At 46.0% G+C, this 144,179-nt stretch overlaps 5 protein-coding genes across 6 annotated transcripts; 4 read left to right on the top strand and 1 right to left on the bottom strand.

Annotated features, from left to right (window-relative positions):
* Positions 1–9,967: 9,967 nt before the first annotated feature.
* LOC146189664 (ornithine decarboxylase-like) lies at positions 9,968–43,151 on the top strand. Its single transcript, XM_084604432.1, has 10 exons — positions 9,968–10,351; positions 29,122–29,498; positions 32,079–32,178; positions 32,965–33,188; positions 34,296–34,456; positions 35,624–35,789; positions 36,083–36,233; positions 38,157–38,260; positions 39,799–40,007; positions 42,266–43,151. Exons 2-10 carry the CDS (start codon positions 29,262–29,264, stop codon positions 42,315–42,317), a joined length of 1,404 nt encoding a protein of 467 aa, XP_084460558.1. The 5' UTR covers positions 9,968–10,351; positions 29,122–29,261; the 3' UTR covers positions 42,318–43,151.
* Positions 43,152–64,010: 20,859 nt separating this feature from the next.
* On the bottom strand, positions 64,011–65,656 carry LOC146189663 (uncharacterized). The gene has a single exon (XM_084604431.1). It carries the CDS (start codon positions 65,597–65,599, stop codon positions 64,217–64,219), a length of 1,383 nt encoding a protein of 460 aa, XP_084460557.1. The 5' UTR covers positions 65,600–65,656; the 3' UTR covers positions 64,011–64,216.
* A 10,202-nt stretch (positions 65,657–75,858) lies between these two features.
* Positions 75,859–83,188, top strand: LOC146189662 (uncharacterized). 2 transcript variants are annotated; one of them, XM_084604428.1, is made up of 3 exons: positions 75,859–76,084; positions 80,780–80,836; positions 81,412–83,188. In XM_084604428.1, exons 2-3 carry the CDS (start codon positions 80,794–80,796, stop codon positions 83,160–83,162), a joined length of 1,794 nt encoding a protein of 597 aa, XP_084460554.1. In that variant the 5' UTR covers positions 75,859–76,084; positions 80,780–80,793; the 3' UTR covers positions 83,163–83,188. The 2 variants fall into 2 exon arrangements, with proteins under 2 accessions (XP_084460554.1, XP_084460555.1); XM_084604429.1 differs by having other exon boundaries at positions 80,744–80,836.
* A 17,929-nt stretch (positions 83,189–101,117) lies between these two features.
* On the top strand, positions 101,118–113,044 carry LOC146189661 (lysosomal alpha-mannosidase-like). The gene is made up of 9 exons (XM_084605317.1): positions 101,118–101,285; positions 101,818–101,917; positions 101,986–102,135; positions 105,384–105,577; positions 109,231–109,336; positions 110,421–110,500; positions 111,095–111,145; positions 111,730–111,783; positions 112,862–113,044. The coding sequence occupies exons 1-9, from the start codon at positions 101,118–101,120 to the stop codon at positions 113,042–113,044; spliced, it is 1,086 nt and encodes a 361-aa protein (XP_084461443.1).
* A 701-nt stretch (positions 113,045–113,745) lies between these two features.
* Positions 113,746–143,795, top strand: LOC146189660 (lysosomal alpha-mannosidase-like). The gene is made up of 16 exons (XM_084603311.1): positions 113,746–113,865; positions 117,330–117,554; positions 119,939–119,999; positions 120,548–120,587; positions 121,477–121,546; positions 126,724–126,843; positions 129,453–129,569; positions 129,927–130,053; positions 131,047–131,126; positions 131,923–132,111; positions 132,636–132,754; positions 134,123–134,230; positions 135,486–135,675; positions 136,397–136,624; positions 137,680–137,832; positions 143,451–143,795. Exons 1-16 carry the CDS (start codon positions 113,782–113,784, stop codon positions 143,700–143,702), a joined length of 2,163 nt encoding a protein of 720 aa, XP_084459437.1. The 5' UTR covers positions 113,746–113,781; the 3' UTR covers positions 143,703–143,795.
* Positions 143,796–144,179: the final 384 nt, after the last annotated feature.

Here is a 144,179-nt window from a genome sequence, read left to right as displayed (position 1 = left end):
GTGTAATCTATTTTTTGTTGCCAAGGTGTGGTACGTCATGCAAGCACTTCATTGTTCTAGGTTGAGTGTTCGAAAGCTACACCGAATCTTTGCTGTGTTTGTATGGGCATCAAGCTGGGAAAGATGTAGTCGGGATAACCTGTTCCGGCCAATTAAAGACGGAGGTCTCGGGCTTGCTCACTTATTTGTGCGCCAGCTTGTAAACAGATTTATTTTCTTTCGTGACGTCACCGACCCCTTTTCGCGCACTGTGTGCCAAGTGAGGCTCGCGCGGGCGTTGCCCAATTTCGTTGTTGCTACGAAAAGCATGCCAGGGCGTCTTTCTAGTTTTTTCAAAGAGGTCGTCAGCTGTGTTCGAATTCTGTCAGCTCGCTTCTCGACAGAATACTTAAGTTCAGTGAAAAATAAGAACCTGTATAAAGCTGTTTGTGACGACTTCGCATTTTAGGAAACGTAGCGCAAAGAAGACAAGGACAAAAAAGAAGGAAACACACACGAGCGCTAACTCACAACTGATTTTTTATTAGAAAAGCTAACAGAATATATAGGGCACAAAAAAATTATCAAATACATGTAATAAAGTGGTGAAATTGACAAAAATTGACAAAAATGTGGAGAAAGGCAAGTCTGCAAGGATACACACGTGAAAAAACTACTTGACCACTGATTCTAGGTATGTAATCTCTACTTTTGTTAAGTTAATAGAAGCTTCGCTGACACACTTATCCCCTCCTTTCATGATATGATATGCCTCTATAATTTCTCGTGTACGTTGATTGCGCGATGTGCCGAGAACGATAGTTTTATCGAAAATGGGGCGGCATTTACACTTCGTGCAATGTTTAGGCAAATTATCTTGTGATGTAGAGGTTAAAGAATTTCTATGTTCGAAGAGCCGGATATTCAAACAACGGCCAGTCTGCCCTATGTAGTATTTTTTACAAGAAAGAGGAATTTTGTAGATTACCTGCGTTCTGCACTGTACAAACCTAGATTTACATGGAGCATCGCTGCTATGTCAACCATAAATCTAGGTTTGTACAGTGCAGAACGCAGGTAATCTACAAAATTCCTCTTTCTTGTAAAAAATACTACATAGGGCAGACTGGCCGTTGTTTGAATATCCGGCTCTTCGAACATAGAAATTCTTTAACCTCTACATCACAAGATAATTTGCCTAAACATTGCACGAAGTGTAAATGCCGCCCCATTTTCGATAAAACTATCGTTCTCGGCACATCGCGCAATCAACGTACACGAGAAATTATAGAGGCACATCATATCATGAAAGGAGGGGATAAGTGTGTCAGCGAAGCTTCTATTAACTTAACAAAAGTAGAGATTACATACCTAGAATCAGTGGTCAAGTAGTTTTTTCACGTGTATATCCTTGCAGACTTGCCTTTCTCCACATTTTTGTCAATTTTTGTCAATTTCACCACTTTATTACATGTATTTGATAATTTTTTTGTATCCTATATATTCTGTTAGCTTTTCTAATAAAAAAATCAGTTGTGAGTAAGCGCTCGTGTGTGTTTCGTTCTTTTTTGTCATTGTCTTCTTTGCGCTACGTTTCCTAAAATGCGAATGCACCAACTCGCCCAATTTAGCATTCTTGTGAAGACTTCTTCTCTGTTCCTGTGTACAGAGCCTTGTATAGCGGCCGTCTAGGTCAAGACGTACTGAAGCGTGTCAAAAGAATGCAAGTTTCTCCTGGGGTAAAGACGTTTTTCTTTAAGTTACATACAGGAACATGATCGGTACAAACGTTTTTTGAAAGCAAGGACTTTTATCTGCCATGGGGTTCACTTTGCTTAATATGCAAACAGCCAGATACAATAGACCATAGTATTTCTGCACTGTTGGGAGGGCGTCTATTTTTGGGATGTGCTGCAACGAACTGTTAAAAAATAATTACCATTAGACTCATACGGGATTAGATTCCTGCCAACTGAAAATAATGATGGGATTCCACTTGATACGGTTATGCTAATAGGCCTGCACAGTCTATGGCGGTCCAGAATGGCGGGTTTTCACTGTGACCCTGACGCCCGCCCTGCAAGGCTCTACTTTCGCGAGAGTATACACGCATTGGTTGAAATGCACAAATTGAAGACCACTGTGCCAGACTGGATTTCAAGAGTCGAACCACTATGCGAGCTGAAGGAATTTTAACTTGACAAAGGCAACTCGTATGAGCCTGCCGGCTTCTGTATTAACCGTGTCATGCTTGTGGTAACCGCTCTGCTGTGAGCATTCTGTTTGTAGCGCGTTTTTGTTGGTTTTGTTTTGTGCTGGTGATGACCGGCAATAAAGAAAAAAAAAAAGGCAGTGGGACGACGGCGTCCACAACAGATACTTTTGTGGCAGGTCCCTCTGCCCTAACTACTTGTTGCGCGCCATTGCTCATAGATCGATAACGGACGTTCATATGGCGCCGGGTTTCCCCTCTTTCGTATCAGAATTCTGACGCAACGACAAAACATGTACATACATCCAATTGCATGACATTAAATAATGGCGTCTGGAAAAATCTGTGCCAATTTCTCAGCGGTGAACCACCTAGAAAAAGAAGTCAAGCGGAATCTGTGGATCTTGAAGACTGACCAAGCGATAAGAAGCACTAAAAAGAAAACATGAGAGCTAGATGAGGGTACGAGCTGCTACAACAACAGAAGAACGGGCTGCGAGGCTGGAGGCGGACCCTAATCAAAGATGTGTTAAACGCTCTGTTCAACCGGAACGTCATGCGCTTTCGCACGACCGTGGGTTTAACCATGTTTAAACCTGCCCGATTTTTTTTCGTTTCAAATATCTTCTACATACAGGTAAGACGGACTACGCGGCGACAAGTGCTGTTTATCTGTAGCACTGATGCAACTCTATTAACTTAACAAGAGTAGCAGTGGTCAAGTAGTTTTTTCACGTGTGTATCCTTGCAGACTTGCCTTTCTCCACATTTTTGTCAATTGTTGTCAATTTCACCACTTTATTACATGTATTTGATAATTTTTTGTATCCTATATATTCTGTTAGCTTTTCTAATAAAAAATCAGTTGTGAGTAAGCGCTCGTGTGTGTTTCGTTCTTTTTTGTCCTTGTCTTCTTTGCGCTACGTTTCCTAAAATGCGAATGCACCAACTCGCCCAATTTAGCATTCTTGTGAAGACTTCTTCTCTGTTCCTGTGTACAGAGCCTTGTATAGCGGCCGTCTAGGTCAAGACGTACTGAAGCGTGTCAAAAGAATGCAAGTTTCTCCTGGGGTAAAGACGTTTTTCTTTAAGTTACATACAGGAACATGATCGGTACAAACGTTTTTTGAAAGCAAGGACTTTTATCTGCCATGGGGTTCACTTTGCTTAATATGCAAACAGCCAGATACAATAGACCATAGTATTTCTGCACTGTTGGGAGGGCGTCTATTTTTGGGATGTGCTGCAACGAACTGTTAAAAAATAATTACCATTAGACTCATACGGGATTAGATTCCTGCCAACTGAAAATAATGATGGGATTCCACTTGATACGGTTATGCTAATAGGCCTGCACAGTCTATGGCGGTCCAGAATGGCGGGTTTTCACTGTGACCCTGACGCCCGCCCTGCAAGGCTCTACTTTCGCGAGAGTATACACGCATTGGTTGAAATGCACAAATTGAAGACCACTGTGCCAGACTGGATTTCAAGAGTCGAACCACTATGCGAGCTGAAGGAATTTTAACTTGACAAAGGCAACTCGTATGAGCCTGCCGGCTTCTGTATTAACCGTGTCATGCTTGTGGTAACCGCTCTGCTGTGAGCATTCTGTTTGTAGCGCGTTTTTGTTGGTTTTGTTTTGTGCTGGTGATGACCGGCAATAAAGAAAAAAAAAAGGCAGTGGGACGACGGCGTCCACAACAGATACTTTTGTGGCAGGTCCCTCTGCCCTAACTACTTGTTGCGCGCCATTGCTCATAGATCGATAACGGACGTTCATATGGCGCCGGGTTTCCCCTCTTTCGTATCAGAATTCTGACGCAACGACAAAACATGTACATACATCCAATTGCATGACATTAAATAATGGCGTCTGGAAAAATCTGTGCCAATTTCTCAGCGGTGAACCACCTAGAAAAAGAAGTCAAGCGGAATCTGTGGATCTTGAAGACTGACCAAGCGATAAGAAGCACTAAAAAGAAAACATGAGAGCTAGATGAGGGTACGAGCTGCTACAACAACAGAAGAACGGGCTGCGAGGCTGGAGGCGGACCCTAATCAAAGATGTGTTAAACGCTCTGTTCAACCGGAACGTCATGCGCTTTCGCACGACCGTGGGTTTAACCATGTTTAAACCTGCCCGATTTTTTTTCGTTTCAAATATCTTCTACATACAGGTAAGACGGACTACGCGGCGACAAGTGCTGTTTATCTGTAGCACTGATGCAACTCTATTAACTTAACAAGAGTAGCAGTGGTCAAGTAGTTTTTTCACGTGTGTATCCTTGCAGACTTGCCTTTCTCCACATTTTTGTCAATTGTTGTCAATTTCACCACTTTATTACATGTATTTGATAATTTTTTGTATCCTATATATTCTGTTAGCTTTTCTAATAAAAAATCAGTTGTGAGTAAGCGCTCGTGTGTGTTTCGTTCTTTTTTGTCCTTGTCTTCTTTGCGCTACGTTTCCTAAAATGCGAATGCACCAACTCGCCCAATTTAGCATTCTTGTGAAGACTTCTTCTCTGTTCCTGTGTACAGAGCCTTGTATAGCGGCCGTCTAGGTCAAGACGTACTGAAGCGTGTCAAAAGAATGCAAGTTTCTCCTGGGGTAAAGACGTTTTTCTTTAAGTTACATACAGGAACATGATCGGTACAAACGTTTTTTGAAAGCAAGGACTTTTATCTGCCATGGGGTTCACTTTGCTTAATATGCAAACAGCCAGATACAATAGACCATAGTATTTCTGCACTGTTGGGAGGGCGTCTATTTTTGGGATGTGCTGCAACGAACTGTTAAAAAATAATTACCATTAGACTCATACGGGATTAGATTCCTGCCAACTGAAAATAATGATGGGATTCCACTTGATACGGTTATGCTAATAGGCCTGCACAGTCTATGGCGGTCCAGAATGGCGGGTTTTCACTGTGACCCTGACGCCCGCCCTGCAAGGCTCTACTTTCGCGAGAGTATACACGCATTGGTTGAAATGCACAAATTGAAGACCACTGTGCCAGACTGGATTTCAAGAGTCGAACCACTATGCGAGCTGAAGGAATTTTAACTTGACAAAGGCAACTCGTATGAGCCTGCCGGCTTCTGTATTAACCGTGTCATGCTTGTGGTAACCGCTCTGCTGTGAGCATTCTGTTTGTAGCGCGTTTTTGTTGGTTTTGTTTTGTGCTGGTGATGACCGGCAATAAAGAAAAAAAAAAGGCAGTGGGACGACGGCGTCCACAACAGATACTTTTGTGGCAGGTCCCTCTGCCCTAACTACTTGTTGCGCGCCATTGCTCATAGATCGATAACGGACGTTCATATGGCGCCGGGTTTCCCCTCTTTCGTATCAGAATTCTGACGCAACGACAAAACATGTACATACATCCAATTGCATGACATTAAATAATGGCGTCTGGAAAAATCTGTGCCAATTTCTCAGCGGTGAACCACCTAGAAAAAGAAGTCAAGCGGAATCTGTGGATCTTGAAGACTGACCAAGCGATAAGAAGCACTAAAAAGAAAACATGAGAGCTAGATGAGGGTACGAGCTGCTACAACAACAGAAGAACGGGCTGCGAGGCTGGAGGCGGACCCTAATCAAAGATGTGTTAAACGCTCTGTTCAACCGGAACGTCATGCGCTTTCGCACGACCGTGGGTTTAACCATGTTTAAACCTGCCCGATTTTTTTCGTTTCAAATATCTTCTACATACAGGTAAGACGGACTACGCGGCGACAAGTGCTGTTTATCTGTAGCACTGATGCAACTCTTCTGTTCATGCTATCAGCTTTGTCTGGCCATACTACAGGATGTTACTATCATCATCATCATCATCATAATCATCATCATCATCAGCAGCAGCAGCAGCAGCAGCAGAAGAAGCATCAGCATCATTATCATAATCATCATCATCATAATCAGCAGCAGCGGCAGCCGGACTATAGCCACTGCAAGGCGAAGGCTTCTCCCATACGCCTCCGATCAACCCGGTCTTGTGCTACTGTATGCACTTGATTCCTGCAAACTCCTTAACCTCCACCACCCACCTTTCTGCCATCCTCTGCTATGCTTTTTTCCCCTTGGAGGTGACCATCGATTGTCCTCTCTTCGCACTACATGTTCTGCCCATGCGCATTTCTTCTTGATGTCCTTTTCTCTGGCCAACAACGCACGCTTCCTATCTCTGAACGTTACACCGACCATTTTCCGTTCCGTAGCTCGCTGCGCTCTCCTCAGCATAAGGAGAACCATATTCATTAGCCTCCACGTGTCAGCTCCTTAGGTGAGCCACATGATAGTTGATACGATGCCCGAAGCGGGGAAAGTTTCTGCAAACCCTTGCATCACAGTGATTTCATCTCGCATAGCCGGGTGAAATCACGAAGCAGGGATGAAAAATTGAATTTTCCAGTCCCTTCGCATCCTCTTCGTTTTCAATAAATCATGAAAAGAGGACAGCCATTCCTGTTCGTCACTGGGACATCTTGTGTAACCAGTTATTGCGCAACCATTGCGTCCCTTAACAGAGGCCGGTCGAAGAATATTGTGACTATGTAGTCTGAAACCAACCCAAAGAAGTCATTGCGTAATAGCTTTAGTGATAAGCACGGTGGATTTTAGTATTGTCTTTCACTTTCGTACATGTTTTGCCGGTAGTCAGTGTCACCAAAGGAATGATTTATCGTCGATAGACTCGTTACCTGTAATGCGTGCAAGCAGAGGGTGACGTTCGGGGGGCACGCTGACGCATGCGTCCAGATGTATCTCCGACCCCTTGCTTTGTGTTTTCTTCTCGGCGGCTCCGCCTATTCTCTATCACACTTCGCGCCGCGTGGGCAAGCACTTTCGCGTTCATTCGCACCCAGGCAAAGATAAGTGTCCCGTACCTTTTTAACTATGCAGAGAGTGCTGAGTTTGGGCTTTCAGAAGATAGCACTCGCTATTCAGATCGAGTACCGAGTAACGTGCGACAGGTTAAAGATCAATCGCCACTTAAGTCAATATTAGTGTATGGTTGGGCCGCTTGGTTTGTGACCCTTAGGTTAAGCTTCGAAAAACCTGCGATTAATGTGACTGAAGCCCCCAAAAATGTGAGACCAAAGACCATTGCAAGTATTCCGACAGAACAAGCCAAGCGAAAAGCTTGCAAGACAATCTTTATCGATGACCAAAGCGCATGTACCGCTCCTTGAGGAAATCAACAAGCTTCTCTGGCACTCTGGACCTGCTTGGTCTGCAGTAGTGTATAGGACGTTAACTCTTTTAGTGATGCACTGTTCGATTTCTTTTGCGGGCTCTATATACAGTCGTGACCAGTCGTGACAGACTACGTTGTAGGGTGAGCAGCTGCAGAGACATCTTTTGTACCATTGAGAGTTTGGCACAAGGAGACAGAACTTTAAATGCAAGAATGTAAGGGATGACTTCCCCAACGTCGTTAGATACAGTCTTTGAATGGTGGATGGTAATCTTCAGCTTTGTATTCTTTCTCTTCGAAGCGCTCTTTAGCTTCAGAAAATGTCTCTGTCAGATGCAAGCGTTGGTCTGGTCTTCTATACGTACAATGACTTGCAGTGGATTGTCAGCTTTTTATGGTTCTGTAGAGCGCAGGACACTTGCGAAGCAATGCCTGTAACTTACGAGGTATGCTTGCCTTTTCAGTTCTTTAGGCTGATGCTTAATGAATGAAGTCATTGATTGCCTTTGGGGTAAAACTCAAGCTGATGTGAATAATGGAGAGCTAGGCGAGTTGGCCCAAGTTTTCCCTCCCGCAGAGCAGCAGATGTGGGCACAAGTGAAAGGAAATTCATTGGATTTGTGCTGACGTCCTGCACATTTTGATGTTTTGTCAAATAGTGTATAAATGCTGAGTGGAGACATCAATACAAAGTGAATAAAAATTGAAGTTTGTATCGATCAGCTACCATATTGCTATCACAAACGTTAGAAAAGGCAAAGAAGGGGATCCCATTCATTTCAAAACGGTGATAAGGAAGTCATTATTAGCGGTGTAGACGTCACTAGTTTTGAATGACGGCGAGAGTTTCAAGTGTCGTTTTCTAGGCTATAGATGCGTCTTTGTTGCCGTGCAAGCATTAGTGCGGCCGGAGAAATTCACAGCACCAGTTTTATTGCGGAAGCGTCAGGAGGGCAATGAAGGCGGAAAGAGTTACCTGCCACGGTTGACAGGTGGTAAAATGAAGGGAGGAAAAATCCCCTATTTTGTTTTGTGGGTGAGAGGTTGGAGACAAGAAATACAAAAACACGGATATAACGAAATACTTTGATACAAAGAAAGACTCAGAAATAACGAAAGGCTCGGATGTACAAAATGACTTGGAGATAACAAAAGCCTCCAATTAAAGAAAGGCTGAGACATAACGGAATTTTTATGCTCATTACCCTACAAGCGGAGCCAAAAAGGCATTCGCTTTCGCGTTTCCTCCTCAACGAGAATGCTGGCACTAATTTGTTTTCCTAAGAATACAAGTAGGGTGGAACCATCGTCAGTGTCCATTTAATCTCATGTGGGAAAGCCTCCAAAATGTCCAGAAGGCAAGAGTTTGGGCTCTAAACATAACTGTGACAGTAAAGCGTACAGTCAAATGGGTTTGGTCTAATTTATGGAGTGTTACGTTCCAAAGTGACTCGGCCTAGGGAGACGCAGTAGAGGAGGGCTCCAGAAATTCGACCACCTGGGGTTCTTTAAAGTGCACTGACATCACACAGCAGACGGGCGCCTTGCGTTTCGCCTCCATAGGAAAGCGGCCGCCGCTGCCAGAATTCGATCCCGCGACCCTGGGTACAGCAATTGAGCGAATATCACAACAGAGCTTTAAGAATCAAATAGGAGTCTAGAGAACGACATTCAAGAGAGACTGCGCACGGCTCAATAAATTCATCTACAGCGAAAAACTTATTGCAACGCAGTGTGCGAAAAGATAATATGATAGAGGCACCAGTGACGCGATGATAACGGAATGGCCGCAGTGATACGCTATAATTATCTGCGAAAAATGCCCTATTTCCGGAAGATCTCGAGCATCGTCAAAATTTGAAGACCATCTAGACAGCACACGTGGTAAACGTACAGAGGAAAGCTGTATACGTTCTACTGGGGTGATACTGTACACGCTCTGCAAGCATGGTTGCAGTGTAGGTTGTTAGTGTCGACGGGTTTCTTCGGGCTGAATTCAGGTTTCTTTTACAAAACGATAGCGGTATTCCCCAAGTTCATCGATCTGCGGCATGCGTGTCAGCCATGGAACATTGTACGAGGGTAGGAGGCGTTACGTCATTAAGGTGCGAAACCCAGCAACTTTCGCAAAACTCGTAATCGCAACACGTCGAAGAGGTCCGAATGACGTCATCTACGCAAGTGCATCGAAGAATGGCAAACTTGCCCTTGCCAATCCCAATTGTTGCAACACTAAGAGAGTGACGATGATCGTCTCGTTGAAAGCCGATCGGTATCGCAAGCAGGCTCTGAAACCAGCGCGAGTGTAGAAAGAAACCGATAAGTCTTATCAGCGGCAGAGCCTCTCGCCGTCGTAGTAGGGCAACAGCCGATGTCCATCGGAAGGACCTCGATCCTGGAGCCTCTCACCGCTCTCTCTCGGAACGACACCGGCTCACACCGGTCTGACAGCGATAGTAAACGAGGCACGGGAAAGAACTAGGCACGCGCTTTTTTCTGCTGCCCTCATCCACAGCTGTGACTCAGCTGAAAAGAGGGGAGAAGGAGACCGCAATAAAAGGCGCGATACTTGACGGAACCAGGACAGTTCCACGCGCACACCGCCGCATCGGTCTGTTAACCAGACCACGAGCGAGATTCGTAGACAGGAGTGAATTCCTGGCTGCCAGCGCCTTCGCGAAGGCGATCCTTCGGTCCGTTTCCTGGCCCGCACGTGAATGATCCATACGGTCCCCAAGCGACAGTGGGAAGCCTCCGGTCAAAGCTGGGCCCCCGGCGTTGCCTGCGCATTGCTGCCAAGGCGCTGACACTGAACCGGGGCTGCTAGCCTGCTGCCCGCACGGCGTTCAGGTCAACGGCTCTGGTTCACTGGAAAGTACATCTGACTCCGCAAGGAGAGTCAAGCGTCTCTCAGACGACGTTGCCTCGAGGCAGGGCCCTTGGGGACAACAACCGGTGAGTGTATAAGACGCGTGGCTGCTCTCCAAGCATGTCTGCCTCAGACGGTTTTCCTCCTCGTTCATGAAGCGCTGTTTTATGTGATGCAATGTGCTGGGCCTCCGCGCCTCGCTGAAAAATCAAACTACAAAATGTCGTTAGATGATGTGTATCTGCTTCTCTTGCTCTTTTGGAGTAACCTATGGGACACGGTGCGTAGTTCGGTAAGCTTTACCAGTATCAATCCTGGCAAGTTTTTATCCACTGCTGATGCTAAGAGCGCACGTGAGAAGAAGTAATATGAGTGGCTGAATCGTTTCATTATCCCACCTCATGCTTTGAAGGTTATGTGGCATATCTTAGAATGTCAGATTGCTTCTTAAAGGGATTCTACGAGTTCATGCTTTGTGTTGATTGTTTCATTGCCACAACTAACGCTTTGAAGGTTGTATGGCACATCTTGGAATGCTGGATTGCTTCTTAAAATGACTCTGCAATGACGACGGCGAGTCAAGCCACGAGCAACTTATAGTTAGATTAATTGGTGGACGTACCCTTTATGCATTTCCCTCTGAGCACTAATGATCAACTAAGACAATATCCAATGTATTCGACTGTGTTGCAGGTCTGTGTGGCGCGACTGTCGTATGATTGCTCATAGTAGAGTCAAACTTAGCAAAAACCGAGGCAAGCGTAGCAGGAGCGATAGAAAGGTTAGCGGACGAGATAAAGATTGGGTGGGTCAAGTGGATGCAGCAGGCGCTGTTAAGACCGGTTTAATTGGAAGAATTTTGAAGGGGCCTTTGCTCTGCCATAGGTATCGTCGGGCTGATGATGAAAGCGGAGTGATAACATAGCGTAATCGGCTACCGTGACTCATACGTGTGGGATGCCACTGTTGATGCGCAGGGGCAAGATGCCGACTGCAAATTGCGCGCGCGCCTGCCACGATACGATAGCGAATTATGATAGTGGGTCGCGCTATGGTATATTGTTGATTGAAGTAGTGGTGGTGGTCGTCTAATGATTGCAACCTTCGGTACCGTCCAGAGCACTCGGGGAGAGCAAGACAGATAGCAGTCCATGTCGCAATACAGAATGGACGTCATGTAGGGCAGTGAAAGATGAGCGATGTTCATTGCATTCTGACTGGAACAGAGACGTGTCTTTGATGACGCTACCGCTGGTCAACCGAAGATGGCTGACTTGGCTAAGGAAAGGTTCAAGCCTTTTACTTCCTGAGGTGTCTGGAGAGGGGGGGGGGGGGGGGGGGTGCTTATACCGCCGCAGATCATCCGAATAAGCCTGTTAAAAGAGCGAGACTCCCTGAACCACTCCAGTGGCGTTCCCAGTTGAGCAACAGTGTTAGCGCGAATTTCAAACCAAGGCACTCGTGTGAATTGCAGTGTCGTATTAGCGATCGGGGGCAACTTGATCGCATGGATCCTTCCAGCCGTGGCATGTTTGTCTCGTCTAATTATATTCTTTGTATTAGCTTACTTTACCAATATCACTGCACGTCAACAAAGAGGCAGGTGAATAGAGTGCAGTAGAAATAAATAACGGGAGGTCATACGATGTTCAAAGAAAACCTGGGTTAACAATTTTAGTTTCACATTTCGCTTTTGCAACCGTCTCGCCTTCCTATGCGTCTTTAGCATCCTTGATTTTTATTTCGGTGACAGCTTCTCGTTCCGCTGCCGTGTGGGTTTCTTCAGGGGGAGTTGAGTGCAACGGGCACATGGTTGTGTGTCGGGCGATGGGCTTCAGGAGGGTGATTGTTTGGTTTGCAGTGTTTCACTCCGTCACTTTCTATCACATATTACGCCTTGTCTAATCGTAACGTTATGGTACAGCCTGTGCATGTTGTTATAGTGATCTGAAGCCTGGTCGTTATGGGAAATGTTTTTTCATAGCTGCTAGGCAAGGGTTTAAAGCAATTAGAACAAAATAATACTCTCAGTCTGAATCTTCGCAGATATGATTAAGGAATATTGATCTTCGTTATTTGATTGAGGCAACGAGGATGAAGTAGAACAAGGGTAGACGGAGGTGACGATGAAGCGGTATGTGCGGTTACAAAATAAGGCCCCTTCATTTAACCCCCACTCCTATGGAAACACACGTCAGATCGTACTGAGCTTATGCAACCGCTATCAGAAACGAGCATCTGTGTTTTCAAAGCGACAGCTGTGTATGTGGAGTTGAAGACTTGATGTGTGCTGTCGTCATCGTCGGTCGCCTAAATTTGCGTGACGTCACGGTCACGTGAACACCTTCTGGTAACTGGCCAAGTGACTAACCATTGCAATGGGGGCGAGGACGTTGTGCGTGAATCTCAATCCAGTGATTGGCGTATCTGGAGGGCGTACACACATTGTATTGAATTCGTGGCTTCTTTTCTCCCGTACGAAATGGAATTATTTATTATAGTCTATCCATCACGTCAAGACCAAGATAGGAATGGTATGAAAATAAATTTAAACGTATCAAAACGTCGGTGCAATAAATCAAAATACAAGCCAGTCATACGCAGATGTCTATGAATACTCTTCTTTTTTTTGTATTGGCTTCTAGCCGGACAAATGCACAGCTTGAGTATAATCCAGAACAGGACGAGAACCTTTGCCCGTCCTTTTGGGTCTGGTTGCTGTCCTCACAGTATCTGTCCAGTCCGAGTGCGTATCGAGCGCACTCCAGCCTGGTGCGTTCCCGAAACCTACGTACTCCTGGCTGTTACTCGGCGCTGATTGACAGACAAAGTGTCGAGTGGCCGAGGTCCGCCAACCGGGTGACAAAAGCCGTAACTTGGTCGAGCGAGAGGAGAGGAGGGGGCGATAGGGGGCAAGTGTCTGAGAACTCTGTTAGAAACAGCTGATCCTCCTTGAAATGCAGACGCCCGTGAATATTTGACATTGCCGTGGTATCCGCGGGGGAGCAATGACACTGGCACAAGTATACAAAGCGTTTGCGTTTTTGCCTTCAAGTGCATGCGCGTATGCTTTTGAACTGGACTGAGCAAATAAACTCGTGGAGTGATCGTTCGATCGATTTATTGTCGATTGTTCAAAAAGGAAAAAAAAAATGCATCAAATGACTCTCAGCCTGGCTGCAATGTCTGTAATGGTTGCAAACACAAGTACTGTAATGCAGCGTTTTTTGTATGTTGAGGAAGGAAGGGGGGGGGGAGGGGGGGTGAGCACAGGCAAAGCGACGAAAGAAAAAGAACAGCTATGAATCTACTTTGCAAGGTTCGCTTACAATTTCAACCGCGATATATTCGCAAAATATGCTTGTGAAATTAAGCAGGAAGAAATGGAGATAACACTCCAATTTTCATAAGGTACGCTTCGAAAGCGTCAGCTGCAGCGTGCTGAAGCGTCACATCCCGTCAATAAATGTATAAAGCATCCGCAAACGCATGTTTCCTAAGCGGGCACTTTTCTTTCTTATTGTGCAGATCTGTTTTAGTCATTCAGTAGGCCTGTCGCATAAACAGGTATCCATTATTCCTTAGGTATACGCCGATTGGCAGATCTATGCAGATGAATCCGTTTTAATGCGATGACAGCAGTAAGTGAAGGCGCAAACTTCCCGGCATCAACGTCGTCTGTGCGGTAATGACATGGTGGGTGTAATAAAATATCAGTTATATTGAAAAGCTGGCTGTTAGATCAACGGCTATAACGAAACATCAGATAAAGCAATGCAATACAATAATGGCCAACGGGCGACGTATTTATATGCATAAATGCAATATCTACATAAATGCAAATAGTTAAAGACAGTGACATGTGATTATGATCTGGCATCGGTGACGATAGAGGCATAGTAATAATAAATATAGCTGTAGGAGTCATGGAGTGACACAGTACGTGGTCTGGGGTTCATAATAATAGAAAAAAAATTCCGAGAGCACTGTGGAATCTACACTGCAGAAATGCGAAAGCCTAAGCGTTGCTGGTGCACACAGCACATCACGTTCGCTCTCATTATCGTTATCAACTGATTGCACAGTCATTATCATTGCTAATGTCATCATAGTCATTATCTCTAATTACAGCGTCCTTGTCATCGCTACTATCCTCCTCACGGTAGTCAAGGAGAATTGTTTTGCGTTTCACGATCCCGGGCGTGGCATCGTTGGTTAAAGCACTCGGCGGGGGTTACAAAGGATCGTGGTTCTATTTCCGGTGGAGACTGGATTTATTTATTTTTAACTACCTTCCTCACGGTAAGCAAGGAGAATTGTGATGTGCGTTTCACGACCCCGGGTGTGGCCTGGTTAAATCGGGTTTGAAATACTTCCATGCAATAGAGAGAGAGAAAAAAAAAAAAACCTGGGCGTGATGTACTTGGTTAAAGCGCTCGGTTGCAGGGATATATTTATTTTAACTATGTTCTTCATGGTAGACTGACCAATGACGTCATCAGGTTACGACGTCAAAATCTCGCAGAATCTCGCTAAGAAGTGTGACACATCTCGTGGCCGAACAGAGAGGGCCATGGACGTGGAGAGGCCTAGGGGGCTGATATCATATTAACAGGTCACGCATGAATAACCGCGACTCAGTAAGATTGACTCGAAACGCACGTTACCGTTGGCACTACGAGTGGTTCAAAGCCATGCGACCACCATGCCACTACATGGTTTAGCGGGTTCGGGTAACCTGGCTGAAACTGTGGTTACCGCAGCCTGCGACAAGTTTGCAATGTGGATTCATCGTACCGACGTTGGTTTTGACAAATGTCAAGCCTCTCGGGCTTATTTATTTCTTTGTTTACTTAATTATTTGTTTATTTAGACATATGCAGCCCCTATTAGGACTATTGCAGTGGGGATAATTTTAGTAAATGCTGAAGCGGCAGGGTACAGCACGAGAAGGTAAATATAGCGCGATTACATATGAAACCCACGGAATATAACGCCACAGCGTCATAATCTTGACTTTTAATCCAAGGGTGCTAAATGATTAGCTAATCAACGAGTGCTCTGGGGAGATGAGCTCCTCGCCTTAGTACCGGGTGGCCGGGTTTAACATAGGAAGTATTCAACAGGGTACTCGAGAATACAGCCAGTCAGCAAAGTTCACCCGACAGGCTAATATACTTCAGTGATATGTCTCAGTTAAAAAAAAAAAAAAAAAAGTAAAGATACTTGAATACTTGCATCTTAAAAGAGATAGCTTCGAAGATACGCAAAAGAAAAATCGGGATTTTGGTTGTATTATAACAGCACCTAAGCGTTCTGTAATTTATACGCATCATTTGGGCGTTATGACATACACGAATATTTATCAATATTGCACGTATTAGCTTATTGTCAGCTAAATCTGAACTTGTAAGCGGCGGATTGGACTGACAGCACTACGAGAGGGTAAACGAAGCAGGAAATTTCCAATGCTCAGCTGAAAGCCAGATAACGCACTCAGTGCACTTGGCACCGGTAAGGTGAGTGAACACGTCCGCGCTGGTAATCTTTTTTGTTTCGCTATTTAGGCTTCGACCAGCGCGATGAGTTGTTTAATACGAGCAAATTGAGCTGAATTTTATGCCCGATATTCTCCGTTCTATACCGACGGCTGGCTTCCGTCGGGTGCAGATTTCAGACAGAACTAAATGTTACGGAAGTCAACGCCAAATGAACTAGCACCCGCCAGTCTCCGTGATTGCGGTGGGCACAGATATCTTCGGGGCGTTTAATAAAATATGTGGTTCAAATCAATCCAAATTTCAAGATGTCCATGTGGTGCGCGCGATTCCAGTGCACACAATGTAACTTGAGTTGACCGATGCAAATCCGTAATCATCCATCGCGAAGCATGTAACAGTTGGACTGGGGAGTATATCATTCAGCTTCAAGGAGATGATGACAGGAAGAAAAACACACTCCTCCGCAGCGCCCCTCATAGCCGTGTACCGTAAAATCTGAACATAAAATTTTATTTATTGTTGCTAAGCCTCGCAGCCGCCACTACAAAGTGAAGTGAAAACTGTCCAATGATGTAGCTAGCCCAACGACGAGGAGATCGGTTGTCACCATGCATTCTTGCTGTTGGTCATTGCATGTTGTAATAGGCTTACCTAATTTGCTCTCCACGCGTAGGATGCTTGCATTCCCAGCAGTGCACGTCACTGAATCGTTTACAAGGCCTGGACCGCTCACCTTTCAGGCTCCGGGTGGTTAAAAATGCAGATGGGAGGCATCAAATAAATTGGCGCGAAGGATCGGTTCTGCTTCGTTTTGAAACGAGCGCTCTTAATCGTTGGTTAGCGGCCTTATTTGCTTGCTTCGCACAGCGAAGCTGCTTAATTTCTATAGAGCGCCTTTGCTCGCGGCGACTGTTCTTTTTTTTTTTTTTTTTTTTTTTCGTGGAAGATCATGGTCAGGCAGATACTGTACGACACGCGGCGTCAGCTTCCATGCATGCAGGCTCTGTATAGTTTATTCGCGATTATAGACAATTATAGATAGAACGAAAAGAAGAGTCATATGACACATCCATTAATGATAACGACTATGCCGATTTGCGATATTTGCCTCTGATGGAAGTACTCATGTGTGCTTCCTTGGCTGTTGTAAAGGCCCGAGTCTACTATATCAGGATCCTATACATTGGCCAAATAAGATAGATTTTGGCTAAATTGCACCCTTTATGCTTCACCTTTTACGCCATACATTTTGTTCTCGAGCCTGTACAGCCACTGGTATAAGTAGATGCTGACTATGCCTCTGTGTACAATTTCTACTAGAAGTGTTCGGGTGCTTTGGGCTTGTTTTGCCCCTCTGGTGCTAAAGCAAGAAGCGTCTGTCCTCCTGTTAGAAAGTTTTTAAGTAGCGTATGAGTAGAGAGGGAAGGCTCATTCACACTTGCTATGTCAATATGGTTAGGCGACCAGAGAGCCGCCCAGCTCGACCGGTGTTCACACTTGCAAGGGCGGAGTCTCTTCCCTAATCGATCTCGTTCAGTTCAGTTGGGCCGCTGAATTGCTAGTAGTTGGCGAACCACAATCTCAAAGCTAGAAAATCGAGCGGCGTGCGAGTGGTCTACGGCAGTCTCAAAACGAAATGTAATGAGCAACTACACGCTGGCTGCACCACTCCCCTTCTCTTGAGTTGGGACAGCCGTCAACATTTCAAGCCTTTTTTCTCCCTTTAGCAGACTCCCCCTTACGGCCACGCGCATGTCCACGCATCACTAGCGTTGCTCGGCTGCGCAGTTTGCGCTTTGCATGTTGACGCAGGGCCGACGAACGTAATTGCCCTCCACTATCAGCCACTGCTCGTCGTACGTATCACACGAGCGTAGCCGGCGCGCCGTCATAACAATACAGAGACGTGCAACTCTTTACATAAACCGCACTCGCACGCTGTGTTCGCGGCCTTTGACCAAAATGAGCTTGCGCTCTTTTCGACCCCCTAACATAAGGAGACTAATGGAATACATAAATACTTTACGTATGTCCCAAATACGTCCCACACGTTTTGAGCTAAGAGTGCCTAATGGGGCGTTGCAAGGCAAAACGAGGAATAATGTGGAAAACAGTACGCATTTGTGTGCGATACTCTGGATGTAGCTGGCAAAGAACTGTCTTCGCACAGATTGCCCGTATAAGCAAACGGGTTTGGTTGAGTGTACCTTCCCTGTACTACAAAAATTTGCAAATTCACTCGGATAATAAAATAACTTATGCTCCCATATATACAGGGCCATGTGCGTAGCGTAAGCTTGTACAGACATGAAAAATATTTGTTACACAGATGGACTTGGGCCTGGGTCCCTCTTGCCTGTAGGCAAGCTGTTGAATGCGGACCCAAATTGGTATAGGCGAAAAGCTGGTATCTGAGCCCCGGAGGGCATCATTTAATTACATGAACCACGAAGACGCTGAGCCATAATATGTCTATATTTTACAACACACAATTGACCACGGGATGGAGAGGGGGACATGCAGACCGTTTCGGTAAGGACTTTTCTTCATTGGCTACAACATCAGGCCTTCCTCTTATCCCCCCCCCCCCCCCTTTTTTTTTTGTGCACTGTATCTGACCGCTGTCTATACTGCGCGCACGTTATTGTTTCGAAGCTAAAATTTTATAGAAGGAGCATATAGTAAAAAAAAAAAAAAAAAAAAGCTGCTTCATCGCTGACTCGCGCCGTGGAATGTTTTTGGTTTGGTTTGTGGGGGTTTAACGTCCCAAAGCGACTCAGGCTATGGGAGACGCCGTAGTGGAGGGTTCTGAAAATTTGGACCACCTGGGGTTCTTTAACGTGCATTGACATCGCGCAGCACACGGGCGCCTAGCTTTTCGCCTCCCCCGGAAAGCGGCCGCCCCGAGGCCGGGATTCAATTCCGCATCTCTTGAGCACAGTAATAGAGCTCCCTAATCCCTGCAACCCCCCCCCCCCCCCCCCCCCCCCCCCTTTTTGTTTCCTGGGCTGGGTGAAAAGCTTTTAGTTTTTACTGTGACAACCTTCTGTGCTGCCAAAATATATTAACCTACAATTGATTTGTGTGTTTGTCCGCCTTGGCATAGCAACGCGCGTTTAGGGCGCGCTTTAACAGAATAAAGCTGCGCTCTGGTTCACTACCACCCACTCTCACTGCAGCTTGTGCAAACGGTACATCTACTCAGGGAACACACGTTGTCGTCATTGTCGTCCCCAGCTGGATATATTTGGTTGTTTTACTGCGCGCTAGAATTTGCGTTAATCACATTCCTTGAGCTGAGAACCGTGGGACTTAGAGTATGTCGCAATGTGTTGGTTGACTCCGACGTCCCACCTGCACACGTTGGCTCCCAGCAGGCGCCTGTTCACTGAAGATGTCCCACAAGTTACCTGTACATCGAGTATACATGTACATCGGTATCGACGTTCCGAACTGCGCAGATGCGTTTCTGGCATCCGGCATATAGGCCGATTCTTGCGTATGACAAGACACAGTCGTAATTACAGTTAACTAGAATACTATTCTGGTTCACTATATCACCAAACGTCAGCTCCTAGCATACTATAGTCGTACCCTGTAGTATAGGTAGCGCGTCTGGCTAAAAACCTCAGGGTCTTGGGTTCGAATCTCACCGAAAACCAAGAACTCCCGAAAATTGTTTTTCAGTAAAGTTAGTCATTTCATAAAGTTAAATAATTTGAAACTTGCGGCGACCTGTATCCGCATTACATGTAACGATTTACTCGCGTAAATTTCACGCGTGACATTACCTCATGCTAAAACAGACGCTTGGGGGAGTTGGTAATTCATTGAGGGTAAACAGCTCAAAATAGACGAGGACATAGCGCTTGTTTTCGTCTATATTGCGCTGTTTACCCTCAGTGGGTTACCTCATGACACTGTCGACCAATCAGAATTTTTTGCGATCATGCGTAATGTTGCCGGCGGGGACGAACAGAACTTAAAACGGAAAACAGAAAACTCAACTTGCACTGTTTTGTGCAAATATTACCTTTCATTGCTGCCGCTGCATTGTGGCCGCAGTTCTTCGAATTCAAACTGTGACCCCCCCCCCCCCCCCCAACATGGAATATATAATATATAATATAATAATATATATGATAACAGTGCTGCCCGCACGTGTCTGGATTACACGAGCGATATAGGTTGAAGAATGAACGCCTTCTAGAATATAGCGTCTGCGACAATCTGGCGTGGGTCGGACTAAGGATAACAGCTATAATCAGAAGATTAATGCTGCTGTCACTGTCGCTTTCTTATCCGGAAATAAAGCGATAAAGCTTTCATTTTTCTGCGTGATTTCGCTAATCTTTAAAGGCAGTAGATGATAAGCCAACGAAGGGTTGCGTAAAACGGGTTGTAATCTATATAATGTTGAAATGGCATTCTTTATCGGCATTGATATGAACATCATTACAATCTCCTTTAAATTCGTGCTCCGTTAATGCGACTTTCATTATTACGGATGACATGGATTACTGATAATTCTTTTTTGGGTAGTGGACTTTTTCATTGCATGAACGACTGGTTAGTGTGAAGAGTAGCTGGCTGGGCAAAGAGATCACGTGAAGATGGCCATACACTATTTCGTAGTGCATAAGTTCTTGTCGCGTTATTATGGGCAACGATGAGAACAAGCCTTGACCGCCCCAAGGAGATATTTCTTTTGAGTGCAGGGTGCCAGCGAAAGAAAATGTAAAACCGCAAATGTCTGAGCGACAGCCTCTGACCAGTTCGTCATATAGTGCAAGAAGGTATATATGTGGAGAAAACGCCCCCTGAACCTCGTGCTGTGCTGAAAGCGGACAGAGTGCAGATGCTGTAATACTATCAAGTAATACTATTTGCGGCTTGTAGAAAATTGTAGGAAATGCATCCTCAATGTTCAGGAGACGTCCGCCACGGCCTTCGTGCACCCATAGGTGCTCTGAATCGCGTCGCAATATTTTAAAAATAATATAACGCTTAAACTAATATAACGCTTTTGGAACTCTCAATATAGCCTGATTTCCACTTCACTGGTATCACCTATGTTATCTTTTTCTTCACGATTTGTGGGTGACTGGCTTTATAAACTGCGTGCTTAGTAATTGAAGTGGTTGTATTAACGCGGAACAACTATATTACCACGACCGCAGTCACAACCGTTGTCATAGTCACCATCGAATAACTTTATCTAACTGCTGGATGAAGGTCTTTGACGGTCCTTTTCAATCCTGTACGTGTCATTTACCAGACGCGGCATTTTTTTAAGCATCTTTGTAACGGGGAGTGCAGTTAATGGCTGCCCACCTAACGTCACCGCGCTACTGAAATCCGCTGTAAATGCAGTTGTTCTAAATCGTAAGAATTGGAAAGTGATGCTAAGCAAAGAGAGAGAAGACGAAGAGAGAAATAAATAAGAAGGCGAAATTGAGGGTCATGATGACTACCGCCTAAATGTTCAACTATGTTACAGCCCAATCTACTCGGTAACTTTAACTTGTGAGCTTCTTTCCATTTGTCCTTTTTTAAACACCAGCACTTCATCCCCGTGCTATAAAAAGACAGGATTCAAAACGAATAGCATTACCCAGGGAGAAACGTGGTGGCCCTACATTAGATGGCGGAGAAGTGAGAGCCCAAGGCGTTTTTGTTGTTGTTGTTGTTGTTGTTGTTGTTGTTGTTGTTGTTGTTGTAGTGTTCACGCTGAGTATGCGGCAAAGCGTTTAATGCTCAAGCCAATCAACCTATAAATATTATTTTCATCACGTGTTGCAACTAGGCTGCACCCCAATAACTGCTGATTGTTTATCTTTATTAAACTTTGTGTGTAAGCGAAAGCTTTATTTATAATGGTTACACTTTGTAAAGGTCTTTATTTACGGAAGTAGAAACTAATGAAATGGAGCAAGAAGATTCGAAAAATGCCAGGAAGAAGATGACGGAAAGAAGATTCGGAAGGCAACAGGAAGACAGAAGGGAAGAAGACGGGAAGCAAGAAGATTCAGAAGGTGTCAAGAAGAACACAGAAGGGAACAAGGAGACGGGGCGCATGTACAGTTGTGGCCTGCGCCCGGCTCTGTAACCTTGGCTTTACAAGGCGTAGTGAAGCTTTCGGTTCAAAATGAGGGAAGAATTGTCGCGGCCCTGAACGTGGCTGAGCGCGCGCGCATGGCTCGACGCCGCCGCCGTAGTCGTAACGGCTGTCCAACAACGCGTCGTAAAGCAAGATTTCACGTCCATACGAGGTCGTCCTCTTTGGCGCACGCGCGGAGCACATGGCTCCTGCATGCCCATTGCGGATCTTTTTCAAATGATGTGTCCCCGCGCTGGCTTCGTTCGAGGGAGCCTTAACATCCAACTTCTCATTTAAGAGGTTATGTTACGCTTATGTGCTAGCAATGCACATGACAAACCGCTACAGGAGCGGCGATATATGACGTTTACAAGACTTTTTTTGTGTGTGTGTTTGCCTTGACTGAGCATGCAACCTCATGATGTTGCCCTTTTCACACTTGTTTGAATTGTCTAAAATGGGTTCTTCTCGCGTTTTAAAATCGTGCCATCGACGCTAATGCCGAGGACGACGACGATGATAATGATGATAATAATCATGATGATGATGTGGTTAAATCTTTTATAGCATTCGGAAACGAGTACCTCCGGGAAAAATAGGCAACTCAACCTCACTTATAGTTTAGCGGGCGCGCTCGGTACAGCTCCCATTTGAGCATATGCGGCCTGATTATGCAGGTGCTCTACGCGGCTTCACCTTCGTCATGCGATAGCGCATGAGTGATTGGTTAGGGTGAAGGCGTTCCGGAATCAAGGCACTACTACGATGGCATGGCTTGAGCTTTGTTGACGGCGCTTTCAAGTGTTATACCTCTTTCTAAAAAACGGCCGGCTGGCGCTCGATTTGAACAACACACCTAGAACGTCACACTGCGGTTGCGGTGACATCAAGATACATGGAGCGCAAACCCTCTACATGTGCAAGTACAGAGCACCAGAACAAACAGCTGTGCCTTTTTTTTTTTTTTTTTGAGTGAGGAAGCTGCGTTGTGGTATAAAAAAACAACGTTCTTATTTTTTTTTTGTCCCTCCATCCTTTTTATTTTTGCGGTTTGAGTTGGAATAACGTGTCCGAATATCGACAGTCCTACTACCCTTTCCCTCTCACCCACCCGCACGACGTTGAATAAATGGGCCTGCAGCACACCAGGCTGCGCGTGGCCTGCAGCTTGTCTGCGAGTGGGTCGTGTAGCACCCCTTTTCATCACGCTTGTGGCTACGAACTGTGCTAAATTTACAAAGGCCAGCTGCTACGTGACTTCTGATCTGGGAAGCGCGAATACCTGCGCAAAGTGGAATCTATACCGGCAACGTTCAGTAAGTATACGCATACAACGAAATGATCTCGAATAGAAAGCTAAAACCGACCGAAATTTTTTTTACAGCTCGGTATTTCCTACGATGAAGGCGTGGTTCTGGACTGCAGTCATTCACAAAGGAGCAGGCAATTGGTGTTGTATTTCCTTTACTGTGATGGCATTCGAAAGAAACGTAACGTATCTATAAAAAGCTAATCAGAGGTGATCGACGGAGTATTAGAAAGGTGATTCACAACCATGAGTCCAAACTGGTTAATGGAGGTACCTGTCCGTAACTTGCTAAATTCGTTTGACTGAAATGCAGTGCTAAAAAAAAAAAGAGTGCGATTTAGCGTAGTTAGGTGAAATTATAATTAGGTGCGCTAAAACTGCGAGTTCCACTGCAGTTTAGGTTCGAGGTTCGTTTTGAGGTCAAGCAGTCCTTAGACGAAGACCCGCGAAGTAAGTGGTCGTGGACCTTAGTCGTTAGTGTAGTGCACTATAAAACTTTTAGACCATATCATGCGCCTTAAGAAGGCAATGAGGTAGCCATGTAGTGTGAATTCATTGCGTGCAGACGGGAATTTATGCAGACGATCAGATGCAAATGGGGGAGGTAGAGTTACGTCGATGACGTAGTGGTAAAATACCAGCGACGCTCTATGTGACCGCGCCGCGGCGGAATCGAAAGCCACTCCTGACCAAAAGCTGTTTCATTGCATTTTCTTTCCAAAAAAGGAGGGCCAGACAGAGAAGCAAACATATGAATGAAATGCAGAGGCCAGAGTCTTAGTGCTATAGCTCATTAAAAAGAACGCAGCTTCATTGCTTTAATATTAATAACATGGCTTAACATCAAACGGGATGTATTCAACGGTTTAGGAAAGCCAACTATATATGCAGTCTTCTTTATTATTATTTTTTTTGCGCAGGTTTTTTTTAGCTTCTCCGTGACTGATCCCCCTCATTAAAACTGAAATTGGGTGCTGGAGTCCACACTAAATTCGCGTAAAAACAGACTTCTTGCGTGGCCTTGCTACGCTGGCCGCTCGTAGTTCGCCTCGTCCGGTAACGGCGTAAAGGCCCTCTAGGTCTATAGGAAGGTGATGTACCAAGCGCCAGCGTGAGACCGAAGAAATTTCCACAGGATGCGAGCCCGAAGCGCAGTAGATATCGTCCAATCACGAGAAGGCGTGCAAACGACCATAACCTTGAGGCGCAACATCTCGGCACGCTAGTCATTCTACGCATTCTATCCCAAGAGAGCGCGCAGTACGTTTTACGGCTATCCAAAGTTCGGCTTGTTTCCGCCGTCGCGTTAAATATTTTTAGCGGCCGAAGAATGCGGTGACGCAGAGCGAACCCACTCTGCGGCAAATGTGTTGCGCATATGTGCGAAATGCCATCAAGTTCTGTAAAACCCTGCAAATGCCCCGTGCACCATGAAAGCACTCTTTGGTAAAAGAGGCGAGCCTTTCTGTTAAAAACAAACTATCTATGTAATTACGGTTATCGAGAGAACCCAACTGTCAACGTCGGCAAACGCTCTTCAAGGATGTATTTGTTTTATTTGTTCGAAGTATGAAGCCTATATAAAGTCTGTAGACCATAAATTTCGCTTTTTTTTTTTCCTACATCGGCGATTTTTCTGATCGCCCTCGGGAAGCCGTGTCCACTATCGCATCATTGCACTGCAAAAAAGAAGAAAAAAAAAAAGCACTCGAATGTCTATGGTAATAAAAAAAAAAGCGTAGACAGGGTGATAAGGTTCTCAGAGTGACACTTGAGATAAATTCAAGATGAATTCATCTTCGATCAAACCATGTTTACGTGACTGAATTTTGTCCGGTCAGGTTTTGCTAAATCCTCCACATGTGCGTAATATCACTCTGTACGATGAAACAATACGCTATCACAAACACGAACAAACTGTGCCAGAAAGAGCGTCATAAGCGCTGGCCCTCAGTGGAAAATGTTACAATAAGCAGTGCCCAAGCAAGTGCAAACATAATTCTGAAAGAAAAATGTTAACGCCTTTCATCGTAGCTTTCTGTCAGGGTTCCTCGGTCGTCTAAAATTAGCGCATAGTCTGACAAAATGTCTCGTAATAAATATTTTAGATACGTATACATATATACGGGTTCTTTTTCGATGCGCATCTTAGTAAAATTCCTTTGGTGGACAATATCTTGTTTTTCAGAAAGAAATGTATTTATTGCTCATGTCCCCACTTACCAAATGCCGTGCACGTCATAGCTTTCGTACCGAAATAAACTTAGCTGAAAACTCCTTCTGGGTCAGACCAATGTTCTGTTCTTCAAGGTCATTTCCTCATAAATATAGAGTATAGCAAATTTTAAATAATAAGCATGCAGGGTCTTCTATATCAATCTGCAAAATGGCATGCACTGTCGGCATGGTGTACGACGATATTGTCATATAGGCAGCCGATTAATTTTAAATTTCAACGCTATACATCATAAGTTAAGTTAAATTGGTTCACAGGAAGGGAAAGGCGCAGTAACTGTCACACTTGCTCTGTGGACACCCGAACCGCACCGTAAGGGAAGGGAGGAAGGTGGGAATGAAAGTGGAAAGAGAGGAAGAAGAGCCGTAGTGGAGGGCTACGGAGTAATTTCGACCACCTGGGGATCTTTAACGTGCGCTGACATCGCACAGCACACGGACGCCACTTCGTTTCGTCTCCATCGAAACGCAGCCGCCGCGGTCGGGTTTGAACCCGGGTACTCCGGCACAGTAGTCGGGCGTCTTACCACTGCACCACCCCGGCGGGGCCTATACATCATGGGACTTTACATATTTAACAGCAGAGACGCTCGGATAGAAAACTTGGTTCGTAGTCGCATAATTTCTTTAAATTAGCCTTTTTCTACAACTAATGATACGTAAGCCTCTAGAATGTTTGTTGACTTACATTGTTCTTAATGGCAGCATGGAAATTGATACCAGCAAGTAGTAATTAAAGTCAGACGTAAGCAGAACCAGAAAAAACATTTAATAAACGATTAAAAGAATACAGATTTCACAATCAAAATTGTAGGTACCCCCCTTTTTTTTTTTCGCAAGTAATCCGCGAATTAAGCAGTGTTGCTGTTAACTGCTTATCACCGAAGTCATCGCGACAAGCTTATCAAGCAACCTTTATCAGCTGTTACGAGGACGAAAGTGATCTGCGTTCTTGTTTTCCTTCCTTTTCATTGATAGCATCTTTGCTTGCTTATCTTACTCTTGTTAATTATCCTTATTCCTTATTTGCATACGTCCGTTTCCAGTATTTCATGTGTTTCATTTCTTGTCCTCTGGATACCAAACGTGTCTGGATTATCGTCCGTTCTTATCTATCAGTTGCATGCGTAATCTTCTAACATGCAACTTAACAATGATTGCTGTTTTTTAGCGTTTGCATAATGAAATTTTCGTGCTGATGTACTGCCTTGATTTACTGCGATTGGCATAAATGTCCGTGCCGACATGAACCTTGTTTCTTTAATGTACAGAGTGTCCTTTTCCAGCAAGCAGTGTTCTAGAATGTGCTGCTAGCATTGCGTTGTATAAGTTAAAAAAAAAAGGGGGGGGGGGGAGCTTGTTTGGTGAGCCCCCTTTCCGATACACTTCGCAATAATAATTATTAATAATTGGTTCACATGAAGGGAAAGGCGCAGTATCTGTCACACTTGCTCTGTGGACACCTGAACCGCGCCGTAAGGGAAGGGAGGAAGGTGGGAGAAAGGGGATTACTCTGTAGCCCTCCACTACGTAGTAATGTCCACTACTCCGTAGCCCTACACTACTCTGTAGTGGAGGGCTACGGAGTAATTTCGACCACCTGGGGATCTTTAACGTGCGCTGACATCGCACAGCACACGGACGCCACTTCGTTTCGCCTCCATCGAAACGCAGCCGCCGCAACATTTTCTATTCTGGGAATACTCGTGTATACGTACGTTTCTGAATCATTGCCCTGCAATTGGTGTAGATATCGAACACCCCGCTACTCGCTCCTGTCTTGCATCATTAATTGGGAAATTGCCGTACCTCCTCAATCAGCTCACGCCGTCTTTTCCGCCTGCAAGGACAAGGTAGACAGTCACGGACGGAGGTAGGGGAGAAGGGGGGGGGGGGGGGGGGGGGGGGGGCAAAAAGCGAAAGCGCAGTGACGTTTACGACGTTACGCAATTGCCAGTGTAAGAAGGCACCGTCGTCGTCCCGGCGCGCCGGTTATTGGTATACAGAAGCGAGAAACGGCCGGCCGGGCCAGCGGGGCTCTCTGATAGACCCGCACTACAGCCCGTGACGAGCGCGTGGAGTGGCTTACAACTCCTTTACGATGATCCAAGGTTCGCGAGGTGACAAGGCGTAGTGCTGCTGTAGTACGGAGTAAGAACGAGATGTCAAAGAAACACGTATATAGAAAACAAAAACTGTAAGCGAAAGACGAGCTGAAACTTGTGAGTCCAGTGAAGCCATAAAAAGTTGAGCGCGTTAGGAAACGTGCGATAAACGAAAGAAAAACGACGTGAATGGGCTCCGGACGTCCTGATGTTGTTGCCTTGAAGTGCGCTCGCGGTCTACGGTGTCTGAGGAGCCATCCGTTTGTGAAGGAGATAAGGGGAAGGTGGCGAGCGAATGTATAACGCAGCACGTGAGGAGTTTTTCTCACGCTCTCCCCTTTTTGTTTTTTTGCATCCGCGTCTGTCAGTAAGAGCATTGTTGCGGTTACTGGAGGCTTGTGTGTCAAGAGGAGGGGGGGAGGGGTCTTGGAAATGCATTGCCCATACATGCTGCGTCACACTCACCTACAGCGAACAAACAGCACTTGTTTTGTTTTGTGGGGTTTAATGTCCCAAAGCGACTCAGGCTATCAGAGACACCGTAGTGGAGGACGCCGGAAATTTCGACCACCTGGGGTTCTTTAATGTGCACTGGCCTTGCTTTTCGCGTCCATCGAAAAGCGGCCGCCGAGGCCGGGATTCGATCCCGCATCCTCGGGAACTGTAGTCGGGCGCAGTTACCACTGCGCCAGCCCGGCGGGGCCGAACATCACTTCCGCGTAATACAAACACGATAGGTGCTTCATAAAGACATCATATACGAAGCGCCATCTGCGAGTCCTGGTATTAAATCGCAACATATAGCATTTTAGTTTGATGGAGGTGAGATGTTTTCAACTCTGGAACTTCATGTTAGACATGTTAGACATGTTAGAAACAAGATTACATTGATTCTCAAAGGACTATTCTAATAAGCGAATCTAAAGTCGCGAAGAAAAAAAAAAAACAACTTTTCAATGAGCACACCTTTTCTTCTCTTGGGATCCAAAAATGGCAGAGACGTCGATATGACAATCCATAGACAAATTCTTACTTACTCTCTAATTGTCTTAGCATGAAATCAATTTGCACCATCTCTGCTAAAATCTGAGGACACAGCTTGAGAGCCTTCTCTTGTCACACCAATATAATTTTAAGCTATATCATTGAGCGTGATACTCGAAAGAAATAACGCTGATTATAAATTGTAGGTAGTTGGTAGCTGTCCCTGACTTTGCCAAGGTACGGTTTCACCAAACTCGGGTATCGAATCAATGTGGCTGACTGCTGCCTGGCTGACTTAGTTTTGGGAGAATTGTTTTCTACTGCCACTGAACTAAAGAAACTGTTTGCTACAGCATGCAATGATCTTTATGCAAGTCTAGCCCTGCAAACGCCTTTGTGTTCTGTCCAGGACCGTTCTATCACCTCCTTTTGACTCCTTACATTTTCCATCGCCAACTCGTCTCAACCGCTTCGCATTTACGAGTAAAGCGGACGGATGATGACTGGAGAAAAAAAAAACTTAACGGTTGCAGGTAACGCGGATCAGACCAAGAATACGACCGTCTCCGTATCTCAATGTTGTAGTCCTAACTGCTCCTTTGGTGGCCGTTCTGTCTTGCAGATAACGCCCTCTCCCATCGCACTCGCTGCCTGGCTGCTGGCGTACCGCCTCCACCGCTGCGTCCGGGTGCCATCGAGGTTTTAGAGCCGCCACGTCTTCCGACCCTCCGGTATAAATCCCCAGCCTCCGCCGCCACCACCATGGGCAAGGAGGTCGTGTTCGAGACACCAGGAGCTGCCTACCACCACACCGCCAACGGTTTCCACCGGCGCAGCCACTCGTCCGCCAACAAGAAGCACTGCCCACCGAGGGTCAAGCAGCCTTCTCGCAACGTTTGCAACGGCGCATCCCAAACGACCATGAGGCACGACGCCATCCTCTTCAGCAACCTGAAGCCCAAGGAGTTCGCCCAGGAAGTCGTCGGCAAGACTAACCAGGTTAGTCTATGTTCTTGGATAGAGGCTGTGAACTTAGGCGGGGCAGTGGGCGCGGTGCATTGGCAAATGTCATTTTGGTGTTTATTATTAGTATTATTTGCTAATTGTACCGACTTATTTTGTCTTACTTCGGTATTTATTTAATCTTGTCAAGTAGAACAGCCACGCCGGCCCTATGTGTACCAGCGTGGTATTCGGAACTGAACCACCATGGTATCTTGCTGTTACATTCTTTGTTCATGAATCAAGCACTTAGCCTATGTCTAGTGAGGTAAAGGAAATAAAAAACGCTGTTGAAATATCTTGGTTGCGTTTCAAATGCCTTGGGTATGTGCTGGAAATGTTTTAATAGAAAAAAATACTGACATAGTTTGATGAGTGGGAAGCCGAGACTCTTCTTCGTTCCATATAGTGTATGTGTGGGGTTAACTTTCGCGAGAATTATTAGCGTTTAAACGGGCTTTGACGTTTTCTTGAATGCATGAGAATCTGAATTATTTTCTTTCTTTCTTTCTTTTTTTTTTTTTTTTTTGGGGGGGGGGGGGGTGGGGGACAGTCGATGCCGCTTTGACCACGCTCAACAGACAGGAGCATGCGTCGTAAAATAAGCAGAGAATAGGTTTCTTCTTTCAACGGCTACCACAGCTGTCCGTCCGTAGTCTGATATATCGTATACAATCATTTTCCATACCCAATTCTAAAGACGATATGTCACGATATCTGAGTTTTGGCAATGGTTCCGAGTGACGCTAATGCACAGCAGTTTGGTCAAAAATGAACTTGCGGAATAATGACCTATCTATCCTCGGGTGCACAATTTGCACAATTGATCACCTTTACCTGTTGTAGAGGTCGGTCGGCAGCAAGGCAATTTTAGTCAATTTATATATTTTGAATTTCAACTCCTGAAGAAGACTGACGTCACTTTCACTATAGTCTCTGCAGCGCTGGTCCTTAACGTAGCAGAGAAGTGTTTTTTTTTTCGGTCCTACATCTCATTTCATGTCTGGGACGCGCGGAGTCCTCTTGTAAAACATAATGAATCGCAGAAAGTTATATCTACAAAATTACATCTCTTACTAGATTACTGAACCCTCGCTGAACACGGAAAGCAACTGAAAAGAGAGAGAAGAATGAAAACAGATAACGATCATTATGGCAGCCCCGAATGAATAACTCTAAATGGCCCACTCATGTTTAATTTTACAGTTGTTCTCACCGCGGCTCTTCGCGCCTACATTGCGAATCTGTGCCTACATTGCGCCTACATCGCGCCTACACCTGAGCGAGTCCGCCGAAGGGAAACAGTGCAACGGCTGAGCAACGCGAAGACGTGTTTTTCCCATCAGAGTCAATGACCGTGACTATAAGGTCGCGACCTGTTTCTCCAAAGCTGAGCCATGCGTTTTTCTCTCTTCTTTTCTGCCTCGTATGGCCCTCGAGTTGAAGTTTGTAAGATATCATGCTTGCGATAAGCTAGATCCTGAGCTTTCCTCTTTATGGAGCAATATAGTGATCGCGCCCCGCTAATCCCTTAATGCGAGCTTAGAGACGAGGACACATTTCCCTCCACCTGTCTTTTGTCTTGCTTTCGTGAAACGACCTATAATTGCACTTATCAGCAGCACTTGCACTCTTCGTTAACAGTTCAGCTTATCCGGAAAGTCAGGCAGTTGCTTGGGCAGTTTGCAACGCCGCTTCCTCCGGCCTCCATTCAGTTTTGGGGGCCAGTGCCTTTTATTACAGTGCAAACATCATTGCTGGTGTTCTGATTTACGTGGTAAAAGAGAGCATGAGGGAAAGGGAGAGCATGAGGGTAAGAGGAATTTCGGGAAGAAAAGGTCGGATATGAAAATTGTTGAGCAAAATGTCGCATTCTGTTGTTGGCCACGCTGTATTTCTCCTTCAGAAAGGTTGTCTGCTTGCGCGTAGCATCAAGCGATATGTCCCTTATATAACCGGTTTGTTGCTCAGCTCAGTTTATTTAGTTTGTTTGTTTCCGAGTAATTTCAACCTAAACTGAACCGGTGAAAATCAACAAAAGCAAAAAATAAACCCGCCGGAACAAAGTCGAATTCTGGTAAAACGCGACATCCAACAAGTTTTTGCAGTGGTGGCAACTAAGTATATATATATATTACACTATGTATCCACTGGTATTTGTCTTCTTGCTTTCTGTTAACATGCGCGTGACGTCACTTTGATGTCGCTTGTAACATCAGTGCATTAACATTGCGCAGAGCAGCACGTTGCAATGATGCCACTTCTCATGCTTAGCTCGTCGTTATTACGCCTGCAACACTTACGTCTGAGTCGGGAAATGCGCCTTTTACAGCACTTCGTGAAGTGCTTCGAGCTAGCCCTTAGAAGCATTTGCGGGTTACCAAAACTGCCGCCATGGATTCTTTGCCTCGCAAGTTTCACTAAATAAGCCTACTAATTAAACTGCAAAAAAAAAAGAACTTTTTCTGGGTGTGTGCCGCTTTCAACACGGGAATGGCGCGGGAGTTGCAAAGCGGAAGTCTCGATAGTACCCGAGATTTCACACTGTCTTTTTTTTTTTTTTTAATTCGAATTCAGGACGACTTGGACAACCCATTCTACATCCTGGACATTGATGACCTGCTGTACAAGGTCGACCTCTGGCGAAAGTCCGTTCCGCGAGTGAAACCCTTCTACGGTGAGTTCCTTTCTCCGCAGTCTTCTACACATCTACACAGTCAGATTTATAAGAATTTATAGGGGGGGGGGGGTGATAAAACTCTTCCTCCCTAATCGCAGCTCCGCGGCTGTACAGAGAATACCTGGCTACAATCAAAGTCATACAACAGTGTCGAAGTGATATGAAAATGTTGTAGGTCTTAACGCGGTTCCTGACGATATGCTTGTTTGGCCTTCTTGGTAGACTCATATCTAATGGACAATCACTGTTCTTATTTACAAGATCTTGAGTTTAGCTCCTTGCTTTAAAAAATGCCATTGTTGAGGCGCGTTAACGCTTTTCAGTTCTATCATCCTTGTACGAACAAGCCATACAACGTATAAAATGGCTATTATGCCACTATTAATGCGGAAGGTCATCGCTAACCGGCATGATATACGCACAAAAATGCAGCCCGTCCGTGTCAGCAGGGCTGCACGGACGCGAAATTATTGCAAATATAAACATAGTTGGTGGGGGCCATCGCTCTGCATTGGCAAGCATCCATTGGGCGTGTGGCAAGGGCTATGCACGATGTGGTCACGTGGTCATGTGGCACCCTGTCCGGGGTGCCCTCTTGTCGCCACCTGTCCCATTCCTGTAGGTCACGCTAGGCGCCAGAATGGATGCTTTCTGAACTTACCACATAAGACTACACGCCTTGTACTTGCATCTTCACAGTAACGGTTAGCGTCATATAATAGACAACTGCACATTGCGTTTTTTAATCTCTTGTACTCCTTTTCTCCTTCCCTCCATGTGCAGCGGTAAAGTGCAACGACAACCCGATAGTGCTGGAGGTGCTCGCTGGTTTGGGCCTGGGCTTCGACTGCGCCAGCTTGGCGGAGATCGAAGCGATGGTCTCTCTGGGAGTGGACCCGTCCAGGATAATCTACGCTCATCCGCAGAAGCACATCAGCTACCTGCACCGCGCCCAGGAGCTGGGCGTCGACCTCATGACCTTCGACTGCGAAGAGGAGCTTTACAAGGTAACGTAGCCACAAAATACGCTGCTCTATCCTTCTATTGGTTTGCCAGATCAGCTGATCTGCTTTGTGCGGGCTGGATAGACGTTGTTTCGGAGAAATTAGCTTTCCACCCCGCATTCAGTATTCAGTAAGGCGCGATGCAATTTCACCTGGTAAAGGCATTGCAGCAGAAGCGAAGAATTACATCTATCGGCCTAGTTAAAAAAAAATACAGAAACGCAGGCTGCATACTGGTTAGTTGGCTACGGTGGGACGGTACCACTGTCGTTGCTGAAGACAGAAATAAGAAAATGCCCGCCGCGGCATTTCTTCGTTGCCCGCCGCGGTGACTCAGTGGTTAAGACGCTCTGCGCTCATGAGTCCGTGGCCACTTTATGGGGCTCTAACATCGACACCTAAGAATCGATATTTTCACGGGCCTATGTGTCGGTGTCGAAGATGAGCAATGCTGCCTACCACTGGTCTGGATTCGAGAACTCCAAGCCTGGAGGAGGGGGGCTCCGAAGACTAAAACAGTATGTATGATAGAGTGGCGTGTTGGCCACATAGTTTACAGGAAGGGGAGCAGACCCCTGGGTTGGGGAAGGTGTTCGTTTGGAGTTGCCTCGACACAACCTCTTGGGGCTGGATGAAGGAAATAGGTTGGTTGGTTGGTTGGTTTGTGGGGTTTAACGTCCCAAAGCGACTCAGGCTATGAGAGACGCCGTAGTGGAGGCCTCCGGAAATTTTGACCACCTGAGGTTCTTTAACGTGCACTGACATCGCACAGCACACGGGCACCTTGCTTTTCGCCTCCATCGAAAAGCTGCCGCCGAGGCCGGGATTCGATCCCGCGTCCTTGGGAACAGTAGTCGAGCGCCGTAACCACTGCGCTACCCCGGCGGGGTGGATGAAGGGAATAGAGCAACGCATGTGGAGATACTATACTTCCGGGCCTAGGAATTGAACCTTCCATTCTGATTTCCGTACATTCAAATACCTTACAGGATTCTATCGTCCTGATTTCCCTTACTTCACCCAATCTGCCCTAATCTTGTTCTCCTCTCCCAATCTTTGGAACTCGGGTATTGGACTGGAGGTTCACTTATTCCTAATTTGCCTGCACAGATCAAGGAGCACCACCCATACGCGCGACTGGTTCTGCGTCTAAAAATCGACAACAAGAAGGCCTGGTTCGGTATGGGTGACAAGTTCGGCTGCTCCGAGGACGAGGCGCTACACCTGCTTCACCTGGCCAAGGATCTCGACCTGGCCATCGTCGGCATCTGGTAAGAGATCCAGCTTTCCCCTGGTACGAGCCTTAAACACGAAATGATTTCAGCGCCCATGGTAGCCTTTGGCACTTGAACACTTGAGAGACTTGAACACTTGAGAGACTTGAACACTTGAGAGACTTGAACACTTGAGAGACTTGAACACTTGAGAGACTTGAACACTTGAGAGACTTGAACACTTGAGAGACTTGAACACTTGAGAGACTTGAACACTTGAGAGACTTGAACACTTGAGAGACTTGAACACTTGAGAGACTTGAACACTTGAGAGACTTGAACACTTGAGAGACTTGAACACTTGAGAGACTTGAACACTTGAGAGACTTGAACACTTGAGAGACTTGAACACTTGAGAGACTTGAACACTGAGTGTGCTCTCTCTGCAACACTCACCGTTCAACACTGCGCGCCCATGGCTTTATCCGGTGCCACCGTTGGCACGCCTAAGTCCAGCAGAGCTGTGTGCATGAAACCCGTGTCTCCAACGGTGTCCTTGGTTTTAAATCTAACGCGGTGCATGGGCAAAAGGTGCGCGCATTCAACGTCGTTCATCTCGCCTATACCGTCGAGCGTAACAAATGACGTCACAGTCAGGACTATCTAAGTTGAGCAATGCAGCCAGGCAACAGGAAAGCACCGGTAATAAGCCAAGTACTTAAGTCTATGTTGTCCACGTCATGCTTAAATATACTTTCGATTGCGGAACAGGCAGTGATTTTTTTATATGTAAGGCGCCTTTCGTAAATCTTTGAGAAACCGAACGGACCTGTATAGGATCTGAGGCGTCACTGCTGGGTCAAGACAACTTGTTGAAAGTATTTACATGTTCATTCCTCCAAGAAAGAAAAAAAAGGGCGGCAAGAGGGGCTGTCAGGTACTAAGAAATCATCTACGAAGGTACAGTACTTGGCCGACGCCATTTGCTGGAGGGCCTTCTTTGAGGGAGAACTTGTAACTCACGACTTGAGGATTTCGCGGTCCGGCATTACATAAACAAAACAAACTGGCGGGGTTCTCACCAGCTTATCTGAACTTAGTGAACCAACCCGGCTGAACCTAGCCTCGTGCCGGGCTACATCAGCTGGTTGTCCAGTTCAGCCTGGCGCTTCACGACCGAGCAAGTGTGGATACTGTTGTAAGACGCGGCTTCTGTAATTACAGCTTTCACGTTGGAAGCAGCAACCAGGACCCCGGCGCGTTCACCGGCGCTATAGCGGCAGCAAGGCGAACGTTCGACGCTGGCCGGGACATGGGCTTCGACCTCAGGCTTCTGGATATCGGCGGTGGATACCCGGGGGAAAAGGGACTCGAGGGCGTCTTCCTCAAGGTGAGGAAGACGCGCTTTATCTTATATACCACAGAGAACGGTGTTTCTTTTAGAAAATTATGTAACTATGTTTTCGAATTGGTATCTTTAAAGTATGATTCGGACCTTCTGATGTAATCCAGAACGTTCAAGAAAGATTAAATTCCAAATTTGACTGGTTCACTGAGGTGCCACTTAGCTTTCTTCGTATGAGCTGAGTAGAAACTAGAAAGTGAATTTCTGTAGCCGTCGAAGCGAGCTATATTGGTTTCATCGCATTCATCTCCTTTGTCCCTTTCCGTGCTGCCTTGTAGACGGCGGACATCATCAATGCCGGCCTGGACAAGCACTTCCCGGAGAGCTACGGCGTGAACATCATCAGCGAGCCGGGAACCTTCTTCGTGGCGTCCGCATTCACCATCTACACGAAGATCATCGGCAAGCGCATGAACGAGGGCTACGACGGTGAGCATGCACACGGAAGCCCATACAGCGCTCATTGATTATCGCATATTTATATCGGTGTACAGTGTGTTCGTATTCAAGCGCTCACTTCTGCTCTGATTAGAGTTTTTAAAGGGACGTCGAGGACAACGTTACGCAACCAATGACTTTAGTAATAACTTTTCTGCTCCTCTTATCAGACTCGTGACGTGTACACCGATATGGACTCCGTGATCACCGTTTTAAAGTGAATGACAATGCATCTTAGTCTTTGACGTTGCCTACGCGCGTATTTTACTTGCGAGGTCGGTAGGTGATCACGGTGCCTGTATTTATTTGGTTCGCGTTGACTTTCTTTAAAGGTTTCTTAGAATGTAAGTGGTCTGCTTGGCCTGGAGTGCGAAAAATCGGATCGCAGTTTTTTCGCGGATCCGTCACGTCACGTGACCCAGAGCGATCATTTCTCTGCCTGCGCAAACTTGCAGTGGCGAACTGCGGGGCAAACTGCGAAAAAAAAGAAAAGAAAAGAAAACGCAATAAGGGTCACAACGTAGAGTGCGCATTTTATCTTACTTTTTTTTTTAAGAGCGCTTCGTCCACTAAGGAGAAGCTAGTAAGCATGAACTTCATGCAAACCTTCGATAATTTAGGTGCAAGCTGAAAATAATAAAGTACATTCGAGAAGATTATACAGAGAAAGGCACCAAAAGTAACAATTTCAGTGGGACCTTTTCAGATTAGTACAATTAGAAATTTTGACATAGTTAAGGAAGTAAATTAACTACGTAACCTACAAGGAAATGGTAGAAGCACCAAGTCACCATAACGAAGTGAATTCAGCACTTTGAACAAGAAATGCATGGTGAATTAGACATGCATATACATCAGCGGGAACAGTTTCCAGATCATGATCCCAAGAGAATGAAATGCAGAATAACTGTTCCGAGCAATTTAGGAGACACATGCTTGAAGCGACGTCATGAACGATGGTAAAGATTATGCGGTTTTAACTGCAGCAGGCAATGGGTCGCATAAGTATAGCAGCGAATCTAATTGTTAGTTTTCCGTAATCAGTACAAACTTTAAGGTTCGGGAAGTTATTGCACATTTGCAAAATGCACATTTGGCCTTCGAAGCGCAGTTGCACGTAGGGTATATGTGGTTGCAATAAATTTATTGTAGACAAATGTTTGATATATCAGGTGCGTACGCATCGAAAGCTTATTAAGAGGCTTCATTACCTCGAAAACGTTGGTCTTACAGCTGTTTACGCTTACGGCTAGTTACTAGCCAAGCGATAAAAGAAGTTCTCAGAAATCATAGATGCATGATCGCAGTGCCTCTTTTGCCTTCAGTTAAATTAAAAAGAAAAAGACCTCCGCTAAACAGGGCAACAACACATCACGTGACACTGGGTGCGAAAGCAATAACAGTGATTAGCTGGGTTGCGTATAGTACTAAGCGATATGCTTTTCTCACCTATTAGGCTTTGTTGCTTAACATCTTCGTGCTGACTTTGCTGGTTATTTAGCTCACTTTCGTGAATAATGTAGAACGGCATACGCACATTTAAAGACATATTGGGAGTTAACTCCCCTGATGGGGCTGGGTCAGGTAGGTCACCGCCGCTTGCGGCGGGGGCTAGCCTGCCACAGAATTTTTATCTGTTGTAGGCCGTCCTTGCACCCACCACCGCTTCGGTGGTGGACGACGGCTGTTGTTGCGGTGCGCGTCTTTCTCTCCCTCTTCCTTTTCTTTCTTCTCTATTTTCTCTTCTGTCTGCACGAGGCAGCGGATGTGGCTCAGCTACACAGCCAGTAGCAGGCCCGTGCATTTCCTTTTCCTTCTTCCTACAGCCACAACAACAACAACATCATATTGGGAGCATTTGTGTCGGGTGCTCTGGATGCAAGGAATAAACGATGAATTGTTCTGCCTTTGCAGATACCAAGCCCAAAGAGCACATGTACTACGTCAACGAATCCGTATACAAGTCATTCGTCGTGTCCCTGTTCAACGACGATCCTGTAGAGCCCGAGCCACTGCAGGTGAGGACCAGTTCAAATAAGACAAAAATGAAGTCAGTTTTATTATCCATAATACAAAAGGGGCACTAAGGTAAAAAAATAGAACTTTAGCGAGCATACCGAGTTTCTGGATTGTAAAAAATTTTGCTATATCAATGCGCACGTTGATTCCCTGAGTGGAAATTTATCCTATATTCTACCTTAGGTCTTGACGTCCCTTCACAACTGAAAATTTTACCGATTTACTGTTCTACCTTATCGTAAACCTCAGAAGTAGATCACGTAATCCTTGTTGGGCTATTTATTATAATAGACACCATATAAACCTAGCAATGCTGGTTTCTCATTTGACAAAAGGTTTGTTTAGTTTTATTTGGTTTATGAGGTGTAACACCCCGCAGCGACTTAGGCTATGACCGATGTCGTAGTGGAGGGACCAGGAAATTTCGATCATCTGACTGACATCGCACACCACGCGGGTGCCTTTCATTTCGCCGCCAAGGAAAAAAAAATGCCACCTCGGCCCAGATTCGATCTCACGTCCTTGGGTTCAGAAATCGGGCGCCGTAACCATTAAACCACCGCGGCGGGGCTCATTGGACAGAAAGGTTGAAACGTATTGCTCCAGATGATGTCAGAAAATTTTCTGGTACGCTCACAACCAACTACGTAGCTCTCGTATATTGCAGTGAAAACGAAATTAAGAAAGGGCAATGAGAATATAACCAGCAGGTACAGTGTGTTCCTTTTCGTTAAAAAATCCAGACAGAGAGACATTGCGATTACAAACAAGAAACCTTGAATGACTGTTACCACCGCGGCAACAACAGATTTGGCGACAGCTGATGGGGAATGTAAAGTTTGTTCGTTAATGTTCGTAAATACATAGTCTTCATTTGTACAGTGCGCGTTACATCACGCTGCTGTCTATCGTGACACTACTACTAGACCAGTTAGCGTTGGGGTGTTGCTGTAACGTCATTCGTGACGTCTGTGGATGCTGACCAATCAGCATGGCACACTGCGGTGACGCTATGCAGGTTGACACTCATACTCGTCAAGCAATTTGGTGTTATGTGACGCTGAACAGAACGTCTAAGAACCGGAAAATGTGCTATTAACGAATACTGCTGTGAGATAAAGAGGTCCGGGGCTGTAAGCCGTTTATAAATTATTGCTTAACTTGTAGAAAAATTACATTTAGAGGTGAAAGATGCAGGCACCTGATGTCGTTACTAGTGTAAAATATTGTGGGTGATTTATGACCTTATGTGCTTGGAATATGAATTACTAACGCTCTCATTCTGGTTAACATCCCTGCCTTCCCTCCTCCTCGCTATCTAACTAACGCTCCCTTCGAAGGCACTCGTTGGCTATCAGTCGTCATCATCATCATCATCATTATCACCATCATCAGCCGGACTATACCCACTACAGGGGGGAAGGCCTCTCTCGTATTTCTTTAATTAAGCCTGTCCAGTGCTAGGTAAATCCGCACGACCCCTGCGAACTACATGCATGTCGGCTATATGTAACAGGTAAGGTATGTCCGCTTGCAGGACTTGGATGGTCCCCTGCACCCGAGCATCGTATGGGGCATCACGTGCGACGGCGTGGACAAGATCAAGGGCACCTGTAAGCTACCAGACATGGCCGTAAGCGACTGGATTTACTTCGAGAACATGGGCGCCTACACCATCACCATCAACTCGCCCTTCAACGGCTTTCCCAGCGCGGACATCCACTACCGTGCCAGCAAAATCGTCGAGTGAGTCTCAACTGGGTCACCATTCATTGGTTTCTAGGGTCTGCAGTAAAAGGTGGTGTAGTGTGAACTTTAGCGGAGTAAAGTCATTCGGTTAGAAAGTGCAGTGCGCGCTTCTCGGATGGCGACGCCAAGGATAGCCTCTTTAATACGCCATTTAAGGCGATAGCTTGACGGCTTTCGTTTAGCGGAAAGCCAGGTGCTGTCCTGTTGGCAACCGGCGTCTTCGCTAGAAACTGCTTATTAGTTGGCAGGTTCATGACGTCATAGTACATGACTTCGCGTGCATTTCGAACGATCTATAATGATCATGTGAAACATAGCATCACTCGTGGAACGAAATTAAGCGATCAAAGCATCGCATGCAATGCAAAATAAAACTCGCCACATGTGCCAAATGATGTTGTTAATTAACAAGAAATTTTATTTAAACTAAAATGTAAAGAATTTCGGGTTTCAGGAGGGAATCCAGACCACGACCTGACCTCTTTGTTTGTGAGTTAGAGACAAGGCATGATTTACTGCTTGTGAGCAAGCTAGGGACTTCCATGTATGGCGTGCGGTTTTTTACGAAATGGGCTCCCTTACAATATTATGTTAATAAGTATATGCTTATCTGGAGAAGACCGCAAGTCGCTGTCGCGTCACACACGCAAGGTGGACTTTAAGTGTCCCCTAAGTTTTTCTTGGGGCACCTGCCGCGGTGGCCACAAATAGATGGAGGTGGAACTCAAGGCATCCGTGTCACGTGTGATGTCAGTGCAGGTTAATGAACCTCACGTGGTCAAATTTGTCGGCAGCCGTCCACTGCGGCTGCCCTAGTAGCCTGAGTCGTTTTGGGCAGTTAAACCCCATGAAACCAAACAATCAAGATGTGGCTCTCCTTACGGAGTGGTGGAATAAGTTTGTCTGTTACTGGTTATAAACAAATGCGATTGAAGGCGCAGTCACGATGCGGACCGCTGCCGCCATCTATTGGAGTACGCCTGTCACTAACTGTTAATCAACTATGCATGAGTAGTCGAGGCTGGTAGCTCGTTTTCAAATAGTGGGGCTAGCGGAGGTGTGGCTCGCAAGCGTATGGACCGGCTGCGTGATAACTACATTTTATTTTTATTTTTTTGCAAGAATAGTTTCCGTGCCTTATTCTGGCTATGCAGTTATTTCGCATTTCAGCAAAGGATCATTTATGTTTGTCGACATTGCATTTGAAATTTAATGTTTTCCTGCCACTCAATTCCAATTTGTGACGGCTTGAACCGAAAAGGATTTCGTGATTACAGTTTTGAAGTGGGGGTGGTGTTGTATCCTAGCCCGTTGGATCCGCGTACATTATTCGCAGAATCGCACATGGTGTGGACATCTTTAATTTATTTTAGTTTCTTAACCTGCAAAAGCACCATTTCTGTTGAAAGCTAACGCGACTGTCATTAGAAAAGAGCTCATAATCCGCATAGCATGATCCGCGATCTGCTACAGTGCGTGAGGGTACGTACACGCTGATTTGCCCCGATGCGGCAGGCCGCCTGCCAGCATGTGGCTCCATCTAGCGCACTTATAGCAATCTGCTCATGCGCAGTGAAGCCGACGGAAGCAGCTAACAGATGCGTATCACGGATCACTCTATGCTATAACTTCTACGTGCCAATCAAGCGGTACAGCCCAACTTCAGCTTGTACTTAATGTTATATGTAAACACAATGCGGTTATTTACATGAGCGAAAATTATCAGTCAATTTTCTTGATAAGTGCGTCTTCTGCTATCGAAAAAGTATCAACATGCGAGTGGAGGATGAAGGTATGCCAGACTATCCTTACAATTAATTGCATTTCCTTTTTTTTTTGTGATTCGTTGAAAATACTTTTGGCGGCTATTATGTTTGTGTTGGCGCGTAAATGCTATTGTAAGCTTATTGAGGGTTTGTTTAGCCGTGTGGAAAAGTGGCGTTCCGTTGTTTATATAGACAGCCTAGTGATTCGTTGCATTCCTGCTCCTATATGTTGAAACTGATAGAGAAGCAATATATTCATATGCACTATCGTGTTGTTGCTCAATACGATTTTAAAAACAAGCGCATGCAAATTCGACGTTGTAAGATGTATATAAGTTATGCAAATTTCTATTGAAATGTCCATCATGTTATTGAGCATGACCGCAGTTCTAAGGATGTTTAACATCTCCGAGAAATCAGTGACGTATGCCCAATAAGTGACACTTAATAGACAGCGCTTCATTTATTTATCTCGATTTGTCTTTCCAGAGACCACCTGCGACGAAAGAAGCTGATCCTTTCCATCCTGGACAGCGCTTGACAGGACCCGCACCTTTCTAGCTACATATGAGTTGTTTTGTCCTCTGCCAGTACGGTCGAGAGCTCTCAGCGATGACCGGAACAGCCGGAAGTACCACCATGCCAGAACCCGCCTTCAGATGAAGACGTCGTTCGGAGAAGGACCGACACAAGAATGGTCCCAGGATTTTTGTACCTGAACCCGAATGATGTGCTGAGGGGCAGTTTGATCAGCTTCTCAGTTGTACAGCATTATGGCTGGCCGTTCTGTGAATGTACACCAAATATTTAGACTGTTCGCGAGGTAGTGATTGCGCGACGTCGCCGCGTAGCAAGATGGTGGAGGCTTACAATGAGCTTCGCAAGGCGTCACCTGTGATTTTATTTTACTTCTCTCATGTCATGTTTTATCCACTGTATACAAAATATTAGGTACTATTACAATTCATGCTCTCTTTGAACTACATTGATGGAATTTTCATGCGGCATCATAATCATTCAGTACAAATGGGAAGTATAACATGGACACAGCCTTCATCGGCAATTGAATTTGAATTATTTTAGTTCCTTAGCATAAGAGGACTATTTAATGCCAATCCAGTTTTCAAAGTTTAAAGGGACTGTGTGCAGTCTTAAGCTGCTACTGCGTTAACGCAACGCATCTTCTAGACATAAACCTCGATGCAGTTGTTGCGAACTTACGATCACCTAAATGTTAATAACGGTGCATACTCGGGAAGCTTGTGCTAACCCTGCCGACACAGATTTAAGAAATGTCCCAGTGTTTTTTATTAAGTTTTTATAATTATTTTGTGACTCACATGCTCAATCGTACAATAAAGCGCCTTCCTACGTACACCAACTCTGTTCTCTTCTTCAAGGCAAAAACTTCGCAGAGACGCACGACGGCAGTAGGGGATAGCGAGTCATGTAGCGAGTTCACGGGGCCAGTTTTACTATCATGAAATGCCCTTGCGCAATTTGCAGCGGATGCCTGAGAGTGCGACGAAAGCGTACTGTGGCAGCAGGACACACTTGATAACACAGTTGATAGTCTGTATCGTCGTGCCGCCGTTCCTTGCCGCGCTCTCTATGGATGCACCAACGCCACGTTGTGGCTCCTGCTCAAAGGTAATGTTCTCGGCGAGATCAATTAAGGGGGTACAGAGAGGTCGGAAATAAACATTGTGGTGAAATTTTCAGCTCCGTCTTAAAAGGAATGGTGGGACAGCTCTGTAATGGCTCTTGTTTGCATCTCCTCTTGGGGATTCTCTTGGGTGCCCATGCAGTTTGCGACTTAATTAATCTCTAACCCCTTGCCCCGCCGGGGTGGGGCAGTGGTTACGGCGCTCGACTACTGTGCCCAAGGAAGCGGGATCGAATCCCGACCTCGGCGGCTGCTTTGGCGTCCGTGCAGTGGTGTCAGTGTGCTGTGCGATGTCAGTGTACGTTAAAGAACCACAGGTAGTCGAAATTTCCGGAGTCCTCCACTACGGCGTCTCTCATAGCCTGAGTCTCTTTGGGACGTTAAACCCCACAAACCAACCTCTAACCCTTTTGTCCGTATTATCCGCTCATACTTATCTGCGCACAGTTCTAAGCCGCCGTATTATGTGCAAGCGCCCCCAATATATGGCCCTGATTTAGCCAATGTGCTTGCGTGGCCTAAGGGTAGCGTGTCGGACTCACGGAGCAAGGGTCTTGGTGGGCTCGAGTCCCATATATCACCTTTCCGATCCCCCTTCCGCTAGCTGTAGCACCTTCGGTGCAAAAGTGGAATAAATGTGTTTTCAATCAATCAATCAATCAATCAATCCCTTTCCATCCAGAAGAAGCTACCAGAGTTGGTAGTTCCTGTTAACTCCATGTCATGCGGTCTCGTGGCACCGCACAACCCTCTGGTAATCAGTTCCCGGCCAGGCCATCTGGCGACTACCACCACACCAACTACTACTACTACTACTACTACCACTACCACGATCGCCACAAGCGTGATCGTGATTTCTTTGTCGAAACGCCAACGACACCGGGTTTTCTGAGGAGACTAGCGTTATTGCGTTGAACTAAGTCGTTGAAATTCAAACTTTTAATGTCGAATTGTCAGAAACGGTAGAGAGTAAGAGACCATATGAAATGGGGTTCTGAAGAACAAAAAGTTTGGACGCTTCTAATTAAAAAAAAAAGGGGGGGGGGGGGGAACCTTCGCGCGTCATCCGAAGTGCAGGAAAGACAGCAACGCGAAGGAAATGTTCTAGGAGCCGTTGCAAATGTGGTGCAATGTAGAATAGTCCTTCATAGTCAGCTTCCTGGACTCCACGCCTCGGCGTTACCAAGCTCTTATCGACGGAAAAGGTTTGTATTCGAAGAACTGGTGACGTTACGCAATTTCGGAAAGTTATTTTTGCAATAACTTGTAACAAAAACGCATGTTATCGCCAGTATACTATACGCGCTGCTCAGAATAAAGTAGTTCTGGAATAACTTTGCTTTGGCAACAAATGGCGACCCATTATGATATCCTTTTGTGCACACACTGAAATCCTGTTTTCCCACCAAGGTGTGGTGCGTAAGATTTAGAGCATTAAAAGAGAAAGTGAAAGTCTGAAAACTGAAATATTACATCCTTCTGTTTAGTATACTGCATCAGCGCCGCAATAGTTTTCCTCGCTCTCTGTGGATCTATACGAATCGTAAGGAGCGATCATAATCTTGCACAGTGAAATTTGAAGAGTACGAACCTTCATAAGGGTCAAGCAGGGTGGCGCAATCTGGCTGCTATTATCAATCACGTGCACATAAGAGTTACAACTTTTTAGGCGGGAGAACTTCTGGATGCTTGTAAAAGGAACCAGGGTATATTAAATTTATATAGGATTGTCGATGGTTAGGCTAATCATAGATGAAAATGGCAGTACACATGGACTTATCTGTAATGTAAAAGCCTGAATACATCCCACTCATACACGTTATGTGATGCATCAGTTGAGGCGGCCTTCAGCCTTCCGACTTGCTTGCAGATAACTTTTCCCTGGGCATTGCTAGGCCGACCTTACTTTAGATCGAAGCAGCAGTAGGCTCCTTAGAACTAGTCACTGCCTATTATAAGAAGCCTAGTCAATCCTGCTACTTAATCGCTCAATATTATTAGATACAGTTGGCTTCAGCAACGCCTTCGGCAGCGATCGAATTCTTCAGCTTTTGGGTTGCTTAACCGCAATACAGCCATGCAGCTTGTAAAGACAGTGCAAAGAGACCAGAGGCCACTCTCAAGTCCATCCCACGTTCATCTTGTTCGCCCGCACTCCCTTAACGTCAGCGCTGGAAAAGATGACGTCATAGCTATAAGGAGAACAAAGAGCAGCGGCTCAATTTGAGCAAAACGCTTTTGGAAGACGTCGCTGTAGGCACTCTGCTTTAGCAGGTCTTTTCACTAAAGTGACATTTGGTTACGTCTTCCATGTTGGTGCCAGATATCCTTCAAGCCGCGACTTCAGCCCAGGACGAACCTCCAGTGTAGACTCTGGTTCACGAAGGCAGTCGGTGACTGCGAGGCCTAGCTGTCTCCAGAATGTGTGCCCCTTTGCGGATCTCAGGTCCACAAGAAGGCCACGCACTGTCGCAGTAAACCTACCAGCGGTATAACTGCATCAGTCCTGTTTCACCGGTGGGTCCCACCAAGTTTCCATGGCTTTGCCCATGAAGACGCCGAAAACTGGCTGAACCAGTTTGACTGGGTGGTGACCTTCAATGCATGGGACGCTAACTCAAAGATGCGCCACGTCTAGTTTGCTCTGGAAGATTCTGCGAGGACCTGGTATGTGAACAGTTAATCTGGCCTGCGAATATGGGATACCTTCAAGACCGAATTTCTGCAGGAATTCTACAGCACGTTCCGCAAGAAAGAAAAAAAAGCTGACCTCTTTTTGCAGAATAGTAATAGCATACAAACGAGACATTGATGATGTGCGGTTTCTTAAGAACGTTGTAAATGAGCAGCTTTTCGCCGGCTTGGTTTGAAGTTCACGAGCGACTGCGGATGTCTTTGTAAATTAGGTGACTTCTGTTGAGAAATCACTTGACACACCTCATAAAGATGAGCAGTGTTTACAGCTGATTGAGCTTTGTCACGCCTACGTACGTCATTAAAAAAATCTTAACTGAATGTCCTAAGATTCAGCGCGAGGGCGTTGTTGCGTCGCAACAGAACGCAAGTGTAACGCATGTAAGCAAACGTAAATCATTTTTCCCACACCTTCAGCGTTAATCGCTGGTCTGTTCTGGGTTTCAAATGATTTACTAAAGCTATGCAAACTAATACTTTTGAAAGAAACACGGTCGTAACGCACCTAATTGTTCGGTAGTGATTATTTGGTAACATCACAGACATTGGAAATTGAAATGATGAAGTAGAGACCAGAAACGACCTGTGGCTTTATAAAGTTCTAAAATATAACTTATTGATATTTGCAGAATGATTAGCTGCATTGTTGCAGCTTGAGAGCAACCCTGCATCCTCTGCAGGGGTGTGTAGCTCACCACCTAATCACAACAGCAGTGGAAGAGCGCACTCACAGGCACAAAATAAACACAGCCACAAAGTATCTATATCTGCCATTTGCAGGAAGTTACGCCTGTACTATCACGGAACATTACTTGACAAAAAAACTACTCCACATTTTTATGTGCAGAAATCTCTATTACAATCAGCAAAATACAATGCAAGTAAAGTGAAGGTACAGAAAGCTACATATATATTTTTAAATCACAATGTCAATTATATGCAGATTCAAACATGAGAATAAGTGTAAATAATTTTTTGCCTAACGTCTCTTCAAGTATGGTGTTCTTATGCAGAATATTGAGGTAATGTGGTGAACTATATATCAGTGACTGCTTACCGTATGTAGTGCGAGGCAAAAGGTACGCATGACCGGATTTTGTTCCGTGTATCGTAGATTGGAATCGAACGAGTCAGGTTGAGACTTTGTAAAATGAACTAATTCTTAGCGTAAACAGCTTTTTTGTACATGGAGATTAACATGAATGGAAATAACTCTGAGATTTTCATGATTTTGAACTTTGCAAAGTAGGGACGTGTATGAGTAATCCACGGTACATTTACTATTAATCTAACTGATGGTTTTTGAGCCATTAGAATTTTTTTTTCTTGGTTGTTGTCCCCACAGCATAAGAGAATAAGCTATATGAGGCAGCATAAATGCATTGTAAATTATTATTTTCCCTCTAGGCGGTAGTGTATAGTAACGGTTTTAATGCTTCGCTTAAGCATTGCTTACATTTAACCTAAATATAATGTGCAATCTAACTACGTCTATCTTTAGTTAACTTGACTCGATATCAATGCATTCCTTCACAGCACACACAGCAATTTTTACAGCGATAATTATTAGTAACGCGTTGGGTGGAAATTAGAGAGATTTAGCTTACCGTGATCCACGATCCGCCCCCATGACCCTCTACCGCGCGTGGGCGGCGCACAAGCTGATTGGTAGCGACGCGGCAGGTCTATGTGCCGACATCAAGTATGTAGCGCCATCTATCGGCGTCAAGGGGATATGGGCATGCGCAGTGGAAAGCACGGTGGCGGATCACGGTAAGCTAAATCTCTCTATTATCGTCATGCGGATCTTCTCTTCGCGGAGCTTGTTGCTCACCACGGCTTTGAAGCTTTGAGCCTGTGCAATTACCGTAACACCTGCATCCCAGGTGGTGGTGTGGAAACATTTATTAGGCTATACAAAGCACAGCACGGAGAAGTCATCATTTTTATCATGGCGGCCGACACTGAGGCCTCGGGAACACTAACTTAAGGCCTGCTGCTCCTCATCGAGGTCTCGATGAAAAGAACAGCAACTTAATAGAGGCTATGCTCGTGACCGCTTTAAGAGCATTTATATTTCTGTATCTTCAAATCTGTTATTGTCACTTTTTTTTACAAGTTCCTTTCGCATTTCGCGCTTCGCGAAATGCGATGCATGCGATGCGATGCGAGTGGTGCATTTCGGGTAAACGTCGCTAGTGCCTTCTGCGCATGCGCCGTAACCATGGCAACTAGTTTCTCTATCTCCAAGCCAAAGAATAAGAAAAAAGAAGAAACCGGTCAAATGGAGCAAGAACTGCCCTTAAACAGCTTAAGACCGTTCGACGCACATTCCAAATAACAGAGTTCATTCATTTGCTCTGTTCAAAGTACCAATGTCCAGTGCGCATACACTGGACTCGCTGCCATGCTCGCGATCCACATAATATTCAAGCGGATGCTATGACGCACATAAACATATCAGCCGATCCACCACCTTCCCCTCTTCCCCCAGATCCGTTCCTGTCCCACGTTTCTGATTCTCAAGTTCTGCGCCAGCGAACACGCGCTCTCATTCCTCCGTGTTCACACCCTCTCCCCCGTAATCTTACTCGGCAGGAGGAGATATCAGTGCGCCGGATTCGGGCAGGGGTGACTCTGACCCCATATGTACGTCATCGTCGGAGTGATAAAGATCTACCAGTGACTGACAGGTGCTCTCACTGTGACACTTCACCTGAGATCTGTGATGTGCGTCACTTGTTGTGAACGTGTTCAGCAACGGCTCCAGTTAGGCAACGGCTACTCATGAAGGTGGGCCTGCGGTGGAACTGCGATTGTGATTACTAGAAGTGGGCAATGGACAACCACTACACGCCAACCTCTGCGAATACCTAAGTGCAACTGGACTTCACTTCTTTTAACTTTCTATCTCCTGCATCCCATTCCTCCATTTCTCAACTTATTCCTCGTGGGAAACGTACTTTTCCATAAAAAAAAAATAAGCCAACAAAACAAACAAGAAGACGGGAAGAGAGAGGAGAAGGAGGAGAAAAAAAAGCCAGTCAGGAACAAAAAGGTGCGGAGGCGTGACTATAGTTGCCGATCACACAATACGGTTTGCACGCCAGTGCGTCGGCTACGTTTGGTAGCTTGCGCTACGCATATCCTTGTTTTAATTTCATATCATTTTAAAAGATTGTGGATCCAACGTATACACCTTCCCCTCTTGGCACCTACAAACTTGGCCACGCCATGTGATCGTATGACGTCACAGACTGATCGCCCATGGCATTTGAAAACTACCAGAATTCCAGCCAACTAGGTCGTGTAACATGGTTTCGTGACGCGTACAACTCATCCACCAGGTATTGATTCGTAGGACTTCCTGTGGGCCTGTGGCGTCACGCACCTCGCCCACCAATAAGTACTCAACGATGAAGTCACGTGAGTTGAAAGCTGATGCGTTGAGAAGTTGATGACGTAGCAATGTTACTTGACCTTTCTCGACAAATCACGTTACGGAAACTTCGCTACGTACAGCAAACGCGAGGCTTCTGGTGTGCTAATTGAATTCATGCTTTTGCATTAAAATTACTCAGCGTAGTCAAATATTTTATTGTTGCTCAAACAAAATTTAACTATTAACGACGTTACAGTTAAGTAATTTTGATGTCTATAGCTGCATATATGATAGACATCTAAAAGTCTATTTCATTTACTGCTGTTCCTGGCCAGAACATATAGTACAGCACGTCGCCGGCGGTTACCCATTGCTCCCAATTGCTGTTTCAACTTGTCGCAAGGTACAAATATATTATCTTCAGCATTACATTAACTCTTGCAATAGTCATGTACTGTGCTGCAAATATTCACAAAAGCTATGTAAAAAACAAGTTCAAAGCTGGCAGGCGAACGAAACGACATGAGCAATGGTCCCGGCAAGAGGACCAAGAATTGATCGTTTGGCCTTTGTGGGCCCCATTTTATTTTCATGCTCTTTAACACCAATTAACTAAAATTCCTAACTTGACCTAACAGGCGCTTTGAAAAGGTGACCTACGTAATAGCGTCAATTCGCGCACACATTTCAAAATGCCGTCCGAATGAAAATAACTTCGGAACTTCGGGTGGGTGGAGAGAAGAGCGTGCTCGCTACCGAAGACAAGTTCAGGGGGTTACAAATTCGAGTCGCAGGCAGAGTTTGTTTTCTGCGATCAAACCATTTTGCTGCAATTTCCGAATGGATATCCCCTTCAAGAAGCCAGCGCACACGACTTCCTTAGCAACGCCGAAAGGCTGTTGTCCTTCTCTTATCATTTTCACCGGACCACTTAAAATAGCGCTTCGTTTGCGGTCAGTAGGATGGACGAAGAGGAGCCTCATTACTTTTTGCATAGGCCACTGCAGGAACTTGTCAAAGAGGCCTTTGATGACATATACACGAATCCAAACAACATTCGCCTGCGGAGAACAGCACAAGCGAGGAATTATCAGGTACCCGTAGTAATATCGAGCGCGGCCGTCGTTTCCTGTGAAGTACTCCATTGACTGATCTGATTTCAAACAGAATCCATCCCAGTCGTCGATGGTCCATTCGTAAGGCGCCGACACGTTGAGCACGTCGCTAAGGATGCCCAGGGACACATCAGCAAGCAGTTGCAGTGCCTCTGCCTCGTCCAGTAATGGGGCTGTCGATTGGGTCGGCGCAGGCTCAGGAGTGACAGGAATAAGCCCGCACACTTCGTTCAAGGATTCAACAGTCTTGCCGTTGGAGGCTTCTGTGTTTTGGCTCCACTCATGCGAGATGACCTGCTTTGAAGGAGCCTGGCTTTCGTCCATGACATCCCCACTTTGAGATGAACAATGGCTCAGCTTCTCAGCTATTGAGGACTCGATGTGGTCCCGCAACTCCGAATTCGTCTTTAGCGCTGCCGCCTTCACCACATCGGTGACAGTCGAAGACAGCGCCGCCACCACGCTGCTTATATTGAGGCTGTCCTTGAATGTATCCATCTTCGCATGCAAGGAGGCATTCTCGAGCGAGATTTTCTGCAGCGCTTCCTTAACTTCCAGGAAGGCGTTGGCAAAGTTTTCTCCGAGAGGTTGCTCACGCCTGCAGGTCAGTACGCACGTGGACTTTAAATGATGCGCGATGTCCCTGTGGGGTACCTTCTCACTACATCTGGGACAGCTTACGGCGTGGAACTGGCAGGCGTTGGCGAAATGCTCCAACATGGCGGAGGCGTCGTCCTCGGCTTCGCAGCCGTTCTCGGCGTTCCAGCAGCGTACCTTGCGGCCGAGAACGCTGTCCTTGTCGAAGGTTGACCACAGCACGTCTTCCGCTCGGAACGGCTCCTCGTCCAGAGGGCAATGGTCGCGTTCGGCTCCGCTGCGATCGTAGCACGGCTGGCAGAGAAGGTGGCGGCAGGGCAACATGGCCGCTGAAGGAGGCACCAAACCGCAAACACTGCACACCCTATTCGACGGAAACGGGTTCACGAAGCAAGTCGGCCTCCAGTCAAGGCCACTGCCGAAGCCGAACACTGTCTGGATACTTCTACCAGAAATAGGGGACGGCATGTTTGCAGAGATCGTTGTTGTTGTTGTATCCTCCGATCGTAAGTGAAGATGCCTCGCGTTTTTTTTCTTCTTCTTTCCTGATTGGACATGACACATAGCCACAGTGGGGCATTGGCAAGGGGTTAGCACAGACACAAGACATGAATAATTATGTTTGACTGTATAAATAATTTACTTACCTTACTACTTGCTCAAACACGAAGAGTTTGTACCGCAGCCGCACATGGATGTTAAAAAGCTTGGGGAGCACTTATAAGCATCGGCCTAAAGAGTACGACGCGACATATTAAATGGCTCCAGTCTGTGGTTCTCCTTGCAGTTTCTCGTTCGTGTACAAGTAGTTTCTTTACCACAGCAAGCTCATTTGGCGCCTCCCCCGCTATACGTATCTCCCCTCGCATAATTACCGATTTACTACTTTGTGCATATAATATTGCTACGAAGATGACGAAGCGGGCAGGGGCGCGGGGCGGAGTGCTCGCGCTAGGCCCGCTGGTCATTAAAGCATATTTCATCGTCATGTCATCACGTCGTTCTGTTTTTGTTGTGTCGCCGTGTTCCATCGCTTGTCATGCCACCACGTAACATTTGGTTGGAGGTGCGGTTCATTCCTATCCTCGCCTTGCACCGTCGAAGCCAACCGTACGCCGGGTCCATCGGCCGAGAGCCCGTGGAGATCGCCGCCCAGCTTTGCCTCAGCCCTTTGTGTTCAAACCCGACCAGCCGCTCTCCCCAGCCCCTTCCCCAGCCCTGGCCACAGCACACGACGACCAGGAAGAGCCCAAAGCCGACCCGACCGACCCCACGACGAAGCGACCTCACGATCACTAGAGCGAAGACAGCACCCCCGCCCAAGCCGTTCGGCGTGTCCATGAGCCTTGGCCTTCGGCAAACGGTGACGATTGGACCTGACGCTCCGGGGCAAGCATTCATCCCATCTTCGCATTCATTGTGATGTCCAGCGTTTCATGTCCTAATCCTGTGTCTGTGTTCATCGTAACTTAGTGCAATGGATTTCTAGCAATCGATCGGGACGATCGCTCGGTGGCCCGGGGTAGTGCTACGAAGATGACGAAGCGGGCAGTGGCGCGGGGCGGAGTGCTCACGCCAGGCCCGCTGGCCATTAAAGCATATTTCATCGTCATGTCATCACGTCGTTCTGTTTTTGTTGTGTCGCCGTGTTCCATCGCTTGTCATATGCTACCACGTAACAATATTTCACACTATCCTATTAGCATGCAGTCCTAGCTATGCTACCGGTCGCAAATAACCACTCGACATAGCTAAGCCTCGCTTCAACCAAACCGTACGAGCGCGCCTGAGGGATCAAGCGGGCAAGCCCAAATTGGGCTTTCCCCTGCTTTTTCCATTTGGGCATTATATAGGCGTGGAAAGGGCTAACTGAGTACACATTCCCGCATCTGGCCCTCAAGGGTCCCGCTTGGGAAATTTTAGGGCCGATGCAAATGAAACTTGGGCTTTGTGTAGGAAACACCTGGGCTGATCTAATTGGGGCTACCCACTCAAAAGCCCAATAGGTCCCGCATGGGCCGCGGCGGGGCTGAATACGGGTATGCCCGCACATTGCCTACATGGGACCCTTGAGGGGTACTTGAGGGAAGGTCAGACGAAAATCTAGAATTCATGCAGAAAATTCCTGGGCTGCCCCAAATAGGGTTGCCCACCAAAAACCTAGATAATTTCCGCGTGGGCGGTAGCGGGTGCAGGCAATTGCTCCTTCCCACTTCTGCCCGCATCGGTCTCTTACGGGGCAATTTAGGGCAGATGCGATGCAAATGTGGGCATAGAGCAAATAGAAGACAGGCTAGTCCGATTGGGGCTGCCCACGCAAAAATCGAATAGGTCCCGCATAGTTTGCGGCCGGGCTGAAAAGCGACCACACCGCCACGCTGCCCACACAGGTATTTCTTGGGGTACTTGCGGGAAAATGCAACAAATGTTCGTAGTCCATGCGGTAAAATCAAGATCAGCCCAATAGGGGCGGCCCTTGAAATGCCGCACTGGGCCACAAATTGATCGTAGGCGTGCTTACCGCTCTGAAACGTCTCCACCCTATCTTTAAGGCACCATTTTATTTATGTAAATCATGTTATACCGGCTACTAATTGCCTCTTCTGGAGGTTTCGCATAACTGTCCTAAGCATATCTATGCTATGAATAAAGACTATTTATTTTTACTCTAACAACTACGTTAATTATTCAGTGTCGACAGAAAATATGCAACAGTAACTGTTCCGCTTTACGAGTATGTACTGCACGACCTCCAAATGTTTCCTGCGGCATTACTATTCTACACGCACCACCGAAATAAATATTCAGACCAACATGTTGGGGTGGATGTGGGCCAGCCCATATTATTGTAGTGTTGGGAATAAATTTCTCTCATGTTACTGAGTGTCGCATACAAGCAAAAATAGCGCTTAATGTTTCGCAATTGATGACTATTGGAATTTGGGCAGCCCCGAAAATGCCAGACTCAACCCATCAGGGCAGCACGTGGGTCAGCCCGAAACGGACTGGCTTTCGCAAATCCCGCGCCTATATAATTCAGGTATTGGAGGGATTAGTCGACTTAAAAATTAAAACCTTGATCAATGGGATGGCATTGCCTGCACAAATGTGGGGCCCATTAATGATTCTGGTGTGCTGCCCACATTCGTCTGCCTGGGCTGAATGCGGGCAGCCCATTTGGGCTGCCCACACGGATACAGATTGGGACCGATAGCAGCAGAATTGGGCAGCCCACGCGGGGCCCCTCTGGGTACGTGTTGCAAATCCCGCATGGGGCCCGTATGGGCTGCCCTCACGGGCCCAACGCGGGCCCCCACGTCATAGCCCAATTTGTGCTACTTGGGCACGTCACGAAGCACGACGAAGCAACGCACAAACGAGAAGCAAAACTATGCTCTGTACCCATCCAGCTCAGCCGTCTTTTTATTTTTTTACGCCTGCGGCGGAATAGAATGCACAGCAACCCTTTTACCGTAACCGCTTACCGCTACTGTTACCGCGTGATCGTCAGTACGCATGCGCAGATCCCCTCGATGGCGACAGATGGCGCCACGTTCCTGTCAAATTCTGGCGACTCCGCAAGTAGGGCCCAATCAGAGCGTGCTGAGCTGAAGGCGCGCGGTAGCGGTCTTAGCTGTAGAAGGCCGCGGTAAGCGGGGGATCGTGAGAGAGGGGGGTGATCTCAGAGGCCATGGTCTCTAGCACGGCCGGTCTCGAGTAAGAGTGCGCGCTCACCCTCGAGACCGGCCGTGTCTCTGGTAAGAAAGTGGTGCGACGGCCACTGGCGGCGCTAGTAATACGCGGAAAACTCCAGCGCATGTTTCCGATAGATCCTTGCACTGAAGGCTCCCTGGACGCTGCCTTTTTGTGCACTGGGCTGTCGTGTGCACCCTGCGCCAGTACTATGGAAGCTGCAGCGAAATACGTTTCTGACGGTCCAGAGAGGAGGAATTTCGACAACTCCTTCTCCCAATGCAAAGGTTCATATACGCAAAAAACTGGCGCTTTCTTGGGCTGATCACGCGCGTTTCCGCCATGTTGGGGGATTCTGGAGAGCACCACAGTATTGGCAGTGCCAGATTAACGACGCGCAAGTTGACATTCATCGTCATCTGAGGTACCCAAATATGGCTGTGTGCCTAAATGTACACGGAAAACAACTAAAAATAAACGGGGAAACAAAGTGAGGGCGCCAGCTTCGTATTTTTTTTATTAATGCGCACCATCACTTGGTTCATGTGCGCCATGTATGGAATGTGTGTAGAGAATGTGTCTGCAGTAGCTGTGTAGCTTATGTTTGGTATAATAGCCACAGTGCTATATATTTGGCTACCTTATGTCGAGTACTCGACGTTTGATTGCACATTTAAGCCTCAATTAACTGCCGTTTGTTAGTTACTTGAAAGAGAGTTGAGATTTACGCCACATCACTGAGTCATATATCGTTGGATTGCTTATGCGATCGAGTACAATTGCACTGAACTGAATGTATATCTTAATTAATTACTTTTTAGGTAACTATAACTAAATTGAGCTTCACGTTACCACACCAAGCCATATATCGCTGGATAGCTTATATCGGTACGACTGCATTATACTAATTGTAGTTCTTCGTTCATAACCGTTAATTAGTTAAATATGGTAACCTTAGGCTATAAGGTAGAGCGCTATGTCGTTGAAAAGGCTTCGACGAGTGGAATCCAAAATCGAACGCTAAACCACACAAAACAGATTTAAAACTGCTAAAACCGCAGGTTAACAAAACTAATGTTTATCTAACTCGGTTAAAAAAAGCACACAACGGAAGCGAAACAGTAGAACTCAATGGTACGCATTAGCAGCGCTTAAGGCGACTTTAGTGCCCCGGCAGTTTTTTTCCCCGCTCGGATCACGATACGAGATCAGCGGGAAGCCGCTACCAGATGTTGGGTTCTTTTCGAGAGTAATAATTGAATCTCAAAATCTATAGATCGCATAAAAAGGTCAAAGGTGAGCTGTTCGCTGATCTTATAATTTGCCAAGGACCACTCTGCGGCGCATTGCCACAGAAAACTAGTAGTGTCACACGGGGTACTAGTTTTGCTCCCGGCGCTTCGGCTTCATGTGCCGGCTTTTTATCCTTAACGCTCAGTTTGCCTTTTATGCAAGTCTTGCACATTCTTCTGTTTGCGAAGTATCGCAGGCGAACATTTCCGGAGCAAACCTTCAGCTAGCACACAGCCGACTGCGACCTGGAAAGACGGAAGTTAGCACGGCGCCCGTGCTAGCTTCCGTCTTCCCTGGTCCGTGCTAGCTTCCGTCTTCCTAGGTCGCAGTCGGCTGTTCGGTCTTCCCGCGTATTTTGCGAAGATCGAAGCTTTTAAGCGGAATTCGCTAAGCTACGGTGTGCAACCGCAGTGCAGCATATATAGGTAGTACGTTATGCCGTCACCCTGCCGATCACCTCTACTGTGGTACTGAAATGGTCTCAGCAATGCAAATTCTCAGGCCATTCTTTTTTTCGCGCGTCCAAACTACACCTGTGAAGCACGCAGTAGTAGAGGGTTGTGGAATAATTTTGAGCACCTGGGGATCTTTAACGTGCACCAAAGTCTCGACACACGGGCGTTTAAGTTTTTCCCTTTCGTAAAAAAATGCCGCTGCGGCCGGGATCGAGCCTCAACAGCACAATGTCTTTGGTCAGCCTAAATACACAGCAATCAACAAGTTTCAACAAGGTGTACTCATAATCGAGTGTGTGATCGTGGTATTTTTTTCCAATATGATGGTTTAGCTCACTTAGTTCCTAAACTGTAATTCATCTACCTTACGATATGTTAGGCCGAATTTCACATGTGCTGAAGTCTGCAACAAACCATGGTCAATTCCACACAGCGTGTATATGTGCCGACGTGTGTCGACACAACAACAGGGCCCGTATTCCGAGTTTGCGTCGTTATTGAAAATGTCGCTATCTCTCCGACTTCGAATCATCTGATTGGTGGAAGCGCCGAAACCGGAAGTGGTAATAGCGTCCGGTTCTAGTATGTCCATTAATCAGATGACTCGAGGTAGGGGAGATAGCGACACTTTCGATAACGACGCAAACTCGTAATACGGGAATACGAAAAGAGACAAATAAGTGTCGCAAGAAGCTATGAAGAAAAGAACACCGCGGGGACAGCAGCTCTGGATTGACAAGTGGAGTTATATATTTGAGCTCTTCTCAACGTAAAAGATGCACCGGAACCGAAAGCCAGCCGCTCGAGTATGCCCCTTGGAAAGAAATAGCTGGAAGAAATGAATGGATTGAGTGCAACAAAAAGCGTGAAGAGGGAAGGAGAAATAAGTGCAAGGACCGACAGCAAAGAAAACAACAACAGTTCATTGTTTCGATGCTACGTCTGAAAAATAATAGGCAAACATAAGCAGGATGCATCGAGCGCCACGGGATCAAATTTTTTCATAGTTATGCGTTATGCATAACTATGTAAGGGACCAGGCGAAATGCCCCAACTGACAAATTCGCACAGGAGACAAGGATAAGCGAAAGATGTCAAACTAAACTTTCTTACACCTATATTGTGTACGAGGGGTAGAAGAAACATGGGTTAGCTCTCCTTTCACGCCGGAAACAGGATAGCTATGGTACAAAGCTTAGACATATGCAGTTTGTTGTTTTTAATTAAGCCACGCTCTTGCAATTCTTTATTCGTTAGCGAGTTTGAGATCCCAACACACACAAATTCGTCGACACTAGAAAGGGGATGTTTCTTTGTCGGCATAAATTTCCTGCTTAACGTTAGCTGTCTTTTGTGGTCGCTATGACGCTCTAAGCTCAGCCTCATCGTTTTCTCCGGCGGCCACTTCAGAAGCACATCAAACAGTCCTTTGATTACATATGCACGAAGCCAAATATGGCATTTATCAAAGCATAGTCGCGGAATTATGAGGTAGCCATAGTGGTAGCTAGGAATTGGCCATCGTTGCCTGAAAAGTACTCGCAAGAGGAAGGGGATTTGAAGCAAATTTCATCCCAGTCATCAATTGTCCATTCGTATGGCACGGACTTGTTGAGAAAGTCATTAGTGATTCGGACACAAGGAACAGCCTGTTCGAGAGCATTCACCGGGTCTTCTGGCGCCGTCAGTCCTTTAGCTGTCGTCTTGGAAAATGAAGACTCGGCCCCTGTCGTCGTATACGCTCTTCAAGCAAGGCTCCTCCGAACCCGCCAATCGTTCGCAGCCCATTCCGCTGATGCATCTGGCTGATTATGTCTCTTATGATCCGCTCGTTTCCAGCCAGTGCATCCTTGATCTGGGAAGTGACCTCGAATCGATGTTTAGCTAGCGCCACCTTGGTTTGCTTGGAGATCGCAGAGCTAGCTTTTTCCACAGCGGCACTCACATCGTGGACACCGCGTTCTTTTCTTCGTCCCGGTCAAAGCGCTTTTCGAAAGAATCTAGCTTCCTTTGAAAGGAAGCATTCTGTTCTGAGAGTTTCGTCAACACTTCTTTCACTCCTCTATATTCAGTTGAAGCGACCTCGAAGTGAGTACCAAGGACCGATATCCTGTCTTCCAAGGCGGCTGTCACTGCTTCGGCTATACTGGTGGACTGGGCCACCACGGTGCGGTTGGTCCCAGATGCTCCTCGAATGAATCCAACTTCGCTTGCGGAGAGACGCTCACTTGTGAGATTTTCCCCAAGGCTTCTTTGACTTCCATGAAGGCGTTAACGAAGTAGTCATCACGCGGTTGCTCGCGAGCGATGCACGGTACGCAATCATACTCCACATGCTTGGCAAAACTCCGGTGTGGCACCTTATTCCTGCACCTGGAGCACACGAGGGCATGGAACTGGCAGGCGTTGGCGAAGTGCTCAAGCATTGAGGAGGCGGCGCCGACGAAGTCGCAACCGTTGTCCGCGTTCCAGCAGCGTACCTTGCGGCTTAGAAGGCTCTCCCTGCTTAGCGTTGACCACGCCACGTCTTCTTCTCGGAAAGGCTCTTTGTCTATGGGGCAGTGGTTGCAACGAGCGCCATCTTCGCCGTCATAACAGGGTGACAGAGGGTGTGGCGGCAAGGTAACATCGCCGCCGTAGGTGGCACGAGGTTACAAACACTGCATACTTTGGTCACTGGAAACGGGGTCACAAAGCAAGTCTGTCGCCAATCTATGCCGCTGCCGAAGCCGAACGCTGTCTGGGCGTTTGAGGTGCCCATGGCTTAAGCAGCTTTCTCGCCTCCTGCGCACTGCAGAAAAGTGTCGCTTTCTCGAGAGTGTGGCGGAAATGGGCTTTGTCTGCTACCAGCCGCCAGGCGACTATCGCGATCTGTCGCCAAATGCACGAACGAGAAGGTGCCGTGAGGGTATGAGTGTAGTATGAGTAAGACAGACTCAAAGCGGAAGCGCGGCAGGAAAGGAACGAATAGCTGTGCGCTGCAAGGCCTATTATCTAGTTGCCACGCGGACTGCTCTGTGTGTTTTAAGGTTGGAGTAGCAGTCAGTTATCGCCAGCCCGTTGTTATTCCGGCGCGACCCTGAGCGGCTGGCAGACCGTTATCAAATTTTCCGTCGTGTTCATGCCGACAATCATCTCGCTGCATGCTTGGGGTGATGAGCTGACTGGGCAGCAATCGTGGCTTGCAAATGGTACTGCAAAACGGAAATATAATTTGATGGAGCTAAATTATATTCTGGTCTTGCTAATAATCAGAGAAACGGGGGTCGGAGGGGGGGGGGGGGGTCGTAAGAACTGTCTGGGGATCGATTTGTACTAGGGACAGGATATTTGATAGCGCCTCGTTAGAACAATCGAATTCTGTTTAAACCAATCGACGATCAAAACACCCCTAAATAGCAAGGGGTGGCAGAAAATTAGGTGGGTGGATGAGGTTAAGAAATTGGCAGGGGTCAAGTGGATGCAGCTAGCACAGGACCGGGTTAATTGAAGGAAAATGGGAGAGGCCTCCGCCGTGCAGTGGTTATAGTCCGGCTGATGATAATGATGATAATGTTCTTCGCCATGGTCAGAATTTTTCAACGAGCCTTTAATTAGCGTAAGTACGGAGTAAAATTGAGTAAGAACTGCGGCATGGTAGCATGACGCTGAATTTGGCCTTGGGGGGCAGAATTTCAGTGATTGGAATAATTCGTTAATGAAGTTACAAGAATTTTAGGTCGTTTTCGGAACAGCTGGCGGACATGTTCCCACCGTGGTACTGCCTATGTAAAACATGTGTTTTGACCGGACCTAAATGATAACTCGCGCAAGAAAAGAAGGTCCCGTGTAAAAAAAGTGTCACGTCAGTGTCCCAATATAGGCATCTCGGAGAACAAAATCCGCTTTCTTCAGCAGCGCTTTCACTGATGAAACTGAGGGAAGCTTTGGGTAAAAGATGTGAGGCAGCAGCCCATACAAGTCACGCATGAACTTCATTCGGTGCCACATTGTTCCTGTGATTGGTCTTCAAAATAGTCACATGTTTCAATGATTGTGCCGCGAAATTATGATCCCCTGTAATGCATTTCTGCGGTGACGTAGAAATGATATGACCTTGAAAACAGATCTTTTAGCAGAGCTATTCATGATGCCTGGATGGAAAATGTAATTGTGGAAGTAAAAATAAGGCATATAGTAGAAAGGAAAACATTTGCGTTTGTATTACGAACGGGGTGAAATGAACTGCTAACTGTCAATGGGCGCTTTCTGAAATGTGATTGGCAGACGTTGTGTAATGGGAAACACGTCATACATAAAACATAAACAACATACGGTGATGTCAAAATGAAAGTTCATGATGTAAAGGATATATGTCATTGCCGTAATTATAAAGATTTCGGCGCCACGTTCGGAACCATATATCGTGGCGACCGCGTAAATAACATGGGCAATTTGACGTGGAGTATAGGCGGCTGTTAGCTCACCGCTGTGTTGTAGACACGCCCTCTGGGTGGTGAGCTGAGACATGTTGTTGCAATCCCAGAAGGCACTGAAACGACGGCATAAGGCTACTTCCCAGATGCGCTGCCCTTCAGAAAATCAGTGACGAAGATGCAAATTTACAGCCGCAGCGCTAGCTGTACTCCCAATGCAAACGCTTTGTTCTCATAGAGAAATCATCGATTCGCGTGGTTGTTGCCAAGTGCATCAATGGCGGTCTGCCAGCTTCGCCAAAGCTAGCTCAAACGGTTGGACTGCTCGAGACGGGGGAATTTCAAAGAGCACCGCTTCACAGCTTGATCACAGCTGCGTTAAAGGTACGGCTGCCATTTAAACGCTAGCCTCTTAGCACACGCTGTCTCTGAACAGATCGTCAATTGCTTGAGTAACGAGAGTGTAGAACTATAGATGCCTGCCAAGGCTTCTGTCGGAGGAGGTTACTACTGCTTTCTTCATTCCTGCCTCCCTAATATTATATGGGTCACATCAGTCTTGCATATCTTGCATTGTTTTCTTTATTATATCATTGTGCATTTCCAATCATGTTCCTGCTTCCATCACTGTGGTCCGCCTGTACTGAATTCAACGAAACGGGTGCAGGTTTTGTCTGTTCCACCATTTCCCGTTGTAAAAAAAAAATTGTTCTAGGCCTTGAAAGAATTGAAGTAAATAAAATAACCTTATTATTTGTAGTGCCCATAGGTTAAGCCGTTTTGTTCTCTTTGAGCTCATTATCGGTGCCACTTAGTTGCATCTGAAACCACTATGCACATGATCATCTGAGATGCTTGGCTTCAAGACACATGTGCTGGTTGACGAGTACTTGTGCATTAAAGAAAGTAATTACTAGTGTTATGCAAATCAAATAGAGCAAGTGTCTTGTCTTACAGCTATTGTCTTACTGCAGTATGGCATCACTAGCTATCAGTCATTTTACCTTCACGTTTCTTCCTTTCCTTAGTGCGGAACAGGAGGCGAGTGCATTTTTCTGTTGCCGACGTCACCTTTCCTGACATTCTGGACAATAAACCTTGCTTTTTACGATTAACCATGTTGTACTGCACTTGACCCCGCATTCAAAGGAGCTGCCTGGTTGTGTGGTAGGTGAGCAGATGTTTTCATATAGCAATTGCAGGGCTCTGCGTTACTCACCATGTTTATGTAGAAGCAGGGCAGGCAGGCCGTCTCTGAGTGGACTAAACGAAGTTTCGTTGCATCCCACTTTAGTCTGCGTTTATGTCAAACAGGGCTAATTGGAGAAATATGGAAGAGGCCTTCGCCCTGCAGTGGGCATAGTCAGGCTGATGATGATGATGATGATGATGATGTCAAACGTGAAGGGTAGCTGCCTGGTTCTGGCTAGCTCTATGCATTCACTTCAATGTGCGCGATATTTAGGGCCATGCCAGGATGGAAAAAGCAAGCAAACTTATCGACAACCTCTTGCATGCTATTAAATTAATATATGAGTCATGTAATACATGGCACATGTTTCATACAAATATTTGCTCAGGTATGCATGCAGGCTCACGTACATCTGCTTATTTTTCACAATAAGCACTCCACAGCATGTTTTGCGGATACGCTCCAAACACATTACCTTGTTATTGAATATTTTGTTTTGCTTGCTTTTTTAGTACAGCCCGGAAGAAAGCTCCATTTATTGCTTTGCGTTTAATCATTTCGACGATAAGGAATAACCGGTATAGTGCCTGCTTTCCAATGTCGCTGATAATTGAATGCGAGCTGACATCGGCGCTGATAAGGACCAATTCCACTTTCCGGCCCCATTCTGCACCAAGCCGCTGCGAATATCCCGGTGCCAGTCTTGCTCTTCAGCTGTGACGAGCGCTGCTCGTGTCGCGTCAGCTCGAGCAGTCTCTCCGTCCGTAGCTACTGCATTAGAGAGATTTAGCTTACCGTAATCCGCGTTCCGCCACCGTGACTTTCTACCGCGCGTGGGCGGGGCGCTCAAGCTGATTGGTCCCGATGCGGCAGGCCTGTGTGCCGACATCCAGTATGTGGCGCCATCTATCGGCGTCAAGGGGGGTCTGGGCACGCGCAGTGGAACGCGTGGTGCGGATCACGGTAGCGGATCTCGGATCACGGTAAGCTAAAACTCTCTAGTATGTCCTACCGCATGTGGCATTGATACACTCAGAGCGCAACGACGCAACAAAGTTCACTCGTTCTCGGTGTAGCTGGAGGCGTCCGCATCATGCACCGCGGCGGCTCGGTTCCTGGAGCATCGTCGTTTTTCATACTTGTCACCAACATATTGTAGCAGATTGCTTTTTCTATCTTTTTCTTTTTTGTCAGAATCCGCAACCAGACTGTAACTACAAAACTTGACACCAACCTGCTGCACACGTCACGGGCACGTCACAAGTCGAGAATAACTGGCCAAGTGAAAGATTTAAAGGCCAGTAAATAAACCTACGTAAAAGGGGCCTTTATTGAAGCGTCTTAAGAAGCTGTTTTTCGAGATGCTTACCATAAAGAAAGTATGTTTCTCTATGTGCTTACAACCTGTTGACACTTTGTTCCTCAAGACCAAGTTAAAAAGGTTAGCGCAACACACAAAGCAGATGATTCTCTTGCAGAACTTGCGCATGTGTAAATCATGATCTACAGGCAATCGTGACCTAACGAAGATGCCGCCCAGAAATAAGTCCAAAACATAACGAGCACGATAAAAAATCAGTAAAACAATATTTTTAAGGGAGATTCCCATCAAGCAGTATTGCAAGTCTTGGGCCAGGAAGAAACTATAAATATTCTAGAAAATTTTACACGCAGAAGTCCTTTGGAGTCGTGTACAATTCTCGAAGGAATGCTAATGGGAGATGACAAAGAACGAAGCTGGTCAGGTTTTCTGAAGAAATTTATTGCAGTACAGGTGGAACTACAAACAGGTAGCTTAGAAGGTGAAAGGAAATTTTGTTACTTGCATTTCTTGTGCCGAAAGAAATTTGCTAGAATCCACTATGACACTGCATACGCGATTCATTCGCGCACACAAAAAATAGGCAGCACGATGTATTCCAAATGCACCGGCCCCAGTTATATCTTTAATTGCAGGTCCATACCGAGACGTCTACAGGGCAAAACAAGTTTTTCATGCAGTATAGATACGCTCAATGCCTCTGAGTAGCCTGTACACACCACTTGCTTTGTGACACCGGGGAGGGTGGCTGGTGGCGATATCCAATTCAGGCCACTTTCGTAATTATAGCAATAATTGGGGCGGGATATGTCAAGGAAGCACACCTGCAACTTTTTATCCATTGGCCACTTCAGGAACTTATCGAACAAGCCTTTGACCACGTGTACACGAAACCAAATGTGGCTACCGGGTTTTGAATAGCACAGCTCGGGTATTACTAGGTATCCCAAGTGATGGCGTGCTTCGCCCTGGATGGAGATGATATATTCACGAGATGCATCTTTTTTCTTACAGAACCCTTCCCAGTCATCTATTATCCAGCGGTACGGTAGGGAGAGGGTGAGGACGTCGCTATGAATGCAGAGTGAAACAGCTGCTAGCACTTCCATTGGCCTCGTTTCGTCTTTCCCTTTCAAACTCTTTTCCTTAGCTTCTTTCTCCAAAAACGCGAATGCTGCTTCAACCGCCTTGCTCCCTTTGGTTAGTTCTTCAGCGACCTTATTCTTAAACGCCTGTATTTGCCGATCACATTCCTCACTGATAGCCTTCTTTATAGCTTGCTCGTTTCCATAGAGAGCTGCTTTCACCTGCGAAATTTCTCCGAAGTGTTCAGCAAACGCGGCCTCGGTCTCTGTGCGGCACGCCGAACTTGTCTTTTCCACTATGGCTGTCACTGCATCAGCGACAGTAGTAGGCAGTGTAGCCAGCGAACTGCCCTCATCGAGGCGCTCTCCGAATGAATCCAGTTTCAAGGATATTTTTCCGATCTCTTCCTTGACTTCTAGAACGACGTTGACAAGGTTATCGCCAAACGGTTGCTCACGTCTGCAAGGTGGTTCGCAGGTGGACTCCAGGTGATTCGGGACGTCCCGGTGTGGCATCTTTTCGCCGCACCTCGGGCATGCCGCGGTGTGGAACTCGCAGCCGCTGTTGAAGTGGTCCATCACGGCGGACGCGGTGTCTTCGACGTCGCAGCCGTTCTCAGCGTTCCAGCAGCGTACCTTGCGGCCGAGGATGCTGTCTTTGGTAATAGTTGACCACACCACGTTTTTGTCCTCGACTGACTCCGCATCCAGAGGGCAGTGGCCATGTTTTCCCGCACTGCGGTCGTAGCACAGCTGGCAGAGAAAGTGGCGGCAGGGCAGTGTGGCAATTGTAGAAGGCACGAAACCGCAGGCGCTGCACACGCTGGTCGATGGGAATGAGTTTGAAAAGAAGGTCGGACGCCAGTCGAGGCCGGCGCCGAAGCCGAACACTGTCTGTGTGCCGGATAACGCCATGACGGTGGGCCCGTCTGCGCGAGGGGCCGTTATCTGCCCGGGACATGCAAGACGGGTCTTATCTCATACACGGCCGGTCTCGAGGGAGAGCGCGTTTCTCTCTTCTCTTACGGCCTTTCCAATGGGGTCTGTTTCCACCGCCCGCCGCTCCTCGGTGGGGTCGCCACCGCCCCACTGCTGCTCCTCCGCTACAGCCGTTCACGCACAAGGGAAACGCGCGCTCGCTCTTCGCTCCGCCCGCATCGGTTGCAACCGGCAAGTCCTGGCATTTCGCCCCTTATGGCTTATAGGAAGAAGCCGTAATCAGCGTCTGATTTATCGTGTATGAGCAATAAAATAGTCAACAATGTGCGCGAGAGCGCGCGCGCCTTCGTCAGTGCTGTCGCGCACGGTCGAATGAAGTTTCGGGTGCACTTGCATCATCACTTTTTGCCCCTAAATTTTTCACAAAACTATATGCACTATTTTATGCAGTATGCCTTTGAAAGCTGTAAGCAGGTACAGCGCGACCTGACGCTAGTGCATGACAAACTGTTCGGTGGATATTCTGTCAACCGCTGCCGTTTTCGTTTAGAGCAAAAGAGGCACTGACGAAAATTCATAGCACGTCTCAGATTCAGAGTATAGGAACAAAAATTTACGCATACAGTTAAAATTTCAGTTGTCTAGTGATGTGGGCTGTTCTAGCTTCGTTTAAAACAAATCAGTAGGTTGAAAGACAGCAGATGTATACGTAGTCGCGACTGACGCACACGTAGACAGTCGTAGTAAGTTTAATACAGTGATTACAAAAACAACATTTAATCAAGGAAATGGGCATAAACAGATATGCATAATTGAAAAGAGCAACAAGCAATAAAAAAAAATGTCCTCCAAAGTTTACACATTGCACTCATTCATCAAAACGGTACATGCGGCTAGAACATTAATGTCTCAAAATCTTTCTGTGCGGTTTGTGCACATAAGGAGCTGGCCTTTCGTTCCTGTCTGTCACTTTCTTAGCATAATTGACAAGAAGGATTCTGAGAAATTTCTCACATATTAAAGAAGCGGACCTTATAGCATGGCTATTGTCAATGCCTTCCGGGCAACTCAGAAAAGGTGAGTTCTCAAGTGCTGGCTGGATTAAGATTTGAAGGACTTCAAGGACATTTGTGTGCGGTAGGTGCACGACAGCTTTTTCAAAAAAAAAAAAAAAAAAAAAAAAAAAGACACAACCTTGTCCAAGAGGGCTACAAACTGGTTTTGGATAATGCAGTCCGCTAGAACCTTCTCCTCGCAGAATAGTGTACATGGGGTTGCTTCTTTCGTTGGTTTCAAGAAGGATAGCACAAGCGTCACACCCGAAGTCACTGATTAGCTTCACAATGTATCCAGCGACGTAAGCTAAACCAGAATACGTGACAGGGGTAATGGGATGACAGGAGATACCATCACTTCTTTCAGTTCCTCGGTTACTGATTGCGGCAGAGCTGAAATGATTTCGTCGGTGTCGACACTAGGTGCCTAGGCGCGCAATACTGCGCGACATACAACTCATATAGTCACCTCTGAATAAATAGTACAAAGAAGAGCTTTTATATCCATTATTGAGGAGTATCCCTTGAGTAACAGTGGCGAATGTGTAATAAGCAAAGCATTTTACCAAATTAATGGGGCAGCGATTGCTCTCTAAGGCAGGCAATACTGCACAGATAGTTGGAACTATTAGTTCTAAAACATACTAGAAAGGAAAGAAAATATTGCTAGGAATTAGTGCTTGAAACATATTTCCTGTTTTTTCATAAAATAATCATGATATCATGTAAACATTTCATTAAACCAACGTTTATTTGCAAAATTAAAATAATGTTTATAATACAACATAAAACATTTGCTGGTCTATAATTTATAGCAAAATTGATAACAAAACTTAAAAGCGTTTACTCTGACGTTATACTAATACTTTGTCATGTAAGCATTGTGGAACTTACATTACATTTTTATAAAATTATTTTCATCTTCGGTGTTACCTCGATGGTTTCTCATCTAGCGCTGAAAGATGTTTTTGCCATTGTTGCTGTTATGTTTGCCTTGAAGAAGCTTTGATGTGATCATGCTCATTCATTTTTTTTTATTCATCTTCTTGTACATGCTTGGGAAAAAATTCAGATTAAAATGAACAAAAGTAGATACCATGCCGCAATGCGTGTCATATGCTTGTCGAACGTTTGCTGAGCGACAGTGTTTTTTTTTTAATATAAAGACTCCATTCACGTGTGTAGCACGTCGACAGGATGCCGCTGCAGCATCTACCTTCTGTAATCTTTCATTTAGGGGCTGCGCTCACCACGAAACCCGCGGGCGACAGCGCGAAACCAGGCAAAAGCCACTCGCCGCCACTGAAGCAGATGCGGAGCGAACAGTGAGCAGGTCGCGTCCCTTGCAGCGGCGGAGAGCGTGACTCAAGGAGAAAAATTCCCATTGTTCACGCGGCGATTGAGAAGGCCGTAAGAAAGAGCGCGCGCTCTCTCCCTCGAGACCGGCCGTGTCTCATGTAGCGGGAAGTAAAAGAAGGGCAGGGAGCGCTCGACAGCAAAGCTCTAGCGAGCTGATAACTCGGCGCATGAAACGAGAGTGCGCTGCATGGGAAATGAAGCAACAAATGTTTGCTTTTGCCGTTTTACTGCGGTGATAACTCAAGAGGCAGTGCCCTACTTTTTGAAGCTAGATCAGGGTGCCTTAGAACACGCAGCTACAAAAAGAAATTTAACAATGGAGATGACGCATGTGCTGTATGTGGAAACTGCAGTGAAACAATTGACCATATTATACTCGAATGCAATGGTATCCATCCGGAAGTTGATGCAGGCGCAATCACTGTTCCTGAAGCTCTTGGCTTTAGAGATAACAGTGGCCGGGTGAATAAACTGGCGGTGGAAACTAGCAAAAAACGGCTGGAAGATTGGTGGCTTAAAAGCAGAGAAGTGACATAATGTTAGTAATGTAGGAGCAAAATTTAATAAATAGAATGGTGGTTTAGTTAACCATTCTAAATCAATAATTAAGATATAGGGAGAAAAATGAGCATGATAGCTACTGCTACCACCCCGATTCAAAGGGGACGCTCCTATATTCCATCCATCCATCCAGGTGGCATTTTGATCCGAACCACTCTAGGGCACATACATTTGGAAAGGCTGATTAATATTTGAGCAATCCTCTCTTGAAAACGGATAGGCATTTATTGATATAATTTTTGTGTCAGGGTAGTGATGAACGTCAACTTGTCCAGTAAATTAAACGATGTTTATTGTTTATGTTCGTAGATTTTGCGTTTCCCTCTAACTCGATGTTATTCTGTTATTTTTCATTCAGGGTTGTTTTTTACGTTTTATGGCATTTCGTGTAATTTTTAAATTTTGCTTTTATGATGACAGATGCCTAGTCTTCTAGCTCGTCTATACAGCTGGGGACCTATTTTCGACACACATGGCCGCCGTTCGGCGCCATGTTGTTTCTCTGATTGATTGTCAAAAAAGTCACGGCGACTGGCGCCTAATTTTTGTGGGACTCGTGCACCTTGCAGGCATACGCGTACCCACCGGTAGCTGTTCTTTAATGTAAATGAAGTTAGCGCAAAACCTTTGACTAATCCAAGAACAAACACAGTGAAAGACAGGCGCTGCTACCAAATGTTTATTGGATTGTAACAGGGAAATATAAAGACAACTATTACCGTGAGCCAAGATGCTGGGCACAGCAAGAAACACATATCATGCATCCGCTATGCAGTTACGATAAAAACGAACTAAGGAGTACCCATTTAGCGTCATATATCTGCAAAGATGCGCGTCACTCGCACAGCGATCCGATAGCTTTTGAAGCGAAAGCTTCAATACGCCATGTTGTTCGAGCCATCGGGTATACACGCTTTTCACCATCCAATGACCTTGACAGATACTGAACAAGGGTAGAGAGGGGGAAGCCTCAGTTCGCAGGTCGAGCCAACATTTCGACAAGTGGGCTTGTCTTCGTCTGGGCAGGGGTTTAAATTGGCCTTCCTGGTATGTCTGTGTTAAACAATGTTACCGCATTGTTTACAACAGACATACTAGGAAGGCCAATTGTTTCTAATAATAATACGCCCCCAGAAAACCTCTCAATATTCCTAAATCACCACCTAGCAGACCTCCCGACTCAGCTTCCTTCGTTTGTGCAAGACACACCTCACTTTCTCCGAATGACTGAGCGTATAGTAAAAACTACCACTCTTGCAAATGACTATACTTGTCACACTTGACGTCACGGCATTCTACACTAATATTCTTATCGGTGAAGGTATCGACGCCCTCTTTCAAGTGCTAATCAACAACCCCCACCCGCATACTTCTGAAGTTTATCTATCGCTACTTAATCTAGTCCTAACGTTAAATTATTTCGAGTTCGATTCATCTTATTATTTGCAGATATTTGGAACCAGTACTGGTACTCCATTCGCGCCAACTTACGCGAATATATTCATGGGAGTCCTAGAATCCAATATACTAAATTCATTTCCGGGGAAACCACTTATATACCTTCGCTATATCGACGACATTTTCATGATATAGCAGCATGGATCAGAATCACTCCAATCGTTCGTCTCGCATCTAATAATCATCACAGTAGCATTATAAATTCACTTGTCAGTCGTTGCAATTCAAAGTCGACTTTCTCGATACTACGGTGTCAGTTGAAAAAGGAAAAATTAAAACTTCTTTGTATAGACAGCCAACGAATAAGCAACAATATCTAGATTTTACCGGCCATCATCCGAGATATTGTAAGCAAAAAATATTTGTTGAACATGCGACAAGGCTTAGAAGAATATATAGCGATGATAATGACTACCTAAACAAACCACATTTATTGAAAGCAACACTATTTCAGAAGAACTATATATCCCAGTAACTCCCTGAATATGGCCCTCGAAAAAGGAAGCACTTTAAACCGCAACAATGTGCTCACGAAACGACCAAAGCCCAACACTGAACGCCAACCTTCTTTTGTAACTAAATATTTCACTGCCCTTTGAAAAATTAACAATATTATGCGGAAATACCACTCCATGCTAACAAGTAATGAACGCAATATACCCGGAGGCACCAAAGGTAATATACAAACGTAATACAAACCTTATAAATAATTTATTCCCTTCTAAACTCGACAACAAGCATCCAACGCAGCCACATCCTTGCTCTCGAGCCATGATGTAAGACGTGCAGTCATTTACAAAAAGACACCATGCACGGTTAAAAGTACTGCAAGCGATTTCTCTTTTCACATATAATCAGGCTGTGATTGCGCATACTCAAACGCTGTCTACCTTCTAATGCTCCTTCTGTCATAAACAGTACATCGGAGAGACAGGGCAACCAATGAACATAAGGTTTATTGGCCATCGGGCAGGCACAGGCAAAAACCTCCCGAAAGCAGTTTATCAGTATTTGAAGAAATTAAATTATAAATTCTCCACTCCGGCTTTAAATCTCAAAGGGACAGAAAATATAGAGAGGCACATCTAATCCATAAACGTAAAACGTTGGAACCAGCAGGAACAAATATCTCTAGTAGTAGTAGTAGAAGCCGGGTGACTCAGTGGTTAGGGCGCTCGACTACTGTGCCCAAAGACGCGGGATTGAATCCCAGCCTCGGCGACCGCTTTTCGATGGATGCGAAAAGCTAGGCGCCCGTGTACTGTGCGATGTCAGTGCACGTTAAAGACCCCAGGTGGTCGAAATTTCCGGAATCCTCCACTACGGCGTCTCTCATAGCCTGAGTCGCTTTGGGACGTTAAACCCCAAAACCAAACCAGAAGATTTTACTGAAGCGCAACACTTAGGAGCCTAGTACATCGATGGCCTGCTGGACGAGCAGGCGCTGTTCTTCCTCATCTTCAGCACCCGTCCACCCAGGTCCAGATAGTATGAGAGGGGGCGGGAAAGAAACCCGATTGTAGTACAAACGGGCATGAAAATAGACAGTGGAAAAGGTTGGCATAAGGGGAAGGGCAGTTGGGATATGATGGGTCACGACGGAATTTGTACAGATATAGCCGTGCAGGGGTTATGAGCGTACTCGGTAGTATCTGCCGAAGGACATGAGCCTCCCGAACGGAGAGATTATGATGAGGTTCGGGGTAGAGCTTGCGGTCTAAGCGAGTAGCATTGTAATATTCGCTGATGGTGGCGCGAATAGACAGTCTCGGCCCGCCCTCGAAGGACCCTGGCCAGGGGATGAACGGTGCCCGGTTACGAGTTTCACGGGCGAGCTAGTTCGCCAGCTCATTGCCGTAAATCCCCAAGTGTCCAAGGATCCATCAGAGGAAGATGGGGCAAGGCTGCAGCGCAACAAGTGCGGCCTCGAGCTCCGTGGACAGATGCGGTGTGAGAGTTTTAGATTGAATGGCACGGATAGCCGCCTGGGGGTCAGTATATATAACATATATATACTGAGGCACAGGTGGGAGGGAATGGAAACTGAATCGCATGAATGATGGAGAGGACCTCAAGCGAGATAATATCCGGAGGGTGGAGAAAGGGGCCGCTAGTGTGTGTGACAGGGGTAGATAGACAAGGATGAAAGAGGACCTGGCTTCCGGACCCGCGAGGAGCCACATAAGAGGCATCTGTGTAAGCAACTCCATGGGTATTGAAGGAGAGGACTATGATGAGAGGCAGCAGCATGCCGGCGGCCAGCATGCAGGACCGGCGACATATTGGCTGGAAGAAGAAGTATATGGAGGCTAGTAGCCTCCGGCGGGGAAGGAGTTGGCAGAGGTACTGACTGAATGTGGGAAATATTAGCCTGGATGACAAGCCAGCGTCCAACTGTACCGGAGAGGCGATCTACCTGTCGGTCGCGGTGAAGGAAAGGAGACTGCGAAGAAGATGAAAGAGCCCGGTGACATAGAGCTGATCAGTGGAAGTGGTTATGGGAAGACGAACATAAGCTTTATAAAGGCCATGAAAAGCTGTTGCAAGTGTGTCTAGTTGGCTCTGGGTGAATGAAACATGTGGTATGAAGTAAATGAATTTGTTATGAGCCAGCGTGTGATCCAGTCGACAGGTGTGAGCTTCCCTCAGGCCAGAGGACCATCTCACAACTCAGCGAAGTAAATGGGTGACAGACTGACAGGTAGAAACAGCCGCATGGATAGCCCGGATATTTTTGGCGGCATGCAGAGGCATGCCAAGAACGTGAGATTGAGAAACTTTGGGGATTGGGGAGTCGCCCAAGGTAAGGAAGATCAGCGAGTTGTGAGCTCGTTGATAGGCAGGGTGAGCCAATAGTAGGAGTTCTGACTTCTCGGGCGCGGGAGACAGGCCTGCATAGTCAGGAAAGGAAGAAATGATATCCAATCCCTGCTGAATGGTGTCTTGAACGTGACTACGAGATCCGCAAAAGCACCAAAGTGTGATGTCGTTGGCGTAAAAAAAGTGCTGAAGATCGGGAATAGATAACTGAATCGCGAGAGGAGCCATGGCGGTATTAAAAAGGGTGGGTGAAAGAACGGCACCCCGCGGGGTACCACGGATGAGACGTTGGGATGTAGGAGTGAAGTTCAATGATCAGAAACGGGCCTCGCGGTTAGAAAGAAACGCTCTAATGTAGTTATACATGCGGGAGCCGCAGTGGGTGGAGGAAAGGCAGGTAAGAATATGTTAATGGGAAACGAAATCGAATGCCTTGCGGACATTGACTGTGACCAGGGCGTGAAGCTGGGAGCTACCACAGGTGAAGAAAGCATGCTGAAGTATGAGTAAAAGGTCCTGTACAGATACGCGGGTACGAAAACCAATGAGGGTATGAGGGAGCGAGTTTGAAGCCTCCAAATGCCAACTAAGCCTAATGAGCGCAAGAAGGACAACAGTGCCAGGCTGAGGTGAGCCTGAGGAAGATAGTAGAGGGTGCCCACCAGGTAGGATTGGAGCGATGAGGGAATGTCAAGGGCTGCTACCGAAAGGTAACGGCGAGCGTAGATAGAAGATAGGGGGTTAGTAGCTCTAGAGTGAAATGCCCTGTAGCGAGGAACGTTAGCGGAGCAGCGAGTTTCCTGGAGGAGAAGAAAGTGGGGCAGAGAGGAGAAAGTAAGAAGATATTGAGGTAATGGAGTGCGGTTAGTATTAAGATTGCGACAGTTCCACTGTGTTATATTGAGGTCCTCCGTGTTGACATCTAATTTGATTGCGCTGTGATAAGCCATGGCGTTTCCTTGAGGGAGGGGGGGGGGGGCAAGAAAATCCGTGATGGTTTGCAGGTGTGTCTGAAAGGTGGAGACCAAATTAAGGATGCGTTCGAACTGAACATTGACGTGAGTATCCAGGTGATTGATTTTGGCATCAATTTGGGTGATAACCTACTTATGCTGTTGGAGGCGGCAGTCAAGGTCAGACTGGTGCTTGAGACAGTCTGTGGCGACATTCTCTATGTTTGAGAATTTGGAATTGAGAAGCTGTTCCTGCCCCGCCGGAGTGGTGCAGTGGTTACGGCGATCGACTACTGTGCCCAAGGACGCGGGATCGAACTCCGGCCTCGGCGGCCGCTTTTCGATGGAGGCGAAAAGCAAGGGGCTCGTGTGCTGTGCAATGTCAGTGCACGTTAAAGAACCCCAGGTGGTCGAAGTTTCCGGACTCCTCCACTGGCATCTTTCATAGCCTGAGTCGCTTTGGGACGTTAAACCCCCCCAAACCAAACCAAACCAAGCTGTTCCATGCGAGCCTCAAGAGCATCCAGGAGGCGATCGATACTGTTGAGATCTTGTCTGAGGGGGCGAATGGCCACTTCCAAACTAGCCACACGGAGCTCGAGGGTATAAAAGTGTTCTAAAATAAAGGACGGAGGAGGGGACGCGTGGGAAACGAGTGACTGTGGAGATGATTGGAGGAGAGAGTAACGAGGCTTGGGAATCGGACGCGTCGGAGATTGACGAGATGGAGAGCACACGACTCTGTTCTGAAGCTGGGAAGGTGCCTGTGCTGCTACTGCTCTAAAGGAACGTTAGAATCCCTTAAATATATTCCCTATGCGCGATATTTCGGAAAACAATCCCATATAGCCTTAATTGTACCGTTTATTCACAGCAGGTGTACACTCTATCCCCCTACGCAATAGTTGCACGTGCTAATTGGTTCACAGGAAGGGAAAGATGCAGTATTTGCCACACTTGTTTCTGTGGACACCTGAACCACGTCGTAAGGGAAGGGAGGAGGATGGGAGTGAAGGAAAGAGAAGTCTTAGTGGAGGGCTACGGAGCAATTTTGACCACCTAGGGATCTTTAACGTGGGGTATAGGGGTGGGGAAGCGTGGCATGCTCCTGGCCCTACGGGGCTGGAAGTGGTAGGTCAATGCCGCTTACAGCGGGGGCTAACCGGCCACCGAATGTTTATCTGTTGTAGGCCGTCATTGCACAGTGGTGCAGCCATACTGGGTTGGGGGTAATTTCCGGCCTGTAATCTGCGAAGACTTTTGGCCTCTCCGTTGTTTAGCTCTTTATGCGTAGTGGAGAATGTTTTTCTGTTGAGTTTGTAATATTCCCAGATCTCGTGGTAGGCGTTTAACCTCTCCTCAGGTTCTGGGTTGTCGACCTGCTTGACGTTCGACCGGAAGAGCTATGGAGCTAGAAGCAGACGACACTGACAAGTGCTCACGGTGAAAGTCAGGCGGGAAGCGGTGTAGTAAGACACCGACGATTGAGTCCACGCTGCCGCAATATGCCCCAGAGCCTCACTTTCTTACTTAGCGCGAGCTCATCTTGCGATAAAGCGCTAAGCGCTTCAAACGAAGACCGAGAAGCGCAATACAATGCTGCAAAAAGACTTCGCACTGTCCGCGCGCCGAAGGAGACAAACTAAGCTGCAGGGGGATATTAATTTTACCAAACGGCGACAGTGCAGCTATAGTGCAGCTACCAGCAAGGACGTCGAAATCTTCGCAAAAGGGACATTTTCATACTTGCGAGCTAAAATTATACATTTTGCGCACCACACAGCAGACAGCGATAAACAAGAAACCGCCTCGCGGATTCGTTAGCTTCGTCTTCGTGCTTCGTTGCCTTGGTTACCGCGAAAAAAAAAATTAAGAATGTTTTAATAAAATACCGTGCCTCATTCACAAGCCAAGTTATCAAAATATCTATTTTTCCTATGTTGATTTATACTTTTTAATTTATAGTAACATAATTTCTTAATTTCAGTGTTTGGTCCCACGACCTGTGGCTATGCTGCAGTGCCGCTAAACCATGGCGCCAGACAGCCGCCGCCACTCTAGGCGCTCCATGGGCGATCTAGCCCTCCAGTGCTCAGCGCTCAGCATGGCGCTCAGTTGGTCGTCGTAGATTTTAATAGGAATGATATCTGCAGATGTACACTTGCTAGTGAGCCGTGTTGTTTACAGTTCCCTTCTTTATGACTTGTAATGCAAGCGACGGTTATCTCGGGAAAGAAACTGCGAGCTCTATGCAGGTAAGTGCGCGCCGATGCTTGTTCATGCTACGAGATGTCAAGTATCGAAATAGTGCCGAATGCAGTTGCATACGTCTCGTATGATCTTTGTACCACGATAGCTGCGTGGGAGGCTTTCTAAGGGCGAACTGGTGCCAGCATCGCAGTATGTTGTATTGGAAAAAATGCCGCGATACTGCGAGGTAGGCCGGAGCTCGTAGGCCGGGGCTCCGGCGCCTGTGTGGGCACAAGCTAGAGAAAGTTTGGGAACATTTTTACAGGCTCGTTGGTGCATTACTGAAATTGGTTTGCAGCGCAGACAGACAAACACAGGAAAGAACGAAGTGAGAGAACAGCTAGGACATCTTCCTTCTGAAAATAAGAGCTCCATTTTTCATATGACCGCGTCAGTTATTAAATGAAAAAAAAAAAAAGAGACGTAGACCTTTACCGTTGCTTGTAAAGTGCAATCGCAATCGCCTTACCAAACTGTCATCAGCAAATGCTAACATTGTTTGCACATTGTAAGGTTACGAGAAGGCAACCTTACAATATCTTACAACCTCACAATATATCTGCCCAATAATCCGTGAGGGGTATAAATAAAAAAAATAAGGTGGAAAGACTTGTTTGAAAGTTTCATAACATCATGTTTCACGTGTGTGCTTGCACCCTAGTTATTTACGTGAGCATGTAGTGTGAACTGTTTTGTCACGCCACTGATAGTAAGTTGTTCATCTGTAAAACCAATATTCATTCAAAACTGAAGTCCAAGCATGATGCGAGAACCAAAATAAAACGGGCCATAAGCCTAGATTCTCAGAACTTGCAGTTCTACTGCCTCACAGCCAATTAGCGGTTGATGCTTCAGTTGATGGAGAATGCATGTCTTGTACCTTCCAGGACTTTTCCACGGATGGTGTAACATTGCCATAAAAAATAGAGAGCAGAACTTTTTATTTAAACCAGCGGTTGAAGGAGCTCCGACCCTCCGTTGCTTGAGACGGATGGTGCCCCGCCTCAGACACAGGCCAGCAGACGTTGGCTGGCGGCGTCTCTGGCGAGCTGGATGATAGCTAGCTGAAGCCCCGAGTTCGAGCAGCGCGGCATGTCTCAGAATTGTGGCATCAGATTTGAAAAGATGATGTGCTTGATGTGTTGATGGGATATCTTAGATGATGTGCTTGAGGGTCCCTCTCGAGTTTAAGTTTATACATGATTCTGATCTTCCTGCTGGGAGCATATAGCTCACCAGGAGCGGATGTGAGACTGTCCCAGTCTGAAGGTGGCGCCAGGTGACGGCCTGCCTGCAATTTAGGGCAGGGGTTGGCGCAACAGCCACCTAGTTGACAGTGCTCTAGAAGATTCGCCACACTCCACGCTCCCTGCTCCAAACAGCCATATCTGCCGCCAGCTTGGTGGTAGAGCCCCTTAAGCCAGAGCTTGGGCAGGTTCGTTGCCGGGAGCGCCAATGTGCGCCGAAGTCGAAATCAGTTGTACTGTTGGTGAGGTTGGAAATCGGTGTAATATCAGTTACTCTTCCACACCCTGTAAACTGTCATCCACCAAAAGGAGGCGATTTCTTCTACAAAGATACCATAGCAAAACAAATAAAGCACATACGCTGCATATTTGACAGCAAACAACATCGACTAAGTGCACCACAGTGTGCTTCGCTTACCGGTGCTTCTAGAGCTTATAATAAAATTACTATTATGAAGCACACAGCGTATGTGATGTGATCGCTAGCTGCCAAAATGCATTTCCTGTCCAGTCATGCTTCGTAGTTGTTGACCATCTGGTTAAGGGAGCACACGTTATCAACAAGCTTTTCAACCTTGTTCAAGTTCGCTTCCTGGAGCAAAACAGTCAAGCAGGCAGGTCTTTTTGCTGCAGCATGAGTGCTGTGTATGCAGCAGTGCAAGGAGAACGAGTGCTCCACTATTTCCAGTTTGTTTCTCTGCCGTAGATGACACTCACCGTTACCTCGCCAAGGTGGCACAGTGGTTACGGCGCTCGACTACTGTTCCCAAGGGAGTGGGATCGAAACCAGGCCTAGGCTGCCGCTTTTCGATGGAGGCGAAAAGCAAGGCGTCCGTGTGCTGTGCGATGTCAGTGCATGTTAAAGAACCCCAGGTGGTCGAAATTTCCGGAGTCTTCCACTAGCGTCTCTCGTAGCTTGAGCCACTTTGGAACGTTAAACCCCATAAACCAAACCATCACACTTACCGTCGGCAGCAGTACCGTGAAATACCTGCCTAATCACCCCCTCTCATGTGAGCGCCCCTCCCCTTCTTTTTTTTTTTGAATCTCGTGTTTTCATGCACTACCAAGTAATAAGCAACCCTCCTTTTTCTTATTTTTTTGCTGCAGGTGATGAAACAAGTCTTTTTTAAATTTTTCTTTTTTATTGTATGCGCATATCCAAGCGAGGATTGGTGTGTTCTTGTTCACTCCACCCTTCTGTCATTTCCTGGCCGATCAGTTGCGGTTTTGCAAGCTGTTGTGATCGTTATTTGTTTCTGCCAACAACTGCTTGCATGCAGCTCATCGTTTTCATTTAAAGCTAGTATACAGTAAATTGAGAAGTAAATGACAAGCTACATGGAATGAACAAGTAAACAACAACTTATACTCTGTAAAGCATTTTTTATCTGAATGGAAATCCTTTCGACATCAGGAACATTTTAAAGAAGTAATTTTATGTCGCCTACACGTCGAACACACCCACCTCACGCACAATTTCTTACTGACAAAACAAGGCGAACCGCTCTGTGAAAGGTGCAGTGATGAAGTAACCGTAAGCCACTATTTAATTTCATGTACACAACTTGAACTGAGAAAAAAATATTTTAAAGTATTTTACAAAGAATGCATCCCATTACACCCCATACTGCTTTTAGATGAACAAGCCCTTCTTAATCCTTCACAAAACTTTAGGCTTCTCAAAGATATTAGCATTTTACACAAACTATAAGTATCAAACCATTTTACCCATAGCAGCATTTTTAACCTTGTTTGGCACATCATAGCCTTAATTGCTTTTGCGCCACAAAACTCAACATAACTGTCATCGTTTTGTTTGTAAAGCTCGGAAGGATTTTGTGTTCTTTGTTCACGATCACTGTCATGGATACATCACTTTATCACTTTCTTTGTAGTGGAAAATTCGTCGAGATTTTTCTGGAATGATTGCAACCAAGTGGGGCTTCTTCCACATTACTCCAGACTGTTGTGGTTAGCGTTGGCCCATTCATCTAAATGTTTCTGGGTTGACTTTAAATTGGGCACTGCTGAAGCAGGCATTCATAGTTGAACAAGTAGTAAGCGCTTCTGCTGCTATTATCGCTTCCAAACTACTAGCCCAATAAAGAGGTTATTTCAATGGTATGCCAGTCTGTTCACTTGGCATTCTCACCACCATTTGACATTATTCTAAAGAAGGGAACTTGATAAGTCTGGTGTTATGATCTGAGAGGTATGCTTCACCACTCTAGAAAATTTATTACAAGAATATGGCTGTAACTGTGAAAAAAAAAAAAGCAATGCAAGGCAGACATGTGCAGTATCAGAACTCCTGCAGCACTGTAGTCTGACCCCGGCACATGTTTTGCTTCCATGCCCATTAAGTTTTGTTTCAAGCTGACACAGGTTACGCAGTTTGCAGCTGTATGCTAACGAATATGTGTGAGGTAATGGAGGCAGCAATTAAAGGATTAGTGACTGTGCGAGTATAAAAGGGAAGTATGTAAACGTGGATTGACAAGGAGAGTTGCAGAGTGGAGCCATTAACACTGTTTTATGCCCCTATCGCATGGGCACTTGTAAGGCCTTGGGAATTAAGGTTCTTTGCTCCAAAGGTGGTTGACACTCGGCTCCTCGGGACCTTTGCAAAAAAGGTCTGGGGTGGAAAAGGTCGTCGTCAGTGGCCTGAACAGCCCAGACATGAGCGCCAGTGAGCAAGCACGAAAAACAAATGCTGACGCTAATATAATTTTGAATATTATATTTAAGTCTACTTCTAAGGACAGGATTAATAGGAGGAATATGGAAGAGGCCTTCGACATGCAGTGATTATATTCAGGCTGATGATGATAATGATGATATTGAGAGGTTAATTTTACATTATAATGAACTTTAAAAATTTGGACTGTTGAGAGTAGACTTCGAATGTTTTCAGCAGCTGCATCGACATATGCATGCTTTGCTTTGCTCCTTGTGCAGTGTTCTTTGTTGCATTTTGTTGTCCGCACATTTTTCATCTGGCAGGGTTTGCTTGCTAATGTACTCTTTATTTTGTATTGCCAGTTGCTGTTTTATATATTTAACATGACTTTGCTGGTCGACAGAAGGCACTCAAAAAGGTCATCTGAATCATCATTGTTATCTATCCTCTTTGCACTTGTCATGCAGCTACGTTGCTGCTGTCTTTTGGTTTTGCTCCTTTAGAGCAATAAACCTCCTTTGAAGTAAAGACCTTGGAGAAGCGCCGTGTGACCAGGGTATATTTTTTTAAAGAAACTACTTAAAATAAAGTTCTCTTGTTCCATTTGTTTTCATTATACATATTTTAATTGTCACCATTTCTTAGAAGCAGGCTTAACTTTCTCCAAATGCTGCATATGTTTATTGTGTAAGATCACTTACTTTTGTACTGTGTGAAATGTGCTGCACTTGAAGGTTAAGCTGAAGGACCACCTGCTTGCTGAATTGCAGGTTTTGCTAACAGAATGGCTGAAGACCCCTTTCTTACCTCTCATGGCGTTAGCTCCGGTACGTAGCATGGCTTTTGTTCCTTTATGTTTATGTGTTGTGTTGTTTCTGTAATTCTCTTGAAACATATATGTAATGGCAGTACTGCTATAAAAAAAATATGCTTTTGTTTTTTGTTTGTATACATCTCATGATACAGCTCTTCACGGAGAAAATAATGTGAATGTTGAGTGTTTAATAAAACACTGATGGTATGACAGAAAATTGATTTGCTGTTTACCTGGCGCAGTGTGATGGTAAAAAATGAAAGCAGGTATCTGGTAAAAGGGTTTGTGTCTCATGAATGATGCATTGTCACTTTTTGTTTAAGATAGTTTGTGTAAAACTGACTATATAGTGTAAGTATCATAGTAGAAGCATTGCTGTCTATGACTATGATCTCCCTATTCAGCTTATGTAAATCCTTTAAACCTTCATGTAGTTCTCGATCAAGGTGTGCTGTTTGTGCATTAACAACTCCCATTAAGCTTGCAGTGTGTAAAGGTAGTGAGATTTGCCTTTTGATGTAGTGCTTAATTAAGGGTTTTGTATGTGGAAGCTTGAATTATGTATTTCTTTATTTTCCTTTTCTTCAGGGCATCACTTGGAGTACACCAGCAGCTGTAGAGTCATTGAAAGTGCAGACCATAGCATGGAACTGGTCGAAGCTTGTCCAAAAGTCAACCTGACCTGCCTATTCCAGTGTGCTTACCAAGTGCTGAAAGCCAACAGTCCTGCAAGTGACCTTCCTATGGTTGTGGGTCTCAACAAGCAAGATGAGAATATTGTCGCTTTTTGTCAGGAAAATGCGTACAATATTGTGTCTGAAATCGGAGCAGCCATTGACAAATGCTTATTACAGGCACTAGGAAAAGACATCAATGCAGCTGGATTATATGGCTTGGCTTTTGTTCGTTGTGGGGAGCTTGAAGATGCAGCATTTATAACATTTGTCAAGAGTAACCAGTTGGTTATCAGGTACCTTGTGTCTTTCAAACAGGGTATGGCATCTAGCTTTGCTGATGTGCTAAATGCCAAGTTGCAGAAGGTGGGTGTTGCTGATTCCTGCCGGCTCGTAGCGGCTACTGTTGATAGAGATTGTTTTCATGTAGAGGAGATTGAGGCATTATTGAATGCAAAAAAGGACCGGACTAATGCTATTCTTGAATTTCACTGCGTCATCTACAAGCTAGAATCTGTGCTGGGCCATGCACTACAGAAGTCTATGCTCGACGATCCGCAGGTAGCCATTATAGCCAATCTGTGCAACATGCTCAAGAACTTGGCTTTGGCTGATGACCTCAACCTTGGAGATGCAATGTTTCAGGGTCCAGAATCGTCAACGAGTACGTTTTTCAACTACAAAACTCTTGTTACATTGCATAACCACTGGCTGGACATTGTGACTAAACTAAACAAAGTACTGGTGGACTCGCTTGTCGAAGATGACCGCCAAGTGATATCATTCATTCTGGCCACCCTCAAGTCAACGACATTTATCGTGAATCTGGCGTTTTACATTGAGCTGTTTCGAAGCCTGCACGAATGGACGAGCCGGGTCGTGGCATTGGGCATCCCTGCTTATCAGGTGCTCAATGAGTTGCAAGGAGCCTCAAGTACACTCCGTCACCACACTGCCACGGGCGGTGTCCGCGTTGAAGAGCTACTCGAAGAGTTGCGCCAGAGCTGCGGTCGCTACCGCGGAGTCGACATCAGTTGTGACCTAGACGAGGCACTGTTCACAGCCACCATGAACAAAGTGTGCAGCCTTATGGCTGAAATCCTGGATGACATTGTGCGCCAGACCAGCCCGTCAATTAGCAAGTTCAGCATACTGGACCCAAAAGTGTGGCCGGTAGACACCTGTCAGCTGGATGACTTTGGATTTGACTCAATTAAGGCACTGGCACGAGAGTATCGCTACTCGTTCCTGGACAACGTTGATGTGTTCCAAGAGTGGGGTTCATACAAAAGGACTGTGCAAAACTCATTTGTGACGCAACTGAGGGACAACTTTGACGCACTGGCCGTCAGAATGGTGTCCTCTTTCAGAAGCCTGTATCCCGGCATCGTCACCCTTTTAAGTGCTGCTACATTGCTGTGCCCGGCATCCAAGGCTCTCCAAAGGAATACCCAGCTGCTTCTGGAAGGAGAGCAGAGTGAAGAGGTGCGAAACATCCAGATCAACGGTCCGCCCGTAGGATCGTGGTCTGCAACTTCAGCACTCTCTTTTTTGCTGCAAGAGCGGTGCTCTGAACAGCAGGCTGCACAGTTTTCCGGTGACAAGACTTGCGATCTCATGTTACCACTGGACATTGTAAGGAGCATATTTGTGATGACTACATGACTCTGTGGGGATTATAAAGAGGGGTTGGCAGTTGGGTAACGCTATATGCTGATTGAGATTGGGGGTTCGGGATGGTTTACCGATGAAAAACTGTCGCTTTGTTCCTTCTTTCCTGCCCCTCTTTGATTCCACCCCTTGCTGTGAACGGTGCAAGTTTCATTACTTCTATTGAGTGACATTTATTGAATTCTGTAGGTTTTGTAAGCCTGTTATAAACGTTCGATAGGTAATTGTCAGTTGCAGTCCTGAAAGAAAGAATATTGGCCTTTCAGGCTGCCGTGCAAGGCTCGCTAACCGTAAGGCGAGCTTGAATGCAAACTTTGGTAAACAAATTGAGAGGTGTATATCCGCCAGTCATAATGACACTCAATGAAATTTTGTCAAGTTTTACTTTATGTGCTTTTCTACTAGACTTCTTGTTTATTCCCTATAAGTGCACACAGTATCAAAATGTAACTCTCTGTCATCTATTCCTTATGCAAACACTTTATTCTTTATTACAATTTAGGAAAAAGTACTTTTAGAATCAGTACACGGTCTGTAGCTGAAATGTAGTTGGCATTTCCAGTTTCATTGACGGTCTCTCACCAATGCCAAAGGTTTTGCAGTGCCACTGCAACTTTTGGCAAATATAAATAATAATTGCTAATTGCTGCATATGTTGTTCTGTGGTGAATAGTTAATGGACATGAAAGCGAAAACATTATTTTGTATTTGTTACAGAACTGCTGATTGGACGTCTTAGTTGATGGTCCATAAAGGTGTCCATGCTTAATGTCATTCTGTGGCTTGTTTCATGGACGTATCTTCAGCAGTTTCTTCAGGTGTCACTGGAGCATTTTATATGCAAGCTTGAGATTCTTGTTTGTTTCAAGTGGAATTTTTTATGGCAACACTTCGAGTTTCTCTAATGATGCAGTGGAGAGGCCTCAGGGTAATGGAGTAGACAAAGATGCAGTCGATCAGAGTAGTCGTGGCAGATATTTTGTTGCTAACAAAGTGCGAGACAAACACATATCTGAGCTGATATTCATATCTGCAGCTTTCAAACATAACCTGGACTTGGTGTCTGCCCTTATTTAGAGAGTACACATTTCACAAAGTACTATTGAAAGAGTTCTTTGCGAATGTGCTGTTCCGTAAACTCATGACAGTGGGTGTACACCTAAACGCCTACTTTCTCGTTTGTGCCATTCCTATTTTCTCTCCCTTCTCTTATTTTTTATCTGAGAGAGAATTTTTTATCTTCCGAAAAGGTCCAGAGGTGTCAAAAGTTTGCCTAAAAATGATATTGCACGGAAATAAATAAATACTGAAATTTTTTGCATAACTTTGGAATTGCTTTTTTATGGCAGAAATATACTTCTCGTTATTATTGCTTTCTTGTGTGCGTGAGGTGTTGTTGCCTTCTCTCACCTAATGATATTGAAACATTTGAGAGTATGCTCTGTAGTACACATAGACTGTGGTTCGGATTTATAACTGCAATTATTAATTGCCCAGTTACATCCCAAAGTGACTTGGGCTGTGAGGGAAGTTGTAATGGAAAGCTGTGGGTAATTTCTAGCGCCTGGGGTTTTTAACATGCATTGACAGCTTACATCACTTGGGTGCTTTGCATTTCGCTTGTTCTTGCAGCACTGCTAAAGTTGTGATGAGAGCAGATGTGACGTTCTGGTGCTGCGGAATGTAGTGCCACTATAAAATGGCGATATGAGCACATGGGATTATATATGAACATGTGGGCACTGCCATTCGGGTTAAGGGTGTTTTATGACGAGCCTTAATGTATGGTCACATTAAATATGCTGTTCCGCGACTGTCACGCTTGAAAAATCGCGTTGCCAATGTGGCGGCATGATTCAAAGTAGGACGTCTCGCTTTAGAGTGAAGTCGTTTTTACATCTTGCTGGATTTTTCAGTACATTTGCTGACCGTAAATGGCACATCGGGCTTTTCTTTGGCCTCATCTCATCTACAGCAACATCCATGACTGTGAAATTCTGTTTATATTTTTATTTTGAGTGATGATTCTGCCTCATCTATACTTTGTCTCACAAGACGTTTGCAGCATAGCAATAAGTAGTGCTCTCATCCGGTCAGGGCTACGGAAACACAAAAAATAGTCTCTGAAATATATGAGCAGTGTGGTACTATTAGTTAAACAATAAGCACGGGAATTCGAAACAGTTTGGACTCGTAGATTTAAATGGCAGAGAGTGTTCTATTCACTGGATAAATTAAAGCAAAGTCCTTGCGTACACGCATCTCTGGATCAACTTTGAGTGCTTGAAATTGGTGTACAGGAAAGGAAAGGTGCAGTATCTGTCACACATTTTTCTGTGGACACCTGAACAATGCATTAAGGGAAAGGAAGAAGGTGGGAGTGATAGTAGAAAAAGAGGAGCCTTAGTGGAGGTCTAGGACGTGCATTGACAACGCACAGTACACATGGACATCTCTCCATTTCGCCTTGAAACACAGCCACTGGCGGTCCGAGTTCGCAGTGGGGCTGTTTTCGAGCGATTGTGCATTCACTTTCGCATTGCAAATGGGATTGTTTTGTATTTTGCCATCATCGACATTCCGCTGCCCCGGCCTGCTCTCGACCCAACTTACTGCAATTTCTGCAGTGACCACGCTGGAGTAAATAAATTTATATGCACATGACAGAAGCACTGAAAATAACTGTGACGTGACAAGAGGAACTGATATGAAAAGATGACAAAAAAATGGGGCCAGTCCCTTTGGAACGTGCATCTGCCTGTTCAAAAGCAAACAAGGAAAGAACAAAAGGACATCAAGAGCCATGTGCTAGAGGGAAAAAAAAATAACTACTAGTATGTCTTCTTTCATGTCGATGGAGCCATCTGTCACCAATTGGTGGGGCAAAAGTCACATAGGAACACATTTATGTAGTGCACGCCATCCTAATTGGATTAGAGAGCTCTACCGTTCACAATGCCAAACATCTTGTGAGGTGAAGTATGGGCTTAAAGAAGCCCTGTTGAAAAAAACATTTGAGGCCAACCGCGCTTCATCATTTGCATTAGGTTGCCTGAAGCCTCTTTAAGGCTGGTCCGCTCACAGCCTCGACAGACGAAGGACGTTGATGCATCTGTCTCAGCCTTTATTCGAAGAGGGTGCCATTCGGCTTCAATGCTTTGCACACCGTGCACATGACCCATTTGTTGGTAGTGTCGTCGCCATTCGTCTCCTAGCTGCCGGCCTTAGCTCGTTGTGAACATGCCACAGTTTACTCCAAGCGGTGATGGTGTCAGCGCACCGATTGCTACAAACACTCTCACGACAGCACCATCCAAGCAACAATCCTCCTAACCGTTATCAGCACCATGCTGAAAGATCCCTTCGATTCACCTGCAATACATGAACTAGTTCTTGTGGGGCTGCACTTCACTATTCGTTCCTGTAATGCAGCATGGCACCCTCTGCACGATCAAGGAGATTATATTAGAACTGCTGGAGTGGTGGAAGCACCCATGAGCTGATGCCGCACATCGCCATCTTGCCATAGGTAGAAAATGCGCCGGTTGCGCTTGCCGTGGTCTGTTCGTCCGCTTGATTTTATGATTGTGAATGCTTATCTGCGAGAATGGCAGTGTCGTGCATTGAATACGAATGCGCACTTGGTGCGAAGAAAGGGTAAGGGATCATATTCCATCTATAAGTACACTAAAACTAACAAAAACGATGAGGGCATCTGTTGTTATCATCTTGTACCCAGACTGCGCTCATGTATGGAGATACGCAGTTTCTTTGACAAGTTTTCAAAAATGAAGAGGTGCAAAGCTTACAGTAGCAAACCGCTCGGAGAGAACTCTGGAAGCAAACAGCACCTGCAAGAACCGCTAACTGCCCCTAGGGATTGCAGTCAGTAATTTATGCTGAACGTGGCATACAACCCAACTGGGGCACACAAAATATAGCGTGCGTGTTTTATTTATCTATTTTTTGCTTACCTGTGCATTCTTTGTTCTATTCGCTCAGCTTTAGCTTTACTACGCGAATGCTCATCTTCATTGCAAAATTAACCGCAGGCAGGAAACTTTTGAGTATTGTTCGCTGCCATTCGCTATTGCTTGTGCTTGAGTAAAGGTGAAAAATGCTCAGGTGTAAACATCAGCCCATGTAAACTGATGGGATAAAGAAGAATAATTATGAATATTTTTGTGTACTAAAGTTATTTAGTTCAGCTATCATCTTACTTTCCAGCGCACACTAAACGACCGTGTATGCACTCTGATCATGCTTCATGCACTTGTAGTCTGCATAAGCGATTACTTTGAAACACTAGCTTGTGAAAAGGAAGCAACCGCCGCATCATATCCTTGACTTCAGCGATGGTCTGAACGACCCCATCTTGAACTTGTGCAAGAAGATAGTGGAACTGGGCAAGAAAATCGAAATGCACCACATGAAGAATGAAAAATTGCCAGACAAGGTAGATGCTTGGGCATGTTGGTTAGATATCAGTGCAGCGCACACGACGAAAATAATAAAGCTATTTTCGGAATTACTAAATATGGACCGGGCGTGTGTATTTTTTTTCTTTTTTTGGTTGCTTTAATCTTTTCTGGTTTTTCGTGCTCAGCTCGCTCCGATAAAATGAAAATCGATTCGTTTTGAACATGGGAAGAAAACGTGTTGTTTTACTAATCTTCGTAAAACTCTTGATTTGGGCATTTGAGGTGCCGGAACACAAAAGGGTATGAGTGCGAAGAATGCGGATATAGCCGAACAACATGGACATTGAGGGCTAGTTGGTCAGACATAGCTTCGGGTGGTGCAGCACAATGTCATGAGACCTAGAAGAGAGAAAGGGACAAACACAGCACAGAAAAACAGGAATTGCACACATGTGGCAGGAAGGCCAACTCATATCACTCTGACATGCAGATCTTTTGTGAAATATGCGACGATTACAAGAGAGCAGATAATTTTGATCGTTCTCCAATATTGGAACACATTGGTGCGCTGAAACATTTCGCACCTTGCTTCATAATTTATTATGCCTCAATTAACTTTCTTGTTAGTTTATCTTTGTGGGTGGTGGCAGTCTGGCTTCTTTTTTTTTTTTTTTTTTTTTTTGCGGAAGTAGATTTCTATGTTACGGGCAGTATTCTTAACGTTGGTGCTATGCTCCCTAAGCCTGCCATTTAGACAATGGCCGGTCTGGCCGATGTATGAACAACCATAAGCCAGCGAAATTGAATAAATAACACTATTCTTGCAAGACATACTTGCTCTGATAATTTTTCTTGATTATGAAGCTCCGTGAGAAATGTGTCAGCACGCCGTATGTTGCCGTATTGGAGAAAGCGCAAAATTGTCTGCTTTCATGTAATCGTTGGATTTGACATAAAATCTGCATGTCAGAGTGTTTATCTGCGGTGCCTGCGTATATATAGCGATGGCGTCCTGAATAAACTTATTTTGTGAGTTCAGCGCTGTTTTTGTCCCCTTCCTTCGTCTATAGGCCGCGTTGCGCTGCACCACCTAAGCTATAGGCGGAAGTCTTACGGGACGGCACAACAGGTTATATTTACTTTCTTTTTAGGGGAGACGCATACAAAACTACGAAATACCGAAAAGGTTTTTCCAGTTGTGACTATAATGAGGTAGTTACTGGCCGTACTGGAGCAGTGGTAGAGGTTTCGACCACTACCCCCGAGAATGTAGGATGGAATCCTGGCAGCGGCGGTCACTTTTCAATGAAGGCGAAAAGTAAGGCATCCTTGTGTTGTGCTTTGTCAGTGCATTTAAAGAAGAAATTTCCGGAGCCATCCACTACGGCGTCTCTCATAGCTAGCCTGAGTCGCTTTGAGATTTTAAATCCGCTACCACCAAACACTTATTAATTAGTTCAGGATGAATAACAAAAGTCATTTTAGAGTATTTAGAAGTGGTGCGCATCAGCGATAGACTAGCGCACATTCAGTGTCCTGCAGGATGGGACGGTACTCCCCTGGTGGGGCTGGGACAGGTAGGTTTGCGGCGGGGGCTAGCCTGCCACAGAATTTTTATCTGTTGTAGGCCGTCATTGCACCCGCCACCGTTTCGGTGGTGGACGACGGCTGTTGTTGCGGCGCGCGTCTTTCTCTCTCTCTTCCTTTTCTTTCTCTGTTTTCTCTTCTGTCTGCACGAGGCAGCGGAGGTGGCTCAGCTACAGAGCCAGTAGTAGGCCCGTGCATTTTCTTTTCCTTCTTCCTACAGCCACAACATCATCATCATCATCCTGCAGGATGTTTTAGGTAAAGTGAACAGCACCTGACCTCAGTAAGCTATTTATTCTGTCACAGCTCTTGTGCGCTTGTAGCCGCCATGAAATCGTAAAACACCAATTTGTTAATTACTTCATTGAAATGCTGAAATTACACCATACGCAGAATTTAAGCGCGCCTTTCCTATACCTTTACAGCACTGTTAAATGTAACGGGAAACATAATAGTACCAGCAGCATGGTCCTGAATTTCGTATGTTAGCGCATCTTCAAGCCCCGCCGGGGTGGTGCAGTGGTAAGACGCCCGACTACTGTGCCGGTGGTGGTGGTAGAAAACATTTATATAGGATACAAATACAGGAGGTTATGCGGGAGCTGACCCTGAAGGGGCCAACCCTCACAAACACTAGGTGGAGGTCCCTAGTTCGGGACCCCAGTGGCGTCTGCCGCCGCTCGGGCTCGCCCGACTAAGGCCCGTTGGGCCTTCAGGTCAGATCAGCCGAGCAGGGTCGCCTCCCAGTCCTCCCGGGTTGGGTTGGGGTGAGGCGGGATAGCCGGATTTGAGGGGCAGGCCCACACCATGTGGTAGATGTCCGAAGACACCACCCCACAGTGCGGGCAGCTGCCAGAGAAAGCAGGGTCGAAGTGCTTTAGAGCTGCCGGGCACAGCAGTGTGTTGGTATAGAGGCGGAGTAAGAGCCGCTCATCCGCCTTTGAAAGGCCTTTACATAGGCGGGGGTAAAGGCTGTGGCTAGATTGGTAGTAATTTACGATATCTTTGAATGTATAAGCCGGATTAGGATCAGCGTCCTGGTCGGAGGGGGAGGAGGAGGAAACTTCCCGGAGAGAGAGCGCGCGGGCGGCGGCGTCGGCAGCCTCGTTTCCAGCCAGCCTCTGATGAGCAGGAGCCCAAATAATATATCGAGTTCGAACCCGATCTCGGCGGCTGCTTTCAATGGAGGCGAAACGAAGAGGCGTCCATGTACTGTGCGATGTCAGCGTACGTTAAAGATCCCCAGGTGGTCGAAATTACTCCGTAGCCCTCCACTACGGCGCCCCTTTCTTTCCACTTTCACTCCCACCTTCATCCCTTCCCTTACGGCGCGGTTCATGTGTCCACAGAGCAAGTGTGACAGATACTGCGCCTTTCCCTTCCTGTGAACCATTATTATTATTATTATTATTATTATTATTATTATTATTATTATTATTATTATTATTATTATTATTATTATTATTAGCGCATCTTCAAAACAAAACTGAGCGGGAAGGAACACCTCTGACGTCACTGACTCCGCCTTTCATTCCGCAACAAAGGCGACGTCGAAACACGGTGATAGTGCATAATGTTAGCACGTTGCACTATACAGCATACTTATCACGAACGGCAAAACGCGCTTCGTTGTTGTTGTTGTGGCTGTAGGAAGAAGGAAAAGAAAATGCACGGGCCTGCTACTGGCTCTGTAGCTGAGCCACCTCCGCTGCCTCGTGCGGACAGGAGAAAATAAAAAAGAAAGGAAAAAGAAGAGGGAGAGAAAGACGCGCGCCAGAACAGCCGTCGTCCACCACCGAAGCAGTGGCGAGTGCAATGACGGCCTACAACAAATAAAAATTCGGTGGCTGGCTAGCCCACGCCGCAAGCGGCGCCGACCCACCGTCCCCGCTCCCGTAGGGCCAGGAACTGCCACCCTTCACCACCTGCGCTTCGTCCAGCGAGTGGTATGTTCTTTCGGGCCAGCGCTAAGGCGAAACGTGCAGCTTCTATATGCCAGAGGCCGCCTCTGTTGAACGTTTAAAGCAGTGGCATGCAAGTCTCGGTACCAGCAGTGACGGTCAGTCATAAGTACCCCTCCCCCCCCCCTTCCCAGGGAGAGGGGGGGGGGGGGTTGGGTCTGAAAATAAAAGACTTTCCGCGGCCTCCAGAACGTCGGATGTATTTCGGGCTTTCACGGAGCATGCTTAATAATTTACTAATTTAAGAATCATTTCACACAATGGTGGATGGTGTCCACACCCAGCACTAAGCACAACCACCGTGACACTGGGTATACCTTATTCGCTGCCCTTCAGCCTGTCCCGGGATATGGCCAGTTGTCAGCAAAAGTAATCGGGCGCGTTTACTTTGTCGGTGCCATTCCCTGATAACGACCGTCACCGAACCGGATTGAGTATAAACAGAAAAATATGCAAGCGCCCTTCCCTCTAATGTTAATCGGAAAACATCACCGTCGCCTCTTCGTTTGCTCGTCCTTTCGCTCTGATTTGTTGCTAGCGTTACATGAGCGATGCGTGGTCTTCTTGCAGAAGCAAGTGCCTCATGCGGACGAAATGAATAGCCCTGAAGTTCTGACCGGTTCGCTAAGATCTGATTTGTAAGCCGTGATTTTTTAATTAAAAAAAAGGCGAGGGTTCTAGATGACCCAGTCTGCCGCAAGTTCCCGACAGCGCTGACCACGAGATTTTCGACTGATAGCACTGGAAAGCACTGCATGTAGCTGACTTTTATGAACCACATATAACTGTGATGATATTTTTCAAAGGTTTTGGATGTTCTGGGTTGACAGCTGGCCTAACTGTTTCATTTTTCATTTTCTTTCCCTGTGTCTATGCACAGTAATTTTATTATGTTTTTCATCATTTTGCCGCCAATTTTCCTTGTATGAGGCATTGAATCTGAGACACATGCTCCGGTTCTTTCGTTCTTCATTACTAGTTCGACGACTTGGGGCCGGAGTAAGAAGAAGAGCAGTTTACCTCGGGCAGTGAGAGAAACTTAAATGGAACAATTTGTGGGAACGGAAGTCTGCGGTAATCACATCCGAGCACAAATGTGTACTACAAAATATGACGCTAGGGTAATGTTAGAGAAAATGTGAAGAGCAAATGTGAGAGAGAGAGAGAAAGAGAGAGAAGGCAGAGATGTTAACCAGGAAAGCTTCCGGTTTGCTACCCTGCACTGGGGAAGGGGAATGAGGAGTTTAAAGGAGAAAGATAGAAGAGAATGATAGGAAAGGTTAGGCGGCGAGGAGCACAGTCACAGTTTCTCAATCAAGTTTGTGTCTCTCATAAAACACATAACTGCTTTGAAGGCTTTGCCGTTAGACGGCGTCTGTGGCCATGGGCCGAGGATTTTCTCCTCTGTGAAAGGACGGCTGTCAAGATGGTCCAGAGCCGAACGCAGCGCATATCTTTCGCTTGAAAAAGCAGGGCACTCGCAAAGGAGATGCTGTGTGGTCTCTTCGCAGCCGCATCTTTCACAGTTAGGGCTATCCGCCATTCTCATCACATAAGCGTATTTTTTGGTGAATGCAACACCGAGCCACATACGGCACATCAGTGCTGTTTCGCGCCGCCCTTTGTTAGGGGGAACACGAAGGCGCAGCCCAGGGTCTAGTTCCCTGAGGCGTCGATTGGAAAATTCTCCTTTGTTCCAGGCTGAAAGCGTTAGCTCCGCCGCTAAGGAATGAAGTCGACAAGCTGCGTCAACTCTAGATATAGGAATGTTCACTGTAGTTCCGTCGTTGTGTGCAGAACGGGCAACTTGGTCTGCCTGGTGGTTTCCCTCAATACCACAATGTCCAGGTAGCCACTGGAAAATTATATCATGACCTTTTGATGTAGCGTCGTGGTATAGCACGCGGATCTCTGCAGTTAGTTGTTCATGTGATCCACGACGTAGCGCAGCTTGAACGCCTTGAAGCGCTGCTTTCGAGTCCGTAAAAATGGACCAGACACCTGGAAGTTCCTGGCCGATGTATTCAATAGCTGCACGTAAGGCAGCCAGTTCCGCACCAGTTGAAGAGGTGGGGTACGTCGTCTTGATCCTCAGCACGATGGACCTCGACGGTATCACTACGGACCCCGCGGAGCTTGTTGAAGCAACTGAGCCATCGGTGTAGACGTGTTCACGATTATTGTGCATAGAATACAGGTGATCCAACGTCATTTGCTTCAAGGCAGGCAATGGTACACCCGTTTTCTTTTGTTACTCCCGGAATAGATAGGTAAACTTTCGGTTCATGTAGGTTCCATATGGGTAAACTCGGTCTTGAAGCTGGAGTGAACTGTGAAGGAAGGTAGGTGCTATGAGCTGCTATGGTTTTGGCAAATGCAGTATGTGGTCTAATTGTTGGGATAGTTGCCAGGTGGTGACGGGAAACCCGGGTGAGGTGTCGTATATGTGTCCTCATGTTTTCAACAGCAATATATGTAGCTATGGGATGCTCGCGGGAGATAAGAACCGTTGCTGCCGTTGAGGTGCATTTTGGCAGTCCAAGGCAGATGCGGAGAGCTTGAGCTTGCACGCTTTGGAGGATCTCGATGTTCGTCTTCCTAATATTATTGAATATTGGAAAGCTGTACCGCATGTAACCCAGGAAAAGTGAACGGTATAGTTGCAGCATAGAGTGCACTGACGCGCCCCAGGACTTGCCTCCTAGAAAGGAGAGAACATGGGCAATCGCCGTCAGTCTTTTCTTCATACCATTGATATGTGGACTCCACGAGAGGTTCCTATCAATGACGATTCCAAGGAAGCGATGACTCTTTTCATAAGGAATAGCTTTGCCATTTATGTATACTGCGTATTGTGACATTGATTTTTGTGTGAAGGCCACCACAGAACACTTCTCTGTTGAGATAGTAAGACCCTGTACACGAAGATATGACGTCACAATCGATGCCGCTTTTTGTAGTCTTGCACGAACTTGGGGTCGAGTCACGCTTGAGGCCCAAATGCAAATATCATCCGCATATATGGAGATCTGAGCTGACTGAGGCAGCAGGTCGACTAGGCCGATGAGCACAAGATTGAATAGAGTGGGGCTCAGTACCCCACCCTGCGGAACTCCGCGAGAGGTTCTATGTGAGGATGTTCGTCCGTCCTCTGTCTGGATGAACAGTGACCTGTCTGATAAATAACTGCGTATCCAGCTATAAGTTCGTCCTTCGATATCAGCAGTTTCCAGTGCATCTAGGATGGCTTCATGTGTTACATTGTCGTAGGCACCTTTAATGTCTAAAAACAATGCCACAGTCAATCTTTTCAGATTCTTTTGGACATTGACTGACGTAACCAGGTCTACGACATCTATAGAGGAGCGGCCGCGTCGAAACCCAGACATGAAATCTGGATATTTTTCGTGTCGTTCCAAGTACCACTCAATGCGTGTTAATAGCATCCTTTCCATTACTTTGCCGACGCAGCTGGAGAGCGCAATGGGGCGGTATGAATTAATATCGAGCGGTGATTTTCCGGGTTTTAGAAGTGGAATGATACGACTTGCCTTCCATTCACTAGGAACTTTGCCGTCGCTCCATGGCCTGTTGTATGTCTGCAAGAGAGCCTGTCGAGCCTCTTGGCCTAGATTGGCAAGCGCAGAGTACGTCACACCATCTGGCCCTGGCGAAGATGACCTTTTACAACAAGCGAGAGCAGTGTCAAGTTCTTCCAGTGTGAACAGTAGATCCATCCGTGAATCCCTCGATGGCGGAACATCACTACACTGCTGTGGCGCGAGTGTGTTTGAAGGTCCTGTTATTCTTGCGCAGAATTCTTCGGCTACGTCGACCTCACTGCATCTCTGGTGAAGCGCGATTGATTTGAAAGGGTGTCGTTGTTGAGGTGATGTACGAAGGCCGCGAATGACAGTCCAGATACGTGACAATGACTTACGTGGGTCGAGAGTTTCACAAAATGTCCTCCAGCGGTTCGACTCCAGGGATTGAATTTTGCGCTGGATCTTTTTCTGTATGCGCCTTGCGTATGTGAGGTCTAGGCGAGACTTTGTGCGCCGGTATCTACGTTCCGCCCTGCGCCGAAGCGATCGTAGTCGCCGTAGTTCAAAGTCAAAATCTGTGTAGTTTGCGACAGGGTTAAAGGTACAGGTTGCACTCTCCATAGCGTCCTTAATTTTTTGTTCGAGACTTGTGGACAAGTCTTGGGTACAAGTATCTTCCATAATAGTTTTAAAAAGTGACCAATCAATACGCCGCATACGTGTCTCTGTGAGAGATGTCGAATGGCCGGTAATGTTGAGGTAGGTTGGGATATGGTCGCTGCCATGAGTTTCTATATCTGTAAACCACCGATAATGTAACTGTTCGAACCACGCCATGCATGCATTGAGAAAAATAACAAATGAACCGTTGTTAAAGCAACAAGTTGGATTGTATGGAATGACAATGCTCCTTCCGGAGCGGCATAGTGAAACTGAAGATGAGATTAGGGTGTCTTGCGATAAGGCGAGCACAGATGATGGCAATCGAAGGCAAAGTGGACATCAGTGAGCAGGCTTACGTCCCACTGAGAGTATAATCTGCTTACGACTGAAGATATTAGGTTTGCTGTAACTTGTTGCGAGCTCTCGTCGGTAAGCGGTTAGCATGCTATGCGTCGCGTAGGCCTTCACTGTTAGGTGAGGCGGAAGCCACCCACACCGGTGCTGAATAAGCGGAACGCCTGCTTGGCAGTGCACGTGCGAGTCTGTACAACGGACACGGCGATCCGGTTGCGAGTCTCGAATATCACATCGTTCTGGGTACCGCTACACGGCGCTACGCCAACGTAGGGCGAGCGAAGCCATCGCGCACCTCTCCTCTACGGCGCATACCTTCGCCTCCGTCGTCCCAACGGCGATCGCTTCAAAGCAGCAAGCTAAAGGCGCACCTTGAATACCTGACGAGGTGGGTGCTGACGCGTAACTGTCGTGCTCATTGTGTCCTGCGGAGTATCGAAGCGAATGTCTTTGGAATGTAAAAGAAAGAACGATTCGGTGAGACGGATTAATAGTTTTGTCGTGCTTGTCCCACTTTAGATGAGCCAGAGTATGGCTTGGTTTGGTTTGGATTGGTTTGTGGGGTTTAACGTCCCAAAGCGACTAAGGCTATGAGGGACGCCGTAGTGGAGGACTCCGGAAATTTCGACCACCTGGGGTTCTTTAACGTGCACTGATATCGCACAGCACACGGACGCCACTCGATCCGTTTCGCCTCCATCGAAACGCAGCCGCCGAGGTCGGGTTCGAAACCTCAAGGCGTTAATGCAATGGTTCGACGCGACAGTATATTTATATTTTAGTCAAGCACGCCTGAGGTAAATGTTGCGTCTTCGATCTAATAGGTATTTTAAACCACGTGGAGACGGACAAGCAACGAAAGCTTGAAGAAAAGGAAAGAGGAGAAGGTGTAGGAAAATTTTGCGACGATATGTCGAAGAGCCAGAAACAGCGCTCTCTAGTGACTCTGGTGGCCCCAGCGTGTCAACAACCAGCTAACCTGCACCCACGTGCGAGGCGCGGCTGCATGTTTAACGGCTCAGACAATGTTGTGAAGCGCCGAAGAGTCGGCGGTATCCACAGTACAGTATCGGGATTGTAGAGGGAGATGTGGCTTTTGTTACTGTTCAGGTGTTCTGTATATGAAATGAAATGAAACAGAAGTCGACAGTCGTTTGGGATTTCAAGCTGGTAATTCATAGAAAGTAATTATTGCACTGAAGCTAGAGCACTGCTCATGAAAAACTCTCTTTGACAAACAGCAACAAAAAAGTTACCCAGGTTACTACAGATTTTCCTGCCTACTTTTGAGAGGAAGATGTTACGAAGTACAGGAGTTACCTTGGAGCCAATACAGACCCCCGACTTCTGTATGTACTGCTGCCGTCACATGGAAACATAGGTAGCCGACACGTACATAGACAACAGTTCGAACAGTTCTAAAAAGTAGAAAGGAGAATCAGTAGTAACCTAGGTGACCGTTCTGTCGCTTTGTTTCGCTATGTAGATAGATGATTATCTCATTTTTGTCAAAAAGGGGCGACTTGAGAATCGCGTTCTTGATGTACAGAATGTGTTTAGAGATTCAGGGCTTGGACTGAACTTTACGGTTGAATTGCTCAAAGAACGCCAGCTGCAGTTTTTGGATATTCGCCTACATTTTGAGGCAGCTCACACCTGCTGTTTTTTTTTAATCCTGTATCCATGAAAGCCCCCTTAAATGTTCCTTCCGGACAATAGATATAGAATGGTATTGTTCTGTCCAGTATTGGTGCTGCTTTAAGAAAATCTTGTGTTCTCACGGCAGTGGATAATATTCAGGTGATTAGATTTAAATCGGCTGACTATCTCTGCTCTGTGATAGCAGTATCTTGCGAACAACTGACTAAGAAGGTTAAATTTGGTGGAATTGTCTCTCCGCAGGTCGAGGGCTAGGGAAGAAAATACGGTATTTTACTCTACCAGCATAAGGTCGCGCATAATTTTAAGAACGTGCGAAACGGTACGGGGTAAATGCGGTGTTTTCTGCCCCTTAAAAATATCTCGTTTGTGTGCCTGTGACAACAGAAACGTTGATAGCATATCACTAGTCGTAGCCCCTTTATATGCCATGTAAACCACAGTCCACGTTGCGTTACCTGTGTGTCCAATATATATATATATATATATATATATATATATATATATATATATATATATATATATATATATATATATATATATATATATATATATATATATATATATTTTACGCAAGCTTGCCATAAGGCATATATTATAGAAAGAAACTCATGTAAATTATTTTCCGTGAGGAACCGGAGCAGGCTCCCGCTTTTAGCGTTGTCGGTGAGCCATTTAGAAAAGTCATGTTCCCTTGTTGTGGTTAGTCCGACTTCGCGCAGAATCTGTGTCCTTGATGCCCTTATCCCTGCACAAGTCCGTAGCAGGTGGCGAACATCCACTTCTGCAGTTGGTGTGGAACACTTCGGGCATGTAGTTGGTCCAATGTCTGCTTGAGATTCCCATCAGCATGTTACCGACGGGGTAAAGGCCGCCCCAGCTCTTATCCTTCTAAGGGAAACCTCCTCCAATCTCGTTAAGTTACGAGGGAGTGGGAATGTACACGGGGGAATGAGGGCACGTGTACTTTTCCTTAAATAGGATGCTAAGATGGGAACAGCGGAGCGGGCATCAAAAGGGAGCCTGGTGGGGGGCGCATTAGTGTTTGGAACTTCGTGTGTGAGGTGGGCAGCTTTTCTCTGCTCAGCGTTCTCAGCATAGTCTTGTGTCCGATGTATCTATGCGTATCTTTGTTTCTTTATTAGTGCGTGGATTTCCTGGGTAACATATAGCGTCTTCGTCGCTTTCTTCAGTTGTTTTACGGCAGCTAAGGAGTCTGTATAGGTGTTTACCTGCGGTTGTTCTTATGTAGGTCAGACGTAAAGGTGTATTAAAATTTTTAATACACCTTCCATCTTTAACACTTTAACAATCTGTCTTCTGATGAGTATTCTTATGTCGCTAAACATTGCAGGGTCTGCGAAAAGAATACAAAGGACAGGTGCCTTCCGGTTCTAGATAAGACAGAGACTTTTTTAGGCATAAAGACTGTTGTACACGAGAGGTGTACGAGGCGTATGTTATTGAGAAAAAGATATGCGTGCGTTAGCGATCCTTCAATTATGCTTGATTATTGTGAGACGCGGTTTATGGACGCGAGGCTATGACGGAGGTGGACTGATTGCCTCGAGCACATCTTTCATATGGCAAATTCAGTTGTTTGTCAGTGCGCGTCCTGTCTTTCCTTTTCTATTCTCCGTGTGTTTTGCATACTAGCACTGCCACCTCGCAACTCTGTCGTTGCATCAGTCCCCCCTTTCCTTGGAAGAGATGAGTATAGCGTTCCTTGCTGCGCTGTATTTACGCTTTGGACCACAACCCCCAATTCCAACCGTCGAGCACTCTATACCAAACTTAACCACCCGGATATGAGGAGTTTTAAACACGAAATGCATTCATCTCTTATTCGTGGCAGTCACGTGAACATTGTCTGGAAACCGCGGTAAATCCCCGCCCAAATATAGTCAGAACCCAGAGTATTATAACATGAAGCGTAAAGGAAAAGTCAGTATTCCAGGTTAGCATGAAGGAAGTGGGAGTTGGAACAAGATGGGTCAATACACGAAAGAGGTAGAGGAAGAAACGCGCCGAGTTGGTGAGGACTTCACCCTCTGATGCACCCATACATGGGTCGCCCAGGAAGGTGGAGGACACTGCAGCCTTCCCTAAGGCGTACCACGTGGGTGTGACTTCAAGCTCTGGTTGCTTTGTGGGGTTTAACGTCCCAAAGCAACTCAGACTATGACAGACTCCGTAGTGGAGGACTCCGGAAATTTCGACCACCTGGGGTTCTTTAACGTACACTGACATCGCACAGCACACGGGCGCCTTGCTTTTCGCCTCCATCGAAAAGCGGCCGTTTAGGCCGGGATTCGATCCCGCTTCCTTGGGAACAGTATAGTCGAGCGCCTTCAATGCCTTTTCATACCAGCAGGCATTTGAGCTAAATTTTTCTACTCGTGCTCATCATCTCTCATCCTCTAGTTCTGCGCTTTGGACCATAAACCGCAGCATACAGTGCTGCCACCATGGCCATGAACTAGAACTACGGCCACGTCTAGAGACGAATAGGCTCGCTTTTTTAGCCAACGGTAGTCTTACATAGCAGCACACGAAGGTTAGAGGACGAATTAAATCGCCGTTAAGGCCTAAGAATAGAGTGTAAGCGGAACAGCTCATCAAGCATCGAAAGCTGCAAGGGATGCTAAGTGCACCTCCTAGAATGAAAAAGACGGGCGAGTGAATTCGGCCAAATGCGAAGCACCAAGAAAATCGACAGAAATCTAACATTCTCTAACAAGAAGACAGGAAGAAGGCAGATGCCCTGAGGCAATAATCAACGTTATAACAAAGACAACTGGCAGATGGCGGCAGCTCTTCAAATCATGAATGCAGACAGGGACAGCATAAGTGTTGGCAGGCAGATAAGCATAAGTGTGGGAAAACAGCAGCATGCCGATCATCCTAACTGGCCAATATCCTAATGTGACTGCCGCCATCTACGAGTAGCAAAAATGCATTAAGCCTCATACCGGCAATGCATCTCCTGTTTGCACTTGTTCCTGATGAAGAGATCGCCGTCATTATTAGAGTATACCTATGTTTCCAGTTAACCTAGAGCTGTGCCCACCGCGCCCACCTTATCATCGCGAACTTCCGCCTAACTTTATGCCGCGCCCTCTACCGCGTTTGCCTTCCCTTGGATTCCACTCTGTCACCTTATCGACCGTCGATTATCTTACCTTCACATTACTTGCCCTGCCCATGCACATTTTACTCTCCTCGATTTAATTCAGGACGTCATTAAGTCGCTTATGTTCCGTGACCCACTCTGTTCCCTTCCTATCTCTTACAGCTGATGAGCGCGGTCTAGGAAGGTTCCAAGAATAGTAGAGAGATTTAGCTTACCGTAATCCGCGATCCGCCACCGTGACTTTCTACCGCGCGTGGGCGGGGCGCTCAAGCTGATTGGTCCCGATGCGGCAGGCCTGTGGGCCGACATCTACCGACATGCAGTATGTGGCGCCATCTATCGGCGTCAAGGGGGGTCTGGGCATGCGCAGTGGAACGCGTGGTGCAGATCACGGTAGCGGATCACGGTAAGCTAAAACTCTGTAGTGTAGTTTTGGAACGGGGACCCACTCCTGCTCATCCACTCTCCCCGCCTGTTGTTATTTCCAACTAAATAGTTTATCTATCTCTCTCTCTTATCGTTCGTTCGCTAAAAGACGGAAAGATAGCCAACCACAACTGTTGAACATAAATCATCTGTAACTTGTTCCTCAGCAGTGCAGCAGCGTTCAGAACTGCGCGCGAACCATGCGGTGCGGCAGGCTCGTGGTTTCGGCGCTTGCCTGCTGCTTGGCCGCAGCCGCTGCTCAGCAAGACGTGGCCGCCGGACGCAGGACAGCATTTCGGTCGGAGCCCCCTGGTGGCCTTGGTGCGAAGCCCAAGCCACCAGGCAGCGAAATACACTGCACCTTCAAGGTAAGCCTGACAGTGCGACATGCTCACACATCCGCATGTGCCCCATACTTCCTTATCTCATCCACCTACCCGATTCACTGCTGCGCCCTGCTGCGTTTGTCCTCTCATGAAACCCAATCCATTCGACTGACTCACTCTGCTTTCTTCCTGTCTCTCAAGTTACTCGTATCAGTTTCCTTTCCAAGTCGTTTTCAAGACTTTTCATTAGCCTCCAGGCAACACCTCATCAGTTTCCTTTCCAAGTCATTTTCAAGACTTTTCATTAGCCTCCAGGCATCACCTCATATGTGAGTACTGGCAAGATTGAACTACAATATAATTCCTTCTTGAGAGAGACTGGGAAACTGCCACTCATGACCTGAGAGTGCCCACGAAACTCACTGCATCTTATTCTTATTCTCATAGCTGGCAATTTAGTATACGTTCAACTCACATCAGACGTCAGGTCGGAATACTTTTCGCTGTTCTTTCTTCTTGGGAATCCGCATCAGAGGCTCACATTTCGTTCCTGGTCTTCTTTCGCGCGCTGCAGTTGTGCCAGAAGCCCAAGCCGAACGTAATCAACATCCACTTCGTCCCGCACTCTCACATGGAGATCGCCTCCAACAACACTTTCGAGGCCAACTTCCAGAGTGAGCTACGGGGATGAGGACATGGAACCAGACCTGCAGTATATATGCCGTATGTTGCGCGCTTGCAGAGGTGACCTCCATCCTCAACTCGGTGAGCGGCGAGCTACTGAAGAACAAGAAGCGCATGTTCAGCGTCACCGAGATGGCCTTCCTCAAAAGGTGGTACGAGTCCAGCAACGAGGTATTCAGGATCATATTCAAGAAGTTCATCTCCGAAGGTATACGTGCCCAACAGTGCCCCTGCAAGGGGCTCATTTATCAAGTATCTATTGCTTTACTTACTCTAGCGAAGAGCTATAGTTTTTGCAAACAAATAAGCGCGTTTCTACTGCGCGCACTGCATAGTTAATGGGCCAGAAATATCATCAAAGTACCCTAGCAACACAGTAACGTGGATTGCGAGAAAATACAACGTGCCCTTTTGGACGTTTGACTATGGCCTGATGAAGAACAAAAATAACATTTAATTTGCATTGAACTGTCAGTAGCAAACGGAGTATAGCGATGGTCAGAGAACATTCAGCAATGCAAAACGACGACCTTGTTATGCAATATGTCGTGAAAAGAAGCAGAAAAAAAATAGAACATAAAATTGACAATTTAAGCTCCGGTTAAACCTGGTTCAGTTGCGAAAGCAACAGCTGCATGGCTATACGCTTAGGATAGCTTAGGCTACGCGCTGAGCAGCGGCCGGGCTCTCCTTCTTCATAGCTGGTCGATTCTGGCCGCGCGTTCATAGCTATATAGACACCACACCACACACCTTTCTAAGTACAACCAGCACAACCATCGGAGAGAGTGATGCGCAGCTGGCGCCGGCTGTGGTTATGACGTCACTTCTCCGGCACTGGGGGCGCGCGCGGCCGCGGCGGCAGCTCAGACCACGGCCGGTCTCGAGGGAGAGAGCGCGCGCTCTTTCTTACGGCCTTCTCAATCGCCGCGTAAACAATGGGAACTTTTCTCCTTGAGTCACGCTCTCCGCCGCCGCAAGGGGCGCGACCTGCTCACTGTTCGCTCCGCATCTGTTTCGGTGGCGGCGGGTGGCTTTTGCCTGGTTTCGCGCTGTCGCCCGCGGGTTTCGTGGTGAGTGCAGCCCCTAAATGAAAGATTACAGAAGGTAGATGCTGCAGCGGCATCTTGTCAGCGTGCTACGCACGTGAATGGAGTCTTTATATTAAAAAACATTGTTGCTGAGCAAATGCTCGACAAGCATATGACATGTATTGCGGCATTGTATCTACTTTTGTTCATTTTAATCTGAATTTTTGCCCAAGCCTGTACAAGAAGATGAATAAAAAAAGTGAATGAGCAGTGATAACATCGAAGCTTCTTCAAGGCAAACATAACAGCAACAATGGCAAAACCGTCTTTCAGCGCTAGATGAGAAACCATCGAGGTAACACCGAAGATGAAAATAATTTTATAAAAATGTAATGTAAGTTGCACAATGCTTACATGACATAAAGTGTCAGTAGTATAACGTCAGAGTAAACGATTTTAAGTTTTGTTTTCAATTTTGCTATAATTTATAGACCAGCAAATGTTTTATGTTGTATTATAAACATTATTTTAATTTTGCAAATAAACGTTGGTTTAATGAAATATTTACATGATATCATGATTATTTCATGAAAAAAACAGGAAATCTCTTTCAAGCACTAAATTCCTAGCAATATTTTCTTTCTTTTTCTAGTATGTTTTTGAACTAATAATTCCTTGTAACTATCTGTGCAGTAATGCCTGCCTTAGAGAGCAATCGCTGCCCCATTATTTTGGTAGAATGCGTTGCTTATTACACATTCGCCACTGTTACTCAAGGCACACTCCTCAATAATGGATATAAAAGCTTTTCTCTGTGCTATTTATTCAGAGGTGACTATAGGAGTTCGCGCTGTATTGCGCGCCTAAGCAGCTAGTGTCGACACCGACGAAATCATTTCAGCTCTACCGCAATCAGTAACCGAGGAACTGAAAGAAGTGATGGTATCTCCTGTCATCCCATTACCCACTGTCACGTATTCTGGTTTAGCTTACGTCGCTGGATACATTGTGAAGTTAATCAGTGACTTCGGATGTGACGCTTGTGCTATCCTTCTTGAAACCAGCGAAAGAAGCAACCCCATGTACACTATTCTGCGAGGACAAGATTCTAGCCGACTGCATTATCCAAAACCAGAGTTTGTAGCCCCCTTGGACAAGGTTGTGTCTTTTTTTTAAAAAAAGCTGTCGTGCACCTACCACACACAAATGTCCTTGAAGTCCTTCAAATCTTAATCCAGCCAGCACTTGAGAACTCACCTTTGCTGATCGAGTTGCCCGGAAGGCATTGACAGTAGCAAGGTCCGCTTCTTTAATATGTGAGAAATTTCTCAGACTCCTTCTTGTCAATTATGCTAAGAAGGTGACAGACAGGAACGAAAGGCCAGCTCCTTATATGTGCACAAACCGCCCAAAAAGATTTTGAGTCTTTAATTTTCTAGCCGCATGCACCGTTTTGATGAATGAGTGCAATGTGTTGACTTTGAAGGATATTTTTTTTATTGCTTGCTGCTCTTTTCAATTATGCATATCTGTTTATGCCCATATTTCCTCGATTAAATGTTTTTTTATTACTGGTATTAAACTGACTACGACTGTCTACGTCTGCGTCAGTCGCGAGACTACGTATACATCTGCTGTCTTTCAACCTACTGATTTATTTTAAGCGAAGCTAGAACAGCTCACTTCACTAGACAACTGAAATTTCAACTGTATGCGTAAATTTTTGTTCCTTACTCTGAATCTGAGACGTGCTATGAATTTTCGTCAGTGCCTGTTTTGCTCTAAACGAAAACGGCAGCGGTTGACAGAATACTTTGAATATCCACCGAACAGTTTGCCATGCAGACTAGCGTCAGGTCGCGCTATACCTGCTTACAGCTTTCAAAGGCACACTGCATAAAATGGTGCATATAGTTTTGTGAAAAATTTAGGGGCAAAAAGTGTTGATGTAAGTGCACCCGAAACTTCATTCAACCGTGCGCGACAGCACTGACGAAGGCGCGCGCGCTCTCGCGCGCACGCGCATTGTTGACTATTTTATTGCTCATACACGATAAATCAGACGCTGATTACGGCTTCTTCCTATAAGCCATAAGGGGTGAAATATCAGAACCTGCCGGTTGCAACCGATGCGGGCGGAGCGAAGAGCGAGCGCGCGTTTCCCTTGCGCGTGAACGGCTGTAGCGGAGGAGCGGCAGTGGGGCGGTGGCGACCCCACCGAGGCGCGGCGGGCGGTGGAAACAGACCCCATTGGAGAGAAGAGAGAAACGCGCTCTCCCTCGAGACCGGCCGTGCTCCGACACACCAGCTGCTGCTTCTGATGTCAAGCGGCTCCTCGCGCATGCGCAGCTTGGCCCACGCTGTGCCACGCGAAATGGCTCGACGACTAGTGTAGTGTTGCTTTCGCAACAAAACATGTGTGCAGGTCGCGTGGAGCTTGTGAGCGGCGGCATGGTGATGAACGACGAGGCGACCACTCACTACTCGCACATCGTGGACCAGATGACGCTGGGCATGCGCTGGATCAACGCCACGTTCGGCGCATGCGCACTGCCTCGTGCCGTCTGGCAACTGGACACGTACGGTCATTCCCGGGAACAGGCGGCCCTCTTTGCACAGGTGGGAAGCGCGCACTAGCGAGGCAGCGATTTAGTGATTTAGCATAGTGGAGGCGTACTACTGTATAGGTGTACGCTTGTGCGGCTCGGTTATGCTAAATTTCTCATTACTTCCGAACATAGGGTGTCAAACGCTTGCGCATCCGCAGAGCAGCGCCAGCACGTCAAAGCAACTGTGTCGTGCAGTGGCGATCCTCTTACTGGTCTGATACGCGTAGGCTCTGAGCGCGAGGGACTTACACAGCCCACCGCTACACTTAAATGTAGTATTTATGTGAAACGCGACATAAATACTCCTCGAAGTAAAAGATTGGAAAGCCGGCGTCGTATCTCTAGTTATAGTACAGTATTGAGCACGGCACGTGGGAGTCATGCGTGCAGATCTGACCGACAGGATTTAATTTCAGGTAAGCAATTGTTACACTATTAATTTCTCATTGATCGTAGGCAAAATTAAAAAAAATACTCTCTTATCATCATCAGCAGCAGCCTGATTATACCCACTGCAGGGCGAAGGCCTCTCCCACATTTCTCCACTTAACCCGGTTCTGTGCTAGCTGCATCCACTTGACCCCTGCGAACTTCTTAATCTCATCCGCCCACCTAACTTTCTGCCGCCCACTGCTACGCTTTCCTTCCCTTGGAATCCAGTTTGTTACCCTCAGCGACCATCGGTTATCCTCTCTTCGCACTACATGTCCTGCCCATGTCCATTTCTTCTTCTTAATTTCTACTAGAATGTCGGTAACTTGAGTTATTTCTCTGACCCACTCTGCACACTTCCTATCTCTTAATGTTACCCGTACCATTTTTAGTTCCATAGCCCTCTGGGTTGTCCTCAACTTAAGTAGAACTCTCTTGGTTAGCCTCCACGTTTCAGCCCCTCTTATGCATACCTGCAAATTTTTGCGATTTGATCGTAAGGCACCCGATTTTCAGCGCTTTCTTTCTAGTGCGGTAATATCCGCTTTCTTTTTTACAATTTGTCGTGATTCGTGTGCCGACGAAAAAAGGTCTGCAAAAACGTTATATCCATCATCCAGCAACTTCATATTATACGTTCACGAAGCTGCGTTGGCAACCCTGAAAGCCTTGAGTTGGATCGCCGTCGTTCACATTTCGTAACTAAAGCAAGTTGCCAGAGGCGTTAAGGCTGTGTTGTGATTTCCGCAGCCTGCAGCGTTGTTTACCAAGATACTTTGTTGGGCGAGTTGGTAAACAGCCATTATTAATTTAAACAGCGCGAACAAGAAGACACAGGACAAGATAAAAGGAAGCCACAGTACAAGCGCTGTACTGTGGCTTCCTTTTATCTTGTCCTGTGTCTTCTTGTTCGCGCTGTTTAAATTAATAATGGATGTTTACCAACTCACCCAACAAAGTATCTTGGTAAACAACGCTGCAGCCTGCAGTCTTGTCCTGTGTCTTCTTTTTCGCGCTATTTAAATTAATAATGGCTGCAGCGTTGTTGTTTCGTGGGTGATTTGAGATGTCCGGAAAGAAGTGCTTTCAAGTGTTCCTAGTTATTCAACGAATATTCCTTATATGCTAAAATGTTGCTATATTGAAAGGTGCGATTCCTGCCCTTTTTACCCCTGTGATGTGAATATGCACTCCGGGCGTCGGGACATTCTACTGCATCCTGTTACAAAGAAGCGCAAGGATTCGTCCAGGACCGTTGACACTAACGAGAAACTTGGCGTATATTTTAGTTATTCGGTAGATCTGTTCACTATTTAAGCGGAGTGTCTCTTCATGATTTTTCCGATCGCGCATAACGTTGCATACATTGACTGCAGAGTATATATACTATGTCGGGAGATATATTAAGGAAAATGTTTCAGAACTATAAATAGCCAATAACTTACTTTCGCTAGTACAAAAACAGCTGCAATTGAAAAAGAATGACCAACCAATAGATCGGTAGTGTTGTCAGTCACTTTAAGTCCGGACCGTTTTCGACTGCTATTGACGGGAGCAACGAAGTTGGCAGTGACGCCAAGCTATATACAATTATTGTCGCGTTCATCGACGCGATTGTTCGTACTGCTTTCTTTGCAACGTCTGATCTCGAAGGGGATCTCGAAGATGATCGACCGGACGAAACTTTGTTTCACTTGTGGGCATGCTGAATGACAACACACCTACTACGAAACTGCATCAGCGTGTCGTGCGACGACGCACCTGTCACGATTGGATCTATTAATAGGGTTGCTTCTGTTTTAAAGGAAAGTCATGATAAGTTGCTTATATGCTGATACTTAATCAATCTGACAGCTCAAAAGGACTCGGAATGCCTTCCTGTAAGTGTGGACAAGGTATGGGTTGATGTCTACTTTTACCTTTAGAAAATGAAAGACAAGTTGAAAGATTTTCAATGCTTGCACAATGTGGAGTGCAAAAAGTCTTGAGACATGTCAGCACTAAATGGTTATTTCTTGGTAAGAGCCTGAAACGGCTCGTTGAACAGTGATAGCCACTGCTCATTTTCATAGTAAAGCGAAACCATCGAGGAGACGTTTGGGGCCATGCAAGTAAAAAATAAAACCAACATTGGACTCTGAGAAATCAACAAGGACAGCAGAAGCCGTAAATAGAAGCAAGAGACCACCGCTGGAAATCTGTGGCCCTGCTTCTTCCCAGCAAGCTGATAAACAAGAACTGTTCATGTTTCTTTCATCAGATGTCAACAGGGCATACATGTGTTTCTAATAAGTCCCAAACAGTGTGGTCAGGGAAATTCTGCTACGGTGCTATCCGGAATCGAGTTCCGGATAGCACGTAACACACCTCAAAATACAGTGGAAACAGCGTCGTCCGACAACCAGCCCCCATCGGAGACGCGGATGAGGCTGCAGACGAATGCCATGGGGTCGAGACAGCGTGTTGGTCCGCCGGCTCTACACCGCCATCTCTAATTTCTAATCAAGAGCATCTCTAATCAAGAGGAGTTGTGAAGCGACAGAAATAGACTAGAACTCTAGCGACAAGGGGGGATGACGATGGCTTTAACTGGCAGCCATACTAAACAAAGATTTTATAGACTAAAGATCGCAAATAGGTGATAATTTTTCACACAAGTAAGGTGGTGTGTGTGTGTGTGTGTGTGTGTGTGTGTGTGTGTGTGTGTGTGTGTGTGTGTGTGTGTGTGTGTGTGTGTGTGTGTGTGTGTGTGTGTGTGTGTGTGTGTGTGTGTGTGTGTGTGTGTGTGTGTGTGTGTGTGTGTGTGTGTGTGTGTGTGTGTGTGTGTGTGTGTGTGTGTGTGTGTGTGTGTGTGTGTGTGTGTGTGTAGCTGCAAAAGATTACACAGTCCTTTAGTTTTCCTTGAAATATGAGATTCTAAAGAAAGTGGAAGCGGCAAGGCATTTTACCATTGATACAGCAAAGTTTGCTCATCTCGAATACTTCATACACTGCTTTCCAGTTCTCTTGCCAGTTTCTCGGAAGCAAATAAAAACTATAGCAAATAAAAAGAGCTCCTCTTCACGAGGTCCTATAGTTTCAGCCCCAAAAGGAATTCATCTTTTACTTTCGACGGCAGGTTTTACTTGTTCTTGCTGACTGCTGCAACCATACAGCAATGCATATGATGGAAGCGAAAAAAAAAACAAAAAAAAACGTGTTTAGCGTTGTCGGATAACTGCGGCTTCGCAGATGGGCTACGACGGCCTGTTCCTGGGCAGGGTGAACCACTTGGAGCGCCGCTGGAGGGGAAACATGGACGCGCTCGAGTTTGTCTGGCACGCCGACGAAAAACTCGGTGAGGAGTTTTGGAACTGCGGAACATGCAGTTGGAACAAACGTCTCAGCCCTAAAACTGCTCGAGCAGCCGCGATCATGCTATTCCCCAATAAGTACAATTTAATGAAGACAAATACAAAGAGAATTCCGATAATGTCTAGATTAGGACCTACGAGGAACATAAATAAGTAAATACATAAATGAATAAAACCCCCCACGATCTTTGTGCAAAGCCAGCAAACTGAAATTAAAAAGCTGCTAATTCTAGAGGAGTCGAAATAAGCAAACAACTACAGTACAGGTGTAAGCTTTTTCATGTTATGATCTTTCAGCACATCACGATGTCTTTCTGATAGCCATTTTGTACATTTCTGACGTGGGAAAACTTAATTGCTGCTTTTCTTGAGGCTCGTCGTCTTCCGTACAGTACGTTAATAGAGAGATTTAGCATACCGTGATCCGAGATCCGCCACCGTGGCCCTCTACCGCTCGTGGGCGGGGCGCACAAGCTGATTGGTTCCAATGTGGCAGGTCTATGTGCCGACATCCAGTATGTGGCGCCATCTATCGGTATAAAAGTGATCTGGGCATGCGCAGCAGAACGCGCGGTGGCGGATCACGGTAGCGGATCACGGTAGCGGATCGCGGATCACGGTGTGCTAAATCTCTCTAATGTCCTGCATGCCGTAAAGGACACTAGCGCAGAAAAGCCGACCGTCTCTTTTAAAATTAAACTGCGGAGAGCCTTTGGAAAGCACATCATAGAAGAGGATAAATGAGCACCCGCTACTCTTCCTGGTGCAGGAGCCACGTTCCCCAGACTCGCTCTAATCTAATTCCTTGCCTCCTTTCTCCACAGCTGTGTCTTCTGAGAAAAGGTCTCGTGCAGAAGCTGCATTGCTAGAGATTCTGTAAGCGGCTTGCAATGGAACTCACCGTGTATTTTGCTCGAAAGTGAACATTAGCGTTTCCATCATGCTATCCGAATAAAAGTTGTCCCTCCCAGATTACATATATGTCGGTCGAGCCGCTGAGCAAGAAGCTTCGCGAAGCATAGATAATACCGCTTCTTTCGTTGACTGTTTGGTACCTCTGATTTTCAGAGTGGGAGATTTTCACCTCCATCCTTCCCCATCGGTACTCCCCTCCCGGAGTAGTCAATTTCCGAGAGTTCTTCCTAACGGTGAGTGTCTCAGCTTTATTGCAGTTCTCTGGTCCATGTTCAGACTTTTCTCGCTTCATATTGTGCTGTCTCGATTTCACCCAAAGCCACCTGTGCATTTATAAAAAAAAGTGCCACGTCCATTTCTTATTCGTCATATAGAGACGTCGTTTCTTTATTTGATGATGTAGAAAACTTATTTCAGCGAGAATACCACGTGCTTCGATCTCATTTTATAAACAGGCAATGCGAAAAACCATCTCAACAAGATTTCAAATACGTATTTTGGGTAGGTATAACTACATTGCCTATTAAAAACTTTAAAAACTGGGCTCACTTTCGACGTCTGCGGCCATTCATTCAGCACTAATATCTTCCCAAAAATAAAACATGAAAACATTTGATCAGGTAATACTAATTAATTAATCATCTTGTCATTACGCTCTGTCGCGTACATACTTCCTACATTGCTGTAGTCTGTATGCAGAGGCTCCACTGACGTATTCCTCACAGATTTCAAAATAAAAATTTCTAAATGTTAAAAAAATAACCTATTTAATTATTTTGTAGCTAACCACTATTCTCGATTTTTTTTCTTTGTTTTCTGTCTTTCAGGATGAAAACAAGGTCAACGTGGCGCAGGCATTCTTAGACATCATAGAAACTGTAAGTAACGTGAAAACAAGTGCCCTGCCGTAAGTGTTACCTATTTTTGATAAAGCAAACTCTTCACATATGGTGTTTTTTGTCTCTTATCTGTTCCGCCATCTATGTATTCCAAGCCCTGGCCACTATTTTTCTTCCGGAAAAACATCGTGCTTCCCTACATTTCCTCCTCATAACTCCTTTTTATTTTGATACACCGCTTTGAAAGACAGGTATGTTTGATTTCAGGGATGGCGCCACGCAGCTGTATTTTATACTGCCAGAAGTTTCTGTGATGTGAGAGATGTGAACTTAATATTTTGTCTGCAGCTTATCACGATATTTTCTTTGAACGACAAAAAGAATGACCGACAACTCGCACGGACTCTTTGGCACTCGTTGAACGCTTTACACAAGTGTGACGTTTAAAAGCTTCGGTCATAGCATGTAGCACTGTGCAAGAGGCGCGGCCTGATCATACTTAGATGAATTTCTTCATACTTAAGTTTGACATGGCTAAACAAAAACGTTTAGATAGTGCGGACTAATACACTTGCTAAGACTAGTGTGAGTTTAATTATACTCTGTTTCTCACCCGCTTACAGGCACCTCAACCCCTTGAGCCGCCGAACGAGGAGTTTCAAGGCGATCCGAGCAAGGTATGCAGATATTCTGAGTACTCGTTCGGTTGGTCTCACCACGCTACGTTCCCTTGTTGGAGTTGAAAGTACATGCCGAAATCCCATGATTTGAAATTTCGACATTGATGTATCTCCAGTATGTAGACTCAGACATAAGATGAATGAAACAAAAAAAAAAAAGTTTTTAAGCAAGGCAGCGTTTAAGTAAGCTCACATCTCGAATCGATTACGAACATAAAAACCACGTAGTGATTAGTCCAGGCGGCATCGAAAAAAAAATTAACGAATTTATTTCTAACTCACATACAGCTGGTTCCGATATAAAAGAGAACAAGAAATTTGCACAAAACTACAATGTTTTTACTATTTCACCATCAGATTTGAAAATGGCATTTAGATATTATACGCCAAGAGGAAAAGTAGGCTTTTCAGTCACACTTATCGAATAATTATTTACTGCAATGCCCAAATGTGTTCCTTTTTGTATTGAAGGAACCTGTGGGTGCACACATGCGAAATTCCAGATCGATGTGGGTGCAGTCGCCAATGTTAGTGCTAGAGACCTTGAAATGAACAACGAAATATTGTACCGAAGCCTAGCTAGACTTCACAAACGCGTGCCTGAAGCATCTACCCCCCCCCCCCCCCCCCCCCCCCCCCCGCCAAGGAAATTTTAGTTCTTGCATACAAACACGCACAAGTCGATGAAAACAGCTGTAGACCCTCTTTGTTCGAGAAGAATGAGCTTCACTCCTTCTTGGGTACAACCCAACAGCGTTAAGCCCGGTATAAATGGTTTCAGAAGAGGACACAGAATGTCTAGCAAGCGAACGTTGTTCAAATGACACAGTTCCGTTTGTTCCTTCGAACCGTTGTTTCGGAAAATTGAGAACAAAAAGCTTTCACATTGGAGAGAATGAAATAGACAAGCGCTAGCTTGCAACCAATATTGACTCCAAATCAGGTTTAAATATACGTAACACACACATATTGTAAACGTTGAAGAAGAGTGTCCCGTTGACCTCGCGTGCCTGTTGTTGACGATCGCTCTTCAAGGTCGGTCCTCCCAGGCGTTGCGTTAACTCTGACTGCGCAGAAAGGCGCCAGGACCCAAACTCTCCCTGGCGATAGCAGCTGCCTTCCAGGGTCCCCCAACTGCTCACCGCCGTACCCGACCGCCGGTTCCGGCACAAATCTCTACAGGCAGTCATCGCAGGAGGCCTTGGCAAGGGACACGCCCGATCCACCACCCGCGCAGGCGAGTGACTTGGGCGTATAAGAGTAGCGTGAGAAGGAGACCGTGAACGTGCAAAACATTTTGGTAGTGCAACTGTGGACAAGCTTAGGAGTTGAAATCACCTTACGAATTGATCTGATCCTCATTATTATTTAGTTTCTAGTGCTTCTGTCTCTATTCCTCTTATTTCATCTCTTTTCATTAATTTACCCTTCACGCCCGATTGCAGAGAATGATGAAAAACAAAGTATAGATGTGCACTGTGAAGACTGCAGGAGTAGCAAGGCTTGTCAAGCGGTGGTAACGGTATTTCCGCCCCCAATTTTTGATAACTGGAATAAAATTGAATTGCATCAATGAAGATGGTCCGGTTATGGATACAACGAAGGCTTGAAGGTAGTTCCACTCCGTAATAGTATTTAGAATAGAAGGTTGGAAATAAAGATTATTTTTTGCGACTTGACACACCGGCAGTCAATTAGTGGTCTATGCTGAAATGTCAAGTGGAGGCTTAATAAAAACGAATGTTTTAGGCTCTCAGTGAAGAAATTAATTTTGCGGAATGTGAATAACAATAAATATGGGACCATCATCCCTCAGCATATGCTTATCTACGCATATTCAACTCCTTGGCATTAGCTTAGGCTGCAGCACTCTATCAGCGTTCGTTCATAAAACCATCGTAGTTCGTGTATATAGTGTTTAGACCCTGGCGCAAACCTCCGTACATATTGGGGGCGCAGACGGGTCGCGGCTACCAGACGCAGCAACGGATCGTGATGTTCGGGGACGACTTCGCCTACACCAACGCCACCGTGTGGTACTCGCAGATGGACACGCTCATTGACACCATCAACGCAGCAGTGAGTCGAATGAATGAATGAATGAATGAATGAATGAATGAATGAATGAATGAATGAATGAAACATTCAGACAAAGCATGAAGACCCTTGATTTTGCGAATTTTTCTATGCCGTGCATAACATGGCAACATGAAGACTGCTCGAATATCAAGAGCAGAAAATGCCCTGCCACTGTTTCCTAGTGGTTAGGGCAGTGGGCTAAAGAGGCTGGAGACTCGAATCGGTCGTGGCCGCTGTGGAAGTGCTATCGATGGAGGCGACAAGCAAGGCTTCAAGAACTGTGTAATATCAGTGCACGTTAAAGAACATCATGTGGTCGAAATGATCCGAAACCCTCTGCTACGACATCCATGAGCCTCAGTCGCTTTTGGACGTAGTACCCCTTAAATCAAACCAAATTAGTACCTCAAATGCAGCGCCACTGAGCTGCGAAACTATGTCTTGTTAAGTTTTAACGCGACTCGCACCAACGCTGTTATTAGGCGAAAATGTGCCGTGAAAAACCCGACAAATCAGCCGGCTGTGTTCACTGTAGCTACCTCTATGATCTTAATTTTTCTGAAGCGGAATAAGTAACAGTAATGCATCAGAGTTTCAAGTGTGCACTACATATTAGTAAAAGACATTCGCGGCTAAGGACTCAAATGTTTACCCTAAAACTGCACGACTCTGTGCGTTCTCGATTTAGTAAAAAAATACATACACGCACCCTTTTGGGTTCAGAAGTAGATGTGTGCGAATATATCGAAATATCGAATAGCGAATCGAATATTCTCGTATTTAATTATTCAAGTTGATCAAATGGCGTATTCCATGTATGATGATTCAAACCGAATCGAATATTCGAATATTCTATGAATTTTGTGCCACTTTTCGAATTACTAGCACAAGTTTTGAATAAGGCCGCCAACAGCATTTTTCATCAATGACTGCTCGAAAAACAAAATAACGGCTTGAGGGGCTAGTTGGTGCTGCATCGTATTCAGAAATGTGGCGCAACAAACACAAATACAAGAGAAGATACACAACACACGCGCACACTACCAACTGTAATAAGAATCTGAAAACACTTCCTCTTCACCACTTCTCCTCTTCTACACTCAGGTACATCTCATCTTCCTCTTCTTTGCCAAGGGGATAGTGGCACTTTCTTCCTCGCAGACGATGTTTATGGTCTGCGAGGAAGAAAGTGCCACTATCCCCTTGGTAAAGAAGAGGAAGATGAGATTGGTGACTGCCATGTTTTGACGATGTTTATGGTCTTCGAGGAAGAAAGTGCCACTATCCCTTTGGCAAAGAAGAGGAAGATGAGAAGAAGAGGAAGATGAGATTGGTGACTGCCATGTTTGGACGATGTTTATGGTCTGCGAGGAAGAAAGTGCCACTATCCCCTTGGCAAAGAAGAGGAAGATGAGATTGGTGACTGCCATGTTTTGACGATGTTTATGGTCTGCGAGGAAGAAAGTGCCACTATCCCTTTGGCAAAGAAGAGGAAGATGAGAAGAAGAGGAAGATGAGATTGGTGACTGCCATGTTTGGACGATGTTTATGGTCTGCGAGGAAGAAAGTGCCACTATCCCCTTGGCAAAGAAGAGGAAGATGAGAAGAAGAGGAAGATGAGATTGGTGACTGCCATGTTTTGACGATGTTTATGGTCTGCGAGGAAGAAAGTGCCACTATCCCCTTGGCAAAGAAGAGGAAGATGAGAAGAAGAGGAAGATGAGATTGGTGACTGCCATGTTTGGACGATGTTTATGGTCTGCGAGGAAGAAAGTGCCACTATCCCCTTGGCAAAGAAGAGGAAGATGAGATTGGTGACTGCCATGTTTTGACGATGTTTATGGTCTGCGAGGAAGAAAGTGCCACTATCCCCTTGGCAAAGAAGAGGAAGATCAGAAGAAGAGGAAGATGAGATGTACCTGAGTGTAGAAGAGGAGGAGTGGTGAAGAGGAAGTGTTTTCAGATTCTTATTACAGTTGGTAGTGTGCGCGTGTGTTGTGTATCTTCTCTTGTGTTTGTGTTTGTTGCGCCACATTTCTGAATACGATGCTCGAAAAACAATTGGTGCACAAAACGCTGCGTGCCATCTTGCGAGGATCAGTATGTGCGAAATGAATGGTTCAGTAACGTTCATATTCCTCATAGACAATCTGGTAGGGCTCGACGACGCGGCAGGGCTTAGGCAAATTTAGAAGCCTTCGTGTTCCCCCTAACAGAGGGCGGCGCGAAACAACACTGATGTGCCGTATGTGGCTCGGTGTTGCATTCACCAAAAAATACGCCTATGCGATGAGAATGGCGGATAGCCCTAACTGTGAAAGATGCGGCTGCGAAGAGACCACTCAGCATCTCCTTTGCGAGTGCCCTGCTTTTTCAAGCGAAAGATATGCGCTGCGTTCGGCTCTGGACCATCTTGACAGCCGTCCTTTCACAGAGGAGAAAATCCTCGGCCCATGGCCACAGAAGGCGTCTAACGGCAAAGCCTTCAAAGCAGTTATGTGTTTTATGAGAGACACAAACTTGATTGAGAAACTGTGACTGTGCTCCTCGCCGCCTTACCTTTCCTATCATTCTCTTCTATCTTTCTCCTTTAAACTCCTCATTCCCCTTCCCCAGTGCAGGGTAGCAAACCGGAAGCTTTCCTGGTTAACCTCTCTGCCTTCTCTCTCTTTCTCTCTCTCTCTCTCTTCCTTTGATTCCCAGTCTCACAGACCACAGTTCATACTGCTGTCTCCCGTCTCACGTCGTGACGTGTTGCTGAATTTGTTCTTTTGTCGACATAGATTAGAAATTCCGCTTCACGTATAATTTGACGCTCATGGAGTGGACACAGCGAATTCGTGTTGTGCGACCCCTAAGTGGAGATTAGTGTAGCGTCTTTAGACATCTACAACGTTCGCTCTGCAAGTTAGCGTCATAGCACCAAGAAAAAAAAAAAGACATCAAAAGAGAAAAAAAAGTATAAAAAGTTAAAAAGAAAACAAGCAAGAAATGAGAAAAAAGACGGAAAAAAGGTGCAAATAAGTGAAAAAGTGGCAATTTAGTACAAAGTGTCGCGCAAGAGGCTTTCGCCTTAAAAATATTCAAGTGCCGCTAACGAATTTTCCGCTCATAGAGGAAAGGGCCTTCCTCTCTTTACTGTGCCGAAGGTGACCGAATGGATTCCAAGGGGAGACAAGCGTAGCAGGGAGCGGCAAAAAAGTTGGGGGGGGGGGGGGGGGGTGATGTTGGGAAGTGTACGGAGAGTAGATGGATATGAGCACGCCCTGGCTTTTTACTGACCTTAGTCTAGTTGATGTTGATGGTACGTGGCTTTGAATCTTCTCAACCCAGGCTTCACACTTCAACGTCGGACTCTTTCGCGATAATGAAAGAAATATAACGCTTGTGCTTTGAAGACGACCAGATGCATTTTTAGGGATGATCCGGTTAAATGCTTGGGTGTGGCTGTGGGCTCCACGCAGAATGGGAGTCGCTTCCACGCGTTCTACTCGACGCCCGAGTGCTACCTGCGGGCGGTGCATGAACAATGGTTCCGGCGCAAGCGGAGCACCCCCTCGGAGGAGGCGCTCTCTTATGGGGGCGACTTTCTGCCTTACTCGGACCGGAACTTCGAGTGGTGGACGGGATTCTACAGCAGCCGGCCGCAGCTCAAGTATCACATACGCCACGCATCCAACTTTCTACAGGTCTGCTCTCAATGCGTGAACACACAGATCGCAGCAGCTTTGGCATTCACAACGCTGCCTTCAACATACCCCAAAAGGGGATGATCATGATGATGATTAAGATGGTGACGATAATAATAATAACATATAATAATAATCAATTCACCGCAGTCATTTGCTTGATGAAAAAAGAAATTTGTGATTTAGGACTGCCGAGATAGGCTTTCCAGGGCAAAAACGACAATGAACTAGAACGTTGATTGATTCAATATATCTGAGATTTAAGCAATATTACGTCACCTGGCCCATCCGAAAGAAGTGATTTAAGCAGCTGCAAGCAATGGCAGATGAGCTTTAGGGATTCGCCAGTAGCTGACAACAAAGCCTACGCCTATAAGAGGCATGTGAATTAGCTAGGTCTCAAAAACTGCGTCAGTATATGCCTGGATATCGAATTTGATAGCTGATATAAATAAATAGCCCTGGATGTTTGATTCACACGTTTTTTGAGAAGACAAGGTGAAGCTGGGAGGTTTGTGACACGCAGTGAAAGAACAGCAAACACGGTGCAGACCTTTCAACGAGGCCATTCGTGAAAACGGGAACAAATGTTAATCGTTAACTTCGCCCAGGAGATTCATGCTGTCAGCCTCCTTATACTTTGGGAGGGTCTTTTTACTGCACATAATGAATATTATCACTGCGTTATGACGATGTGAGTCGTACAGTGAGATAACCACTGCAACGAAAGCATATTTACCAAGGACTGGCAGCCTTGGAGAGTAAAAGAGCAGTGGGATATCTCCTGATAACGAAAACGAAATCAACATCCTCTCTGCCCCTATGTCTTACCGGCTTCAGCTGGTATTCATCGAGCAGAAATATTATAAAAATATTCTTACGTGGCGGTAAGCAAGAGAACGGCACAATATGGTGACGTAGTGGAAGAATGATTTAATGGCTGGCCTAGCGCGAGGGCTTCTCTCGCGCCACTGCCGATCTTCTTCTTCGCAAAAATATTGTAACGCTACAACATAAGCCGATCTGGCTTAGCTGCTATATAAGCAAATTACTACCGCGAGAGTTTGCAAAAATATCGCGAATTAAAAACTATATATGAGCAACGAGACGGATATTCAATGCACAGACCTAGGATGGAAGTCTGGTTTGTCGCCTCATTCATCTGAGAAAAAAATTATAAAATTAACAGTGACTAAAACGAATTGGCAAGCACTCGCAGATTATGACTAGCAGCTTACCGGTATCGCTCAAGAGGAAAGTATACAACAGTTGCATCTTGCCTGTACTCACCTATGGGGCTGAAACGTGGAGGCTAACCAAGAGGGTTCTACTTAAGTTGAGGACAACCCAGAGGGCTATGGAACGAAAAATGGTAGGGGTAACATTAAGAGATAGGAAGCGTGCAGAGTGAGTCAGAGAAATAACTCAAGTTACCGACATTCTAGTGGAAATTAAGAAGAAGAAATGGACATGGGCAGGACATGTAGCGCGAGGAGAGGATAACCGATGGTCGCTTAGGGTAAGAAACTGGATTCCAAGGGAAGGAAAGCGTAGCAGGGGGCGGCAGAAAGTTAGGTGGGCGGATGAGATTAAGAAGTTCGCAGGGGTCAAGTGGACGCAGCTAGCACAGAACCGGGTTAGGTGGAGAAATATGGGAGAGGCCTTCGTCCTGCAGTGGGTTTAATCAGGCTGATGGTGGTGATGATGATGATGAAACGAATTGTAGTGTCATCTGATTCCTTTCAATGCAGTGGATACAGAATGCAGAAAACGCTGGAAAAAAAAAAAAAAAAAGATGCTTCCATGAGCGGCGCTTATGCGCTAATCTGGCAAATACCCTAGCGAAAAAACCGTATGAGTCACAATAACCTCATACAGATTTCTCATAAAAACTCTACTAACCTTATACAAATCTCATACAATCTCATATATTTCTCACACGTTGAATGATATTTGTATGATATTATATGATAATTATAAGAGTTTAGTATGAGAAATCTGTATGAGGTTATTGTGACTCATAGAGTTGTTTCGCTAGGGTATGCAGCTCTTCGCACAAGAGTCGCAAAAATATCCACTCAAGCAATTTCCCTTTAATGTTCTGCCTCCATCACCAAGAGGCAATGAAAGCTTTGTAATGTCTTCTAAATCCAGGCCATCAGGCGTTATTTGTGCACAATCTTGAATGATCGCTCTTTCCAAAATATGCGAAGATAAAGCATTGTAATTAACACGAAATAATGGGGACATGTGTGACCATTTCTAGCGCAAGGTGCATCACCACTGTACTTCGTGCAGTCGTGCGCTTCGTGGTGCACTAGAAATTGTTTAGTACGGAGGTAGCCACACCACTTCACTTTCAAGCACTAATCATTACTTTTCAGGTCTGCCGCCAGGTGACGGCGCTCTTGAACATGATGAAGGAGCCGACAGTACGAAAACTGGGTAGGTGATGCACGAGAGTTTTTCATTGCAACTTGCCTAGTCCTTCGAGCTTCTGTTAGACATACGTATGTTATCTGTTATAGTAGGATGCAGATCAATAACGCAGCGACAGGCGTCATTAAAAGGAAGCCATCCAATTAATGGTGTCGGCCCACTGTCATGACGTTACCAGTTAATCACTTTGCACCTAAGATACCACATTAGCAATTGCAGGGTGGTTGACCGTGACCTCACTACGTAATAAGCTGGCGCTAATGGCTGGATGGCCTCCTTGGAAGAAAATTCGAAGCCTTGTTCTTGCGCTGTATTGTATATAGGCGAAAGCTCACAGAAAGAATTTTGAAAACTAGCCTTAAGAACATCCAGCCTTTGATGCACAAAGGTCTGATTCAATAAAAAAAAAAAGCAGAGTTGACGAACGTACATTTAAATAAGTATGCATCCTGACGCCTATACGTTGATAAGGTAGTGATAATGTACATCGTTTCCACGCGGGTGTTTTGCAAAATGTATTACCTTATTCGCGAGTTTTCTTTTTTCTTTTTCAGAAATGGCAATCGCTCTGGCACAACACCACGACGCTATCACGTAAGGCTCAGGGAATATATTCCGACGTGATGAGAGCTCGTCTTCCCCATTTTTTACCATAGCACTCCCTATCGCAACGAATAAAAGTTCGTAGCACTGTTGTTAACAGAAAACATTTTCGAACAGTTGAGTTTTGAAAAGAGCCTTAGTTGGGGTTAGTCGGTACGTTTATTGTTTAAAAGCGGAATGAGCAAAACAAACAAACAAAAGAAGAAAATACAGAGGGCAGAAGACAGATGTATGCCCCAAGTATATATATATTTTTCATGCATTACTGTATCGTCTTTGGCGAGAGCTTTTTAATAATTCCAGTTGAGCAACATCTCAAAGGTCCCATGCATCGCAATGCGCAGTCTTGATTAGTTCAGAACTCTGAGGTTGCGCAAAGCATATATTAATGCGTAAGCATTGTATGGCTACGTAGGCGGGTTTCGCACAGGTATGATTTTGTCGGAGCTGTAAAAGAGGAACTAGTTGATATATCGGAAAAAGAATGGTGCCATCACATAAAGTGTCAAAAAAAGGTGTGCAAGTGACAGGTAGGTTGATTTGCATCAATTAGGTAATTAATTAAAGCCAATTAAGTGGTTAACCGGAAAGAGAAGGCACAGTATTTGTCACTCACGGAATCCCGCTGACACATTTCGTGGACAACACAGCAACGCTCAGGCTTACGCATTTCTTCAGTGCAGATTCTGCAATGGCCTCGGAAATTATTTTGGTCTAGTGATCACGGAGGTCAGTGCACATGCCATTCAAACTACATGCGGTGTAGTGGTGCTTAATAACCATCATTTGTCGTATTCGGTAGCAGCAAGTTGCATAGCGACTACGAGCGACCAGATACGAGGCTGCACTTCACTGCTTCTGTGACACAAACTCTATGCAGGGGAACCGGCACCAGCGAAGTGACCGCCGAGTTTATCGACAGAATCAGCAATGCCCTTGACGGCTGCGAGGTAAGCCTGCTACAGCTAGGGTGCCATCGCTTTCACGTCGCTTCGAAACGAGTCGATTCGAGCTAAGTTCGGGGTTTAAAACGTCTTGAAGTTCCTCTCTCAGAACTTCAAGACCCGATTGCGTCACCCGCGCGCAGCGTCCGTGGCTCGCACCACTTTCGTCACTATTTGATGGCTTGTGCGGTCGTAAGGCGCCCCCAAAGGCCCGCCGGGGTGGTGCAGTGGTAAGACACCCAACCACTGTGCCGGAGCACCCGGGTTCGAACCCGACCTCAGCGGCTGCGTTTCGATGGAGACAAAACGAAGAGGCGTCCGTGTGCTGTGCGATGTCAGCGCACGTTAAAGATCCCCAGATGGTCGAAATTACTCCTTAGCCCCCCACTACGGCTCCTCCTTCTCTCTTTCCACCTTCACTCCCACCCTCCTCCCTTCCCTTACGGCGCGGTTTAGGTGTCCACAGAAAACAAGTGAGACAGTTACCGCGCCTTTCCCTTTCTATAAATCAATCAATCAAGGCGCTCCGAAATGCTTCGAAACTCCTCTCGCGCGCGCTGACTGTCGGCGGGAGGCAGTATTGACAGCATCCACTCTAGCTATCGTTGCATTCCACGTGCTTACCGCGACAAACGTGGGCCTTAATTTTATAGTATTTTTATTTCAAGCTTTCCTTCCCAGCCTTGGCAACAGTAGTGTGCTTTCAAAAACTTCTTTGACTGCCAGGTTATCAAGAGAATGAATGTTGTCATAAGCCAGGTATGCGTAAACGCGATTCACTTTCTTTTTAACATGATAGCCTTATAGGCCCGTTCTACACAAAATCCGGTGTTGCCGGCGTCGAGAGCGAAATATCATGGACATAGCTTTAGCAGATGGTAGTTGGCATGTACGTGACATGGCCGAGCACTGATTCTTCGATGGTTTGCGTGACTAAAGGAGACCACGCTGCATCACAAAGTTGGGAGGAGCTGTCAACTCGTACTGTTCATTTCGGGTGGGAAGGTGGGATAGGAATCATTCTAGGGCTTCTGGATGCCGAGTCAGTTTATTCCAGCCAGCAAAATTTATTGGTCCAATATTGGTACAATGTTGGCAATATTCGGCCCAACATAGGACCAGTGCATAACCAACATAATGCCAATATTGTGCCGATTGTTTATTACGCTACTCCTAGGACATACAGGCTCGTTCGTACGGCTTGCTCTATACCTAAAGCGGGGCTCTATACCTATGTTGAGAAGTCACTAGGACTAGTACCTAATGACGGGTTAGCTGAGCACTGTGTGCTAATATGAATATATGAGAGGCACAAATTAAGTTATTGGTAATTAGGCGAGATGAAACTATATGTACACTAGACAGGAATCGCTTTGGAAGCCATAGATGGAAGCTTTTAATGATGTCGCGCCATATCCTTAAAGGCGGAGCAATTAAGCGTCCTCCATGACGTATTTTAACCCCTACTGTGGACAGCCGTCCGTGGCCGCTGTCTCATTTCCTACGCATAAAACCTCGGCCAGGAAAGCGCATTATTTTTCATTCCAAAAGCAGTTACGATAAGCGGAATGAAAACATGTAAGTGTGCCTTAGGTTAAAGACACATGTAGAAGCCGCTCAAAGCAAAAAGCTACGAAGAGTGTTAAAAAACTTCATATACTTCATTCCTCCTACAAACAAAAGAGCTGCTTCGCCGCATTATTACTCTTTATGCAGAAGTGCATCCTTTACAGGGGATAGTCCGAAAATGGAGAGGCAATAAATTAGATTGCTAAATAAGAAACAGTAAATTAGTGCCGTTTTTGTCATGAGGAGGAGGAAGAGGTAAAGAAAATGGAAGAGAAGAATGAAAAGGCCGCTTTAGTTCATTGACCCGAAAAATACAGCTCCATTCTTCTCAAATCGCCCTCTCTCAGCACTCTAAATTTTGTTATTTTGCATAATAGAGGCGAATATACGAACTAAAAGCCTTTTTTTTACGGATCATAGTTTCAAAAATAAGGAGGAAAGAGTACGGTAGTGCAACTATGAACTATGGCTTTTACTACACCGCTTTAGGACAAAGCGGTAAAACAAGTCACAAACCCGCCAGCGGACAAAGGAAACATCAAGAGACTCTCTGGATCTAGGATGCTGGATTCAGACGAAAACATTTTATCCACTATAAGTATCATTGCTTGAGTCAGTAACCAAAGCTTTAACTCGAGGTAAGTCTTTACTGGGAGATAATTATTAATACCAGTAGCAAAAATTCTCGCAGTGACCATGCATGCTTCCAACGCTAAGACGCTGAATGGTCACATCACGATACACTTATCGCTTGTGTTTAATGTTACATATTTTACTACACAGCAGTCCATGGAAAGAAAAACGTCGTAATACAGGTATCGTTGTGTAAAGCCAGAGTCTGCGACAGTCTGGTGCCGATAGTGAATGACATATTGTGCATTCGTTATCGTTCGTCTCTTTTGCCTAGCAGAGAGCCCGTGACATCACTATGCTGTCGCTCGTGACGTCGGTACGCTCCGACCGCCCCTATCGGTAACATCATAAGTGATGGCACTACATACTGACTAGTCCGCGGGCTGCACTGCAACGCCTTCACGAGCGACGATACTGCATGCTGCCAATCGCTGCGGCAAGGTGTTACGCAGACGACAGCACCCCAGCGAAGATAACTAAAGAAGTTGGAAGCGTGTCCTCCTTATCACTCGCTGTGTGATTATAAAGGATACCGTTGAGAGCGAGACGCAGCAATATGAACAAAAAAGGCAAACTTGATTTTATCATAGAGGAAACGATGAAAAAAAAAAAAGGGGGCCTGGGTGGCGCAAGTAAGCAAATTAAATGATAAATGACTGTTGGTTGAGATAACTGAGCGGATTACCAAGAAGAAAAGATATATACCCGCTAGTGACTGAGAACAATGAGTGAAAGTGAGCATAAGGAGGCCATTGCAGTCACTGAAGGTCATAAGGTCATTGGAAGGTGCCCTTGTCGCGCACTGTATGTGCAAAGCTGCCAATGACGACGAGGAAAAGGATGGCGGTGATGGTATTTTACGGCAAACTGAAGCCACGTGTCCCTTATGTTGTGCTTATTTTTTTTTTCCTTGCGTTCGTTGTAGCTGCTGTAATATATGCGCTACAAAAGTAATAGTATGCGCATTGTAGCGCCGTCTGTGTCAGTCAAATAATGTCTCAGTTCTGTGCTACTGGTGGCTGACGCCATATTTTGTAGCTATAAACAGCCAGTGGTGCACACGTCTGGGGTTTTCAAAACGACATTTTGAGCTTTATGATTTGCTTCGTGGTCGTAAGGAGATGCCTCATAGCAAGCTTAGATTGCAAGCATTTAGTGAAACATAATTTCACACGACTTCGAATGGTGACCGAAGAGCAGCTCGCCATGTCCCTCTTCGAGGGATGCTAACGTGGATTTTCCTCCATTATCTCGCAGTAATCAAACTCCGTTGTATTGTAGTCTTCAAACTCCATGGTTGCTCACAGGGATAACCAGTATTTTCCACATCAACAAACTAGGCAGTCCAGATTAGCTGGTAAACCACGACAACAACGAGCACTTTAGCTCAGGCGCCGACCGAAACCACAACAAACAGCACAAAATAGATTCTGGATAATTATTCACTTTGCGCGCTGTTTTTTTTTTTTTTTTGAAGTCATTTTCTTATTATCGCTAGTACTGCAAGCATCTTTTAAGTTAGAAACATGGACATTTAAAATCTTTGTGTATGTACCCCTCTTGGAAGAGAACACTGAAAACATCTTATGTGACTCAAGTTTGCATTTAGATTTAGGGTGTTCGCAGTATTCAAACTGAGCAAGAACATGCTTAATTTCGTGCTGCCTCTGACGATGACAGAATTCAATCAAGCAATCCGTCAATAAAGAAATCAATTAGTCAGTCAATATATTTCATTTTTCACAATGTTCAGACTGAGTCAAAACATGCTTAATTTCCTGCTGCCTTTGATCATGACACAATTCAATCAAGCAAACAGTCATAATAAGGCGGAAACTTGGGCGAGTTGGAAAGCATTTGAACTCATCTTTTCTAGCGCTTCTTTAACACACAAGGGACATTAGATGAAGGAGCGTCCGTCCTGTTCTTATGTGTTCCTCCTTCATCTAATGTCCCTTGTGTGTTAAAGAAGCGCTAGAAAAGATGAGTTCAAAAGCAAACAGTCAATTCATCAGTGAATCGATCAATCGGTCAATATATTATTTTTCACGAAACTCGATACATGCAAAAATGGGGCGGAGGTTAGAGAAAAATACACAGTGGCTACTTAACAAGGCATTAGCAATTAACCCAAGAAACATTAACAAGGCTGCAGTTGTTGAAACTGAGCATTGTTGAGTGCAATACAAACATATGAATAAAGATATAAATATAGAAAAAAGCAATGGCGGCCACTGTTTCTGCGTATGAAAGTAATTTTTCTCAATAGTTTATGGCGATGATGACAAACGTGCTCTTTTTCACGATGATAAGCTAACGATATGAATTGATCTAACTTCTCCCTTATCGCCCTCGTGTAGCTTCTTATTAGAATTGACTTCGATATATTAACACCTTTTACTATTATGATTATTGTTAAAAAGGCTTTTAGAGTTTTAAAATAAATGAAACATTTTCTATTTCCCCAACTGGCCTTTTCCCAGCAATACTAGTTCAAATTTTGTAAGTTACTCCCCCCCCCCCCTCCCCTCCCCCAATGCACAATAACTGATCTAGTACGAAACAAAGAATTACATAGAAGATTTTTAACACCAGCCGGGAAGAGCTGACGATTTCTATTCAGCATGCCTATTACTTTTCGTGCTTTTGAGAAAAGATGATATTGACATTACCGTTTCTTAACTTGTGTTCAGAAAAAAAAAAAAAAAACACACATGATATCTGCATATATTTTTCGTCACTAACTGCACACAGACCAATGAAATTGCTCTCAGGAACTTTAATGGCTTATCTGGTGAGTGGAACAGGAACAATTTTGTTTTGGACTCATTTAACAAAAAGTTACTCTAACAATATCAGTATCCGCAAATAATTATTATGCATAAAGTGTTGGTGGTAGTTGTGAACGCTCCCAATTATATTCGGGGTAATTCATTCATTCATTCATTGCAACGTCAACAGTGGGCACTTATTTCACGCAGGAGATCGTTGGTAAGGCCATCGACGCCCTGACGACGACTGGTTCGAGTCAGGTGCTATTCCCCAAGTTCTGTCGGAAACTAAACCAGAGCGAGTGCCCACCTTCGGAGAACCTGGAGAGGGTGAGCATGCACACGTAATCTTTTCCACCAGCACGACCATAATTTTTGGTGTATTACACGACTTGTGCCGAACGAACGACTCGTCATCCACTGTTCCCCACAATAGAGCAAAGCGGACAAGTTCTTTATCCCATTTTTTCCCTATATAAAGCTCGGCGCGGACGCCCACGTCTAAGAAGAAAGCTACCCTATTCTAACGAGCACTTTATATACCAGTTGAATATCAGAACAGCAGTCACGTTACAATCTGTATCGAGTGCGCGTTAGAATCATGCTATCTCAGGGTTAGAGGTTATGGCAGTAATGATTTCATGGTCCACTTAAGAGAAAAAGAGTAAGAACAGACCCGATTCAACAGGATAACTTGTGTTTCACTGTGTCCTCTCTATTTTTCAAAACGACTGGCTAATAGCTTTCAAGTGCCGCAGGCATTAATAAGCAACAGCCCCTGTATGCACCTGCTGCGTTAAGGGCCTTCTGGTGCTGTACTCATATCCTAATCCTAAGCGTTTTGCGCCCATACGTTAGAGTATTAACATTTTCTGCAAAATGTCCGTGCAAAACGTCTGCGGTAACTCCAAAAACGTATGGCACACAATAAATACGACGGCCATGAACGTGTCACTCGCTCCTCCTGTCACTCGAGCTGAACCTCATCAAACCTAAAAAATGAGGCTACCATCAATATTCTAGACTATTTGGTGCAGTGCTCTAGTGCGCGATGTTTGAATTCAATGCTTCAAACTGATTTGCAGCACGTTCTGCAACTGCCATTGATGCGTCGTACTAGGTACGTAACATTGAAAGTGAGGGTACGCCATTTCATCGTGGAATGAGTAGTGAGGTCCGATGCTGAGTTTAAGAGAGATGTGGTGCTTATGCTAAGAATACTAAAGTCGAAGCTCACGCATTTCGCTCCGATGAAGCACTGCTTTTGGTTCGCCCTCAAGGAATGACTGCCTCGTCTAAATTCATTTAATAGCCGCCTGTAAAGCGTGCACCACTGCATAAACGTCTATTATGTGGCGAAGCATCTTTTTCCCGCAGGAGAAAATCCATAGAAGATGCTGAACCATACCGCGTACCTTCGCGGAAATACGTTTTACAGATTTATATTTAGAATTGGAGGTAAACCGGGTTTGTACATCTGTTGAAACAGAACGCAGCTAGCTGACGGTGACAATTGCACGCCCATGCAGAATAGCGAAGGCGTCAACAGTGAAGTGATCCTGACGTAGAGTTTGGCTGACAGGAAATTATCCGACAAGCTTAACACGTCCTGGACTAGCTTCGTAAACCACGCTCCGTTCCCTACATCAACGTGATATGAGGGAATCGTGCAGCCAGAGTACAATAAAGATGTCAGTCATGACCGCGTCATCGGCAAGTACTTCAATCTGTGCCTTTCTCAAACACTCTGAAACGCCTTGCTAATGGCGTTTGCACAGACGCTAATCGACGTTGGTCTCAAAGCTTGATTACTTTTATTTATCTATTCAAAATACCTTACAGGCACCAGTTCACAGCAGACAGTAAGGGAGGTAACAACTGTAAACTTATGCAGAGTATAATTAGACATAAAAGGAGACAACAACGAAACAGAGAGACAGTAAAATAAATAAAAAAATCTAAAACAATTTAAAAATACAGTTCGTAACACCAAACTTCACCTGCGAAAATACAGCGCAGTAAGGGAAAGGTAAGAATCAAACGTAACCTGAGAAATGCACTATAAAATGCAGCAGAGTAAAGTAATTGGAAGGAGCACAAACAACGGAAGTCAGTGGGACAGTTGAACGGAACCAGCCATAAGCCATAGTCACGTGGAAATTTGATAAATGGGATTATGGTGAGTAATGGTGGAACAACTTCTATCTAAATTTGTCGCGGTTAGCTATGGAAACGATGATGTCAAGAAGGTGGTGACATGACCATAGGTAACGCATATTAATTGACAGCCTCAGTAAAGTACCATCATTGATACGTGTATGATTTGCAACGTGTGTAGACACAATTTTCGAAATGAAAGTACCCGGTGAAAGACGTTGATTGCATTTCCACTCATTTCATTTGTCATAAAACGATAATAATCATCCTGAAATATAAATATAGTACCTGATTTGTGCAGCCAAAAGTTATGTCTTACTGGATCTATGCTTCACCTTGACCTGAGTATCTAATATAATATCACCGCCAGTAACGAGGATCAATTTACAGTCAGAGCTTACATAGACTCTATCTTGATGTTCACATGGTAATTTTTAACGCCAGTTATCACCGTAATTAGAAATTCTTGAAGTTTCTGGTAAGTGTACAACTTTGCTCGTAATAGCTCTAGTCGTGAATATATAGGCCCCGCCGGGGTGGCGGAGTGGTTACGGTGCTCGACTACTGTGGAGGCAGGATCGAATCCCGGCTTCGGCGGCTGCATTTCGATGGAGGCGAAACGGAGTGGCGTCCGTGTGCTGTGCGATGTCAGCGCACGTTAAAGAACCCCAGGTGGTCGAAATTTCCGGAGTCTTCCACAACGGCGTCTCTCATAGCCTGAGTCGCTTTGGGACGTTAAACCCCACAAACCAACCAACCATCTATTCGTGAATACTTTGCAGTTCTTCGTGTCGGTGTACAACCCTCACAGCGTCATGGTGAAGACCCACGTCCGCTTTCCCGTGGCCACGAGCGGCTACAGGGTCATCAACGACCAGAAGGCCTTCGTTCCCTCCGAGGTGACCAAAATTAAAAAAAAAAAAAAAAAAACGTTCTGGCTGTTCATATCTCTCGTTAACATTCTTTCATGCTGGCGTATATACACAAAATGTGTCTGCACCTGTCCTGTTGATCACGTATTCTTCATTATTCCTTCTACATCACGCTGCACACTTGTTAATGCACAAGCGAAAATGCGCCACTCTTACAAAAATGCCATCTGCTTCCTGCACTGCAACCCATTTTTTTTTTTAAATTCTGCTAATCGCTCTTTCGAAGTCTGGAACAGCCAAACTATGACATATACGTGTTTGTTTAGCGCGAATAGGTCTTGTTAAGAAAGCACTATTTCCCTACGCTCACTCTTTTTGTTCCAGATAATTCCCATCCAGCACGCCCTGTTCCACATTCCTGAGAGGAACAGCACATCGTTCCACGACCTCGTGTTCCTCGCGAATGTTCCCCCGCTGGGCATCGCCACTTTCCTCGTACAGCGCTTCCGCGGTGAGACGGTCGCGAGAGTTTCTCCCTAAATACTTCGTCTCTAAAGACATCATCTGAGTGCGCCTCGCTGAAAGAATCGCGCCCAAGTAATCTATCCAGTCCAGAATCTTCTGTAAAGTGCGGCTGCTTAAAGAAAAACAACGAAGGAGTGCACGTGTTGGCGAGAAGAAAAAAATTGAAGAATATACACGTTGTCCTGCATAACGCGCAAAACTCGGCGATAGCTATCCCCAGGTGCCGGCTGTGTTTTACTGAGGGCTAAGACTTTTAGCAAAGCCTGAGGCAAGCGCGGTCACAGAGACATATGGAGAGAGCCATAAAAATATATTTAGTTAAGGACCGCAGCAACGAAGGGGAGGTGTCGTGGCAAATACTTAACGATTCATGCAGTAAAGTTCAGTGAATGCCACTAATGCAGCGATTTCTCTGGTGCGTCTGAATTGTGTCGCCCCATTCCCTAAAGCAAGTTACTCAATGTTTGGTCGAATGAGGTGATTACAGTTCTGAGCAGCTCGGTTGGGTATTCATTCTCAATGGTCGCACACTGTTATGACTTCACCTCTTTCACTGCTGAGAAGAGTGCCACAGAGCTGTAGTAGCATGGAGATCCAAACATAAGGTAGATGGAAAGAGCCTAAAGGAAGCTGTCTTTCGAGTCAGTAATAGATGCTGGAACTTGGATCCGTGAAGGGCCACTTGCGGCTCGTGAGCCGCACTTTGCCCACCTCTGGCCAAAGGCTGACAAACTTTGTAGCAACCTGGACAAATCTAGCGACCACAATGGACGCACAGTTACGTTTCTCACACTTCTCGTGTCATCTGACATATGACCGCGAGTTTGTGGCAATCACGTGACCGAAATTATAAGAGCTACGTCAAGGAATCGTCAATATAACAGCCTGCACTCTAAAACATTCACAGAACATGCCACTTTAAGCGAATCCACAGTGGCTCGCATTTCGATAATTCTGTTTGTCTCTTCCCTGTTCTCAGGAACCACCTTCCTGAGGCAGCAGACGAAGGCAAGCGAACGGGAGCTCTCTGCTGGAACCGACTACGTTCTCAGAAACAAGGTGAAGCTCGTCTTTTCCTTAAGGAATCAAAAAGCCGGATGCGTTTTTGAACTTGCAAAGCCCGATTAAAAAAAGCAGCTCGCAGATTTCGCTCTTCTCTATAAGGTGATCAGGATGGAAGCTTTGTTTTTTACTTTGAGTCTCGACACAAAGGAACTGCAGATCCTGTTTGCCGCGTTTGTATTCCTGTTTACTAATGCGATAGCATTAGAGTTCCTATCACAACGCAACAACACCGCCGTAAGACACGAAATCTCCTGATTGATCGATGCAGTGGTGATGTCATAGATGTCACGTGACCAAGAAGGACGAATCACAAATCACTACCCACAGAAGCGAAATTAAAAATGCACCCTTAGCCTTGGGAAGATATTTGGCGCCCAACCAACGATGGACATCTGGTGTGCTGACGAAAATAGCAACGAAACTGAGGCAAACGCCCAAAACTAATGCAGATAAGAACTAGAATGCCATTAATCCCCATCTTCGTGAGTCTTAAGAGGGCTCGTCGTTTTTGTCTTGTGTTTTCGGCTCTGTATGAGCGTGCTATTGTGTAGAGTACGCAGCAATGTTTCATTTCATGATGTTCTGTACCCCTTTCTATCAAAAGATTTTCTTTTTAATATTTTCTCTCTCCTTTCTGGCGTAGATTTTTTGTAAGGTGGCCATTACCAGCTTGACTTCAATCTTTGCCCTGTGTGTGTGCTCCCCGCTTCAAGACAAAACAGGAACCTTAAAGCTTTCATTCGTTCTACCTTCCTTCATCCCTTGGTCCTGCTGTCGGTGGCGCCATCAGTGGTACAGCGTAGTGGTTGACTCCGGCACCTGCCTCCTGAAGAAGGTGGTGCTGTTGGGCCAGAACGCGCATGTGGGCATAGAACAGGTGTTCGCCGCCTACGCCTCCGATCACGGACACTTCCTGTTCGCGCCCAAGGACCTTTTCGCCGAGGAGTTCCGAAGCAACGCCACCTGCCGCCTAGTCACGGTAACCCTGCTCGAACTTTGTTTCTAGGATTAGCGACGCAGCTAGGCTTTGTTCTCATAGGTTTTCGAAGGCAGCGGGAAATGCCCCTCAAGGAGGAGGGCTTGTCCTCGCAAGCGGGCAACTGCAGTCAGTCACCGCGGTAATTTCACTCAATTCGAAAAGGAGGCACATAGAAGGAAAGGATCGCGTAGGTAAGAATAAAGAGTTTGTGGGCAATAACAGTTTGCGAATACTTGTCCTTGTCCACCGAATATTTCTAAAACTCCAGGTATAGCTGCATTGGAAGGAACACATTTTAAATCTCAGGTTTTGTGTACAGATATTTGTTAGTACGGTTATCACTGCACTGCGTTTATTCAATCGATGAAACCTCAAATTGTACTGTGCGTCAGTATTCACAATATAGATTTGTGGTCAGTGAGCCGAAGCACCCTCTGCCGTGTCTCCGTCCCTCAAGGTTGTTGTTGCTGTTTTTTGCCTCTTACTTAGAGCGTCCGCCAAACCGTTCTTCATGTCCTTCTCAGAGCACCATCGTGCAAGAAGTGCACCAGTGGTTCAACCCGTGGCTGAGCCAGGTCATTCGGCTGTACGTGAACCAGGACTACATCGAGTTCGACTGGATCGTCGGACCTATACCGACCGCGTGAGGCTCCGCCTTTCTTTTTGTTTTGCGTATACGATACTTCACTTAGCGAGCAGCCGAAAACACTCACCAAGAGCCAAGGTACACTGGTAACGACCTCCGGCAGAAGTGTACAGGAGGGCCGCGGAGGGCGCTGCGAACGCATGCCGCAACACAAGGCGCAGATCGATAGGTGACTTTATTTGAACAGGGTGTAATTAACACCGCGGTATAGAGTTTCTCGATTTTACTTTTTTGTTTATTGCTCACCAAGCGTAACAGTGTGCGGCCTTCCAAGCATCCAACGACTGACCATCGGGCTCCATTATTTAAATTGTAGCGCGAAACCATTAGAAATCCGTTGGCAACGAAAACTCGTCACCGCCAAAAAAATGGACTCACAGAGTCGCCAAGACCAATCACAAGGACAAACAAGATATAATCGATAATACCAAAGAAATACCCAAACCTGTACCAATGCTTATAACACTAGTTACCACTTATTAGTCAACAACCTTACTAATTACAATAATACCAATTACTAACATGAATCACCGTAGTTTCATTTCATATAAAATGCCAGTACTTACAAAAAACACAAATAACAATTTAATACAGCGAGTAATGGGCATCGTGGTCCTCCTCACAAGCATGCGACTGGCCGGTTAACACCAGGCCAGTGCATGATGTGTGTGTGTGTGTGTGTGTGTGTGTGTGTGTGTGTGTGTGTGTGTGTGTGTGTGTGTGTGTGTGTGTGTGTGTGTGTGTGTGTGTGTGTGTGTGTGTGTGTGTGTGTGTGTGTGTGTGTGTGTGTGTGTGTGTGTGTGTGTGTGTGTGTGTGTGTGTGTGTGTGTGTGTGTGTGTGTGTGTGTGTGTGTGTGTGTGTGTGTGTGTGTGTGTGTGTGTGTGTGTGTGTGTGTGTGTGTGTGTGTGTGTGTGTGTGTGTGTGTGTGTTGTAGTCATACGTGCTGAAAGGTAACGTGCGTGTTATATAGTCATGGCTCATACATATTAGGTAACGTATCATTACTCTCAGCGCTTTACTATTAACGTGCAAGGTGTAGATGTTTAAATATTACGCATAGTCTTGACTAGTAATAATCATTATACATTCGCATCTTCGAGCATAAGCAGTCTTGAGTGTATCTGCCATTCTCTTTTTCTTCTGGATTTAGTTTCAAGCTTTGTGCAGGAGATGTTTTCTCCCACTCGTGAGAATGTTGAGTGTCATGGCTCGTCTTCGTTCATCGCGGTAACGAAGGCTAGGTTGCTTACTTTATTTATTTACTTAGTTCCTTGCAAAAATATTACACTTCGTGCGACAGAAACTCTAATTAGTCATTCCGAAACGTCTGCATGTTCCTTTATTTTTTCGTCGGAATTCCGCAGCCCACCGACGCTACCTGGCTACGACGTGGTGACCCGCTTCAAGTCCAACCTGACAAACTATGGCGTATTCTACACGGACTCTAATGGCAAGCAGACATTGCCACGAGCGTGAGTACAGACACGATCATGGCGTTAGAGGGAAAAAAAATTGCTGGTGGTTTAGCTACTGTTAAGCCTGTGTACGCCATAGCTTCATTCGCTCCCTCTGCTCAGGCTCCATGCTACAGCAATGGCTGATTTTTTATATACTCAGTCACAGTGTGACGTCAAATATCACGTGACACCGAACCATATTTCCACGTCATAGTTCATCGCTTTGACATTTGACCTTGGTCTTTGTTACCATGGGGTGCGACACAATAGCGACCCTACAAATGTTTCGTAGTTTGACCTCTGGCTCACTTGAAGGTCATATTCCTGCGCACGCAGACTTTGGTTTTACATCGCATCGTGAAGAAAAATAAAGCGCCCTCTTAGAGTGAAAGCTTTACACAAAGCAAAAGCCGAGCACTGGCGGACTGCGTCTATTTGACCTTCAGCTCAGCCTCAACGTCAAGCCTCCGAGTCAAGCTATAGTAACACAAGTGCTAGTAGTGTAGTTTATGTCCAGTACAAACAGCGTAAGTTTATATCATTAGATAGCTTATGTCCAGTATAACTGAGCTTTGCTAATTGCGCGCGCGTCGGCATGAATTACAGTTAGTTGTGATCAAAAATTGAACTTCTTATTACAGCGTCCAGTAATATATCAGTGGATAGAATTATGTCAAGAATAATTGCAATGGACTTGTAGAGAGTCCTAATTAAATAGGTTTTATTATTCAGTGGCGATTAAAAATTAGTCTTTACATTGCAACGTCGCCACATTTTATTAAAAAGGACTCGACGAGTATAATCCAAAAATAAACGCTAAAAAATGTAAAGCCGATCTATATATTGCCTAATTCGGTTGAACCATGGCCAAATCGCTGTAATATATATTTTTTCTTCTCTCATCGTAAAATAAATTGAACTTGATGAGGTTTGGCCCTGCTAACTATGTTAAATGCAACTTTCCTCCTTAACGCTCCGCGCTGTCCTCATTCAGATCAGCCCACACTCATCCACAGCAGATCAGCCTAGAAGCAACGTTACTGAAACGCGGCCAATGGTTGCCGGTCATGGCCATCAGATATAGCTTTAAGATTAGAGGTAGTCAGTCTGTTTGCCTGCTGGAACCATAAAACTTCACTTCGTTAGGGTATTCTGCAAATGTGCAGTGCACAATGTCGTCACGGCCGCGAGTGTTCGTCCTCTATTCGAACACAACCAGGCGTTGGTACGTTCTGTTGTCATGTGCACCTGGGTGCCTCATGCGATGCAGGGCCAACGCGACGCGTCCCTGGGACGTCACCGACAAGAACCGGCGCGAGCGCCGCCTGGTACAGTCCAACTACTACCCGGTCGTGTCCTGGATCTACCTGCGCGACAGGAAGCAGTCGCTGCAGATGAGCGTACTTCCGGACCGACCGCAGGGCGGCACTGGCTATCAGCCTGGAACCATAGAGCTTATGGTAAAGACTACGAAATACATTGAACTCTCCCCACGTCCACCAACCATTCCTGTCTTATAGCAAGTATGCTCCGTAGGTGCGTTGTCAGTACACTTTAACAAACCCAGGTTCAGTAGAGTAGAGAGCTGGGTCAGTCGATACATATTCGTAGAGATTAAAACCAGCAGAACCTCTCTGTGTCTGCACCCTTCCGCTGGTTTTAATCTGTAGAAACCCAGGTTCTAAACGTGCCCTGAAAGCGATATTGACCTTAAAGAGGCTTAGTTGACACCGAAGTTGACGTGAATTTCCGTATGAAAGGTAGTATTTTGCGAAAAATCAACGCTCAGCTATCGATTCTAACCAGTCCTAGCACGAACTTACTCTAATTACGCCTCACCACTCGCCGTCTTGTATTTTTAGATCATATTTATCTTAAGTATGCATTGATATACAGTACTGTAGTGTATGTGTCGATTTTATTTCGAGACCCGCCCACTGGCGTAGCGAACACAGAGGACTCACTCTGCCCACAGTACCTCGACGGTGACGCAAGCTCGAATAGCCAGCCGACCGCAGCGATTTCTTTTACGTCCGCGGCTTCGATACTAACGACGACGACGCAGTGCAAACCGATTATTAATGAATTAATTACAGTGGAGAACATTTAAGCGTTTTGCACAATGCCATAGCTCTATTTCGCGCATTATGTCGCAAGCGTATTTCACACCTTGACATTCAGATCCATCGTCGGCACTTGGGATCCGACGGAAAGGGATGCAGCGCGCAGCCGCTCAACGACCTGGGCGTGGACCGCAAGGGTCTTGTGGTGCGCGGCCGCCACCTGCTGCACGTGGGACCGCTGGCCGAGGCCGCGTGGCGAGTGAGACAGCTTGCAAACGTCATGGCACCCGTGCTCGCCTTCTCCGAGGGCACCTCGCCACAGACGCGTGCCGTGGAGACGCGGCCCGTGAGTGTGTGTCAGTCACTCTCCCCGATATGAGCCCCGACTATATTAATTGTGCAAGACGCGAGACCGTCCACTGAGCTCATGCATCTAAACATGACTCTCGGTTTGGGCCAATAGACAGTTATAGCATAGTGAGGTCCGCCACCTTGACCCGCTACTGCGCGCCGCCAGAGCTCACTCTATGATTGGTCCCGATGCGGCAGGCGTGTGTGCCACCGTCCTGCGTGTGGCGTCATCTGTTGCCCTTAAGCCTATCTGGACATGCGCAATGAAACGCGCGGTGGGGGATCACAGTAACGTATCGCGGATTGTGTTATGCTAAAACTATTTAATCACTGCAGCATGGCCCAATGGTTTGGGCGTCCGACGCGTGCGGAAGGTTGAGTGTTCGATTGCCAGTGCAGCTGGGCACCCCAGCAGGTATTCAGCGTGTAGTCTTCCCTTGACCTAGCGCTCGACATCTCTGGGGTGAAATACTTGGTATAACGAGCCTCTGACCACCTTTTGCCGACATAACTGTGCCGTGGCGATCTTTGGCGGTCCAGCCCACGCGCCGTTAGTTCATCGGACTGGACCAAATTTTGGTGATTAGTAAGGTATCTCTTGTATGCAGAAGGTACTGACATTCATTCTCTTCTTCCGGCTACTTCCTCACACTTCCTCACTCCTCGCTGCATGAGAGCACCCCGATAGGGGCCATAACTACCACAACATATAAAAGGAAACACGTTTTCTATTGTTTTTATCTCAATTGTAGTGAATTTATTATGTAAAGATGGACAATCTTTCCTGCAGTCATATCTCCCGTGCAATCGGCTACGACGCAGCTGTGTCATGCTGAATGACCTAAAATTCAGACATCTTCGCAAAGTAAAAATAAAATACACAACGTTGCCGCACCGAGACCTTCACAGCGGCAGAATGGAAGGGAAATTGGAGAATGACCGTAAAAATAGAAGCAGTCAGCAACAAAACGAAAAATTAGCTTGCCCTTCTCAGTAGAAGTTAGCGACTGTTTCGCCTCTGCTTATTTGTTGTTTTGCCGGCGGTCGCAGTTCCGCGGCCTGGGAGCGGCCCTCCCCATCGGCGTCCAGCTGCTGACTCTGCAGCAGCACGAGCCCAAGAAGGTGCTCTTCCGCCTCGAGTTCATGCAGCCGGCGGTCGTGGCCAGGGAGATGCGAGTCGGCGACGTGGCCGTGCCTTTGCACGTGAGTGGGTGGCATGCTGCAAGTGTCCTTTGCAGGTCACGCAGTGGTTTATATAAAGTGCGGGCGGTGCATCCGAAAAGAAATATTTTAGGAGTGATCAAACGGACTCACGCGGTAGAAATGCGACGTCATTCTTCTCTTCCTTTGTTCTATCGTTTTGCGGCCTAGAGCAGGTAATTTATCACTATGATCACCACCACTGCCCGTCACTGTTAGTGCTATAAGATCATCCAATACACTAATTCCTTATTGACGTCGCTGAAGTGTCATCACCAAGTTGCTGTAGCAGGTGGTTCGTTATAGCCAGGGTTTTGATACAGCCGGTGCTCATCTGCATCTGTTGGCAGTGTTTCATTAATGTCAGTGTTCCGTTAAAGCCGGAGTTTATTCTTACCGGTCTTTCATCGCATCTGGCATTTCCTTATATTCGGTGTTTCATTATTGCCCCGAGGTTTCACACAGACCATAATGCAGCCGCAAGAGGTTTTGGATTCCCGTCACTCGCACTGCTATCTTTGAAGCTCTAATATTACGCCTCCTCGTTGATGCAGCTGTTTGTGTCCTTGTAATTTGAGATGAAACGAATCGACTCCACCAAAACCTGTGTTGTGGGCTCATACTCCTAGCTGCTTGTGGCATATTACTTGGTATACTTTCGATTTTCAGTCCTGGACAGTCCCGGACCGTTTGCGGACAGGAGTCCGGCGTTCGATTTTCCTCGGCCAGCCCATAAGCTCCGCCTACTAGTGCAGCTCCCTGGAAAGTATCGCCGTTCTGGCGGTCATATTGAGCTATGCTCCTTGCGCATTCTGATTACTTTTTTCATGTTCCTGTAGATGATATCGGTGTTAAACCGTGACATTAGCTCAGTAGCTGCTCTGTAAGCAACTGTAAGACTTTTGAAACTTGCATCTTCGTTTTCTTGTCTTGAATTCATGGGGAACAATCTCCCATCGTCTTCTACAAAGTCATTCATATTCATATTCATAAAATCTTTATTCATAAGGATGCCCATGAGGCCTAGAAAGGAAGGGGTGGGTTAGGTGAGGTGTAAAGTCGGCTTTCGCCCGCGGTAGTTACTCTAGCTATCAATAGATGGCGCAAGCGCCGGTAGTTAAGATTAAATATTGAGAGATGACGAGAGCGTCGCGGCAGCGCGAGCGACACCGACAACTTCGTCATTGCGCACGGGGGAAGGGGGAACGGTTTTCGGCATCGGGTGCACGCATCCTCGCGGGATTCCGGCAACTCGAGGCTCACTGGAACTTTTCCCGCCTGCTTGTCGTCCCGTCCGGCGGAGAGACTAGAGAGATTTAGCATACCGTGATTCGCGATCCGCCACCGTGACCCTCTACCGCTCGTGGGCGGGGAGCACGAGCTGATCGGTTCCAATGTGGCAGGTCTATATTTCATTTCATTTCATTTTCATTTTATTACCTTAAAGACCCCTCGCGGGGATTACATAAGGGGTGGGATGAGAAGAAAAGGTACAAGACAATGCAATATATGTGATCATATACAAAAAATGTTGTTTAGATTGCTAGCGAACGATGAAGGGCAGGTGATGTCGACGATATGCTGGGGAAGGCCGTTCCAATCTTTAGCTGCACGTGGGAAGAAGGAGGCTGAAAAAGTAACAGTTCGGGCACGTGGGCGAAACACTTGAAGCGTGTGGCTAGTGCGGTGGGAAATGTAAGATGCTGGCGTGATGTAGGGGGCACGGTTAAGTGATGAGTGAAAGAATTTGTGGTACAGTGATAGCGTGGCTATGCGACGACGAACGGAAAGAGGCGACAGTGCTGATTTAGCTTTTAGGGCTGAAACACTGACGTCGTACGAGTAAGAAGAATGAATGAACCTTGTAGCGCGGTTTTGAACGGCTTCTAGATCGTTTATGAGGTTAATATGATGCGGGTCCCATATGGCGGATGCATATTCAAGTTTAGGTCTAATGAGTGACTTGTAGGCGAGCAATTTCACGTGATACGAGGCGAGGCGAAGGTGACGTTTAAGAAATCCCAAAGTTTTGTTGGCAGATGATATCACGTTAGCAACATGTGCATTCCATGTTAGGTCATTAGATAATGTGACGCCTAAGTACTTGAAAGATGATACAGATTCTATGGACTCGTTAGCGATTTTGTAATGGAAGGCATGACTCGTTTTGCGACGGGTAATGGAAAGAAGCTTGCATTTGCTAGGGTTCAGGGTCATAAGCCAATTTTTGCACCACTGTTCAATTTGGTTAAGGTCCTGCTGGAGGGCTTCTTGATCAGTTGTGTTTGTTATTTGGCGGTAAATTACGCAGTCGTCAGCAAACATTCGAATTTGGCAGGATACATGCTGTGGGAGATCGTTAATATAAATTAAAAACAGTAGGGGCGCAAGAACGGAGCCTTGTGGGACGCCGGATGTTACAGAGAGAGGGTTGGAAGAGTGGTTGTTCACAATGACTGACTGAAAACGACTTGTTAGGAAGGCCTCTATCCAGTTTAGCACATTAGGATGTAAGTTTAGAATAGAAAGTTTTTGTATTAATCGCTGATGTGGAACTTTATCAAATGCTTTAGCGTAATCCAGAAAGATGGCGTCAACTTGAAGGTTAGCATCCAGGTCAGCATGCAAGTCGTTGAGGAACATGGCTAGTTGTGTTTCGCATGAATACCCCTTGCGGAAACCGTGTTGGGATGGATGGAAGAAATTGTTAGAGTCTAAGAAGTCCATTACCTGAGAGTATATGACATGCTCCATGATCTTGCAGGGGACGCTAGTTAGAGAAATTGGACGGTAGTTTAGGGGGGAATTTTTGTTACCTGATTTGTAGAGTGGAACGACCTTCCCAAGTTTCCAGTTTTCCGGAATGAGACCTGTTGAGAGTGATTGCGAAAACATTAATTCTAGATACACTGTACTAATGCACTTCGTGTTTTTTAGTAGTTTAGTGTTTATCTCGTCGATGCCGGCTGACGAGGAAAGTTTCATTTTCTCAAATAAAGACGAGATGCCTGCTGAAGAAAACGTTATTGCGTCCATCGGCGAGGTGGCATTAGTAGGAAGTATCCTTGGAGGCGGCTGGCGCTCCTGAGTGAAAACTGACGAGAACGCCGTATTGAAGATGTTAGCGCATTCTGTGTCGGACCGACATCCAGTATGTGGCGCCATCTATCGGTATCAAAGTGATCTGGGCATGCGCAGTGGAACGCGCGGTGGCGGATCACGGTAGCGGATCGCGGATCACGGTGTGCTAAATCTCTCTACTTTTAGTTTACCGCTGCCGCTTACCGCGGCCGTCTACCGCTACCGCGCGCCGTGAGCATAGCACGCGCTGATTGGTTCCTGCGTGCTGCGTCCGCTGAAATTTACCACGGACGTGGCGCCATCTGTCGCTCTCGGGGTGATCTGCGCATGCGTGCTGACGCTCGCGCGGTAGCGCTAAACTAAATGTCTCATGCCTGCCAAAACGCGGGCTAACATTCGCTCCTAACCTTGCTAGTGAGTAGGACGACCTATTTATTAGTGTGTTTGATTGCTAGCTGGCGTTTATTGTGGCAATAAATGCCTGTTTGTTGTCAGCACGTGTTCCTTTGTTTAGAAGAGCACGGCCCACCGTGGTCGGCGCGCGATCACGGAGTGGGGGTCGGCGGTTTGGACAGTCAGCCGCGAATAACTGGGGGAAACACATTTGCTCCCGTATTATAACCTCCCAAATTTCACTACACACGGAAGCGTCAAGAGCCCCGAGCACAGATTGTTGCTCGAGCTGTCCAGAAGTTCATCTATTTAGCAACCTTTTCAGCGCGCAGGCCTGGAAACGTCGCAAGCGAACCGCTGCGTGCTGGAACAGCTAACACTTGTTGCAAATGCTTTGGCAAACGCTTTAATCTTCTTTTTAAGCGCAGTGAGCTGGGCCCTTGGAAGAACTTCGCGAGCATCGAAGGCAAGCAAACCCTGCCAAACTGAGTTCCGTAAAACACTTCGCATTCAGGCATGTTGCGCTCCGTTCGCGAATAACATCGATTGAATCGCGCCTCAGTTATCTATCTTCAGCATTGCACGCACGTCATGAGATGAGCGTACGCACGGCGCCACTGCGAAAGAACTGCCTCATGGTGACTGACGGTTATCACTTCATGCTAAAGTATAGACGATAAGCAAATGATGGAGGGAGCTTGCAAGGTATGTGACTGTAACGCCACGTCCTCTCAGAGCGGAAGCCGAGACCTGTCCGCAAGTAGTCCGGGACTGGAAAATCGAATGCATCCGGTCAGGTGGCGGCAACCAACGGAACGGTCGCGCAGTGTCACGTGACCCCTGGATGGCCACGCGGGCGTGACGTCGCTGTCTCTGCTCCAAACATCATTTCTTCCGTGCGGAGGGGAATAAGGGAGTTTTGGGCATTAACAGGAGTAAAAGTGGCAGCAGTGGTATTTGGTTATTCTTATAGAAAAGGCAGTAAAAACGCGAAAACGAAACAGAGGTATTGGCCGCAGAACGCGCCACATATTCCTTGCGCATTTGATCAACAGCCGACTGAAAATAAGTGGTTTAGGGCAGACGATAGCAAAGTGAAGCAAACTATGGGAAAGAATAGCAAGAATAGTAAGAAAGAATAGCAAGGAAAGATGCATCTGCAAACATATACAAAATAACTATATGTACACCATGCGCTTAGTTACGCACAAAAGTGTAAAAAGTAAATATACGGCTGCTGGACACAAAGAAAAAATGCTCCAAGTTAGCTTTGTGTGGGTGGGAGAAATCAGGCAGTCCAATCTGTTTATACACTGTAAATCACACAAGGTGGAGTGGAGTAGCCTTGATATAAACCATTCACCCAAGCGCATATCATACAAAACTAAACCTTCATTTTCCTTCGGAGCCATGGTTGTTTGGATACTAACGAGTAACGGCTCTATTTTTACCGAAAATAGGTCGCAGGTGGGGAAGCTGCAGGTGGGGAAGCTGCAGGTGGGCTGGGATGAGAAGGATGTTGATGTGGAACTTGGAACTTACAACTGATGCGAGTTTATGCAGCGCTGAACTGAGGATTGGTTTCAGGTTCAGGTTTTGAAAGCAGCTGCGAAGCTCTCCACTTGCTATGACGATGCTAGATTAAATCATCAACATCATCATCAGCCTGACTATACCCACTGCAGGGCGAAGGCCTCTCCCATATTTCTCCACTTAACCCGGTTATGACTAGCAGCTTATGCAGATTATGACTAGCAGCTTACCGGTAGAGGAAAGTATACAACAGTTTACCTGTACTCACCTATGGGGCTGAAACGAAGAGGGTTCTACTTAAGTTGAGGACAACTCAAAGGGCTATGGAACGAAAAATGGTAGGGGTAACATTAAGAGATAGGAAGCGTGCAGAGTGGGTCAGAGGAATAACTCAAGTTACTGACATTCTAGTGGAAATTAAGAAGAAGAAATGGGCATGGGTGCGTAGTGCGAAGAGAGGATAACCGATGGTCGCTTAGGGTAACAAACTGGATTCCAAGGGAAGGAAAGTGTAGCAGGGGGCGGCAGAAAGTTAGGTGGGCGGATGAGGTTAAGAAGTTCGCAGGGGTCAAGTGGATGCAGCTAGCTAGATTAAGTGACGATCGACAATGCAGGCACTGATGTCGACCTACCAGACGGCCAACGTGCGCGAGGTGACCCTGACAGCGAGCCAGTGGCTGGACGAGCAGCCCGAGCAGTTCGAGTGGAACGTGACCGTAGCCAGCGGCCGGGGCGGAGGCCTCTACGCGGGCTACGCGCGCCGTCGATCGGGGGATGCCTTCGAGCGCCAGAGCATCATACGCGCCCACATGGCCGTCGGAGAGATGCGCACATTCGTCGCCGACCTGGTGCTCACACCGCGGTGAAGCCTCAGAAAGAGGACGACCACGCCAACAGTGCACTACGTCAGCATGGAACACACAGGGATCGAGTTGCCCAGCTTGTATTAAAGGGAGACTGTGAACTACTCGTGTAGGTTCTTTTCTGGGTTGTACACCAATATCGCCATCATTCGTAACATTACTGAGTCAAAAATTTATCATACCGGTTACAACTGTGCAATGAGAGATACAGCTAGCAACAGCTGCTAGCTGTGGCGGAAAATACTAGTATCGATTATTCATTTTTTGAATGATATAGCTCAACGGAAAAGCAGTTTCATCTCGACCTTCAGCCAACCTCAAGGTCAAACTTTCAAATTTAAGCCACGTAACATCAGTGTCGATACATAACCTCGATTTACAACCTTGAGCTTTAACCTTGACTTGGCTCTTAGCAGGTCCCATGATTGAGAACTGATTTATGATTATGAGATGTAATGATACCATACGCTGTCACAAAGT

The sequence above is a fragment of the Amblyomma maculatum genome, chromosome 5, assembly GCF_055883805.1.
Source record: "Amblyomma maculatum isolate TAMU_Amacu chromosome 5, ASM5588380v1, whole genome shotgun sequence".
In the NCBI taxonomy this organism is placed as follows: domain Eukaryota; kingdom Metazoa; phylum Arthropoda; class Arachnida; order Ixodida; family Ixodidae; genus Amblyomma; species Amblyomma maculatum.
This window is presented reverse-complemented; position numbering and strand designations above follow the sequence as displayed.

Coding starts and splice junctions, on each gene's coding strand:
- LOC146189664 (XM_084604432.1), top strand. CDS start 29,262: ATGGGCAAGGAGGTCGTGTTCGAGACACCAGGAGCTGCCTACCACCAC. Junction 33,189..34,295: donor GCGAAGAGGAGCTTTACAAG/GTAACGTAGCCA, acceptor TTGCCTGCACAG/ATCAAGGAGCACCACCCATA. Junction 40,008..42,265: donor CGTGCCAGCAAAATCGTCGA/GTGAGTCTCAAC, acceptor TTGTCTTTCCAG/AGACCACCTGCGACGAAAGA.
- LOC146189663 (XM_084604431.1), bottom strand. CDS start 65,599: ATGGCGTTATCCGGCACACAGACAGTGTTCGGCTTCGGCGCCGGCCTC.
- LOC146189660 (XM_084603311.1), top strand. CDS start 113,782: ATGTTCGGGGACGACTTCGCCTACACCAACGCCACCGTGTGGTACTCG. Junction 130,054..131,046: donor CCTCGTACAGCGCTTCCGCG/GTGAGACGGTCG, acceptor CCCTGTTCTCAG/GAACCACCTTCCTGAGGCAG. Junction 135,676..136,396: donor CTGGAACCATAGAGCTTATG/GTAAAGACTACG, acceptor CTTGACATTCAG/ATCCATCGTCGGCACTTGGG.
- LOC146189661 (XM_084605317.1), top strand. CDS start 101,118: ATGCGGTGCGGCAGGCTCGTGGTTTCGGCGCTTGCCTGCTGCTTGGCC. Junction 105,578..109,230: donor AGGCGGCCCTCTTTGCACAG/GTGGGAAGCGCG, acceptor GCGGCTTCGCAG/ATGGGCTACGACGGCCTGTT. Junction 109,337..110,420: donor GCACGCCGACGAAAAACTCG/GTGAGGAGTTTT, acceptor TCTGATTTTCAG/AGTGGGAGATTTTCACCTCC.
- LOC146189662 (XM_084604428.1), top strand. CDS start 80,794: ATGGCTGAAGACCCCTTTCTTACCTCTCATGGCGTTAGCTCCG. Junction 80,837..81,411: donor CTCTCATGGCGTTAGCTCCG/GTACGTAGCATG, acceptor CCTTTTCTTCAG/GGCATCACTTGGAGTACACC.